The sequence below is a fragment of the Lutra lutra genome, chromosome 7 (assembly GCF_902655055.1).
Source record: "Lutra lutra chromosome 7, mLutLut1.2, whole genome shotgun sequence".
NCBI lineage: Eukaryota > Metazoa > Chordata > Mammalia > Carnivora > Mustelidae > Lutra > Lutra lutra.
This window is the reverse complement of record NC_062284.1, coordinates 36667329-36789224: the sequence shown is the minus strand read 5'-3', so window position 1 is coordinate 36789224 and position 121896 is coordinate 36667329. Positions and strand designations below refer to the sequence as shown.

The 121896-nt window shown below is 39.4% G+C and overlaps 2 protein-coding genes across 5 annotated transcripts; both read left to right on the top strand.

Moving 5' to 3' along the window:
• Positions 1 to 216: 216 nt before the first annotated feature.
• Positions 217 to 78181, top strand: RAB27A (RAB27A, member RAS oncogene family). 4 transcript variants are annotated; one of them, XM_047738186.1, is made up of 7 exons: positions 233 to 390; positions 18220 to 18340; positions 48766 to 48940; positions 56820 to 56905; positions 59230 to 59333; positions 63707 to 63830; positions 75888 to 78181. In XM_047738186.1, the coding sequence occupies exons 3-7, from the start codon at positions 48788 to 48790 to the stop codon at positions 76084 to 76086; spliced, it is 666 nt and encodes a 221-aa protein (XP_047594142.1). In that variant the 5' UTR covers positions 233 to 390; positions 18220 to 18340; positions 48766 to 48787; the 3' UTR covers positions 76087 to 78181. The 4 variants fall into 4 exon arrangements, with proteins under 4 accessions (XP_047594144.1, XP_047594142.1, XP_047594145.1 ...); XM_047738188.1 differs by lacking the exon at positions 18220 to 18340 and having other exon boundaries at positions 217 to 390; XM_047738189.1 differs by lacking the exons at positions 233 to 390; positions 18220 to 18340 and adding an exon at positions 19446 to 19558.
• A 6006-nt stretch (positions 78182 to 84187) lies between these two features.
• RSL24D1 (ribosomal L24 domain containing 1) lies at positions 84188 to 98559 on the top strand. Its single transcript, XM_047738223.1, has 6 exons — positions 84188 to 84342; positions 88126 to 88239; positions 90648 to 90720; positions 95163 to 95226; positions 96902 to 96987; positions 98153 to 98559. Exons 1-6 carry the CDS (start codon positions 84262 to 84264, stop codon positions 98224 to 98226), a joined length of 492 nt encoding a protein of 163 aa, XP_047594179.1. The 5' UTR covers positions 84188 to 84261; the 3' UTR covers positions 98227 to 98559.
• The last annotated feature ends 23337 nt before the right edge of the window (positions 98560 to 121896 follow it).

The window sequence follows — 121896 nt, the reverse complement described above, 5'->3', positions numbered from 1 at the left end:
TCTCCACGCGAAAACAAGTCAATAAGGTTTCACACTTTCCAGGAAAGGCCCATGGAGACCTGATAATAGGCCAAAGGAAGCGGGCGGGAGCCTTTTCGTGGCTCACAAGAGGACCCGCGGCAGGTGCGGCGGGACCCGGAGCTGGGAGCGAGGAGGCGTCGGCAAGGCGCCCCGCGGAGTCGGGCGGGGTGCTCCCTGAGGTGACAGGAGGAAGCGGGAGGTGGAGGGTGGAGGGTAGAGAGGAGGTCCCGCCCCCACCTCGCTCTCCTTTACGGGAAGTGATGTGGGGCCAGACGGAAAATACCCGCCAAGGACCCAAAAAGGGCCGGCAACCCGTGGACGCGGCGCGCGCGCAACCACAGCGGCGCGGGGACGGCGAGCTGCAGCCAGGTGAGCCCCGCGGCTGCGGGGGGCGTGGGAGGGCGGCCGGACCCCCGGCGGCCGGTGGGGTCCGCTCCAGCCCGGAGAGCCCAGCGGGCGACTGGCAGGGCTGGCCCTGGGGCTAGCCGGGGAGGCGGCGAGTCCTCGCCCAGCTTCGGCGCGAGTGAGCCCGCCCGAAAAGTTGCTCTGATCCCCGAGTCCCTCAGCGCAGACCCACGGGGACAACCGCCGGGGTTGGGGAGCGGCGTGGGCGGGGTGCCGGTTAGCAGTTCCAGGTTTGGGACGGGGCTGAGGTCCCCTCCGGGGGGCATCTAGGCACTTGGGTCCCCGTCGGGGAGGGCGGTGGGGGGAGGAAGGTCCCAGACCTCCGGCACTGGCCCATAGTTCTTGCCTCCCACCTGTGGTTCTCAGTTTAATTACTTAACGTCTTTACATCCTTGTTGATAAGGGTCCTGACGGCAAACTGGCTGGGTGAGCGAGGGTTCTCCCTTACCCTGTCAGTCAGGCAGGAAACCCAACCGGGCAGCCAGCCCCTGGATCTCCACGGGTGGTGGGGCTGATGTGGAGGCAGGTTTGGGAACTATTGCCAAATCCTTGTCTCTGTTTCAGTAGATCACCAATTAGGCCAAGTCAGGCCTCAGGAGAAGGATATCTTGTGAGCCCTTGATTTTATCTTCCCAGCTTTTGACTTCTGCTGGCCACCTAGGCCACATGGCCACAGAATGTTCTGCCACAGGGTCCTCTTCCTTACCTCAGTGGGGTAACAGCTGTTTTTTCCTACTTCATGGATTCTCGATTTTTGGCTGGTTCTTCACTCAGATGTTGGGAGGGGAAGTAGTGTTAACGTCCTGTAAGTTTTCTGTAATTATTGCTTTTTTAATTTATTGGTGGTCCATTGTTCCACCCTCCCCCCCCCCCGCCTTTTTGGCTTCTTTAAAAACTTGCTTTAGGGGCAAAACAATCTGTAAAATAGGGTTCTATAGATGGTTAGAGATTAAGAAAGGTTCATAAAGTACGGAACACTTGACTAAAGATAATTTTTTTTCTTGTATTTTATGTTAGTTTTCATTCCTACTTTCTTCTTTCTTTCTTTCTTTTTAAATCATGAATTTATTTTCATGCCTGAAACCTACTCATTTAGCTATCTCAGCCTTTCTTCTTTCTTTCCCTCCTTCTCTCTCTCCCTTGCTCCCTCCCTCTCCCTTTCTTTCTTCCTCCCTCCCTCCCTCTTCCTCCTCCTCCCTCCTCCTTCCTTCCCTTCTTCCCCCTTTCTTTTTTCTTTCGCTCTCCCTTCTTTTTTCTTCCTCCCTTCTCTCTTCCTTCCTTCCTTCCTTCCTTGATCTATTTGTCTATCCTTATGCTAGTATCATACTGTCTTTATTATTGTGGTTATGTAGTACGTTTTGAGAGTGGGAAGTGTGAGTCCTCCCATTTTGCTCTTCTTTTTTTGAAATTGTTCTGGCTATTCTGGGTCTCTTGAATTTTCATATGAAATTTAAGATCAGTTTCCCAATTTCTGTTGCTTTGGTTTTACAACAGATGTAAGGGTTTTGAAATAGGCAATAATCTCTAGGAACCAGACTCTTGATTTCCCTCTTCCAAATCTGCTCTTCTCTTAGTCTTTTCCATCTCAGTTCATAACAATTTTACTCTTCGAGATGCTCAGACTAAACACTATGGAGTGACCCTTGATTTTTTTTCTCTCATTCCCACATCTAATTCTTCAGTGAATCTCCTTGGTTCTACTTTGAAAAAAAATATATAGGATAAAAACCATCTCTGACCATTTCCACTGCTTCTCCCAAGATCTTGTCATTTCTGTCACTGCAGAAATTACTGCAAAAGCTCCTGCAGGGCCATCGTGCATCTACCCTCACTAGTCTACAGTGTGTTGTCAACATAGCAGCCAGAGGTCATTATGCCACTCACCCCTCTGTTCACAACTCTCTGATAGCTTTTTTTTTTAAAAAGATTTTATTTATTTATTTGACAGATCACAAGTAGGCAGAGAGGCAGGCAGAGAGAGGAGGGGGAAGCAGGCTCCCCGCTGAGCAGAGAGCCTGATGTGAGGCTCGATCCCAGGACCCTGGGATCATGACCCGAGCTGAAGGCAGAGACCTTAACCCACTGAGCCACCCAGGCGCCCTCGAATAGCTTTTTATCTTAGAAGAAAAACAAAGTCCTCATCATGGCCAACAGGCCCCTTATGTGGTCTGTGGTTTTGTCTTCCATCATTCTCCCCTTGCCTCCTCCACTTCACCCACTCCTTAAGACTTTTGCATTTGTTCCTTCCTCTGCTTGGAATGCTTTTTCCTTGAAATGTCTGCATGGGTTTCTCACTCATTTCATCCAAGTCAAAAGTCATTTCTTTAGGGAGGCTTACATGAACCATCCTATCTAAAACAGCATCCCTCACCCCACCCATAATTTTTTGCCCCCTAACCTTGTCTTATTTTTCTTCAGAGTATCTAGAGCAATAATTGTCATTACACACACACACACACACACACACACACACACACACACAATCTCTCTCTCACACACACACACACACATTCTCTCTCCCTCTCTCTCTCACACACACACACACACACACACACACACACACACACACACACAACTATTGTCTCCCACTGGTAGAATAGGCTTCACGAAGGTCAGGAATTTATCTTGTTCACTGTGGTGTACATAGCACCTGGAATGGTTGTTGGCATGTAGTAAACTCTAAAAAGTATGTGTGGAAAGAATGAAAAGGGAACGAGAGACTGAGAAAGGAGGATCACTCTATTGTTCCTTTCTCTCTGTTCCTTCACACTTCACCTAAGAGGAGCAATGTCCATAGTTACACTAACATCTCCCATGTCTGTCCTATTCTATCCTTTTATTCCCCCATGACAGTGGTTTAAGCCTGCATGGAAAGGGAAAGGCTTTGGGCTCTTCCTACAGTGGCAGTGGGGAGCCCTCTTCTCTGTAGCCTGGGCAGACTCTGTGGGGGCATTTGGCTCTTTTCTCCAGTGATACCCTTCTTCTTCTTCTTCTTTTTTTTTTTTTTAAAGATTTTATTTATTTATTTATTTGACAGAGAGAGAGATCACAAGTAGGCAGAGAGGCAGGCAGAGAGAGAGGGGGGAAGCAGGCTCCCTGCTGAGCAGAGAACCTGATGCGGGGCTCGATCCCAGGACCCTGAGATCATGACCTGAGCTGAAGGCAGAGGCTTTAACACACTGAGCCAACCAGGCGGCCCCAGTGATACCCTTCTTGTGTGTCAAATCAAGAAAATAGAAATTCATTTTTACACTACAGTGAATTAATCTTTCTCTGGCTTCTAACTGAAATTGCAACTCCTGACACACATTTTGGCATTTAATTACGTAACTTCTTTAGACCGTCAACTGTTTATATATATGTTGTCTTATATGTCTTATGGCTGGATCGTAATATCCTGGAGGCAGTGTATGACTTCAGCTCACTTTTTAAGGCTTGTACTGCAAGGTATCTTGGATAAAAGGAATGTTCAATAAACTTTTGCTGAGTGTACCAATAAGTTAATGAATTAACCTGGATTTATTTTTATCATTGGAAACTTCTAGCCCATACATTTAATTTTTCTTAGCCAACAGCTATAAATATCTTGTTTTAGTCTACCTTATTCTGCTGCTTCTGACAGAGCAGTATTGACTACAGTTGAATAGGATTTCCTGCTGCCCTTTCTCAGCAAGAATTGAATTAATCAGCCTAGAGAGTATGGTAATTAATTTTACAAGTTATTTAAAAATTGAATATGCCTTCCATTATTATTTAAACTTATCTTGGGATGTACTCTATTTGTATCTTCACTGAAAAATATGTAAAAGGATTATTTATACATATATAGGGGATTTATACAAATATATATTTTCTCTAATGAATTATAGGTTTAACCCTCCCTGGAAAACAAAACAGAGCTGGCATATTTAAAGTCTGAGCCCCTAACTAACTAGATGGGGGAAATCCTTTCACAATGTAAATGTTCATCAAATTATCATGAAGTATACTTTCAACACCTTGCAGTTTTGTCAGTTTTACCTCAATAAAGCTAAAATTAAGAAAAAATAGTGTGAGCCCCAAAGAAGCAAGATTGTGTTGCCACTATCAAAACAAGATTGCCTTCCGAAGAGAGTAATTTTTCCCTTTCACGGCTTTTGCTTTTTTATGCCTTGTGCAGTTTTTACTAGAACCACATTTATTCTCCTGCTTCTTGGTCAGGAAGTTTAAGTTTACGATCTGGTTTCCCTTAAGCTGATTACTTGGGAGCAGATGTGAGCCCTGAGTTGGAGGAAGAGATAAAGGGTTTGTAATTAACTTTATGTCCGGAGGGTGAGATGCGGAGCAGGGAGCATTAAGCTCCATTGGCCTCCTGTCTGGTCATGCCGCAGAGAAGGCACACCACATGCTCTTTTCTGTATGAGTGAGGTCTACTAACACACATTTTATTTACTGTTAACTCAAATTTGATGCCTTGCTTACTTAAGAGGAAAGTTGAGAGTCATTTTTTCATTTATTTGTTTATAGCCTCTGTATATGTTACTCTTGAGAAGGCCTTCCATTTAGTGCCCCAGCCACTTTAGAACTACCCGCGTGTTTGGAATCAGAGTTTTGATTATTAAAATTGAACCTTTAATGTGGGGTTGGAGGTAGGGTGCTAGATTTAACAAGTGAAGAAAAATTTGCATTTTGGATAGACAATGAATAACTTCTTACTATAAGTGTGTTCCATGAATACTTGTACTAAGGAACTATTTGTTGTTTTTATGAAATGCAAATGTAACTGGTTATCTTGTATTTAATCTGTCAACTCTAGTCTGATAAATCGTTTATGAGCAGGATATGAATTGATCATGATAATGTCCAAAGAGTGAGAGACCTATGGCTTATTTTGGTGACCATACATGTGTCTATCTTAAGGACAGAGAGGGGGCACCTTGCTGGTTCAGTCGGTGGAGCATACGACCAGTGACCTTGGGGTTATGGGTTTGAGCCCCACATTGGGTATAGAGATTACTTAAAAAAAAATCTTTAAGGACAGAGAAGACTTATAAGCTCAAGGAGTATAAAAAAATGGAAGGAAGTGGAGGATTTAGTTTTATTTTAGTTATTTGTAGTTATTTGTAGTTAGGAAACTCATATCCACAGACTTTAAGTCACTTTGTAGGATCACAGAGTTAGTGGAAGAGCCAGGACTGGAACTCCAGGCACAGTGGTTGGTCTGTTGCATAATATCTTCCTATAAGATATATCTATATCTATATCTATGTCTATATATCTTTTCATGTTGACCCTTAATCACTCTTTTTAAAAAATTCCAAGATAGTTAACATACAGTGTTATATTAGTTTCAGGTGTACAATATAGTGATTCAGCAATTCCCACCCTAAATCACTTCTCTTGTCACCATCCTATGATCACTCCCTCATCACACAGTCCTTCCTGTCCCCAGATCCAGTGGCAGGCAAAGCCACTCTCATGAGACACCTTTGACTTTTCTTGGAGAGCCACATGACTGTCAAAAACCACCATTTGGTTGTATTCCCGTGACGATGCCAGAAAGCCCATTATTCAATGTGTTTTTTATTCCTTTTGAGGTCTTGTTAATTATTTTGTCCCCTTTAAGTTTTGATGCTTTGTTTATAGTTGACTTACTGAGAGTAATTTCACAACAACGAAGTATTGTCTTATTGACAGCCTGCTTGCTTTGTGGCCTAATCCTGTGAAACTCCTCATTGCATTGCTTTGTGGTACATAAAATATGGAAGATCTATGGGAAGGATAAATAAATTTTATAGATATAGGTGACTTGCCCTGTAGAGATGTGTTCTTATAAAACACTGAGTTAGTTTATTATCCTAAAATTATTTATACTTATTTAAGAAAGCAACTTTGAAAATGAACATGCTTCCTCTGTCACTAGAATACTGTATTTCAGAGCCACTAATTTGTTTTTTCATAGATTCGCTGATTAATTCATGTAAAGCCTTACCAGCTGCCAGGTCAAAGCATAATAATAAAATTGGTTGCCAAGACACTGAAAAATCTGTTCATTCTTATTAACCGCAGTTCATGTATCCTACCCTGATCCCACCACATGGGTGGCTCGTCAAGTCTTATCTGAGTATGACTGATTACTTATCTCCTATGTATTTGTACCGTTAAAAGCAAAGACAGGGTGTCAGTCAACTAACTAAACCTTATGATAAGGTACTTTTGTTCTTGTTATACCAACCCTAAGATGGGGAGGAATAAGACATATAGAAATAGGTCATGAATTAAATGTTCGTTTGAGATACCTAAGAATTTTAAAATATAATCTATGGTGGTAGCCAGGATTTCTTTGTTTCTTACAAGGTGTGATTGATTTTCATAATGAATCTCACCACTGCAAGGGGGTGACCCCAAGAATGAGCAAAAAGGTCTAGCAGTCCTTAAAAAGAGAAGGTATTATTCTTGTTTGATACTGGAGACCAGATGTGGCCAAAGAAGCTGCTTGGCTATTCCTGACTGGGCTTCCATTGTCAGGGACAAGGTTAAGTGTCCATTGCCCTGTTCTGCTTCAGCACAGAAAGCCATGAAGTGGGTTGTGATGCTTCCTCAGGGAGTGACTCACCTCTATGTTCTAGAGCTCCCGCTTGAATGTGGGGGAGCCAATGTAGCTGGACTTAGAAAGCTGGGGGTTAGTCTCTAATACTGCTAATAATTTTTTTTTTAAAGATTTTATTTATTTATTTGACAGACAGAGATCACAAGTAGACAGAGAGGCAGGCAGAGAGAGAGAGGGAAGCAGGCTCCCTGTTGAGCAGAGAGCCCGATGTGGGACTCGATCCCAGGACCCTGAGATCATGACCTGAGCCGAAGGCAGCGGCTTAACCCACTGAGCCACCCAGGCGCCCTAATACTGCTAATAATTAACTGTGTGATATTGCACCAGTGGTTCTCCGTTAGGACTGATTTTGACCCTCTCCTCCTGTGGGGACATTTGGCAATATCTGGAGACAGTTTTGGTTGTCAAAACTGAAGAGTTACTACTGGCATTTAGTGGATAGAGACACAGGACGACCCCTCATGACAAAAGATTACCCTGTCCAAAAGATGAATAGTGCCAAGGCTGAAAATCCCCGCGTTAGACAAATCAGTGAATCTCCCTGGCCTAACGTTTTTCTGAGTTACCCATTCTCTCTATCCTGTGAAGTTCCCTAAGACTGACTCTACCACTGTTGTCTTTTCTACCTCTCACTTACCCTGATTCTAAGTTATTAAATGTAGAATAGGGTCCGAGTGTCGACACTGATGGGCAGTGGGGACTGTGAACCCCTGCCCTCAGGGATCACATGGAGGAGATACTTGTAGGGGTGCCAGGTGGACCATCTGAGAGGAATGGATGCCGTGGTGACAGTGTCCACAGGAGGTCTGCTATGTGATGCAGCATAACTGGAAGCCTGCCAAAAACCCAAAGAGAGCACTATGACTGAAGGCTTGGTCTCTAAATTCCTCAGAGCCCTGTGCTCTCCACACCTATGCATGAGGAGCTTTCAGCTGACCAGGACTGTCAACTCCCCAGGTTTCCAGCCAGCTTCCATACCCTTGTGCCAGGAGTGCCTTGGACATCAGAGTTTCCCAAGGAAATATTAAGATGGACAGTTTCTGGGGCACCTGGGTGGCTCAGAGGATTAAGCCTCTGCCTTCAGCTTGGGTCATGATGCTGGGATCGAGCCCCACATCGGGCTCTCTGCTCGGTGGGGAGCCTGCTTCCCCCTCTCTCTGCCTGTCTCTCTGCCTACTTGTAATCTCTCTCTCTCTCTCTCTCTGTCAAATAAATAAATAAAATATTTTTTTTAAAAGATGGACAGTTTCCTCATGAACACCTGATTTTCAGCTTAACTAGAGCCTCTCTGAAAGATTTAAAAGTCAACAACAAAAAATCCCTACACTAGGTCATCAGCCCATTTTGCCACCCAGGGAAGGAAACCTCATTTGCTGTGCTTTGAGCATCGTGTAATTCAAGTGGTGGTAGGCCCTAGAAGCCAGGTGGCTTAGCCTTCACTCCACCTCAAAGGTTCAGAGCTGTGCTCCAGGTCACATGGTTAATTGATGACAGAGAAGGTTCTAGAAGACAGGTCTGTCTGCTGGTTCTCCACTGTGTTCTTTCCATGTCCCTATGCTCCTATTTCTTGATTGTAACCAGGTATAACACGGGCAGGACAAAATTGTGTTGTTTTGTTGTTTAACTTTCAGATGGAACTTTAACAAACTGTATCTCTTCCTTGACCCTTCTGAAATATCACAGGAAGTGAACAAGTATATTGTGATTTTAACCTAAATTAAAGCCATCCAGAAATAACTGGGCACTTGCTATGGTGACGTGCCAGCTGCCAGTGAAAGGCCACCAACATTTCTTCCCTATATTGCTGCTTTTCTGGTCCCATTCTTGCCCCCTCCCCCGGGCCCTGCTACAGCCCATTCCTCACACAAAACCCGTGATCTTCAAACAATGTAAATCAGATCACATCTTTCTTCTGCATTAAATTTTTCTGCCATTTCCCACTGCAGTTGGGATAAGATTCAGATGTTCTGACTGTGCTCTGTAGGGGTCTCCGTGATCTGGGCTCTGCTGGTCTCTATGACCTCAGCTCATCCCTGTGCCTCCATCTCCAGGCTCATCTCCTTCCTTTCTGTCTCTCTGAGGTGCCAAGCTCATTCCTTCCTCAGAGCTTTTACACTTGCCCTTGCTGGCCCCTTGGCATCATTCAGATTTAATTTCAAATATCACCTCTTCAAAGAGGCGGGTGATGACTTTCACCCTGATGACTGTGTTAAAGTAGCCTCTGGACACTCACTATCCTATTATTGGGTTGTTGTCTTCACCGTACTTACTACTGTTACTAATTATTTTATCCTTATGTTCACTTATTTATTGTTTCTCTCTTCCTGCTAAAATGTTCTCTCCACAGAGCAGGAACTTTCTCTGTTTTGTGAAGTGCTACATGTTTAACCCCTAGAATCATACCTGGCACATGACAGATGATAATGAATGAATGACAGGGACACACGGATGGCTCAGTGGGTTAAGCATCTGCCTTCGGCTCAGGTCATGATCCCAGGGTCCTGGGGTGGAGCCCCATGTCAGGGTCCCTGCTCAGCAGGGAGTCAGTTGGCTTTTCCCTCTGCCCCTCATCCTGCTCGTGCTCTCTCTCAAGCTTTCTCTTTCTCTCTCATATAAATAGACTCTTTTAAAAAAATGAATGAATGAATGACAGAGTAAGTAAATGAGCAGTTGGTGATAGAGAAGATTGCTTTACAGATTTAGTGCTATGTAATTCCTGTTTTCTCTTACATGTTGGACTTTATTTTTTGCACTAAAACCAGAATGCTAGTTTACTGACTGATGAGAAGTGGAACTGTTAGCAGTTTTTCCTTTGAGGGCTAATGTACTTGCTTCCTGCAGTAAAACTCCATATAAAAGCACATATAAAAGAAGACAGCTACTTGGTAAGCACAGACTCAGGGCACAGGGACTTAGAAATCAAAAAGATCCGAGAGCTGCAGTGCTGGAAGAGGCCCGAAAGATCACCGTGGTAATGCTTCCTCGCAACTGGCTGCCTGTGAAAATCACACGAGGAGATTTAGTAAAACATACCCACACAAAGCCACACATCTTCCAGTCTCTCCTTTGCAGATTCTAATTTGTTAGTTTGCAGCCACACCTGGGGAATCCACGTTTTCTTTGAAATGCTGCTAAAACAAGGGATGGCGCACAACCAGGTTCGGAAACCAGTGACTGAGCCCATTCCTGTTTCCAGATAAGAAAACTGAGGCTCAGAGAGATTAAGTGCCTCCCTCACTCGGGCTCTCACATAGGGTGAGCAGAGAGAGGGCACTCAACTCTCCCAGCCCTCTCTCTGCACTGTTCACAGAACGCGACCACAAAGATTCTCAAGGGCAGAGGCAGCACTGCCTCGGAAATTGCTGGTTTATTACTTTTTTTCTTTGTTTACATAAAACTAACCAGTCTCCTGTCAAACAGGAAATGCATACGGCCTAGTTTTTCTTTTTTATGACAAAGTGTCAGATCAGTTAGATTTAGATTCTGGGGCTGCAGAATGATGATCAGAGGGTGGTTCTGGGGCCAACACCATCAGCACCACCTGGAACTTGTTAGAAATGCAGATTCTTACCCAGAAGTACTGACTTTGAAACTCTGGAGGTAGGGCCCACAGTCTGTATTTTATTTTATTTTATAGATTTTATTTATTTATTTATTTCACAGAAAGAGAGAGCACAAGCAAGCATAGCAGGGGGAGCGGTTCAGGGAGAAGGAGAAGCAGGTTCCCTGAGCAAGGAGCCTGATGCGGGCCTCCATCCCAGGACCTTGGGATCATGACCTGAGCCGAAGGCAGATGCTTAACTGACTGTGCCACCCAGGCACCCCTACACAGTCTGTATTTTAAAGCCATCCAGAAGATTCTGATGCACACTCAAGTTTGAGAACCACTGTCCATGGGTACATTTTGCAATTCAACCATTGGTTAAAGCTGCCAGCCTCGGCCTTTTAGTCTGTGACTCATTAACATCAAGGCCTCAAGTTAAGTTAGACATCTGCTTCCTTTGATGGCATTTATTCAAAACGGGGCCTCTAGTTATTGGTCTTCATTAGAATGCCATACAAAGGGAAGGAGGGGGAGGGAATTAATATTTACTGAGCACCTGCTAAGTGTGAGGAGCCCTATGTGAGGCTATTACTTCTCTCATTTAATTCTAGCAAGGTGGGTATTAGTGTCCGTATTTTACAGATTTGGGATAGGGAGGCTGGTAGAGGTTAAATGTGGTTTTCTATAGGGGTCCTTTGACATTTTGCTATCTGTTGTCTCCCTACAATAGCTGCTCTCAACCCTTCTTATGGATAACCGGGAATCCCCTGGGAAGCTTGTTATGCATGCAGATTCCCTAGCCTATCTCTCAGAGATCCTAATTCCAAGGCCTGGTTGGAACCCAGGACTCTGGATTCTGCTGCTAGTGGGCATCCGGCCATAATTGGAGAAATCCTATCCTAGCCCCACCCCCGGTGGTTAGAGCAGGTGCTCCTCAAGGTTTGATGAGGGCCTGTGGTTCTCCCATGTTTCGTGTGCTCGCAGGCCTTGGGCACTGGGTGGGGATGTTGGCGGAACAAATATGAGCCTAGGAGGAGGAAGCTTGGGGGTGTGTATAAAGTAGTCTCATATTTCTACTCTCTGCTGCCTCTTAGAGGGGTCCTAGGCCATGTTTTGGCTTTGAGTAACTTGATCCTTTCTGCTATGTATCCCAAATTGTGCAGTTTTCTTAGAGCAACTTCACCCTTGTGTTGGTGGGATGCACAGCTGTGAGCACTTTCCTCCAGGCTGTAATTAATATCTATCGAATTCTGAGTTGCTTCAGCTTTTGAGGTCAGAAATGGGGTTTCATTTGTTTGATGATAACATACATACTTATTTTTTAGGGATAGAATTGACATATCTTAATGAATGAGATGTCAGTCCATTAGGAGACTATATGATTTGGTTCCATTATGAAGGAAAAAAGTAAGATGCAAATTAAAAAAGAATGCTCTTATTCTGCGTGATGTCCTTCCATGTGAGGTGGCATGCTGATTGGTCCATAGGTTTGGAAGCAGCTACTGACATACGTACCCCAGGTCTCCCATCGTATAAAAAAGATGCATGTGTAGAAGATGGCGAGAACCTCCCAGGCCTTTGCCCAGTGGAGGAGTCAGCAATGTGGAAATATTAAATAGCATTAATATGTCTTAGTCCCTGAAATAAAATTGTGTAGGGCAAGGGCAGAAGGAAATCCACAAAAGCACATATTTCAGTCTCCTGAGATCCTCTGCATATAAGGCAAATTATTTTTCCCAGGAAGAAAATAACCAAGTTACAGGGTAAGTATCTAGGAATAATTTCTGTAGCCACTGCTATTAGAGTTGACAATAACAGTGAGTAACCAGTATAATGGCTCAAGCTACAACCCGAGTGCTTACCGCGTCAGGAAGTATGCACACATTCTCTCATTTCATCCTCAACAGACTTTCAGCAGAGATATCATCCTTCACTTTACAAATGATGAAACAAGCTCAGGAGAATTAGGTGATTTTCTCAGGGCTGGGACTGAGCTTCCAGGGATGCAAGACTGTCAGTGCTAGGGGTGCCTGGGGGGCGCGGTTGGTTAGGTGCCTGCCTTGGGCTCAGGTGATGATCCCAGAGTCCCTGGACTGAGCTGCACATCGGGCTTGCTGGTCAGTGAGGTCTACTTCTCCCCCTGCCCTCTCTCTCAGATTGTGCTCTGTCTCTGTCTCTGTCTCTCTCTCAAATAAACACTTAAAATATATACAAAAAAACAAAAACAAAACAAAACAAAACAAAAAAAACTGCCAGTGCTAAAACTAAGACAGTCCTGGGTAAACTGGGATGGTTGGTTACCTACCCTGAGTTGGTCACCCAACCCACCGACCTACAGCTGATAGTTCGGAAGTAAGCCCAGAGGGTTCTGAGTAGTCAGATGGTTCATATATGGAAACTTGCTGATTTGCCTCACAGAGACTTTCAGAATATTCCTTGACACCCCCTTTCCTCCATTTTACATGCAGTTCTTTTTTTTTTTTTTAAGATTTTTATTTATTTGACAGAGAGAAATCACCAGTAGGCAGAGCAGCAGGCAGAGAGAGAGGAGGAAGCAGGCTCCCTGCTGGGCTCCATCCCAGGATTCTGAGATCATGACCTGAGCCGAAGGCAGAGGCCCAACCCACTGAGCCACCCAGGCGCCCCTTACAAGCAGTTCTAAAAAGCTTGGTTATTTGGTTTCCAGGTGCCTTGTCGATTAGAAACTGAACATTGGAAGGGGAAGTGGTTATTATAGAAAGGCACACTGATTAGGATGGTCAGGGACGTCTGGCTGAAGGTGGGAGCAAGGAGAATGAAGTCTAAACGAGTAAAAGATGAAATCATTACAGTGGTTAGGAGACGTTTATCACAGTGGCAAACATACCTTAATAAAAATAGCTGTTACTGAACACTATGTGTTGGACACTATTTTAAGCACTTACAGGAATCACATAATTCAATTCTTCTAAAATAATTCTATTATCCCTGTTCCTCAGATGAGGAAACTGGGGCACAGAGAAGTTAACTAACTTGCTGAAGATCACACACCCAGTACGTAGTAAAGCCAAGATTCAAAGTTTCCAGAGCCCATCCTCAACATCCTGATTCACTGTAGATCCTGGATGCTGAGGAGGTAGCACAACAACTTAGTGATGTTTATTTTAATGTCCTGAATCATCTAAGAAAAAAAAAAATTAAAGCATGGACATTACATTTTACAGTAGTCCCCCCTTATCCATGGGAATATGTTCCAAAGTCCCCAGTGGATACCTGAAACCGTGGTTAGTACTAAATCCTATATCTACTATGTTTTTTCCTATACATACATACCTATGATAAAGTTTAAGTTAAAAATTAGATACAGAAAGAGATTAACAATAACTAATAATAGAACAAATATAACAATGTACTAAATGAAGTTATGTGAATGTGGTGTCTCTCTCTCTCACTCAAAACATCTTACTGTGCTGTCCTCATCCTTCTTCTTGTGATGATGTGAGATGATAAAATAACTATGTGATGTGTTGAAGTGACATGATGACCTAGGCTTTGTGATTGTTATGCCCAAGTTTTTGCGTCTGAGAGACCACCAAGGAGCCAACACCGATGCAATCACACGAGGGTTTATTTAACAAGATTAAGCTCGGGCCCAACTATACCCAACACAGCAGAGCAGGGACTTGGACCCCAAGCTTAGTTAAGGCAGGGGTATTTATGGGTTCCTGTTCCTAAAGCAGGGTGGGGATTCCTGTTACTAAAGCAGGGTGGGGGTCTCTGGAACTAAAGCAGGGTGGGCCTTCTTAGAACTAAGGTGAAGTAGGGGAAAGTTCAGCCCTTGGGCAAAGGGGTCTGAGATGGCTGCCAGAGCTAAGATGGCTGTACTTATGCTAAGGCTAAACCTGAGGTGGGATGGCCTTAATTTTTCTCGGCCTCCACAGTGATGTAGCCTTAGGCAACTATTGGCCATCTGATGAATCGTCAGGGATCCTACGCTTCTGGACAGCTACTGACCCCAGGTCTCTGAAGCCCCAGAAACCAAAACCGTGGATGGGGTGGAGGGTGTACTACTGTATTTTGTAGGAACTAATTTTTAAAAAAATTTTATCAAGTTATTCATGGACATAGTGTGACAAAAAGCCATTACTCCCCTCCCCCAGCTCATTTCCTGCTCTGCAGAGACTGCTTTCAAGTCTTGTAATTAGGTGATTCTTGCTGGTAGTTACATCTCTTGTCTCTAAACAACATACTGGATATTTCTACGGTCAATTTTCAGTTTTAAGCGTTATTTAAATGCCTAGACACTTTACCACGGAAGAAGAGAATTTTAACTCATTTCCTCCACATCTGCCTCTACCACACGTGTGTGCCATTTCTGGCCCCTACTCTCAAGTTCTGTCATAGTTTTAGTTAGATCAGTACGTCCTGGGCTTGTTTTTTCTTTACATCTTCCCTCCGGGGCTGGGCGGATTCTCCAGAGAGCATTTGAACCATCGGCCTGTGGAGAATGCCTGTGTTCTGGAAGTTCCAGAGTATGTGTGTGGGGGGGTGGGGGGATGCGGAGGTATCTCAGTATTTAGAGGACTGCGTTCTAAGCAGACTTCCAGTATTTTTAGCCTTGACTTTACCCTCCCCTCACCTCCAGCAGTGTTTGGGGCTCTGAATGCCTGAGGCTTTCTGTAGATTGTGTGATAAACTGCTTTTTGGCTTTCCCTAGTGTCAGGTAAAGAGTCATCTTTCTCAGGTCTGCTCCTTAGTTACCTCTTGTCCATTTATTTTCTAGCTTCCACATTTTGTTGCTGTTGTTTTCACTCATTCTCTTTGTCCTTGTGAGTTCATGTCTAAAAGAAAAACAAAACCAAACCAAACCCCTCTTTTTACTGTTATGTTAGTGGGATTAGGGGAGGTAGCTGACCTAAGGTGTGTATTTGGTACGCCATCTTTATCCTAAAGTTGGAAAGACATTTTAGAAAACTTTCACTGTGGAGAGTCAAAAAAAGTTTGTGTTGCTGGGGCGCCTGGGTGGCTCAGTGGGTTAAGCCTCTGCCTTCAGCTCAGGTCATGATCTCAGGGTCTTGGGATCGAGCCCCGCATTGGGCTCTCTGCTTGGCATGGAGCCTGTTTCCCCCGCCCCCCCTCTCTCTGCCTGCTTCTCTGCTTACTTGTGATCTGTCAAAAAAAAAAAAAATTGTGTTGCTCTAATGGGAAGATCACTAGTTCTATGAGAAATGGAAGTTTTACTTCTATGTGCTACTCAAAATGTAGTTCTAAGACTAGGACTACCCATCCTACCTGGGTATCACCTGGGCCCCACCCAAACTGATTGAATCAGAATTAGCATTTTATCAAAATCCCTAGGAGCGTCCTAAGCATGCTGAAGATTGAGAAGTGCTAATATGAAGTACTTCACTCAACTCCTACTGTAATTAGGATAAGCTAATTTTAATGCATCTTAATCTAGGACTTAAAAATTTTGGTATATTCACTTACTAAATTCTCCAAATTCTAGAGGTTGCTGTGAATAATATAGAGGAGTATGTAAATTTTCATGAATATGCATCCTTTCTCCCTTTACAAACCATGTCTGTCCATCTGAGTCAACATCAGATGTGAACCCAAAATTCTATGTCATTTGCCATGAGAGATTTCAGACTGGTTCTATTCAGGCTTTTTAAGCTGCCCACAGTTCTTGAGGCTGGTGATAGGGTTTTATAGATTGGGTAGGTTGAGTTTTCAGTCACACATCAAGCTGCCAAAGTTAGAGGGTGGCTTCCCCTGAAGGCAAAGGATAGATTAATTAGTTTAAGCCCAGCCTCTGTCACAGTGACAGGTATATGCTCAGCAAGTGATTGTGGGATGAGGGAACAAAAGATACAATTCCTGTCTTCAAGATATTCACCAACCAGGGCGCCTGGGTGGCTCAGTGGGTTAAGCCGCTGCCTTCGGCTCAGGTCATGATCTCAGGGTCCTGGGATCGAGTCCCACATCGGGCTCTCTGCTCAGCAAGAAGCCTGCTTCCCTCTCTCTCTCTCTCTCTGCCTGCCTCTCCGTCTACTTGTGATCTCTCTCTGTCAAATAAATAAATAAAATCTTTAAAAAAAATATTCACCAACCAACATAACTTGGATGTCACCATGTAGGGTTGACCAGCTCTAGGGAAGAGTAAGCACAGAGAAGGGGCATCTAATTTAGCATTACTGGCAGAAGGAGCCAAAAGGCTACATGATTTGGTGAGCCTAGCTTGGTGTTTAGAGTAGCGGCTGTCAGTTTAGTGTTTATTAGAATCACTTGGTGGGCTTGTTAAAACAGAGACCCTGTTGCCATCCTGACAATTCTGACTCAGTGCACGTGGGGTGGGCCCAAGAATGTGCATTTCTAACCACATCCCGGGTGATGCTGATGATACTGATTTCACATTTTGAAAACCACTACTTTTAGAGAATTATAAAGAGTTCTTGTGGCTGGAGTCAGGGGACAGGGAATGGTGGGTGATACTGAAGGCAGAAGTCTAAGGAGTAGGGATTTCATTAAGGAGCTTGTGGGGGGTCAGGTTTTCCAGAGGAGAGTGGTGGACACCCATTTGCAGTTTGGAAAGATCATTTTGGGTGTGGTGTGGAGGATGGATCAGCAGCAGGGCTAGGTTAGAGGCCAGGAAACTAAGTAAGTGGATGATCATAGACATCCAGATGAGAAATAATAAAAGCTTGGAGTACAGGTGGGAGGAGGAAAGACTCCTAGAACTTGGTGGCCAGTTGGAAGTGGGAGGGGAAGAGGGGGAGGAGTCACAGTGGACCATCAGCTCTCTGGCTGGCTGGGTGTTGGGATTGTGTCACCAAAACCAGGAAGAGAGGGGGTCTGAAGCAGGGTCTCGAAAGAAGAGCAAAGCAGGTAAGTCAAGGACAGGACATGTTGAGTTTGAAATGCCAGCAAGAAATCTGGGTGGACCTCCCAGTGAAGAGTTTTCTTTCTGGGTCTGGAGGCCGGGAGAGGCCTGGTAAGTCATCTAGCCCTGTCCCTTCAGCCACTTTCATTTGAACTCCTGTGTTGTTTGATTGAATCAGGCATTGCATTTTTTTTTATTTTAAAGATTTTATTTATTTATTTGACAGAGAGAGATCACAAGTAGACGGAGAGGCAGGCAGAGAGAGAGAGAGAGAGGGAAGCAGGCTTCTTGCTGAGCAGAGAGCCCGATGTGGGACTCGATCCCAGGACCCTGAGATCATGACCTGAGCCGAAGGCAGCGGCTTAACCCACTGAGCCACCCAGGCGCCCCCAGGCATTGCATTTGTGAAGAAACACTACTGTATAACCTTTCAGGACCTGAAGAATGCAAGACTTTTAAAGATCCTTTCTCAAGAAAACAAATATTCTACTCTTTTGATTGGGGGAAAAGAAAGAGTTGGAGTACCAGTCTTCTAACACCAGAAGAGGTTAATACAGCTCCCTTTGGTCTGAGAGGCCAGTGGAATTGGGTTTTAGTAAGCTTGAAAGGAGCAAAATCACTTGACTGGTCTTCAGGCCATATGACGAACAGCTGAGACTAATTAGCTGGATTGTGGGTTTTTTACAGAGATGCCTGATTTTGAAAGTTGTTGGAGTGGGCTGCTTTTCAAAAGACTCTTTTGAAAAACTTTTATAAGCAGGCAATTCTGACTTTAACATTTCTTTTTGTATTACATAGACAAAAAGTAACCTTTTTGAAGAGGACATGTGATTGGACGTTGTCTAATTGTTGAAGTGTTGGGAGCAACGTTTCTAAAGTTTTAGAAAAACCACCAACGACTTATACTCCCTCCTTCAAGGTATGGTTTTGTGTTTAAATATGTATATAGGGGCGCCTGGGCAGCTCAGTGGGTTAAAGCCTCTGCCTTCGGCTTTGGTCATGATCTCAGGGTCCTAGGATGGAGCCCCGTGTCGGGCTCTCTGCTCAGCAGGGACCCTGCTTCCCTTCCTCTCTCTCTCCACCTGCCTCTCAGTCTGCTTGTGATCTGTCAAGTGAATAAATAAAATCTTAAAAAAAAATAGAAAAGAAGTATGTATATATACATGTTTTTTTGTAGAGGTTTCAAATTCTGCCATGCCAGTTTTCATGTACTTAGAGCATGTGCAATTTACCATAAAATACCACTGCCTGTGTTAACTTTGTTTTTCTTTTTAAACCAAAGATTCTAAAACACCTGCTTTATTTCTGGGGGTGTAGTTTGAAAATTTTCAAATACCCTCGGGTACATATGAATACTGACTGCATTTTTCCTTTCTTTTCTTAACTGTAATAAAGTAACATAGGTTTTTATTCTCAGATAATATGTTTTCTTTTCTTAACTGTAATAAAGTAACATAGGTTTTTATTCTCAGATAATATGTTTTCTTATTTAAACTCAATTAGCCAGTGTACAGTACATCATTAGTTTCCGGTAATATGTTGAATAAGAGAGCTGATCAAGGAATGAAATTGCTCTAAGAGTCTTGTTCATCCTCTGAGGATTTCACAAAAATTCCAGCTTATTGGGATTTTGTTTTTAATATTGTTAACAGCTTTAATGGAGAAAAGCTTTATCTAAGTATGTGTTTTACCATAAGGTATATTTCTTCTATGAATTAAATTTGCTCCCAAAGAATTGTTAATTTTGTTAGGTTTTGGGGTAGTATTGTGGTTATGTAAGGAAAGGTCGGTATATTTTATAGGTGCTTAGTGACAGGACGCAGGAGTGAAGGACCTGGGGGTGGGGTCTCATGAGGTCTCAAGTTCATGACACAGTTCTCTCTCCTTCCGGGTCTGTGCGGGTTTGCCAGGATTGCCCTGACAAAGCGCTACAAACTGGGCAGAAGGGTGTTGGCAGGGTGGGTTCCTTCTGAGGACGGTGAGGAAGAATCCGTTCCAAGCCCCTCTCCTTGGCTTGCCGATGGCCGAGTCTCCCTGTGTCTCATCTTCTCGTCTTCCCTCTCTGAGTGTCCTTATATGAAGAAGGAGTTTGGATGCAGACACTCAGGTCATACAGCTGATTAGTGTCAGTGTCCAGGCAAGTCCCGACTTCCACTCCAGGGTGCTGACCAGTTCTTGGTTTTGTTTTCTTTGCTGCGAGTCCAGGCCTTTCTCGTAGGAGTGAATCCAGGGCCCTGATGATCAGAAGTAACTATGGGAAAAACCTTAATTAAAAGTCGACTTTGTCTGTCTAGATTCTTGGATTATAAATTAAAAAAAAATTTTTTTTTTTTTAAAGAAAAAGTGTTGTGGCAAGAGTGTTTATTCATGAGGGCATCGTATCCATACACCGTCCAGGTTGGAGTTCATACATTCCAAAGGAGTTTATCCCCATCTTGATTGCTTTCTGTGTCTCTTACAACTTTCCCCTTGTCCTTTCCAGACACAGTGTTCAGTGACCCAGCAGCCATTAGAAAACAACAACATGATTTTTTTCTTTGTAGTTGCTGCTGCTCACAAGACAGGAACTGTGGCAGCAAATGCTGATGAAACCTTGTGGCCAGGAGGATGGCACCATAGCAACCGAGACCTGTGCCTTTGAGTGGGTCCCAGAACCCAGGCTTCTCTTGCTGCTGTTCCAGTTTCCGTCCTCTCAGAGACCCTCAGCACCCGAGTGCTGAAAGAGGAAAGGCCCACCACTTCCCTCTGTTTCTGTTTTCTCCTTTTAGGATTAAAGCTTCCTGAGACCCCTTTTCATCTTTGGCTGTCCTTCCTTTCTTCTGCCCTCTGCGCTTGGTGGATTTGTAGCTAGAACTCAGGGGAGAGCACAGTAACGGCTGATGAGTCACATAAAGCCCATTAAAAACAAAGGCTGATTTTTGCAGAAGCCGTAATTCATTTGCGCTGCCTTTGCAAGAGGACGTCTTCCTGCTTGCTTCTGTGCTCCAGGGGTTACCGCAGTATGGCTGGGGCCCTGCCCTCTGGCCTGGGTGTGTTCTGTGGGGACTGGAGGGTAGGGAGGGAGGGAGTGATGAGTGAGATCAGCAGTGCTGCTCAGGAGAGGAGTTTGCATTGCTGATGATTCTCTGGAGGCAGGAGGCACCTTGCTCACACAAAAATACAGATCATCCTTCCAGGAACCCAGAACATCAGTTTGTTTGTTTGTTTTCTCCATTTCATACTCCTTTAGGTTTCTCTTCTCCCTGATGTTGTCTGAGCAGGGAACCTTTAGCTATGAATGCTAGATTCGTCACTCTGCAAATATTGAATGGATCCCCTGTTTGCACAAGAAGGAGAAAGTCCAGATGTCTTTAAGCTGCCACCTCTGTGCTTTGGTGACTGTGGACTATTGTTTAAAAATCTCCTCCTAGTGTCCTTCTTGGGTCTTTCTTCATTCTCATTGGTCCTCTCAGCTCTCCTATGGCCTCAGGAAATCAATTATGTTCGTAACTCTAAAATCCATATTCTTAACACTGATTCTTCTTTTGAACCCTAGTTCTGTGTTCCAAATGCGAGTTAAACGCAACTCCCTGGATGACCAGCATGTCTAAGGGACATTTAATTGATCATGTCTGGTACACTGTAGCATTGTAGTCGTGTGTCTGGATTTGAATGCTGGCTCTACAGTTGACTGGTTATGCGTCCTTGAAGTTATTTAACCTTTCTGTGTATCAGTCTTATTATCTGAAAATTAGAGCCCTTATAGGGTTGTTATGAGGATTAAATAAGTTGGTATTTTATTTATTTCTAAAGATTTATGTATTTGAGAGAAGGAGAGAGAGAGAGAGAGAGAGAGCACAAGCAGGAGGGACAGAGTGAGAAAGAATCCCAAGCAGACTCCATGCGGAGTGTGGAGCTTGACTTCCATATCATGACCCTGAGATCATGACCTGAGTTGAAACCAAGAGTCAGATGTTTAACCGACTGTGCCACCTAGGCATCCCTAAAAAAGCTGGCATTTTAAAGGACTTAGAAAAGCACTCAGTAAGTATCAGTTATAATAATCATAATCTCAAGTCATCTTTTCCTGTCTTCGTTAATAATAATAACATTAATTCCGTTAATAAAGCAAAAGTTTTGGTTATCTTTAACTTGTATACCAGTCAGTTAAGAAGTTATACTGATTTTTTCTACCTACTAAAATATGTCTTGAATTATTCCTCTTCTTTCCCACTGTAAACAACCCAAGTCAAATCATCACCTCTCCCATCCCATGCTGACCCTCTGTTGGGTATTCCCAGTCTCCGCGGGCTGCCAGAAAGATCTCTCTAAGGCAGACACCTCGTGTCCCTCTCTTTTATAGAAGTCTGCAGTGGCTTTCCATTGCAGAGGATAACACGGACTTTTTACATTACAGAGGAGTCCTTTCGGGCCACCTTTCTAGCCCATCTGGACACATCCTCTCCATGGCCATGCACCTGAGGCCCCCTATGGGCACCCATACCCTTCTCCCGCTTACACCTCTGCAAGTGCCAACATCTTCACTCCCACCCTCCCAGGCTGTCACACAGCACATGCTCCTCTCTCAAGGTTGGAAGCCTCGTCTGGGTGCTGTACTTCGAATGCCAGACAGCCCTTGCTCAATGCCATCAACAGTTATTTCCACCTTTCAGATTAGCAACAAAGATCATGTTGTTGATAGCTTCTGTTGTCTTTAACGAACGATGCTTATTTGGCATGTGAAGTCGTTTGTCACCTCGCTTGGTGAGCTGGTGATTTTTGTCCATTCACATGTATCGCTTGTCCCTTGGTGTGTGGTTTAGTCCTTGACCCAGATGCTACTCTGTGAAGTTTTCCTGGTTTCCCCTGCCAGGCATATCGGATGTCTCCCCTTCCTTCTAACCCCCTCTACCCCAGCCCTACCACCCGTCCAGCATTGTGTGCATGTTTGTTACGGTTCTTGTTTCACTGTTCATTCCCACAGAGAGTGCATCTGTTAGACTGTTGCTCTTCCAGAGCTACATTCTCAGCGTTTCACATAGTGATGAGTGCAAGACATGTTCTCGATCCTGGTTCGTTAAATGCATGATGTTTTAACTCCTGTGCTTACGGGTTGGTGCCTGACTTTAATCATCAGAACCAGGCTCTCCTGGAGTGCCTGCATGGCTCAGTCATTAAGTGTCTGCCTTTGGCTCAGGTCATGATCCCAGGGTCCTGGGATGGAGCCGTGCATCAGGCTCCCTGGAGAGCCTGCTTCTCCCTCTGCCACTCCCTCTGCTTGTGCTGTCTTCCTGTCTCTCTCTTAAAAAAACAAAAACAAAAAAACAAGAACAACAACAACAAAAAAATAGGCTCTCTCTCCACAGTTGTGTCTTTTGATCATTGTCCTAGGCCAGTCTACTTATCAAACTCGATTTGAGATTATTAACACTTTTTGTGTTGGTGTTTGTATGTCATTTTGCATTGAGGGGTATTTGGTGTAGGTTTCTTGAGAAGTACTTCCAAACCTGTCCCGGGCAGTACTACCCTTCCCAACATCTCCTACGCTGTAGAATTTTTATCATTTTGCATTTGTCAGTCGAGCCAAGTTTATTTTCCTCTAAAAAAATTTAAATATTCTGCTTAGACTAGCTCAAAAATCAATTTTAAATCTTTAATAATTATTAAAAGTGTTTAAAAGTGATTAAAGGTTTGTGGAAATCAAAAAATGAAAATGTACTTTTTTTTTTTTTTTAAAGCTGCTGTAAAACTTACTGCAGGCAGAGGCTGTAGGTCCTTTGGAGTCGGATATAGACTCCAATGCTATAAACACCTGTGAGGTTTAATTTGTTTTTCTAAGAACTAAAGATTCTAGAGCCTTGTTACAGAGTTGCTGGCTGATTTCTATTTCTTTTGTAAGTGTCCCTTTTCACTTCTAGAATACAACTTGTCTGACATCCTTGGTCAAATAGATGCATTTAATGGAATTAAATGAAACAGATTTCAGGATAATTGCATAGACCAATGAAAAAATTTGGAGAAGTTTTTTTTTTTTTTCTTAAAGTACATCCTAAATAATTAGAATTTGGAATTTGTAGAGTTTAGAAATGTGGTTTCAACTTCTTTAATTTTAAAATTAAGATGTTGTCACCTTTTATAAAGTAATAAGTTCACACTTTTGCTAGCAGAGGGGAGATGGCAGATTGGGTAGAGCCTAGAGTATAACATTTCATACTCATCTTCAGTCATTTTTCTAAGTATCTGGTGAGGATCTTGATTTTCTTTCTTTTTTAAACTATAGTTTCCTGGGTTGCATATGTTTATGGGCAGTGGGGTCAGATGGGGGGAGTGTGTGCATGGGGGTCTGGATCTTTCAGCCTTTTTTCCCCTCTCCTGGTCTACACCATCGGACTATGGAGTGTTTTCCCCCACAGAATGCTAGCCTTACACCTACGGTTTAGGACTGCAAAGTACTTAGAGACCTTCCGCATCCCAAGTCAGCAAACCTCCTCATCCACTTCTCAGAAACCTCCTCTCACCCACCTGACCATATCTAGGTTAGGTGTTAATCTCAAGGGATCCTTTCATTATGCCTACTATAGGTACTCTTGGCATCTTGTGTCAGTGCTCTGAGACCTCCATTAGGTGGTTAACTCTGTGAGGACAGGTGCTTTAGCTGTCTTATTTGCATTTTATCACTTTGCACAGTGTGTGGTGGGTACTCACCTATTAAATGAATAAACAAACATATAATCCCTTATTAAGACAGAACCTACGAAAGAACCAGACTTTTCCAGAGCTGTAACCCCCCCCCCCCCCCGATGCAGCATGGCAAAAATCAGACTTGTTCACCCTGCTTTAAACAAAAGGAAATGCCTATATTCTTCCCTCTGTCTCTGGATTGTTTGTACAAATTAAATCATCATTGTGGCCGGTCAGGTTTGGGTTGAGGTTCTGAACCAAGTTTTGAGGTATGGACTGACTCTTCTGACTGATAATGTTAAATTACAGAATGTGTATAAGCAGTACTTTGCATCTTTCCAAATCGCCTATTTTTGAAATTTGTTGCCTCCAATTGCTAGGTGTTGTAATGGGGGAACTTGAGCTCTAGTACTTATAGTCAAGAATAATTTTGAAAAGAAAATTCAAAAGATAGCTTAATGACTTTCTGATATTTCTCTAGGGGGTGGAACACTATTTCAATTGAAAAACTTGCTATGATAATTCTGCCTCTAAGAGACTGCATCTCAAGTAACCTTTTTTTTTTTTTTTTTTAGCTTTTTTTAAATTTAGCTCCAAAAAAGAGCAACTTATATAAATGTATTGTGTTATATTTGAAGATTAGTTTTGGGTGATCACCTCAAATACCTGGCACTTATTAGACATTTCATTTTTTTTTATTCATTCAAATATGTATGAATGACTCTGAGAACTCCAGCCTTCCCCACTCCAGGAATGACAAGGAAGAAACAGAATGACTTTGAAAGAAAAGTCTTGGGTAGAAAGTATAAATCAAGAATAGAAGTTAAGGGGCGCCTGGGTGGCTCAGCGGGTTAAGCCTCTGCCTTCAGCTCAGGTCATGAACTCAGGGTCCTGGGATGGAGCCCTGCATCTGGCTCTCTGCTCAGCAGGGAGCCTGCTTCCCCCCTCTCTCTGCCTGCCTCTCTACCTACTTGTGATCTCTCTCTTTGTCAAATAAGTAAAAATAAATAAATAAATAAATAAAAGAATAGAAGTTAAGAGAGTTAAAGAAGAAAAAAGGAGACCAGAAAGCTAAAGATCAAAGGCAGAATAAATTTAAAAGCTTGTTAGCTAACACACTGAAGGAGAAAAATTACCTAATTTTCTCAATAAAAGCCAAAGCAAAATAGTAACTAAAGCCTTATGACATTGGCCCAGGGATAGTAAAAATGACCAGGAACAAAAGAGAGAGCCCTGAAACAGACCTGCCCATATATAGTGAATCTCTAGGGAAAGGATAATTTTTTTCAATGAATGGTACTAGGACAATTAGATATCCTTCAGGGGAAAAAAATAATGAAATTGGATCCCTACATACACCTTAAAAAATTTCCAGTGGATTAAAGACTTAAATGTGAAAGGCAACATTTAGGAAAATAATATAGGAAAGTATCTTTATCACTTTTGGTAAAGAAGGATTTCTTTTGGTACTTAAAGATTAAGAGCCATTAAAAAAGTGAAAAGATGGGGTGCCTGGGTGGCTGAGGTGTTAAGCATCTGCCTTAGGCTCAGGTCATGATCCCAGGGTCCTGGGATCAATGGATCAGGCTCCCTGCTCAGCGGGAAGCCTGCTTCTCCCTCTCCACTCCCCCTGCTTGTGTTCCCTCTCTCACTGCTGTCTCTCTCTGTCGAATAAATAAATAAAATCTTTTTAAAAAAAGAAAGAAAAGTGAAAAGATGAACTACAAACAGGAAGCAGATATTTGCAACATCTGTAACTGACAAAGGACTAGTATCCGGAATTTATTAAGAACACAATAGAAAAATAGGGAAAGGGTAGGCATGTGTTTCCATAAGAAGAAATTGAATGGCCAACAAATTAAATATGCTCAACTACATTAGCAATCAGAGAAATGCTAATTTAGATCACTGATGTGTTACCATTTTGAGAAGTCGGACAACCACCACCAGATCTTGGTAAAAGTGTAGCTGGGGGTGTAAAACAACTATATCAGTTAACTATTTGGCATTATCTTGTATTATGAGCAGGTACATACCTGTGCTCCAGGAATTTCACTCTTTGGTACCTATCCTAGAGCAGAGCTTCCTCTTCTGTATGCCGTGAGTTGGTTTAGAACTCCTCCTTCTGCCAGGGTGGGTGGGTAGGGTCTGGCATAGTTGGAGCCCCCAAATCTGTTGCCTTTGATCATGAGCATTTGCTCCAGGTTGTCATACAAATAAAATAGCAGGAAAAAGGCTAGGAGGCAATTTTCAAGAGACACTCATGCTGGCAGACATCAGGAGACCTGCACATGCATATTTATAGCAGTATAGTTTTAAATGAGAACAAAACATGGGGGGCACGTGCTTTAGTTCTGCTAATTCTCCTCTGAAAACCCACAGGCATTAAATAATTAGAGATGGGTTTTGACATGTCATTTCTTAATATCAGTGCTATAAGCGGTCATTCTTTCAAGTCAAAGGAAGGCAGAGAAGGAGGCTGAATGAAAATGGTATTACTCCTGGTCAGTGTGTATTTTCATCAACAACCCACTTACATGGGTGGTGTATGATGATGGACAAGGGTCTGAGTTTTGAAACTGAGTGAATGGCTTAATGTCAGCTTCCCAAAGGAGAGAATGCTGTGGAGGCAAAGTGACATCCAGCTCTCTTCCTGACATTTCCCTTTTACTCATTGCCAGGTAAACTACCTTACAACAGAGGAATGCAAACAAAATTTTGTCAGAACAGCAGGGACTGGGGCACCTGGGTGGCTCAGTGGGTTAAAGCCTCTGCCTCCGGCTCAGGTCATGATCCTGGGGTCCTGGGATCGAGCCCCACATCGGGCTCTCTGCTCTGTTGGGAGCCTTCTTCCTCCTCTCTCTCTCTTCCTGCCTCTCTGCCTACTTCTGATCTCTGTCAAATAAATAAATAAAATCTTAAAAAAAAAAAACTGCCCACCATGTCCTATGTAATTTAGAGTTTGGCCGAGAATCCCTGCTGTGATCCTTGGTCTTATTTGTTTCCTCTTCTGTGGTGGCTATAGTCAGGGCCTTCTTTTTTGACCTTTCACCATTGGCCCTTCTGCATCTATCCCAAGGACAGAGATAAATGTGGGGCCATAGGAATGTAGATAGTTTTCAGGCATTTCTCTGTGTTGTGTCTTTGCTGACCATTTAACACACCACCTATCCTAATCCGATCTCATCATCTTTCCCCTCCAAAAACCTGATGCCCAACATGAAAACCTTATGTCCACTCCAACTTTTTCCCTTCCCCCACTTCAATGGCCTGTTGCTGACTGCAGTAATGGGCAATACTTTGACCCCTTTGCTGTCTGGTCGCTCAGTTTCATTCTTTTTTTAAAGACTTTATTTATTTATGAGAGAGTGAGTGAGGGAGGGTGGGAAGGAGAAAGGGAAAGGAAAAGCAGACTCCGAGCTGTTGCAGAGCCCAATGTGGGGCCCGATCTCAGGATCCTGAGATCGTGACCTAAGCCGAAACCAAAAGTTGGATGCTTAATCAACTGAGCCACCCAGGTGCCCCATCCAGTTCTATTTTTTGGAGCTCTTTGTCTTTGCTGCTTTCTCTTCTACCCACTGTGGCACTGCATTCTATTATTTTTAAAATTAACATCTGTTGGATTCCTTCCACATCATTCCCACTGCTGGTGCCCTTGTCTAGGCTCTCATCTTTAAGGAGTGAGAGGAGATACAAGGGATTGCTGCCACCATGACCCCATTTAATTTTCACATGGTTAAACCCTGGACTCTGAACCTAGAATCAGAGAATAGAATGTTTTCTAGGAAAGATATCATGGAGTGGAAACCTCTTATTTCATATTTGAGGAAACAGGCCTGGAGAAGGATAGTGACCCATGGTGGGTTGCAGAGCCGGAACTTAGAAACCCACACACTGATGGGTTAGTCGTCCAGCCCTCTTCAACTTGCCATGTGACCTTATATTTGAATTTGTAGTTACTTTTGAATTTTGAATTTATAGTTACTTGTCTTATGTCTCTCTGACTAAACTTTTAGGGGAAGGATTATTTCTTCATCATATTTGTAGCCTTCAAAATAGTTGACAGGGCTTCTCAGTGCTTGTTAGATTGAAATCAAAACATGCCTGTGCACCAAACATGCTTTTTCTTTCTTTCCTATTCCTGACCACCCTGCTAAATTCTTCTTGGGCTGGAAGGTACTCAGCTCAGGCTCTGGCTCTTGCTTGAAAGCTTGGTCAGATAGTTCCCTCTTTCTGACCTCCCAGGGTCTATTTGTCTTGTCAAACCACCGTCTTCCAGGTACCCAGCAGTTTGCTCACATAATGTATTTAGTCCTTCCAGTAGCTTTGCTAGATAAATATTTCCATATTGAGGAAACAGCCTGGGAGAGGTTATGTGACTTGCCATAAGTCACACAGCTAGGAAGCAAGTGACAGAGTTCAGGTCTTCTGATTTCAAGTCCTTTGCACTTTTAATGTCCTGTGCTGGGTGGTCTGCATGGCATACTAGACATTTTGCTTCCTGATTATCTTATTTGTTCTTTGTTGAAAATTAGTTCATTTTTTTCTGCATCCCAGTTACCAGCTTACTGAGGAGAGCGGCCCGGTCACATATTTCCTGCATGCCTTTCATAGTTGCTAGCACAGTAATGGGCAACATATAAGTTGCTTATCCAAATGTGTTGAGTTGAACACAAATACAATTTAATTTACCAAAAAAGAGCAGCTATCAGTGGAGCCCCAAGATACCCTTTTGGGTCACTCCTGAGTGAAATCAGCAAGGAACAGAGGGAACCAGAGGAAGGAAGAGGCTGTTAGAGAAAGCCAGATGGTAAACACAATTAGCGGTTGAATGACAGTCTGGTGATGTGGGGTGGGGGACAGGCAACACACTAGAAGACAGTCTTCAGGAAATGTGCAAGTTTACCGGAGAGTTGAGACACGTTGGTGGGAAGGGAGAGAAGTACTTCAAAGCAGCATAATACTCCTGTAAGTTAAGAAAGATAAAGCACTCATACATAGTGAGAAAAGGCTGGTTGAAGGGATATACAGAGTAGGATGTGGCTTATGAAGACAGGTTTCCAGGGTGGGAGCAGGGTAGGTAGAGGAACATTTGGCTTAATTTGTGGTTATTCTATTAACTACTGAGGCTGTGAGAGAAGGAACATAATAAATAGGTAAGGAAGTTTCCTTTGAAACAACTTCCCTTCCTTTTTCCCTACTATGGCAATCAATAGGGCCTCACCCTGGAGCCCTGGTGTGAGAAGAGCAGGGAACCCAAAAAATTATGCATGTCATCTGTACATGGAGATGTGTTGTGGTGACCAAACCTGTGGATGTTTCTGGCACTGTCTTGTTGTATGTATTCTTATGTATTTGCCCCATAAATTAGTGGGATGCTTTAGAAATTGCAATACTTTGACAACTAAACTATACTTCCAAACTATATTTCCTTTTTCTGAAAGGATCACAAAAATCCACTGACCACAAGCCCCAAGTTTGGCTTGGAAAATCACACTGCATCTCCTGAGTTCTTAAACATTTTGCATCTGGACAAAATGAAAAACCTTTTCTGCTAGAATGGACATGAAAAATGTCCATAGTAAAAGCCTACATGTGTTCTTTTATGAGCGTCTGTCTTCTGCAGAGAACATAAGATTAAGTCCTTTTAGATTGGTGGTAATAGGGCTTTAATATCTGTTTCTTCCGGTGTCAAAATGTTCACAGTTTAGAATTATTTTGCAGCAGCTGAAGGAACGTGTATCTCCACTACTTCGAGGCACCAGCAATTAAGGGAAATAATTTCAATTATTTAAAATAAGGGAAATTAGGAAAAAATAAGGGAAATTATTTCAATTATTTAAAAATTATAATTTCTGTGCAGTGGAATCTGAAATGTGAATATGTAAAACCTTTTCGGGGACATTCATATTGGAATTTTTAAGGTGATTTCTCCTTAAAAATTGATTAGTATCATTGGGGTCAATTGTTAGTTTTAGTTTATTTTTAATGCTTGATAGCTATATAGCAATTGTATTTTTGTGTGATAAGCAAATATATATGGAAAAGTTCTAATTTAAAAAGGATACCATTGATAAAATTGTTTTTTTTTTTTATGGGAAGGTAATTCCTGAGGTCAAAATATTCAACTTACAAACTTTTACAATCAAATTTGTTGGTATGTGGAGTTAACTTTATATTTTAGGAAGTGGTCTTATTAAAACATGTTTGTAGAATTGTGGGATCGATTTTTCATTTGTGACTTATAACAGCTTTTCTTACTACTTTACAGTCACCTCTCATATATAGAGTCTCATTTCATCCTCAATAAAAAACTTAATATTGTTTCTTTAATGTCCTCCAACCACTCAAACAAAATATCCGAATTCATTGCTTATCAGTTTCTTTCTTTTTTTTTTTTTATTTAAAGATTTTATTTATTTATTTGACAGAGAGAAATCACAAGTAGGCAGAGAGGCAGGCAGAGAGAGAGGAGGAAGCAGGCTCCCTGCTGAGCAGAAAGCCCGATGTGGGGCTCGATCCCAGGACCTGGGATCATGACCCGAGCCGAAGGCAGTGGCTCAACCCACTGAGCCACCCAGGCGCCCCTGCTTATCAGTTTCTTATAAACTCGTGGATTCCTACATCTTGGCGGTGGTCTGTCATGTGCTTCATGCTCCTCTTTTTTTTTTTTTTTTTAAAGATTTTATTTATTTATTTGACAGAGAGAGATCACAAGTAGACAGAGAGGCAGGCAGAGAGAGAGAGAGAGAGGGAAGCAGGCTCCCCGCTGAGCAGAGAGCCCGATGCGGGACTCGATCCCAGGACCCTGAGATCATGACCTGAGCCGAAGGCAGCGGCTTAACCCACTGAGCCACCCAGGCACCCCTCATGCTCCTCTTGTCTGTAATTTTCTTTACCCTTTCAGCTTATTCTCTTGCTGTCAAAATTTTTATTTTGTGTTAGTAAATCTATATTGAGATTTCTTTATCTGCTCCTTTTAAAACAAGGCTTTCTGGATTTTTTCTGAGTGGCCATCGTGCCCACTCACTTTAGACCCTATATACTTAAACTCTTGCTTTAAAATATCATTCAGGAAACAGGAGCTTGGTTCTCATAGGTGCCCTCATCTCAAGCTGCTAATGACAAGGACATGAATGGTTTTGGGAAACCAAATGCTAACCTGGACGCTTGGGTTTCATCTGCCCAGGATAGGAGGAGGAAACTTAGTGAAGGAACCTGGTTGGAACAGTTAGGGAGCCTCTGTGATTGGATAGGCTAACAGGAGAGCAAGTGGTTGGAAAAATTGCCCTGGCTTAGAAGGTAAGGGAATTTCTCTGGTTTTTGATAAAGCAACAACCACTAAGGGCCTTTTCTAGGTCTTGCTCCTTGCTGGCTGTAATGAGGTAAAAGGTCTCTCCAGTCTGTATGACTAGATGCTCTCCTGAATCCCTAGAACACTCTCCCACCATCCAGGAGCCACTTCTTCCCTATTTGATCTGTTCCTTACCTTGTTGGTGTTTGACTTTGATGTGACTTTGACCCCCTGCCTGGGACCTTCCATTTGTATTTAACCCCTTGTGTCTGGAATTGGTTCTGTGTCACCTTCACATGAGGCTGTCTGCTCTGGTGGAGAACACCAGAGGCTGCTCTTTTCCTATTTTCTCATGCCCCTTCCTGCTTCCTTCCCTGGAACTCCCTAATAGTTTTAAGTAGCAATGCTTTCATATAAAAGCATTCCTCATGACATAGCCATTAGCTGGGACAAGGAGTTCTGTGGATAAAATATAATACTAGCAATTTCTCCTGAATTCATAGAAAAGAAAATCAGGTTAGTGGAGAGAATTTTCAGTTTTTCTCCCATCAGTATTTAAAAAAAAAAAAAAACCAAACAACTTTGTGCCTCTTTATGCTATTCTGGTTATAATTTAGTATCTAGTGGCTTTGGACATAGTGCAAAATAATATATTATCAGTTGTTTCAAGTTTGCTATATCAGTATTTCATTCTGTTTTCAAAACATATCTTGACTTTTGAGGGTTCCACCCCAAGTATAGCTTCTTGAGTCTATTGAGACTAATCTGGATATATTTTCTGATGGCCTTAATGTGTCCGTTTAGACTCTTTAGGAAAGGATCACCAGTGTAGCTGGTATAAACATCCTTCTGCCAGGTTCCATTTTCAAGGACACTGGTTCCTGTCCCAAGGTGGGGTGTGTGTGGGGGGCAGTGCTGCCTCTTGGTTTGATCTGGACTTTTCCAGGACTCTTTAGACTTAGACCCAGAGCTCTTTCTTTCCTGTGAGTGACCCAATGAGCATTGTCTCCACGATTCTTTCTTATAGGCTTATCTTCCTCTCTCAAGCTTTAGGTAGCCCTTCTTGGAGTCCTCACCAGGGATACCCAATACATATCGGCTTTTCCCTGCTGGTGAGAGGACTCCTAAGATTGTGGTAAATGGGGGAGATCTGAGAGATGGCATCTTTAGGAGATGTTTGATAGAAAAGCCTGGCAGGCTTTCTAAGTGAGTTGTCAGTCTAAGATGATTAGGCAGACAGGAAGTGTTTGGGTACAAAGGCAAATGAGATGATTCAAAGTAGGGTTGAAGGTAGAGCTTTCCTCATTGGCTTCCAAATGTGTACAAAGGAGCTCTTGTTAGTCCTTATTGGGCCACAGGCCTTGGAGGTCAGGTCTCATCTTCTTCTTTTCACCAGAAGGTTCTACTCTCATTGCTTTTTTTAATGTTGGAGTGCCATGTAAGAGTTCATTTGAAAAAAATTTGCTAAAGGTAGTTTGCTACTAGCTGGATCACAGTTTTCTGAGGCAGTGAAAGGTTTGCTGTAGTGACATTATGTAGGCTTTCTGAGACCCTGTGCAGGAATATCCAGCTGGCTGTGAAGATACTGATTTGCTATAGACAAGAAGTAACCCAAATTTAGACTAGCTCTATCATATTTATAGAAGTCAAACAAGAAGCTCCCCAAGTATAAAATCATCTCTACAGCGGTCTATAAGTGAATGTTTATTTTATGTTATTATACAGAACTGAATTTTACTGCACTTACATTCTGCTTTTTATTTTTATAATTGAATATTTTGATGTAAAATATTGTGTTCATTTCTTTTTTTTTTTTAAGATTTTATTTATTTATTTGACAGAGAGAGATCACAAGTAGACGGAGAGGAAGGCAGAGAGAGAGAGAGAGAGGGAAGCAGGCTTCTTGCTGAGCAGAGAGCCCGATGTGGGACTCGATCCCAGGACCCTGAGATCATGACCCGAGCCGAAGGCAGCGGCTTAACCCACTGAGCCACCCAGGCGCCCCTTGTGTTCATTTCTTATTGCTCAACTGACCTAAGAGGATGAAAGCAAATGTGCTGAACGCATGTGCCTGAGCCTTGCTATCATGTGTTGAGTATGGCTTGCGTATGCTTCTTTAAATAATTTCGTGAGAGTGGACACATGAATCCACTCTGAATTTTTAAAAAAAGAGAAAGAAAAAGAAGCCTAGTGCAAAGTACAGCTTTCTAAATTAATGACACATTTATAGAAATTTCAAATAACATATGTGCTGTAAGGGCAGAAGCAAAAAATAGCCAAGCAGCATACGTGAACACTTTGGAGGTCTCTAAATCTGGTATGGAAATCATTTGACTGTAAGAGTTTTTATTCCATTCAAAAAAATAACAATAAAGGGAAAACAGACATTTGAATAAGAGTTTAGATAACTCTTGAAGTACCTCCATGGATCTCAGAGTTCTACGGAACACAAAATGAAGACCACAGATTTAATACCTCTCTGAGTAGGGACTGCAATGCCTTGTTCTTTTATGATGCTTCATGTTTATCTCCTTTAGGACATTACCTTGTACTTACCTTTTAAAAATAAATATGATCCCATTTCTTAATACACCTTTCTCAGAAAAGAACAGATAAAAGAGCAAAACATAAAGCTGTATGAGATTGAAAAACACAATTAACTAGCTGGACCTAGCATGTATATAATCCTTTGTATAACAGGGTATACGAATCTTTTTAAAAAATAATGGAACGTTTATGAAACTTAACAAATCTGTTACTTGTTAATTTGCAGATCACATTTACTGACCAAAATGCAATAAAATTAGAAATCAACAGCAATAGCTAAAGAGCCAACTGTGATCAGACAGGTTGATTTAGAAATTAACTGATTGGTTGTAGTTCTCAGTCCTTTTGCATAAGTAAATCCAAGGCACACCCCATTCGATAAACAGCTGCTGACACAAGCGCAAACAGTCCATTCCAAGACTGCGTACTGAACAGGAGAAACCAGGAAAGACTTCCTGAGAATCAGTAAGAAGTATATCTCATTAGACCTTATCCATTAGGTGAGTTTCTTTTCTTTCCTTTTGATTCAGCTGTTGAAGAATATGATACCATTTAGGGAGCCATTCAGCACGTTATAAATACATTGCTGAGAGAGCAGACCTGAGGGGGACCAAAAAGACCTATAGCCAGCTGTCTGTACCTTACTGACACCTAATAGGCTGGGCTAAGAATCCTAGTGTTATTATTTTAGTGGTGCTAAAGCATCAGGAAATAGTTTGATATTCTGAGCCTATTTCAAATTTTTTTTTTTTTAATTCTTATATTTCTGGGGGACACCTGGGTGGCTCAGTTGGTTGGACGACTGCCTTCGGCTCAGGTCATGATCCCGGAGTCCCGGGATCGAGTCCCACATCGGGCTCCCAGCTCCATGGGGAGTCTGCTTCTCCCTCTGACCTTCTCCTCGCTCATGCTCTCTCTCACTGTCTCTCTCTCAAATAAATAAATAAAATTAAAAAAAAAATTCTTATATTTCTGGGATGCCTGGGTGGCTCCGTCAGTTAAACATTTGCCTTAGGCTCAGGTCATGATCCCAGGGCTCTGGGATTGGGTCCCCCCTTGGGCTTCTTGCTCAATGGGGAGCCTGCTTCTCCCTCTGTCTGCTGCTCCCTAAGTTTGTACGTACTTGCTCTCTCTCTGACAACTAAATAAATAAATACAAACTTTAAAAAAAATTCTTATATTTTAAATCAAGGTATAATACAATGTAATATGAATACAATGTATCAGTTTCCGGTCTACAAGGTGATTTGATATTTGCATGTATTGCAAAATGACCACTACAGTAAATCTTGTTAACATCTGTCACCACACATACAGGATTTTTTTTGTGATGAGAACTTTTAAGATTTACTCTCTTAGCAAGTTTCAAATAAGCAGTACAGTGTTATTAGCGGGAGTCACCATGCTACATGTATATTACATCTCTATAACTTATTTATTTCATAACTAGAAGTTTATACCTTTTGACTCCCTTCACCCATTTTACCCACCCCCTCTTCCCTGCTTTTGGCAAATCATCAATCTGTATCCATGAGCTTGTTTTTTTTTTTTTTTAATTCCACATATAAGTGAGATCATATGGTGTTTGTTTTTCCCTGTCTGACTTATTTCACTTAGCATAATATCCTCAAGGTCCATTCATGTTGTCACAAATGGCAAGATTTCCTTTTTTTTTTTCAAAGATTTTATTTATTTATTTGACAGACAGATCACAAGTAGAAGACAGGCAGGCAGAGAGAGTGGGGGAAGCAGGCTTCCCGCTGAGCAGAGAGCCTGATGCAGGACTGAGATCATGACCTGAGCAGAAGGCAGAGGCTTAACCCACTGAGCCACCCAGGCGCCCAAGATTTCCTTTTTTATAGGTGTGTGTGTGCGCGTGCGTGTATGTATCTATCCCATTTTCTTTATCATTCACCTGTTGATGGATATTTAGGTTGTTTCCTTATCTTTTTTTCTTTTTTTAAGATTTTATTTATTTATTTATTTGACAGAGAGAGAGATCACAAGTAGGCAGAGAGAGAGGGGATGCAGCCTCCTTGCTGAGCAGAGAGCCCAGATTTGGGGCTCCATCCCAGGACCCTGGGATCATGACCTGAGCCGAAGGCAGAGGCTTTAACCCACTGAGCCACCCAGGCACCCCCGGTTATTTCCTTATCTTAACGGTTGTAAATAATGCTGCAATTCACATGGGGTACACATATTTTTTTGAGTTAGTTTTTTCATTTTCTTTGACCAGAAGTGGAATTACTGGGTTATATGGTTGTTCTATTTTTAATTTTTTGAGGAAACTCGGTACTGTTTTACACAGTGGTTGTACCAATTTACATTCCTACCAATAGTCTAGGAAGGCTGGCTTTTCTCCACCTCTTCATCAAGTTATCTTTCGTCTTTTTGATAATAGCCATTCAGCAGGTATGAGGTGATACCTCATTGTGGTTCTGATTAGCCTTTCCTTGATGATAAGTGATGTTGGGTTGGGTGTCTTTTCGTGTATCTGTTGGCCCTCTGTAAGTCTTCTTTGGAAAAATGTCTATTCACGTCCTCTGCCCCTTTTTAAATCAGGTTATTTGTTTTTCTTCAATGTTGAATTGTATGACTTCTTTATGTATTTTGGATATCAACCTCTTATCAGGTATATATGACTTGCAAATAATTTCTCCCATTTAGTAGGTTGCCGTTTCATTTTGTTGATGGTCTCCTTCATGGAGCAGAAGTATTTCAGTGTTTTTGAAAGGACTACGTTGTAGGGTGCCTGGGTTGCTCAGTTGGTTAAGTGGCCCACTCTTGATTTTGCCTCAGGTCATGATCTCAGGGTCCTGGGATTGAGCTCAGCAGCGAGCCTGCTTGTCCCTCTCCCTCTGCTCCCCACCCTGCTCATGCATTCTTTCTCTCTCTCAAAGGTTGTTGTATGGTAGAAATATTTACTGTTTTTTGCCTTTTTTTTTTTTTTTCTGGAACTCATGAGCCCGAGGTGAAGACCTAAGGTGAGATCAAGAGTCAGACTTAATTGACTGAGCCACCCAGGTGCCCCTACAGATGTTTTAAACTCAGGACCAACTTGTACCAGTATGCTGCCTATTCATTAATATTGTGGGAAAACCAAAACTGACACAGTATTGAGAAGCATTTGTATTCCTGAAATGGCTCTATTCCCAGGAATAGATAGAAGAAAGCTCTTTTCCTTATTGGAGAAGTAGAAGTTCTTGAGGATACAGCAGCTCTTGAGCTTACTAAGGAGGGTCTAATACCTTGAAGTTAACATGGCAGCTCACTGTGTTACCAAAAAATGTGCACTCATTGCCTGGCATTATCGGTGTGAGGTCAGTCGCTGCACTCACAAACTGGAGTTTGGGAAAAGTACCTGGAGACAAGAGACAAGAAAGCTAGAAAGGGGAAAAGGAGAGTAGAGAGGTCATGGCACAAGGGTAATTATTAGAAACAAGGCTGTTAGAACCCAACATGGGGAGATTGTAGGGTGGATGTTAGACTGTGGAAAAGAAAGCCAGCTGTGAAGTGTTGGAACCGTGTGAGTTAGTAAGCCGCCATGTACCTTGGGAGCATATTCCTGGGAGCTGAGAATAGCTGTGCTGTGATGTGACCAACCCAAGGTGAGGGGGTGGGGCAGGCAGGACAAGGGAAAAGCGGAACCATACCTGGTGCATTGTAGTAGCCATCGTAGGCATCTGTGTACCAAACCAACGGCTCAGTTTAGCCTTTGGGGTAGGGCATGTGGGATGGGAGCTCTCAAGGTCCACAGTTCCTGTAAGTGTGAGGGTACGAGCATCTCTCATCACAGAAAAGTTAAAGTATCGTTCCTGTCCTTTGCTGAAGAAATCGGTGAAATGATTAAAATATAGTGTAAAAAAAATCATACTTACAAAACACAGTGAAAATAATATCCTAGTGTGCAAACGGTTAGGTCTGGGAAGACAGGGAGGTGATATATATTCTGGACACACTTTCTCTGTAGGGTGAATAAATACAGAGTGCTCACATTCTCATTTTTTAAAAAGGGAGTGATAAGGGAGCTCCTCTCTTCCCTAGTTATTTTCAACTCCGGGATCATTATCTAATTGTTTTTACTATTTGGACGGTGATCCTCAGTAGATCTGGCTTATAATTTGTAAGATCTTTTACCATCTTAAAATTTTTCTTGGAATGAAAGAAGCATCATCACTACTTCACAAAGTGAAGTGGTTTGCTTCTTGTTTGATGTGTTTCTCCTGACAAATTAACACCTTTCCTGTGTGGCAGCACACATACACAAAACTGAAAGCAGATGAGATGCAAGAGAGAGCCAATCTGCGCTGGTCAAAGGTCTCACCACACATGTTCCATGCTCAGGGAGGATAAGGCTTGGCAGAACTACTGACTCCATTTCTAAGTGAAAAATGAAAATGTGTTGTGTGTGTTTTGCGATCTTGGAAGTGCACATTCCAATATCAAGCCCTTTGTGTGCTGTTTGATTTGTCATCCTTACAGCCCTGGCTGGGGTAGCAGCACTGTCACTTTTAGTATTTCTGCCTTTTAGTCCCAGGCCCCAGACTTTGGTGGCACCCTGACATAGCCAAATGCCACCATTTGAGTTGTTAAGAGCAGAATTCCCTCTGTCAACCAGTTGGGCTCACAGCTATCCCATCTTCCATGTAGCATACGTCACTCCTCCATTTCCATTTTCGGAAAATATTTTCACTACATTCTTTGAGAGTTTTGTGAAGTGTCAGTGTCATTCTTAAGGTATTGGGGGAAAAGCACCAGACTTAAAACCACAATATCAGTGTTCAAGCTTTAATCTGTTGTAATTATAAGAAGAGCTGTCACACATCGATATTCTTTGGGCATTTTGCTTCTCACTCTACCCAGGTAGGTGGTGGTATCCTATTGTTTGAACACAGAAGACCTTGACTCCAATGTCTGTTAAAACCATCTTCTATGTATGTATAAAAAGCAACCATGCATGGGAGTAGACTTTACAGAATTTTGCACTTGTATCAAATTCTTGGAGATTTTCCAGGATCATGGTGTCATTAAGAAGCATATTGAGCCATGGGTTGGACATCGCAGTCACATATGGTTGTGCCCATTATGGGGCTGCTTTCACATTGTTTGACATCTTACTCAACAAACCAAACAGCCACTCCTATTGTCACAGTATAGCCCATATTTTATAAATGACATATTCTATAGTGTGCCCTTTCCCTATTACCTTGTATCTATAAAACAAGAGGTACTTATCACACACTGCATAATTTAACAACCAGTGTTTATTTTCCACAAATTGCTATAAACACTCATATTCTGATCCTAAGACAGGCTTGGGCAACAAATAACATCTTTGAAGTAAATGAATCAATCAATGGTCTCCATAAATTAAAAAACAACAACAAAACAACTGGTATATCATTTGAGTCATTCCACAATGATCTTGGAGAAGAACACTTTTCTATTTGCAAGAATAATTTGTGTCCCCTTCTTCCCTAATGTGTAGTTGCTTATATTATTTATTTGCTGGGTTATGTTGCTCACCTACTGAGGTTGATGGTAACATTGTAGAAATAATGGGTCAAGTCCTGGATTGAGACTGTTTAATTTTTCTTTACCCTCATCTTTTTCTTTAATACTCATAAAGGATTTGCAAATGTCTGGAGGAAGCTTTTACAAGTGAAGATATGTTTGGATGTCCTGCTAATATTTGGAAATGTATATTTAATTGTATTTACGGGTCGTTTTATTTTTTCTCTGAATAACTTGCTATGTTGGAATATCATCATCTGCTACAAGATAGTCTTTTTACTTTGTTTAAATGGGGGTAAATGATGGGGGGAGTAGGGAGAGGGTGGTTGGGTTATGGACATTGGGGAGGGTATGTGCTATGGTGAATGCTTTAAAATGTATAAGCCAATGATTCACAGACCTGTAGCCCTGGGACAAATAATACATTGTATGCTAATAAAAATTAAAAAAAAATGGGGAGAATGAAATATTCCTATGTAGCAGGCACATTTATAATTACTAAGCCAAATGATATGCAAATTTAGATCCTGTCAGTTTTTAGCCAAGAACATCTCTCCTCACTTTTAGGCCAGCTCCATGATATTTCTACAAACACTATACTGATACGAATACATCTATGAATCATAGCTTATGGGTGAATATTTAATGCAGTTATGTAATCTCAATTTAGATAAAATCAAACTCATCCTTGAATAAGGAGACAAGAAAGACCTAGATTCCAATTTCCTTCTATTTTTCAAAGCTGTTAGGTTTCTATGTACTTCTCTCTACCCAGGATCTTTGCACAAACAAGACAAGTTCTTTGTTTATAATTTCAGCTATTCCACTCAAGGATAGGATAGAAACCTATCTACTCTTACCTAGACCAGAAATTGAGAAGAAGCAGCTCACATGCACAGAGGGCAGAGGCAGTCACCTCTTTTGGAAATGGGGAGCCCCACTATTGGGCAGAACACATGTTGTTTTTGTAGCGAAAGTAGATGTGTTTGACTTTAGGATATAGGAATTGCAATGATCTAAGACAGTTGTAGCTAGGGCTTATTTGATAAACATAAGTCCCTGCTCCTGTCTTGGTACATTGTAAAATGCCTTTCCTGTACTGCTCCACTTTGTATGATTTCTCTTCCCCTTTTCTGCTGTTGCTATCATATGTGTCCTTCAGAATGCCAGGAAGGGGGTCAACAATGGTGCCATAAACAAAACAAGAAAGCCTACTGCTTTTTAACATTAAATTTAAAAAACACTGATAGACTTTATTCTGTGCCAGTCATTGGTATGTGAACATCTTTCTTGAAATGAATCCTTGAATAAGAGGACATTAATATGTATGACAGAACATGAGGCAATATGGTTCTCAAAAATGCTGATGCTTTGTGTTTTATCTGAAAAGTAATAGTTATATTCACATTTTCCTATTTCTACATAGAAAATCACATTGGGCTAGGCAAGTGAAGTCCATAAGCTCTCTAGGAACACTGTAATATTTCATTAACCTTTCTAAGAAATTCAAAATGCTGTCCGGCAAAAATGATTTACAATATACATCATGCTTCTCTATTAAAGCTCTCTGTTTCTTCTCTGTTGTTACATTTTTATTCCTTTGTATCTTTATATGCATGCAAGACGTATGACGAGCACTTATCAGCAGGGAAAAAGCAATAGGGGGATGTGAATTTTGATGTCCTGTTGTGTTATGTTTACAAGGGAAGATTAAAATGTTCTTGAGGATTGGCTTTTCTTGAAAACCCAAAGAAGTGGTTATAGTTATTAGGAGAACATAGATGGGGATGTGGCTAAAAGTGTAAGGTTTCCATGTTGAGTATTGGCTTCCCATTGTGCTCTGGCACCAAGCACAGAATAGGCACTAAAATAATATTTGATGAATGAAAGAGTGAGTGAATGAGCCCAAAGATGTATCCTTATAGAGAGCTTCAAGTGGAACCACAGGAGATAATCTTGATTTGAGAAGAAAGCACCAAGTTCAATATCAAAAATATCTGTAGGGAAATGAAAAACTTCATGATTTTCCTGCTCTCTCTCCATTTTGAAGCCACAAGAAAGACTTACATAAAGAGGATTTACAGGAGATCGCACAAGGATCGACATACATAATTTCTTACATTTGCTATGACCAACAAGAGGCAGATGTGCCCTCAGTTTAAGATCTGTCTCCTGGGGGGAACACATCAGAAGAAGAGCTTTGTGACTGAGAGGCAGAAGTACAGGCCCTTCATCTCCACTTCCTGAGTGTAAGCCTTACTTATAAAATAATTCATCTCTGTATCTGGCTGGCACCACAGAAAACTTTGATTCTTGAATCAAAGCAACTATACCTGAGGTTCCTGGCTTTGAAGGAAAGGATACAGAGAGAATAAAAATCATGATATGTTAGAAAAGGATACAGGACTATAATTTAGGAGCCTAGGGATCTAGCCTAGCTCCACATCTAACCTGCTGATTGCTTTTGTAATATTCACTTGTCTTCTCTGGGCTTCATTCAGTTTCCTCTTCTGGTAATTAAAGTATTCAACTTACGAACATTCCATCTCTGAAACTGCCAAGACTTACACAGATAAAACTGTGTTAGATTGGAATGCTAAGATAGTTTTTGTATCAGATGGCGACCTCATAAGTGATTGCACCTAAATTGAATTTTTCCTATGAATTTTCTAGAGGTTGAGGTACTGGATTAAATTAAGAGTAGAATGACATGCCTTGCTGAGAACTTGATGAGGTTACTAGTAGTATATCTAAAGACAATTTCAATTATTGAACATTTAACATACACCAAGCAATGCACTAAAAGCTTTCTGGGGCTAATGTCACTTAATAATCATTGTTATCTCCATTTTATAGTTAAAAGAATGGAGGCTTAGTGTAAAGAACTCAGACCAGATCATGCACAGAGTCAGAATTTGAACCCAGGCCTACTTCCCATCATATTAAGAAAACATCACTTTTTATGTAGCACAAGGTTTGTACAGACCATTGACTCTTCTTTAAGAATAATATGCTGATAAAATAATATCATGCGTGCCTAGTACTGTTTGTGGCACATAGTGGTTATTCAGTTAATATTATCCATCCCTCTTTTTTTTTGCCCTCTGTATTAAATATGGGTGATAGAGGGAAAATTTAGCTTTCAGGAAATGCCTGACCTATCTGAGGCAGTTTCAGAATGATTCTGCCTCATGCTAGGGGATCCTAAGGCTGCAGTCTATGATTGACTTTCATAGGAAGCTTTATGGAGTATTTGGGCTAGGTGGTGTGTGTGGGGGGGATGGAGGGAGGGAGGGAGGGAGGGAGAGAAATCTAATTCCTTTGCTCTTAACTAAAACCACTTTCTTCTATCTTATTCCCTGGAGAACGATTAAGATATGTTTTATTTTTTTAAATAAGGAAGAAGATCATTGACTTTCTCCCAGCAGGCAATTATCACCACTTAGTCTATGTTGAGGAAGTGGGTGTTCCTTGCTTTCTATTGTTAATCTGGTGAGAGTGAGGGTGGAGAGCACTTTGAAAAAATATTTGTGTAGGGAGGAGAGATTGAAGTGAACTGAGTAAGAAAGTCTCTTGCAGGTCCCAAATTAGGGTCATAATTGACTTTTTAGAAGACATTTCCTTGAGGTATCTCAGATGCCACTTCCTGATAGAGAATATAAAGAGAAACAGAATATAAAGAAGTAAATTTTGGTTCAAATGCTCTTCATAGATTGTTATTTTTACTTTAATTAATTTTTAGTTTAGGGGCGTAGTTCCTTCTTACAGTTCTAGGAAAGAAAGTAAACCTGCATATTGACTGTAGGAGGCTAGATTGCAAGATGATGGTGCTAATGGCAGTTAATAGTTATACAGGATTTACTGTGCCAAACACTGTTCTAAACTCTTCATGTTTACATTAACTCAGTCCTTACAACAGCCTCTGAGATAGGTTTACCACTTCATCAGTTCTAAAATGTATTGATGGTGGCTTTGTGATCTTGCTAGAGGATGCTAATGACGGATTTTTCACATAACTATCTCCAGTGCTATCTCATTTAGTAACAGTTGAAAGATGTCATGAGTTATAAGACTGTGAAATGTAAGACTCACCCCAATTATAAAGAAGTTAAAATAAGAAAGCATATGCATGCTAGAATTAATAAAATAAAAATTAATTAAAAATCATTGCCATTTTAATTTTTATTTATTTATTTTTAAAGATTTTATTTATTTGTTTGACAGACAGAGATCTCAAGTAGGGGGAGAGGTAGGCAGAGGGAGAGAGAGGAGGAAGCAGGACTCAATCCCAGGACTCTGGGATCATGACCTGAGCTGAAGGCAGAGGCTTAACCCACTGAGCCACCTGGGTGCCCCCATTTCCATTTTTAAAATGGGGAACCTGAGGCAAGAGGAATTACATTTTCTTTAAAAATTGTTTTTCTTTTATTTATTTTACAAAACTTTTATTTATCTATTTATTTGGAAGACAGAGCGTGAAGAGGGAGGAGCAGAGGGAGAGAGATAGGCAGACTCTGAGTTGAGTGCCGAGTTCCGGGCTGGAGCCCTCTCAGAACCCTGAGATCAGGACCTGAGCTGAAATCAAGAGTCAGTCGCTTAATGAACTGAGCCACCCAGGCACACCAAGGGATTGAATTTTCTACAGTGAAATAACTGGGGGGGCACCTGGGTGGCTCAGTGGGTTAAAGCCTCTGCCTTGGGCTCAGGTCATGATCCCAGGGTCCTGGGATTGAGCCCCGAATCGGGCTCTCTGCTCAGCCGGGAGCCTGCTTCCCCCACCCCTTCTCTCTCTCTGCCTGCCTCTCTGCCTACTTGTGATCTCTCTGTCAAATAAATAAATAAAATCTTAAAAAAAATAAAGTGAAATGACTGGATTCACATCCAGGTAATTTGGTTCTAGAGTCCATGTTCTTGACCTCCACTTTTTTCTCTCAACAATGTGCTGGAATTGAGCCCATGTTAGCATGTGAATAGACTGCCCAAGACCCACTTATCTTCTCATTGGGGCATTCATGATAGAATGGCACTGAGATCCTACTGAGAGAGGAAGTGTTTCTGGTATGTAGCACCTTACTGTAGGGCTGTGGTAAGGACTGTGAAGTACTTGGTGTGTGGGCATCTGACCTTGGCTTCTGACCCATTTTTAACAAAAGTAATGCAATTGGGAAAAACCTTCATGAACCGGCTTCTTAAGCATCAATAGGCTGGAATGCTCACTGCAAATAGTACACACAAAATGTTGTTTGGGTGTCCCAGATGTCAAATTCTGCACTGTGTGTTTTCAGTGTTTAACTTTCCACTCTAAAATGCCAACATAAACATCATTTATGTTATTTCCATATTTGGGGATTGAAGTATTTTCTTTGTGGAAACTAGGCCCCTGAAATACCACTCAAGACTTGAATAACAAGAATAAGAAAGAAAAATAATTTTTTAAAAAAGATTTTATTTGTGTATGTGACCTTGTGACAGAGATCACAAGTAAGCAGAGAGGCAGGGAGAGAGAGAGGGGAAGCAGGCTCCCTGCTGAGCAGAGAGCCAGATGCAGGGCTTGATCCCAGGACCCTGAGATCATGACCTGAGCTGAAGGCAAAGTCTTAACCCACAGAGCCACCCAGGCACCCTGAAACAAAAATAATTTTTTTTTAAAGATTTTATTTATTTATTTGACAGAGCGAGATCACAAGTAGGCAGAGAGGCAGGCAGAGAGAGAGAGGAGGAAGCAGGCTCCCTGCCAAGCAGAGAGCCCCAGGCGGGACTCAATCCCAGGACCCTGAGATCATGACCCAAGCTGAAGGCAGAGGCTTAACCCACTGAGCCACCGAGGCGCCCCCAAAATAATTTTTTTAAGGTTTACTTATTTATTTGACAGACAGAGATCACAAGTAGGCAGAGAGGCAGGCAGAGAGAGAGAGAGAGAGAAAGGAGGAAGCAGGCTCCCTGCTGAGCAGAGAGCCAGATGCAGGGCTCCATCCCAGGATCCTGAGACCATGACCTGACCTGAAGGCAGAGGCTTTAACCCACTGAGCCACCCAGGCACCCCGACCCAAGTAATTTTCATTAAATATATTTAGTTTTAGTCAAAGTGGCTTTAGATCAGCCAGAAGTAGTTTTGTAGGTGTAACCTCTTTGAATTCAACTCTTTCATTCTGAACTAAAATGAACCATTTAACAAGATGGTTTTTTTTTTTTTAACAAGATGAATTTAGTAGCATGGACTGCAGTGTTTTATACAGATTTGAACCTGTTTTTAGGCTGGTCATAACTTCTTTTGCAATAATCAGGTCAATTTAAAATGAAAATGTTTTAAATCAGCCAAAAAAGATCAGAATTACTTTGAAAGTGGTCTGTGTTGACTCAGCAAATGACTCTGAGCCAGTCAGAATTCCTTTATGCTAGAAATGTGTTTTGAGCTACTCAGAGATGATTTCAAAGATTGTGCTAGGTCTTCAGGGCCAGTCTGGTCTGTCCAGAATGGGGTAAAGAGGGTGAGCTAACATTTACTGAGTGTCCAGCATATGCCAAGCACTGTGTTGGGTGCTTCACAAAGTATCTTGTTTAATCTTTAGAACAATGGTGTGAAGGAGTGTATAGTATCTTCTTTTTCATAGGATGGAAACCTGAATCCAAGACTCAGAGACATCTGAGGTATGTGGGAAACATGGAATTTAGCCCAGGTCAACTTGACTTTGGAGGTCATGTGTTTCCTAGTAGGCTACCTTGTATGATATAATACCTGGTCACCTTTAAACCCAACATGCATTTGTGGAAGTGTGAGTAACAGACAATAAGCTTGGAGGTAGACAGGACATTGAACCTGGAGTTAAGGGATTTGTATTCTAGACTGTGCAAATGAGTTAACCTCTATGGGTTCTATTTCATCCTTTGGAAAACTGAACCCAGAAAGTGAGAGGTCTAGACATTTATTTTCAGATTAACGAGGCAGATTGCCTAGAGGTGTGATCTGAAGAGTGCAAACTCTGATTAATATTGATGGTGATACTTATATACCTTCAGCAGTGGTATTGGTTTGTTATGATTGTTATGTTTGTTTATGATGTCTTGATTTGGGAACAAACTGTTATGTATTGCTGTCAATATGAATAGAAAATCCCACAAAGAAAATTTTAAGATTTATATGTGTGATTCTTCTCCCATGATAACTAAACACAGTAAATTTTGGTGCAGCCAGTATAGTTTGATCTGTCTTTGAATTCTATTCAAGTAGATTTAGAGAGTTCTAGAAAAGTGATGCCATTGGTGACAGCATTTTCTCCTACACCTTAAATGATATAAAAACATAGATGTAGGAATGACCACCCTTAGTTCAAATTAAAAAGTAAAGAGGAAGTAAGGTAACGACAGTGTTGTCTTGTATCATTCTCATTGCGGAATTTGGAGTTGCTTTCTGCTTCTTCATTTATTTTTAGAGGAACCTCCAAAATGATTAAACATTATCTGGACCTGCTTTTTAATTCTTAGCTCTAATTAATGAATAACTTGGAGCTAAATGAGATCTTATGATATGATGGGCTAGAATATTTATTTGTACTCTGTTGGTCATCTTCTAGAGAGGAATTCTGTTATATACCATTAATACTGGCAACTTAAACCTGTGAATACAGAAGCTATAATATAGGGAAGCCGTTATCTGTGAAGTGTCATTCTTTATAGTTTGCAAATATGAATGTTTGTGGAGTCTCTGCCCTTATCAGCTGACTAGCCATATCTGAGTATTAGGTCCCAGATCTTTGCTGAGGCAGTATGAGGAAGTAAATTGCAGTGGCTCTTGGGGGTCAGCGTTCAGGAATTTTGAGCATAAGGTGAGTCACCAAATTGAGGATGGGGTCGGGGGAGGAACCCTTGAAAATCAATAAATGTCCTTCCTTGAGCTTTTATTAATTTTGAGGATCTATAGAAATAATCCTATAGGAAGCATTGAGAATTGTAAAGTTTCTCAATGTGAGGCTGGGTGAAATTAGACATTGAGAGGAAAATCAGTAGTATCTAATGTAGCGCATCTAATGTGTGGGGGTGATGATGGGATGGGTGAACATGCATGTTTGAAGGACATGTAGAGTTGTCAGTGGTGGTGGGATAGCTGACTATTTCCCTGATTTTTCTGGAGGGTTTATTGGTATTAGAAATGTAAGCATAAAAAGAAGTAAGCCTTCCCTGGAGATAGACTACATTTTCAGCTGGACTGATACTTTGAATAGTTGGAATCTATTTAGAGAATAAAAACAAGTCATGAAAAGTGTTCTTTGAAAAAAGATAAAAATTACCATGGTTATTAGGCCTTGTTGGTAAAAACAAGAATTTTTCTTCTCTAAGGAAGACTTTCATTTTAGTCAGTATCTAAGACCTGAATTGGTAGCATTTCTTGTTTGAGTACCCAGGCAAGTATAGAGAGATGAGCACTTTGTAATGGAACTGTGATCTCTGGATAGTGACTGGCCAAATCCGGAATTTAGCTCCCAGGGGAGCAGTGGTATTCTGAAAAGTCTGACTTAATATGCAGTATATCATCATCATCATCATCATCATCATCATCATCATCATCAAAATAAGGAAGCTACAGGGGCACCTGGGTGGCTCAGTGTGTTAAGCCTCTGCCTTTGGCTCAGGTCATGATCTCAGGGTCCTGGGATGGAGCCCCACATCAGGCTCTCTGCTCAGAAGAGAGCCTGCTTCCTCCTCTCTCTCTCTGCCTACTTGTGATCTCTCTCTCTGTCAAATGAATAGACAAAATCTTAAAAAAAAAATAAGGAAGCCACAGCCAAATTTTACTTGAGAATTTAGCATAGTCTTTGAAGGAACTATAATAACCTTTGAAAATAAATAGGATAAGTGAAATTGCCTAGATGTCCTGGTAAAAGAGAAAAACCAAGGATCTAGCACTAGGAGACTTTGAAAAAGAAAGGGGAATTGGAACCACTTGTACTCTAAGAATTATTATTATTCCTGTAACATTCTCCTTCCTTCTTTCTTTTTTAAAGTTGTTACTCTGTGTGATCTGCATGTAAGACTTAGTGCTGGTTATCTTCTTAATTTTTTTTCTGACTTGGAATTTTTCTTAATAGTACTATAATATGCACATTAAATTTAAATTAAATTGTTATTTATTATTTTACTAACATCTCCTCTAGCAAATTATTAGGTCCTTGGGGCAGTGAATACTATCTAATCCTCTTCACAGAACACTTTGACATATGGGTGTCACATAGTAATTATTGAACTGGGTATTAATATAACTCACCTTATTCACAGAAGATGCTAATATTTCTTAATGGCTTTTTAGAAAATATGCATTTTTTTATATTTTACAGGTGAACCACTGAGTTCTTCATTATGTCTGATGGCGACTATGATTACCTCATCAAGTTTTTGGCTTTGGGAGACTCTGGAGTAGGGAAGACCAGTGTACTTTACCAGTACACAGATGGTAAATTTAACTCCAAATTTATCACGACAGTGGGCATTGATTTCAGGGAAAAGAGAGTGGTAAGTTCTATATAAAAAATGTGATCTCTGAATCAGCATTTGCCTGTCTGTCTAGTTTATTTTGTAGGAATTAGAAGGACAAAGTTTGGAATATAAAATTGAAGAGTGCATGTGAAAGTGTATTAGTTCAGTCTAGGAAATGTGATTTAAAAGGTTGTGCCAAAGGACCTTTATTATAAAACCAATGAGACGAATGTGAAGATTTCTTTCAATTTTCCCTTGATTTCCTTTTGACATGCATGTTCCCTCAGAACACCTCAAAGTTATTTGTCTACATTTGTTATGAAGCCTACAAACCACCTTAGCATTCTGCTCCTGTTTTGTGGACTATTTCTTCTACCTTTGATGTCATTTTTAATAGCCTTTGTCTTAATTCAATCCCACATGGAACACTAAGTGGCAAACTCATCACTCCTGCTAGGAAGGTGAGGTTGGCATGGGAGTGAGAATGCCACACCTGGGAAGTAACCAAGGGAATACGGAGGTTCTACTGGATGGTGAAGGAAGAGGCTCTTTTTTCTTTTCTTTAAGGGTCTGTAGGGCTGAAAGTTATGCTGGTGGAGGCAGGGAAGGAGGTCACTGTATCAGAGTTGCAGAGAGAAGATGGCCTTCATCATGAACTGTATTTCTTGCTGAAAAACTGACTGTTACCATGAAGCAGGTCAACAAGTGGCCAAGAGACAAAGATCTTTCAATGGATCATATTCTACCTGGAAAAGATAAACGGTCTCTGGCTTCTAGGGTAGAAGAATTCATTCCCTCTTACTCACTTGAGGTCTTTTCTTCCAGTGTCAGAGAATCTTACAAAGACTCAGACCCACTGAGTAAGAGTAGGATTTCATTAAATTTTTAGTATTGACATATAATTGCTAGAATCAGTATATATGTATGTGATTATATTTATTCTCATGTTATAACCTTGTTTTTAAAAAAAATCACTTTCTTGACATATAATTCACATGACATAAAATTCACCCATTGAAAGTGTACAACATGTGGGTTTTAGTATATTCACAGTTGTGCCCTTTAGCAGTCATTCCCCATTTATCCTCCTGCTAGCCACTAATCTATTCTCCACGGATTTAGCTTTTCTGGACATATCCCATAAATGGAATCATAAAATATGTGGCCTTTTCTGTCTGGCTTCTTTCACTTAGCATAATGTTTTCAAGGTTCATCCATGTTGTAGCATGTATCATAACTTCATTCTTTTGTATGACCGAATAATATTCCATTGTATCAATATGCCACATTTTGTTACCTATTCATCCATTGATAGACGTTTGGGTTGTTTTACTTTTTGGCTATAATGAATAATGCTTCCATTAACAGTCATATACATTTTTTGTGTAGACTTATGTTTTCAGGTCTCTTGGGTATATACCTAGGTGTGGAATTGATTTGCCATATGATAACTCTCTATTTAACTTTGAGTAACTTCCAGATTTTTCTAAAGATGCTGCACCATTTTACATTCTTACCAGCAATGTAGGAGTTTTCCATTTTCACCATATCCTCACCAATTCTTGTTATTGTCTATTTGATTATAGCCATTCTGGTGAGTGTGAAATGGTATCTCATTATAAGTTTGACATAAATTTCCCTGATGACAGATGTTTTTGAGCAATCATTTCTTTCATGTGCTTTATTAGCCATTTGTATATCGTCTTTGGAGAAATGTCTATTCTGATTATTTGCTGGTTTTGAAATGGGTTGTCTTTTTATTCCTTACTTTAAAGAGTTTTAAAAATATATTCTGGGTAAATGTTCTATATATGGACAAATATATATTTATGGATATATATATGGATATATACTGGATAAATTATATGTATATGATATATATCATATATATAAAATTATAGCCCTTAAGTTTAGGTCTATGATCCATTTGGGGTTAATTTTTATATATGGTGTGAAGGGGGTCCAACTTTTTTTTTTTTTTTTTTTTTTTTGCATAGGGGTATCCAGTTGTACCAGCAGCATTTATTGCAAAGACTATGCTTTCCCCCATGAACAGTCTTGATGCTGTTGTTGAAAATCAGTTGACCATAAATATAAGTGTTTATTTTTGGACCCTCAGTTCTGTTCCATTCATCTAGATGTTTATCCTTAAGCCAGTACTTACCTTGATTGCTTCTGCTTTGTACTAAGTTTTGAAATCAGAAAGCATGAGTCCTCCCTCCCACTTTGTTCTTCTTTTTCAGGATTGTTTTGGATTCCTAGCAATTCCATTTGAACTTTAGGTTCAGCTTATCAATTTCTATCAAGGAGCCAGCTGAGACTCTGATAGGGATTGCACTGAATCTTTAAATCAATTTGGGGAAATATTAGTATCTTAACAATAGTACATCTTCTGACCCATGAACATGAGATAGTTTGCCATTTATTTAGATCTTTAATTTCTTTCAACAATGTTTTATAGCTTTCAAAGTGTCAGTTTTATGCTTTTTTGTTCATTTTATTCTTAAGTATCTTATTTTTTATGCTACTGGAAATTGAATTTTTTTTTTAAAGATTTTATTTATTTATTTGACAGAGAGAGATCACAAGTAGGCAGAGAGGCAGGCAGAGAGAGAGAGAGGGAAGCAGGCTCTCTGCTCAGCAGGGAGCCCGATGCGGGACTCGATCCCAGGACCCTGAGATCATGACCTGAGCCGAAGGCAGTGGCTTAACCCACTGAGCCACCCAGGCGCCCGAATTGTTTTCTTAATTCACTTTGAATTGTTATTGCCAGTGTATAGACATATACAATTTATTTTGTAAATTCATCTTATAGACTGAAACCTTGATGAACTTATTTATTAGTTTTAATTGTGTGTGTGTGTGTGTTTATTCCTTACGGTTTTATATATATATATATATATATATATATATATATATATATATACACACACACACACACATATATATATGTATATATACATATATATATAATATGTATCTATATTCCTTCTGGAATATAGATATTCCTTGTATATCTATATACAAGATCATGTCATCTTCTGTTTTACTACTTTTTTTCCAATCTGGAGACCTTTTTTTTTCTTCCCTAATTACCCTGGCAAGAACCTCCAGTAAAAGTTGAATAGAACTGATGAGAGAGGACATCCTCATTTTGTTTGATTACAGGGAGAAAGCATTCAGACCTTCACCATTAAGTATAATGTAAGCTCTATGTTTTTCATAGATGCTGTTGTTCAAGTTGAGGACATTCTTGTTTACTTTTGAGAGTTTTTATCTGAAAGATATTAAATAGTTTCAGAGGGTTTTTTTTTTTTTTCCTGCATCTCTAGAGATGGTCATGTGGTTTTGTCCTCTGTTCTACCACAGTGTGTTGTGTTGTCTTACTGTATTATGACTTTCTCTGCTTGACTTATTTCACTTAGCATAGTCTCCTCCAGTCCCATCCATGTTGATGCAACTGTTGGGTATTCATCCTTTCTGATGACTGGTAATATTCCATTGTGTATATGGACCACATCTTCTTTAACCATTTGTCTGTTGAAGGGTATCTCAGCTCTTTCCATAGTTTGGCTATTTGTGGACATTGCTTCTATGAACATTGGGGTGCATGTGGCCTTTCTTTTCACTACATTTATATCTTTGGGGTAAATACCCAGTAGTGTAATTGCTAGGTCACAAGGGTAGCTCTATTTTTAACTTTTTGATGAACTGCCACACTGTTTTCCATAGTGGCTGTACCAATTTGCATTCCCACAGTGTAAGAGGGTTCCCATTTCTCCACAACTTCTCCAACATTTGTTGTTTCTTACCTTGTCAATTTTTGTCATTCTAACTGGTGTAAGGTAGTATCCCAATGTGGTTTTTTTTTTTTTTTTAAAGATTTTATTTATTTATTTGACAGAGATCACAAGCAGACAGAGAGGCAGGCAGAGAGAGAGAGAGAGAGAGAGAGGGAAGCAGGCTCCCTGCTGAGCAGAGAGCCCGATGCGGGCCTCGATCCCAGGACCCTGAGATCATGACCTGAGCCGAAGGCAGCGGCTTAACCCACTGAGCCACCCAGGCACCCTCCCAATGTGGTTTTGATTTGAATTTCCCTGATGGCTAATGATGATGAACACTTTTTCCTATATGTTCTTAATGGAGTGACCCTTTTATCATTACAAAATATCCTTCTTTGTCCCTATTGAGTTTTTGTCTTAAAGGTTTTGTTGTTTGTTTGTTTGTTGTTGTTGTTGTTGTTTTCTGGTATTAGTGTAGCCTCTCCAGCTGTCTTTTAGTTACTGTTTGCATGGTATTTTACCCTCATCCTTTTATTTACAACCTCTATGTATCTTTGAATCTCAAGTATGTTTCTTGTAGACAATAAATAGTTGGGTCATATTTTTAAATCCATTTTGCCAATTTCTGCCTTTTATTTGGAGTATTTAATTCATTTATATTTATTTTTTAAGATTTTATTTATTTATTTGACAGAGAGATCACAAGTAGGCAGAGAGGCAGACAGACAGAGCAGGAAAGCAGGCTCCCTACTGAGCAGAGAGCCTGATGCAGGGCTCGATCCCAGGATCCCGAGACCATAACCTGAGCCAAAGGCAGAGGCTTACCCCCCTGAGTCACCCAGGTGCCTCAGTTCATTATATTTAATATAATTAGTGATAAAAAAGGATTTATGTTTGCCATTTTGTACTTGTTTTCTTTGTGTCTTATTTTTTGTTCCTCTGTTTTTTCATGACTACTTTATTTTGTGTTAAATACTTTCTAGTATATCATTTTTATTCCCTTGTCGTTATTTTTACTATATATTTGAGTTTTTTTTTAATAGTTCCCCTAGGGATTATAATTATCATTTTAATTTTTAACAATCTAGTTTAGATTAATACCAACTTAATTTCTTTACTATCATGAAACTGTGTTTACATATGGCTTCACTTCCTACTCTTTCCTTTGCACTTATTGTCAAATTATATCTTTTTTTTTTTTAAAGATTTTATTTATTTATTTGACAAAGAGAGATCACAAGCAGGCAGAGAGGCAGGTAGAGAGAGAGGAGGAAGCAGGCTCCCTGCTGAGCAGAGAGCCCGATGCGGGGCTCGATCCCAGGACCCTGAGATCATGACCTGAGCCGAAGGCAGCGGCTTAACCCACTGAGCCACCCAGGCGCCCCTCAAATTATATCTTGATATGTTATGTGTCTATCAACAGATTTATAATTATTCATGCAGTTGTATTTTAATCAGATGGAAGAAAAGAATTAAAAAATACTTTAAAGTATTTAATTTAAAATTTAAAAAATATTAAAAATATTTTAAATTGAATCAAAAAATAAATTATACTTTCTTTTATATTTATCTATGTGGTTATCTTTCTGGTGCTCTTCATTTTTTATGGATTTGACTTACTGCACAGTGTTCTTTTACCTCAGCCTGAAGCACTGTATTTATTATTCCTTATAGAGCAAGTATGCTGGTGATGAATTTTTTGTTTTTGTTTATCTGGGGATGTCTTACTTTCTCTTTCAATTTTAAACAATAACCAATTCTTGGTTGATAGTCTTTTTTCTTTCAGCACTTTGATTATGTCATCCTACTGCCTTTTGACTTTTATAGGTTTTAATAACAAATCAGCTGTTAGTCTTATTAGATCCCTTGTGTGTGGTGAATCATTTTTTATTTGCTGCTTTTAAGATTCTCATTTTGTCTTCAGATTTTGACAGCTTGATGAGGTGTCTAGTCAATCTCTATTAATTTATTGGAACCCTCTTGAATATGCAGATGAATGTTTTTCATAAAATTTTGGAGGTTTTTGGCTATTATGTCTGCAAATTTTTTTCTGCCTCTGTCTGCTTTTTTAGGATTGCCAGTATGAATATGTTTGTATGTTTGATGGTTCCATAGGTTTCTGAGACTCTGTTCATTTTTCTTTACTCTTTTTCTATCTGTGCCATGGCCTGGATAACCTCAACTGACCTGTCTTCAAATTCAGTGGTTATTTCTTCTGCCAGTTCAAGTCTGCTATTGAACCTCTCTAGTGAATATTGCACTTCAATTATTGTACTTTTTAACTCCAGAATTTCTATTTACTTTTTATATTATCTGTCTCTGTTAATATTCTCTATTCAGCGAGGCATTATTCTTTAATTCTTTAAAAATTTTATTCACTTATTTTAGAGAGACAGAGAATAAGAAAGGACAGGCAGGGGAGTGGCAAAGGGAGAGGGAAAAGCAGGCTCTTCACTGAGCAGGGAGTCTGATGCAGGGCTTGATCCCAGGACCTTTGGATAATGACCCGAGCTGAAGGCAGATGCTTAACCAACTGAGCCACCCAGGAGCCCTTATACTTTAATTCTTTAGACATGATTTCCTTTAGTTCTCTGAACATTTTTATAATAAATGATTTAAAATCTTTGTCTAGTGAGTTCAACATCTGGCCTTCCTTAAGGATGGTTTCTCTTGATTTCTTTTTCCCTGCTGTGTATGAGCCATACTTTCCTGTTTCTTTTTGTGTCTCATAAACTTTGTTGAAAACTGGACAGTTTAAATAATATAATCTGGCAACTCTGGAATCAGATTTATCCCCTTTCCCAAGGAGGGGAAAGGGCAGAGGGAGAGGAAGAGAGATAATTTCAAGCAGACTCTGTGTTGAGCACAGAGCCTGACATGGGGCTCTATCTCACAACCCTGACATCATGACATGAGCTAAAATCAAAATTCGGACAATTAACTGACTGAGCCACCCAAGTGCCCCTGAGTAGACAGATTTCTTGAATCAGTAAGTCTTTCAGCTGTTTATGGCACACTCTGTATGTGTGTGTGTTCATTTTGGGACAGGTGCTAATGCTCCTATGGATAGTTCACAACTCTGCCTTAGCCTTCACTTCCTGCTTGAGAAGAGCCTCAAATTTAACTAGAGATGTGATAATTGGGTCTTTTCTAGTCTTTCCCAGGCATACGTACAGCACTATGTATGAGACTGGCCTGGTACATTCCAAGGAATATTTTGGAGCTTTTCAAATCTCCACATGGACATCTCATTTCCCTATTTTTGTCTTCAAGTTTTTTGGTTAGGATTTTGTTAGCCCCAGTTGGTACTGCTGCCTTTGGTAGCTGTGATGTTAAATAATTGCTCCTGATTGTTTTCAACAAATGCCCTAAGGGTAAGGTTACTATAGAGCAAGCTCTGAGTTTAGCAAAGTCAAGTCAAGTCCTGGGAATGGAGCTTTACAGGCAACTTTCAGACGGTTCTCTGGAGATGAGACTTTGGGGAGCTTCAAACCTGTTTTGCTTCTACTTCCTTCAGTGATTACTATGCTGATTGTTTTCACAGCTACCATAATAGTGCATTTCCTGGTTTTCAAGGCTACTGAGGAGCTTGGGAGATTGGTTTGGGAATAGGATAAATTAAAACAGCACAAAGTTTACTCTTTTTACTGATATTCAGCCATTTTTCTTTATTAGATGCTTCTTGAAACATTGTGAGTCTTAATTTTCAGTGTTTGGAAAAAGTGAATTTTGACATTTTTTGCCAGTGTTTCATTGCTTTTATGGAGGAAGAGATCATTAGAGGTCCTTCCTATAAAATTGCTTTAGAGTACTTTTTAAAGATGGGCTAGGGAAAAATACTAGTGACTTGAGGGAACTTTGAGGAAAAGTGAGCAGACTATTTTTTTATACAAATTATGTGTTATATATATTTAATAATATATTTATAAAAATATATAATGTGTATATTTGTTTTAATACAAATTATTGTATTATCCAAAGACAATTATTTGGACTGATATAAAAATAAGGTTGTGTTCCAGATGGAATTTTTTTAAAGTCTAGATGCTTATGGGATCTTTACTGAATAGAAAAGTGAGAAGAATTAATTGTTTTCAAAAGTTTTCTTTTTCTCTTTCATTTTGCTATTTTAGGTGTACAGAGCCAATGGACCTGATGGAGCCATTGGCAGAGGCCAGAGAATCCATCTGCAATTATGGGACACAGCAGGGCAGGAGAGGTATGAGATCTTCAGTTATGTGTTCCTTACTGGAGGGAAGGGAAAACCAGTATGCCCTTCACACCATACCTGAGCAGGAAAAGGCCAGCTGATTAGTTGACTTGGACCTAGATAAGACATGCTGCTAATTTAGCAGGAAATCTATCAGTCTGAAATGATAATGATGTCTATTTCATACAAGGTCAAAGGAAAAATGAATCCTTTTCCAAATAGACTATCTTACTTATACAGTTTCTACTTCTTCCATCTTTCTCCTGTCTCCTCCTCCTTTCTCCTCCTCCTCATTCCTCCTCCTCCTTCGTTTTGCTTGTTCTTGTTCTTCTTGTTCTTCATGTTCTTGTTCTTTAAGATTTACACACTTTTCTCCATTTACCTTTGCTGTTTACACAGCCACAAAGACAACTTCAGAATTACATGCATTATTCTTACCTGGTTGTTGAAACCTCACAGAAAATCTGATTAGAATTAACTCATATGAAGTTGCTTGATCAAAATAAGTCGCATGAAATCGATATAAAATATCTTTTAGTTATAGCTCCTATTTTCTCTCACAGTTTCTTTGAATTATTGTGTTTTTTATTTTTTAAAAAAAGATTTATTTATTTATTTGAGAGAGAGAATATGTGCCAGGGTGGGGAGGAGGAGGGTGTGAGGGAAAGAGAAACTTCAGCAGACTCCACACTGAGTGGGCTCAATCCACACTTGGGTCTCAATCTCAGGATCCTAAGATCATGACCTGAGTCAAAACCAAGAGTTAGACACTTAACTGAGTGAGCCACCCAGGCACCCCTGAAGTGTTCTGTTTTTTAACTTTTTCTTATGGAAATCTTCAAAGATATACTGCAGAGGATAGTATAATAAAATCGTGTACATATTTCCCATTTTCAGTAGTCATCAGTTTGTGGCCTATCTTATTTCATGTATACCTCCATCCCTCCTTACCCAACCCACCAAATTATTTTGAAGCAAATTCCAAATATTAGATGTTTTCATTTATAACTACTTTGGTATGTATTCCTAAAAGATAAGGACTCTTTTTGTAAAAATATTGATTAGAAATATTGGAGAAAACTTAAAAGATTAGATGACAATTTCATACTAGTATTTTCTTCCCTGGAATCTCTGCCTGTCAGTTGCTGACTTTACATAAAAATAAAGTGGAAACTGACCTTTAGAGGTAGGGGAGAGATGGCAGGATTAAGCCTTGGAAGAGAGAGTACCAAGAAAGGATATGGACTGAGTCAATACTACTCCCACCTTAAAGCCAAATAAATGGTTATCAGAGTTATGAGACCTCTTTAGAGATTGAAATTAAAAGGTCATGGAACCCACTATAACATCAAGTCAAGCGGAACTTTCTTGGGATAAGGAAAACATACACAGCAAGAACCATTGCTTTAGGCCTATATAACTAAGTAAATTCATTTTTTTAAATTTTAGATTTTATTTATTTATTTGACAGAGAGAGACACAGTGAGAGAGGGAACACAAGTGGGGGAGAGAGAGAGGGAGAAGCAGGCTTCCGGCTGAGCAGGGAGCCCAATGTGAGACTCCATGTGGGGCTCGATCCCAGGACGCTGGGATCATGACCTGAGCCAAAGGCAGACGCCCAATGACTGAGCTACCCAGGTGCCCCTTAATTAAGTAAATTCTTGACTGAGACTATGGGATCATGAGCCAGTTCTTGTGATCCCTGTCTAGCAGTCTGATTTTTCAAATCACATGGTCCATTAACACATAAACTTATGTAAGCAATAAATGTCTTACATACTTTTGGAATATCACCATCCAATTTGTTTTTTTAATTTTTAAAAATCTACAGAGACCATTTTTATTTTATTTATTTTTATTTAACTCTGGTATAATTAATGTACAGTGTTATATTCATCTTGGGTGTACAATAGAGTGACTTTGCATCTCCATACATTTCTCAGTGCTCCTCATAAGTGTCCTCTTAATCCCCTTTATCTATTTCATCCTTTCCCCCTTCCCCTTCCCCTCTGGTATCCATCAGTTTGTTCTCTATAAGACTGAATTCCAGATACAACTTTGGTAATTGTTGGTGTTTTATGAAGTCTCAGTATGTTTTCAAGTATTCTTTCTGACTTTAGATATCTATTTGGTAGCATAATTTGCTAAATCCTGTGTAATAAAGAGATACAATTTGCATGTATAATGTGAAGTTATTAGTAACAATGGCACATTTTTAAACATCTAATTTGTTATTGATGAATTATTGGAAGAGACTGAGGGCACTATTGGTAGTTTTATATTTCAGGAGTGGGGTCATAATTTAGCTGACCAATCTGCTTTTATGTTCCTAGGTTTCGTAGCTTGACAACAGCCTTCTTCAGAGATGCTATGGGGTTTCTTCTGCTTTTTGATCTGACGAATGAGCAGAGTTTCCTCAATGTCAGAAACTGGATAAGTAAGTGCTATTGTTTCCATCTCCCACTCCCCACTTCCTACAATACAGTGCTCTCTTAAATTCTACTTCTGTTTTAAGTTGTTTTGGAGGAGCTCCTAGTACTATTAAAAATGCTTTTTAAAGGAGCAAGGGTTTTACTTTGTGGGAAAGATTACTGAGATATTCTGCTTTTCCTAGTAATACTAACTTTGATTTGTTGAGTAGTTCTTATCCTGGAGGCACATGGTAGCACTTTACATGTGGAAAACAGAGGATGCTCTTATCCCCATTTTATAGATAAAGAAACAGAAACCTATAAAAGTTAAATCTCTGAGTATCTGCTTGCCTATTTTATGCTGTCATAATTTATATCACCAGGGTGTAATACATCTATTACATAGATATAAATATCTTTTGAAGGCTTAGAAGATCATACCCCTGGCTCCATGTCTCTTCTTAGAGTTCCCTTTTCTCCTTTTAAGGCCAGGGAAGTTGCCAGAAGAATCTCATCATGGAAGACTCTAAAATTACATTGGCAAAAGTGGTCCCCAGTACTATACCCACACACAGAAACTCATGTGCACACAGACACGTATGGAAACACACACACACACACACACACACACACCCGCATCTTGGCTCTTTGCAGAGATCCTGATCTCCCAAATGGTTGGTTAGCAGCCACTTAAAATCCTACCTCTTTTTTTTTTTTTTTAAAGATTTTATTTATTTATTTGACAGAGAGAGATCACAAGTAGACAGAGAGGCAGGCAGAGAGAGAGAGAGAGGGAAGCAGGCTCCCTGCTGAGCAGAGAGCCCGATGCGGGCCTCGATCCCAGGACCCTGAGATCATGACCTGAGCCGAAGGCAGCGGCTTAACCCACTGAGCCACCCAGGCGCCCAAAATCCTACCTCTTGATCAGATAAATAACAGCTTGCAAACCTACATTTTTCTCCATTAGTTGTATTAGTGTAAACCCAGAGAATCTGTTGGGGAAGGCTGTGATGTTAAATTCTTAACATCCAAATCCTTAAAATGAAAATACTGACTTAAAAATACCTACAATTTAAAAAATAACTTGGTGTTTTGGTATTACAATGGGGTCATTGGCTGTGGTTTTGATAGCCTTTTGGTTTGATAACCTTATTTTTAAGAATGAGTTTTTAAATAAGTAATTTACATGGTGCATCGTGATTTTCAAAGCATTTTCACATACTTTGTACCTGATCCTCACAAGCACTGTGGGTGAAGATTCAGACAGGTGATGTGTCTTTATTTTAGGATAAGGACTGTCATCAACCCATCTTTTTTCACAGATAAAAATGGAAACTCTGAGACAAATCTTGCCTATCTGGACTTTTTAGTTGATTAGATAAATAACAAAATTATGTGAAATTTTGTGTAATGTATACATTTTATTTTGTTATACTTAGAGTGTAAGAGAATTCTTACTGCACAATTAGGTAGAGAAAACTTACACATTTTGAGGATTTCATATCTTCAATGGAAAGTATTCTCCCCCAACCCTCCTTTGAAAAAAAAAAAGTTAGTGTTGAGGATCAAAGATAATAATATCAAATCTTCATTAGGAATAATAATTTATTGTCTATACATTTTATTTCCCCCCTGCCTGTTAGCATTTTGAATATTATAGGGATTATTTATTTCTAACTTTTGGGGGGTGCATGCTAGAACAAAGGCACTGTTGCCTTAAACAAGTAGCTGGCTCCTGGCCCTGAGTGGCCTGGGGAGAGGAGAGCAGGTCTGCACCCTTCCTTTGTAGGCTGCCTTGGCAGTCAGTTCTCCCTTGACTCCAAAGCTGTCCATACCCCTTGGAAAGGGGATACATGCAACTCGAAAGGTGAGCCCTGCTGAATTCAGGACTGAACAGAGAGCTGAGTTCTCTCAGCCTGCTACATGGAAGGAATCAGGTAGTGTTGTATTCACTTACCTATCTTCCTAGAGCTCAGAGAATGAGCAAGTCATGCCCTTAGGTATTCCTCATTGAGTGGCAGCCTGTTTTGTAAAGAAATTTTAAAGTAGTCTGAATTTCTAAACATTGTTTCTGTAACCTCATGTGAATGGTATAAAGAGCCCAACAGGTATATATTTTACATGTTTTTGCCTGTGTATTTTTATTCCTATAAAAAAAATATTGCCTGTCTGAAAAGCGGTCCCCACACTCACTCCCTCCATAACCACCCCTTTTAAAAAACTGCTTGGAGTTCTGCTTATTCTTTAAAATATGGCAAATTATGGGCTCCATGAAATTTTCTGTAACTGTAGTTGGATTAAATTTTTTCCTTCCTGTCAACTGCTATTATATTTTGTACTACCTATAGGATTTTTAGTGGCTTTTAACCACTATCAGTTGTAGTAGTTATTTATGTATATGTCTTTTTCTTAGTGGGGTTTTTTAAAGAATTGATTAATTTGCTTTTTATATAATTAATTCAGTCTTTGTAGAAAAATTAGGAAGGGAGAAATAAAAGGAAAAATCCCCAATAATTGCACTTCCTGGAGTCTCCAAAATAAACAAATGCTATTAAACATCATTATTGGTGACTTCATAGCACTTCTAAATGCTTTCACATATTAATGTAGTGGTTCTCAAGTATGAGTGTACATCTAGATCACCCAGGGAGCTTGATAAAACACAGATTCTGGGCTCCATATCCAGCATTCCTGATTCAGTAGCCCTGGGGTGCAACCTGAGAATTTACATTTCGAACAAGTTTCCTGGTGATGGGAAGGCTCATGGACCATACCTGGAGAATCACTGAATTAACTCACTTAATCCACACCTTAACCCTGCAAAGTAAGTACCATCATTATTACCATTTACACATGAGGAAACGACTTCCTCAGGGTCACACAGCTAGTAAACAGTAGAGCCAGGATTCAGTCTAGGATACAGTCAATCCTGAGTTCATGCTCATAATCATGACACTGGACATGTATGGGATCAATAGAACACAGAGCCACTCTGGAGACCGGAATGGTTTCACCATGGAGCAAGTCTTAAAAAGAAGGGTGGAAATTCATGGAAGGAAGGTGGTGGTTGGGTATTCAGGCACATTGGAACAGCATGTGTACCATCTTGGAGGAAAGTAAGCACATGGCCATTATTGGAAACATACACAGTTTGGTTTTGCCTATGTAGGCCTTGTTCCCCAGCTGTCTCTTGAAGGCAAAGGTCAGGGCCCTGAAATTCTGTGCCAAGTATCTGGCCTATGTTAATGACCACTGAATTCTTGCTGACTAGATTTTCTCTTGATAAGATATAATGAACATGACTTTGTAATGAGGAACTAAAATGTCAACACTTTTCTGGTTAACTATGATAAATAAATTAGGCCATACCAACTTTGAGGTATGTCTTATTGTGAAAATTTGGGCTGCTTTAATCTCATTATGAATAAGATGAATAAGAAATAAAGCTTTCTTTTACTTCTTTGGAGATTAGGGGCACCTGGGTGGCTCAGTGGATTAAGCCTCTGCCTTCGGCTCAGGTCATGATCTCAGGGTCCTGGGATTGAGCCTCGCATCGGGCTCTCTGCTCAGCAGTGAGCCTGCTTCCTCCTCTCTCTGCCTGCCTCTCTGCCTACTTGTGATCTCTCTCTCTCTGTCAAATAAATAAAATTTAAAAAAAAATTAAAAAAAAATTAAATTTACTTCTTTGGAGATTAAACTATTTAGCTTAATGAAGCTCTTTTTGTTTAATTGCTTTTTAAAAGTATGCCTATTTACAGGTTTTCAGGTGAAAAGAAATAAAAGCTGTGGAATAAGAATTGTAGTCTTCTGCTCCCCTTAGTTCTGGTGACAGAGTCATTTCCTGTTTATTCTAGAATGGTTTTCTCTCATTTAATCTTATATCTTTCTTACATTAATTCAATTGATTCTGCTTTAGGATAATAGAAAAATGTGAAAACATTTCAGATAGAAACAAGTTAGTTCATTCAAAAGAAGACAGTTCTTTTAAAAAATATTGCTATGGGGAGACACCATATGAAAAATAGAGCTTTATGGTTAACAATAAGAACTAAAAATTCTCCCAAGTTTTTCTCAAATGGCCTTCAGTAGAGAGATAGCCACAAGGGTGTGCACACATTGTCGCTCACACGCACATGTGCACTATTAGAGGGTTAGCCATTTCTCCCATTCCTCTCTGATTTAAATAAGATGGGATATGTGTTTAAGGATAAGTTCTACATCTCTGCCCTGTCCATTCTGTTCTGCAGATTAGGTTACTGATGCTTTGAAAGCATTATATCATTTCCTTATGTCCGTATATCCACTTAAAGTTGGATATATCCAAAAGTTTTCAGAGCACATTTGCGTATATTCTCCATTGATCACACATATTATTTACCTATGATAATTTTTCATACAGGCCAGCTACAAATGCATGCATATTGTGAAAACCCAGATATAGTGTTATGTGGAAATAAGAGTGATCTGGAAGACCAGCGAGTAGTAAAAGAGGAGGAAGCAAGAGGACTTGCAGAGAAATATGGGTGAGTATTTTTGTGGAGGAATCTAGAGAAAACATTCCCAAATCAAACAGTAGCACATGAATGGATAACAGGAGATGCAAAAGCAAACAGTTGAAACAGCACACTTAGATGTAGGCTTTGGGAAGTATAATATCTACTTTATATATTAATATTATGTGATAATGGGAACCCAAAGAAAAACACTGGGTGAGGGCCATGCTTCAATACCATTTTCTCAACCTCTTGCTGTTCAAAGACACCTTTGAGGGCAAATGCCCTAACTATGTAAGGTTGCTTTCCCAAGATGCAAGTAGGAGATGTGTGGGGTAAGTAAATTCTCTCTATTCGGCAAGAAAATTTCGAAACCAATTCATGTGCTGCTGTAGAGAGTCCCAGCATACGAGAAGGCCTATCAGCTTTGAAATTTCTGTGCTGGGAGAGGTGCATGAGCATGAAGATTCCCTTGGTTGTGTTTTTGTGGTGGAGAATCATCTAAATACTGTCTTCTTCCTTGAATTCTGGGAATAGGATCACAGTAGCATTAATTGGACATGAAAGAAGGGGGCAGCCACTGTTTATTAAAATGTCAAGGGCATCTCTACAAAGGAATTTGTGCTTTGCTTTCTTTCTATCTCTAATACAATGAGAACCAAGTGTGTATGTATTAATTACCCTTAATATAAATGGGAGGCAGTAAGTGGAGCTGAGAAGGAAGGGGAAGTAGAGAGAGAGAGATAGGGGATGTTACCCAACACCTGGCCCTGGTTTTTAGGCAGAATCCAAGGAAGCCAGAGGAGGACCTTTCTCTTTTTATTGTGTGACAACTGCTTTGTTCTTCTTTGGGCTGATGGAGGACCAAAGAATACTCAAGGATAGCTTTCACATTGGGAAGGGAGTAGAAGGATTAGGTTGGCCAGGTGGGAAGAAGTCAGTGTCTAGAGAGTTTAGAATACCAGGTAAGGAGAGTTGCTGAAATCCTGGGGAGCAGGGAGTTGCTGAAATCCTTTGAACATGGAGGGTTGTGGTAAGTACTTCTCTAGATCAGTCTGGGAGAGATGGGTGGGCTAATGTGAAGGGAGGAAATACTAGAGACAAGAAGATTGTGGTGATCTGCTAGATAGGGAGGAGCTGTATTTGTGGAAAAGAAAAAGGAATAAATTGGACAAAATAGGCAGGGGGGGCAGAACAGGATTTTAGATCTTTTTCAATTCTAGGGGTGGGCAAGACAGCCTGGGGTGGTGGGGCGTATCTGTTCCCATCAATTATACTAGCTCGCTCTGGCATATATTTGCAATAGGATGTGAAGGTTTTCACTCTAGCGTAGATGGTGCTTAACCATGTTAGAAGCCTGAGGAGCTTTTAACAAATGTTTGTGTCTGGACCTCACCTCTGAGCTTCTGAGGTCATTGGTCTGGAGTGGTTTTTCAGGTAAGATTCAGTGGAAGAAACATACTTACATATGAAGGCATTTGTTACAGGTATTTGACCTTATGCACTTGTGGCAGCTGGTTAAGCCGTCTCTGAGGTGTTGACGCTGAAACTTGAAGTCCACAGGTCAGGCAGTCAGGAAGGGAAGGCGGGTTTAAGGTGGGGAGAGCAAACACCAGCAAACACCACCTAAAGACCCATAATAACAGACTGAGACCTGCCTCAGGGTTTGTTGCCTCTGACCGGGAAGGTCTGGGTATCCCAGAGAAGCCAGGGACCTTTGTCACAGGGCTAAGCACATGCACCGGGCCGAGGAGTTGGAGAAACTGAAGGAGGGTCTTGGGGAAGGTAGAACAGGTCCAGGTCCAGGTCCTGGTTTATGTAACCACACAAGCCAGCAGCTAAGCAATGATTTATGACAGCTACTGAATGGCTGCAGTGTCACCTCCACTCCCTCCACTCCCCCAGATCTCTCCTGTGATTCACCCTAACTGGAAAGGAAGTCCTGGGAAATGTTCAACCGAACCGAGTTAACATGTTACAAAACCCTGCAGATGAGGGCCTGGGCATCGGTGTCTCGTAGGAACTCTCTGCATGATTGTCAGGTTAGAAGTGCCCGGGAGCTTTCAGCAAATACCTCCTGAGCTTTTGACACAATCGACCTGGAGTAGTGATTCTGAGGTGGAGGCTGGCAAAGCCCCACAGGCCATTCTGATATGCTCTTCTACCCTTGAGAGGCACTCCGGTAATGCAGTAGGAAGGAAAGAGGGAGGGCTAGATACCACGGAGAGTACCGAAGTGTTGAAACTGGGAGCTGGGAGCTATGTTGCAAGGGGACGAGGAGGAAGTAAGTGATGAAGCAATGGAAACTGTGGATGCAGACCATGCTTTTGAGAAGTATGTTAGTGAGGCCAAAAGAAATAGGGCATCTAAGGGTGTTAGCTAGATCCAACAACTGTGTCCCGGTGTACCAGAGGGGAGCCAGGATGGACTGCTCCCCGCACCTGGTTTCTTTAGCCTTTTGTTTGTTTCTTCTCTTCTGGTTCTCAGGATTCCACTTTCTGCTTCATATCAAAGAGCCCAACTTTGCCTTCTGTCTGTAGGGAGCCAGGAAATGTCTTTCATCTGTTCCCAGCTCACAAGGTCTGGGGAGTACTTCATAAGAGAGGTTCAATCTCAGGTTTCTGAATTCAGTTAAAATGAGAGAAGGCATTTCGATTGGCAAAGAATGGAAAGAGAGAGAAACCGAAATTTCCTTAGGAACTAGGAAGCACAGGGTGCCTGGGTGCTCAGTCATTAAGCGACTGCCTTTGGCTTAGATCATGATCCCAGGGTTCTGGGATCAAGTCCTACGTCAGGCTTCCTGCTCAGCGGGAAGCCTACTTCTTCCTCTCCTACTCCCCCTGCTTGTATTCACTCTCTCACTGTCTCTCTCTTTGTCAAATAAATAAATAAAATCTTAAAAAAAAAAAAGATTAGGAAGCATAAAATATTGTTCTGCAAACACTTGGGTGGCTCAGTTGGTTAAGTGTTCTACTCTAGGTTTCAGCTCAGGTCATGATCTCAGGGTCGTGAAATCAAGCCCCGTGTTAGGCTCCTTGCTGGGCATGGAGTCTGCTTAAGATTCTAGCTCTCTCCCTCTACCTCCCCCACCACGTACAAGCATTTGCATGCCCTCTCTCTCTCTCAAATAAATAAATCTTTAAAAAATACTGTAAGCTGTTTGATCATTTCAGAAGCAAAAAGAAACAGTTTAGTGCATATGCATTTCACAAACCTGACATGTCAGTTTAATGATTATTTTCACAGATTTTTCTCATTTTTAATCATAATATTTTCATTGATTGCACATGTACTAAAGGGCTGTGTTGGTCAGTTCATCTCCATGCTAGTAGTGGTAAAAATAGAATAAGGTTTATGGCGTCTCTTTGCATTATTTGTATATTGTCTGATAAATTTGCATTTTGTTACTATTGTGCATCTTTTCCTCTCCAGTACCTAAAAATGAATCATTGGTTCATAAGTGCTTCTCTTAAATATACAAGCACTTGAAGAATGAAAGACAGTGTCTCAGAAAAACTTTGCAAACCTAATAAAGAACATGTTATAGTACAAATATGAAAAATAAATCTGTCTTTGACAACAAGGAAATCTGAGAATAAGACTTTCGTGCAGGAGCCAGAAATGGAAAGGGTGAATTACATGTATGATGAAGAATATCAGAAACTGTGTTGTAGACTAATAATCCATTTACATCTAATTCCTTTTAATTTTCAGGTTTTTCTAGAACAAGGGCAAAATAATGCTTTCTAGTATGTTATATTGAGTAATATTGTCAATGAAGTCAGAGAAAGGAGCAAAACAGAAGTTTGCCCAAACTTGTCCTCCTGCCAGTCAAAATGAGGATGGTCTACACTGTTACCAAAACACTTTAAAAAAATAGCTACAAAGTAAAACATGTTGGAAGGGCAAACAGAACCAGCATTGGCAACATTCCTCTTTGAGGTGATACTATTGGATCTCAAACCTGTGTGTTTCAAAATTGCCTGAACTCTGACTCCTAAGGAATTTCTGATTAGTGGCTCTGGGGTAGAATCCAGAAATTCGTTTCTAACTGATTCCCTCCTGCGGGTGGTTGAACGTAGTGCTTTGAGAACCAATGGCATGCGTATCAAGTTACTACAGGTGTGCACGCTGGCGGATACTTTTGTTGATGGTATAATTGGATAAATCATTAGAGAATATGAAGCATTGTCTAATGTGCCTTGTATGGGTGAGGGAAATGTGCTTAATGACTCATCACTGGAAAATCCATGTTTGAGGAGGGAGGATACTTTTTCTCTCAGTTGATTAAATCAGCTGTAATATAGACTGGAACTGGACACTGGGATGGTGAGGGTATGCCAGCCATAAGTGAGCAGGCAAGGACTTGGTGAGTTAAAAACGGCTGCATCTAAATGCCCTCTCAGTCTTCTTTTCTTACACAGGATAGTTGGTGGTCATTATAAGCCTTTCCATTTTTGATGCTGAGTCGAAGGACATACAGAAAATTGTGAATACGATGAAACCGTGATAATTGAATGTGTACATATTTCATGTGCTATACAAAGGAATGGGTAGAACATTTTTTAAAATTGAGAAATAATTGATATATAACATTGTATTAGTTTTAGGCATACAGTGATGATTGGATATATGTATAGATTGCCACCACAATAAGTTTGGTTAATATCCATTAGCACATACAGTTATAATTTTTTCTTTTTCTTCAAAGATTTATTTATTTATTTGACAGAGAGCAAGCATACAAGCAGGGGGAGCTGCAGAGGATGAGGGAGAAGCAGTCTTCCCGCTGAGCAGGGAGCCCGATGTGAGGGTTGATCCTAGGACCCCAGGATCATGACCTGAGCCAAAGGCAGACTCTTAACTGACTGGGCCACCCAGGCACCCCAATTGTTTTTCTTCTGATGATAACTTTTACGATCTACTTTCTTAAGGGCAGCAAATTTAAGATGACTTTTTCCCCACTGAAGCATGGTGGCTGTTGATGACGAAGGTGTTTAAGAGTTTCTGGATTAAAGAACGTGTTAAAAACATTTATTTACAACATTAATAATATGAGCACAGACCGTTTCTGGGTTTCAAGTGGCTTAGCTCAGCAGAATGCCATGTCCTAGCTAGACTGAAATGTGGCATGAATAACTTGATCGCCAATAATTTGATTCTTTGTATACTTTATGACATCCTTCCTTCATTCAAGATATAATGATGTATCATTGGGCAGGCATGTTTTAAAACCACACACCTAAACTAAAACTAAACATATAAGACTGATTTTCAGAGCCCCCCGCAACTCAGGGAAGGACCTAGATTTCATCTGGCACAATCTTGTGGGTTGAAATGGTCCATACATCTGTCCTTCCTTGTAAGTGCTTGTTCATTTAGCATTCAACAGACTGTGAAAAGTAGTGAGACTCATTTCTTAATTTAGTGAAAAAATTTTCCATGATCTCTGGATCCACATGTGAGCCAAATAATCCAGAACCATTCGACAGCACCATCAAATACACTTGCTTTCATTCCTGGCAACCTGTAACTATAATCTAGGATCTTCTAGTTTTGGGGAAATAAATAATAGAAATCAGCTTGATGTGGATCCTGACCAATATATTGCATAAGCAGGATCTAGATATCCTGGTGAAAGGCTGTAAGTGATAATAATACCCCCCTCATTGATTGATTTGAAGTCGTTTGCCATTTTGCTCATTTCATATTTATTTTAAAATCTATGACTAATATATTTCTTTTTAAAAAATGTATCATAACTGGTGTTCTGCATGCATTCCAAACAGCTGTTGAGTGGTCATTTTTGAATTGAAAATTACAAATAGCTACACAGGATTTTTTCAAAGATTTGGTCTATCCTGGCCCTAGTAATGCTCCATTAGCACCACCGTGTGGAGAGAAGGATATCACTCTATGGTTAAAAAGGGCGACAATTGATCCTCTTGAATGTCAGCTAATTTTACTAAATTTTTGCCTAGTAAGTTTTAGAAAAAACAGAATATTATTATTTTTTTTAAAGATTTTATTTATTTGTCAGAGAGAGAGAGAGAGAGAGAGAGAGCACAGGCAAACAGAGAGGCAGGCAGAGGCAGAGGGAGAAGCAGTCTCCCTGCCGAGCAAGAAGCCTGATGTGGGACTCTATCCCAGGACGCTGGGATCATGACCTGAGCCGAAGGCAGAGGCTTAACCAACTGAGCCACCCAGGCATCCCCAGAATATTGTTTTTAGAGAAGAAAAAAGTCCATTAGAGTCAGATTTATTGAGCACTTGCTGGATGCTATGCTTGTGCATCTCATTTTCTCCTTCCCATGACTCCATGAACCACTGTTACCCTCTTTACAGGTATGGAGAAGTGGTTGGATGATGTAGCCCAGATGCCTTCGAAAAGTGAATATCAAGAAGATGTGGACATAAAAATAGTACTAACTCTATCCTCTAGACTCCTTTGTCCTTAGCACAAGCTGGACAGTCCAGTTTTCAAATGTGAACACAAAGGCCCATGTCTGTCCTTGGAGCATCATTTTGTTGTGGAAAGAAAGTCTTATTTCAGGTTCTTCTCTGTGGATCTCATTTGCTTCTCCTCTGACAGCTTAAGGAGTAGAGAGAAAAGCAGAGAGAACTCGAGCATTCACTAATTCCTGTAGAAACAAAGATCACATTGCCCCAGTTGTTCAGAAGACTCTGAATGATTAGTCTAAAGATTAAGATTGTTAGGGCTCCTGAGTGTCTCAGTCGGTTAAGCGTCTGCCTTCAGCTCAGGTCCCATGATCCCAAGTTCCCGTCACTAAGCCCCACATTGGGCTCCCTGTTCAGCGGGGAGCCTGTTTCTCCCTCTGACTCTCACTCTTGCTTGTGCTCTCTCTCTCTCTCTTTCTCAAATAAATAAATACATAAAATCTTAAAAAAAAAGATTGTTAATCAGACTCCAGGTCACATGACCTGGAACTTCACAAATTGCAGGACAATATCCTCGAAGGAGAGAAGGTTGTTCCTTGAATTTGGAGTTAAATTGTTAAGGGACACCTGGGTGGCTCAGCCGTTAAGTGTCTGCCTTTGGCTCGGGTCATGATCCCAGGGTCCTGGGATTGAGCCCTGCATCAGGCTCCCTGCTCGGTGGGAAGCCTGCTTCTCTCTCCCCTGCTACCCCTGCTGTGTTCCCTCTCGCTGTGTCTCTATCAAATAAATAAATAAAATCTTAAAAAAAAAACTATGTTAAGTGAAATAAGTCAAGCAGAGAAAGACAATTGTCATATGGTTTCACTCCTATGTGGAACATGTTGGGTCCGTTATCAAAGGAACGAGACTGAGACAAAGTGAAAGTTATGTAAAGCTTTATTCTATGCCAAGCATTAGAAGTCAGACTGACCAGCCAGGGCTGCCTCCAAAGAGAGCGACACTACCCCCCCGCACCCTTGGTCTTACGGGTTAGCTTTATAGGGCGCAACCACAGACCTCTATGTATGTGGCTTTGGCTGATTGGATCTGTCTTTTACCTGTGTGTTTTAGTAACAGTTACCTGGAACTGATATCAATAACTGTTGAGGCGTTTATTAAACAAAATGGCCTTGTTTTAGGTGTGTGTTTTAGCAACAGTTACCTGGAACTGATATCAGTAACTGCTGAGGCATTTATTAAACAACAAAATGTCTACCTAGGCAACATGGAGTCACTTTGGCTAACTAGGCCCAGGCAGGCCCTAGGGGTTTCGCAGGTTTTAATGTGGAATTGACCCCAACAGAACATAAGCAATGGCACGGAGGACCATAGGGGAAGGGAGGGAAAACTAAATGGGAAGAAATCAGAGAGGGAGATGAACCATGAGAGACTATGGAACGCGGGAAACAATCTGAGGGTTTCAGAGGGGAGGGAGGTGGGGGCGGGGGTAACACGGTGGTGGGTATTGAGGAGGATACATGTTGTGATGAGCACTGGGTGTTATACTAAACTAATGAATTGCTGAACACTACATCAAAAACTAATTATGTACTATAGAGTGGCTAATTGAACATAATTTAAAAAATCATTTTTTTAAAGATTTTGTTTATTTATTTGACAGAGAGAGACAGCAAGAAAGGGAGCATAAGCAGGGGGAGTGGGAGAGGGAGAGGCTTCCTGCTGAGCAGGGAGCCCTGATGCCATGCAGAGCTGGATCCCAGGATGCTGGGACCATGACTGAGCCAAAGGCAGATGCTTAACGACTGAGCCACCCAGGTACCCTAATAAACTACATCTTATTAAAAGATGTACAATATTTCTATGAGTGAATTAAAAAATTATAACTTACCTCCTATACCCTGAAGCTCTACCAATTAAATACTTGCTTAGGGCGCCTGGGTGGCTCAGTTGATTAAGCAACTGCCTTCGGCTCAGGTCATGATCCCAGAGTCCGAGGATCGAGGCTTGCATCAGGCTCCTACCTCCACAGGGAGTCTGCTTCTCCCTCTGACCTTCTCCTCTCTCATGCTCTCTCTCACTGTCTCTCTCTCAAATAAATAAATAAAATCTTAAAAAAATAAATACTTGCTTAAGTTAGTAAATATATTAAATAGCTTATAGGTCTGCTAGAGGTACCAGTCATTTATACCTTAGTATTAATCAGTAAAGTCAGATCCCTTTCTCTCTGCATTTGGTGAAGGTCACTTGGGGCAATGAGGAATCCGATAGGGACTCATGGTAGGCAGATGCTTTGGAGCATGAAGCACTTCAGCAAGGACAGGTCTGAGTGAGCCAACTCTGACGTAAAGAAGGAAGCATGGTCCCAGGTACTAGAATTTAGGACAGTACTATAGATCAGTTACCTTATGGATTAAATCAATAGTTTGTAAGCTAGTTTGGGAATTTAATGTTTATAATGTTGCTCAGGTCTCTTGGAGCTATGACTGTCCATGACTCAGTGACACTGTTTCTATGGGATGATGTGTTCTGAGTGTTAAACAACAAAATTACAAGGAAACTTTTGTACCTAACCTATTCTGTGTTGGAAATAAGAAACATTTATCAGTGACACAAGTATCAAAAATGACACATTTCCTATGTGTCAGTTCAGATATAAACACTTTAAATGTTAACTTATTTAATCCTTACAAGAAGGCACTGATTTTATTTAGTTTTATGGGTGAAGCAACTGAGGCACAGAGTTTCATGGCTTGCCAGGGTCGTTCTTGGATTTGAATCCAGGCAAGCCTGACTTCAGAGGTTATGGCTCTTAACCTTTGTCCAAGATGTTTCTAACTTCTATGCGTAGATTTCTATAGATTTCTATGCATAGATTTTTATGGATTTCTTTCTATGCATAGATTTTTATGGATTTTAGAAGTATTTTCAACTTGTGATTTCTCATTTATGCCTCAAAAATAACTGAGGCAATTTTCAGGAGCTGAGAGGGAAAAACAATGGAAAGTGGCAATAGCTTAATGGAGATTCAGTTGAGGAAATCAATGAGGCTCAGGATTTGAATTCAAAAGCTATTTTTATAATGGACTTTAAGGGGATTTCAAAAAATCAGATGTGCATTACTATGATAAAGTTCTGCTCACTTTTCTTTCTTCCTTTCCTTTTCCTTTCCTTTCTTTTTTCTTTCTTCCTTTCCTTTCTTTCCTCCTTCACTCCCACCTTCTCTCCTCCTCCTCTTCCTCCCCCTCCTCCTTTTCTTTCTCTTTCTCTCTCTTTTTGCCTTTCCAATTTCAGCTTATTATTCTTGGGGAGAGGGATGAATTTTACCATTGCTTTTCCATGAAACAATTTATTTCTGAATGGTGATAGAATTTTTAAGCCTTCTTTTTAAGTATGAGAAATGTTCTGTAGGCTTTAAATGATTCTTCATGGTGCAGTTAAGAAAGCATAGGATGAAGAAAATATAAGTATTGAAATTTTGAGAATTCTCAATCTCAAAGTATTCCTGTAACAATGGTGGCATAAAGCACCATTCCAATGATTTAGCTCAAAAACATCATAAGTGCTTGATAAATAAGTGTTGAATCCCCACAAAGGATACCCTCTTAATACTTGGTAATCAAATACTGCATGTGACCAGGGAAATGGGAAAGATGCATTATCTTCTTTTTGTGGATAAGGCAGCAGATGAAGATGGAATTAAGAAGACTGATAACAACGGAGATGTAGCCAGTCAGGAGGTTCAAAAAGATTAAGACCATGTAATTTGCACAGCATACCATTCTCTGATTAAGGTGTTTTAGAGTTAGTCTGAGGGGTCTGATTGTGGGCATGGTAGAATCAGTGGAGCAACCATGTCTCACAGTACTCACAGGTGGATGGATAAATGCTCAGATGAATTATGAGTTCCTCATCCGGTTGTTTTTTTTTTTTTTAATTTATTTGACACACAGAGATCACAAGTAGGTAGAGAAGCAGGCAGAGAGAGAGAAGCAGGCTCCCCGCCAATCAGAGAGCCCGATGTGGGGCTTAATCCCAGGACCCTGACATCATGACCTGAGCCAAAGGCAGAGGCTTAACCCACTGAGCCACCCAGGCGCCCCTCCTCATCCAGTTTTTAAGAGCTATCCTAAAGCAGGAGAGAATTGAAGAGATCCAGTTACAAGGCCTGCCAGCTCTTACAGGAAGTGTGCAGATAATAAGATAGCATCACAAAGAATCATAATAGAGAAATAGCCTTCCATTCCTACACGTGTACCCCTTAATGTGCTTAGTGACATGAGAAGCAAAGCAGCTGTGGAAAGATCTATAAAAGCACTAGGAAGTTTAAAAAAGAAATCTATAAATAAAGCTCTTTTTATATATTCATTATATATAATATTAATATGTAATATTACATATTATATATATTTATATATAAAGCTCTCATTTAGAAGCTGCTCCTAGCCAAGAAATAATAGAAAGAGTAACTGACATTGTAATCAGAGTCACTGATGTAGTGTTAACATTCTAGGAGAACATGAGAAAACAAAGGTGTTCTCCAAGAAAATTAATACTGGTGGAGGATTTTAAAGTCCCCGTAAATGTAAGGAACACTTTACTGAATTCAATTGCAGAACACCCTGAGGTTCTCAAACAACTTTATTTTGCAGTTTTTATATCTCAGAGCATTTTGGTGAGATTTCTTACTAAATGGTAGACATGAACTCAATAGTTTGAGAAAATAAAGTTTTATCACTGTTATCACGGCTTCATTAAGAAGCAGGAAGAATGTGGAAGTTGATTAATCCACTAGGACTAACCCACTGCAAGAAGACTGATTTCTCAAAATTATGTGAGAAGCAGCCTTATGGTTTTGAAACTATATTTTGTGAGTTATTACAAGTTTAAACAAATTTACCAAGATCCTTGGATAATAAAGGACTGATGTCCTAGAGAAACTCTGAGATGTTGTAGATTTTAGAATGTCTTCAAGTTTATGGCCCAAGAAAACAGCCTGGAGTTGACAAGTGGCAAAACCTTTGATGAACACAGCCAGCGAGCTTGCATTCCTCTCTGATGTCAGTCCCTCTCTCCTGCAAGTGCAGCAAATGAAAGGGATTTGTTCTGGATATCCTCATACAAAGTAGATTAGTTTGGAACCAGTAGAATTTATGGTTAAGTTGGTTACACTGGAATCAAGCCACTGTGGGTTCAAATCCTAGCCCTGCTACTTTCTATCTTTATGAAATTGGGCAAATCACTTCATCTTTCTGAGCCTCAGTTTAATCATCTGTGAAATGGGAATGAAAATTTCCAGAGGTTTTTCCTCTATTAGGAGTGAAGTGTCAATTATTTTAGAGTCTTTTTTTTTTTTACTTTACTGTTGTGGTAGTTTTTTTTTTTTTTTTTTTTTAAGATGTTATTTATTCATGAGAAAGAGAGCACAAGCAGGAGAAGGAGCAGAGGGAGGGGGGAAAGAAACTCCTTAGCAAGCTGGGAGCCCAGTGCAGGACTCAATCCCAGGACTTTGGGATCACCACCTGATCTGAAGGCAGATGCTTAACCCCCTGAACTGCCCAGGTGCCCCTGTGGTAAAGTGTTTTTATTACCTTATATATTTATCCTCATTTTTGAAGTTGAATTATCAAGGGCAAAGGTCACTGTTTTTTCCCTCCATATGTTGTTATCTGAGTTGTCTCTGTCTTGCAGAATTCCCTACTTTGAAACTAGTGCTGCTAACGGGACAAACGTAAGCGAAGCAATCGAGATGCTCCTGGACCTGATAATGAAGCGAATGGAACGGTGTGTAGACAAATCCTGGATTCCTGAAGGAGTGGTCCGGTCCAATGGTCACACCTCTAGAGATCACTTGAATGAAGAAAAGGAGAAGGGGATCTGTGGCTGTTGAAGAGTCCAGTGAGCTACACAGTCATTCAAGGGGCCCGTGTCTGTGGTCTTTTCTATGGGCGATACATGGCACAGAGAGAGATGAACAGGCATAGCGTACAAACTGCTTCTACCATTTCACTTAGACCTCTCTGGTTTTAAAATTTATTTGCTGCAGCTCTGTAAATACTTAACATTCAGCCCCAGAGTTATGAGAAATATTTCGCAGAGCCACAAGTGCCTTATAAAACCTTAGTGCATGGTAGTAGATGATTCAGAATTGAGGAATTCGTAGCCACAACAGAGTGCATTTATTATGTAGAAAGACTAAAGATACCATCATCTGCCTTAACATACATCAGTCCAGAGTCTAACACTCAAAATCTTAGATACAATGATAAAACTACCAATCTTTAATCCAAATTAAAAAACCCTACTACTTGTACTGTGGGTGACCTTATAAAATGCCATCTAAACCACTGGATTGTTAAATAAGAATATACACGAACATCATTTCAATGTCCTTGAGTATTAATTTATATGAACAGTGTCTTTAAAATGAATATAGAATAGATGATGCTTTTATCTATAGACTGGATAAAGTGGATTGACCAATTGTATATTCACTATGACTCTTGTCGGTAGGAAGGGGATTGGGGGTGAGGTTAGGGGTACCTTAATATAGTATGAGCAACAGAAGTGGGGCTTCTAGCTTCCTGCTATATTCCCACTGCTCTGAAGGGTTGATTGAAGGATCAGGGAATTAAATTTTTGTGGCTTTATTTCACTATGATCTGTGTGTTTATACTTGGCCTACACGCTGGCCACATTTGAACATAGCTGGTGCTTATGCCAAAGTTATTTGTGATAAGTAAGCATTTAGCTTCTTTTTCTTCATATTTATAATGTTGGTCTGGCATCCTCAGACTGCAGTTTTAATTAGCTTGTAAACTACTAATTTTTTGTCTTCACCGTCATGCTTTGTATTATTGATATTTGCAACTTGTTTTATTTTTACAATGGTGGAATTGAAGGAATTAGATTTTAATTACATAAAATGTTTGCTATTTGGTAGAAGAAGGATGTTTGTATTTAAGCAGTTACATTTATACTATAGCTCAATATAAGAAAAATGAAGCCTTAAATAACCTATATTTTTTATTGAGATCACAGGCATTTATTGTACTTGCTGGGTCTTGCCAAGATCATGAATTCCTCTGCATTGCCTAAATGTCTTTGTATCAGATTAAAGTTAGTTTTAAAATATGCTTCGTGGCAGGCGTTTATAAAGGTCATAGGGGAAATTCTTATTTATTAAAGTGGTTTAAGTAAATTAGATTAAAATTTCCGAAGAGCTTAATGGCTATTTAGAAAGAATTACCATTCATTATAATTTAAACAAAGAATAATAATAAATGCATCTTGTGGTGGCAAATGATTGGAAGAACTGTAGTTAGGAGCATACAGCTATGATGGAAGTAATTACTTTTACATGGTTATTTTCAAATAGCTTTTTATTGAGTATCTATCCTATTTCTTTGCCACTTTATTCCTACTACTCCCTTAAAAAAATTAGCTGTGATTAGTAAAATCTTATATGTTTCTATCCTTGGAGTGAAGACTTCTTTTAAATACTAAGGAAGTCATTGAGTCCTATGCATTTGGATTGTGTATTCCAGTAAGGAAAAGATCCAGACATTACAAGGTAGTGCCCTAATCACAGCAGTACCTTCTAAAGTTGCTGTAGACTTCAGTGGAGCAAATCCTAATTTTACAGCTATGTATCAGGCATCATTTTATATGATCTGTTATGTAGTTCAAAAGAAGACAATATTTGTATGTTTCACTTTTAGCAATTAGCAATCAGCTAATTCCCCATTGGCTTTATGCATAATACACAATTAAACATATGCATGATACAGTACACATGCAAGAATTATCTTTATTGAAATAACCTGTATTCTCTTTGGAAATCCTTTGTTTGAATTTGGTGTTAAAGTATCATTTTTGGGCATCAGTACATTTTTCTATTTATAGGACTGTGTAAAAGTGAAGTGTATTCTAAGCGAACTTTGTGCCAATTAAGCTTTTAATTAAAAAGTGGTCTAGTCTGCCAAGTTTGTGTGTGAATATAACTTCATTATACTTCTCCTTCTGAGGTATTCTAGGTTATTCTGGGGATTCTGCTCATTATGGAGTCTGCTTGAGATTCTACCTCTCCCTCTGCCCCTCCCATTCATGCTGTTTCTCTCTCTGTCTCTCAAATAAATAAATGAATAAATCTTAAAAAAAAAAGATATAAACTCCATGACAAATGGGACTCAGGCAACTTTCTTCAGAATTGTGTTGCCACTATACAGAAAAGGGCCACTACACAGTACATTATTGGTGAACTGCGCAGAGGACTTCAGTGGCAGCAGAGTCAACTGAATGAGTTTTCAAAGAGGAGTCACTGTTAATGTTCAAAGAGGCGTAGAATTTGAAAATAAAAACAGCTTCAAAAATGTTTAGACAGGGCGCCTGGGTGGCTCAGTGGGTTAAGCCGCTGCCTTCAGCTCAGGTCATGATCTTGGGGTCCTGGGATCGAGTCCCGCATTGGGTTTTCTGCTCAGCAGGGAGCCTGCTTTCCCCCCCCCCCCCTCTGCCTGCCTCTCTGCCTCCTTGTGATCTCTGCCTGTCAAATAAATAAATAAATAAAATCTTAAAAAAAATGTTTAGACAGGCTCACATGTGTTTATGGTTTATGTGAGAAATTGGGAAATCTGAGAAGTACATTCTGTATCTTGATGGCAAGGTTGCTACAATCTAACAAATGTTCAAAGGGAATGTTTTGATTGACATTTTTATAAACTGGAAATTTCTGTATGGTATTTTATTTCTAGGACTTCTATTTTTGGCAGTATTGGTGACTATATAACTGGAAAGTTCTTCCACTATAAAACATTTAGATAATGCTGAATAGAATATAATGAATATATTTTTTAAAGATTTTATTTATTTATTTGACAGACAGAGATCACAAGTAGGCAGAGAGGCAGGCAGGGGACGAGTGGGGGGGAGCAGGCTCCCTGCTGAGAAGAGAGCCTGATGCGGGGCTCGGTCCCAAGACCCTGAGATCATGACCTGAGCTAGTCCCAGGACCCTGGGATCATGACCTGAGCTGAAGGCAGAGGCTTAACCCACTGAGCCACCCAGGTGCCCCATAATGAATGTATTTTTTAAAAAATATTTATTTATTTGACAGAGAGGGAGAGAGATCACAAGTAGGCAGAGAAGCAGGCAGAGAGAGAGAGAGAGAGAGAGAGAGAAGCAGGCTCCCCATGGAGCAGAGAGCCCGACATGGGACTCCATCCCAGGCTCCCTGAAATCACGACCCGAGCCGAAGGCAGAGGCTTAACCCACTGAGCCACCCAGGCGCCATTTTTTAAATGTAGTATTGATCTCTCAATAAAGTAAGGGAAATATTCTGTGACCACCCCTTTCCTCCCGCAAAATAGACAATAACAGGGCGACAGCAATGGCAGCAACAGAAAGAAATTTCAACAACTTGATACTAAGTCTGGTTTGCTTTTGGTTTCATTTTGCCAGCATTAGTAACCAAGGTGCTTGGTTTTAGTGACTACATGCCATTAGGGGAGAAAGTCTTAGATATGGTGGAGGTAGGGCACTGGAATGAAGAAGCCCTCACCCCCAAAGAGACAAAAATCCAGGGTCCACTGTATGTCTCAGTCTCTCCTGATAAACGTAGAAACTTTTATACGGGTTTAGGTTCAAATTTATAGTACCTACTTTTTTTTGGTCTGAGAATGGCTAAGCCAAGAAGTTAACATTAAAAAGTGATTTGTGGCTGGTAATACTTCTGGATGACTTAGTAGAAGCAAAGCAAAATCTTTTCAGAGGGAACATCTCCACCCACACTTTACAGGACTCTTCCAGAAAACACTCTACAAGGATGAACTTGCAACTAAAAATGACAACCCATTCCTTCACTGCTCTCTCAGCCTCAATCATGAGTAAGGGTCAGTAAACCCAAAGCAGCAGTATTTTACACTTAAGAACTTCAAATAATATATTTATCAGATGGGGATCATAAGGTAAAAGTGTTTAAGAAAATTAAAAACAAAAGAAATTGAAACACCTGGAAAAAGAAGGCATTAAAGTTACAAAATTGGATTGAATGAAAAGACTTCATGTATGAAAAATATTGCCATCGATATTCAAAACTTACAGGTCAAAAGTTGAATAGCGAGTTTGACACAGTTGGAGAGAATTAGTGAACTAGAAGCTAGTTTGGAGGAAATTACACAGACTTCAGCAGAGATAAAGAGCGACTAAGGAAAGAGATACAGAGGAAAGATAAAAGCTCCAATTTATATCCATTAGGAATTCTAGAAGAAGAAATTAGAGAAAATAAAAGAAGCAATATAAGAAAAGAGCTGAAGATTTTTTAGTAATGATAAAACACATACTTTCAGATTCAGGAATCATGTCTCAAGCAGGATGAATGAAAAGAAATAGTATTTCCAAGATTTTAGCTCAATTTATTGGATGTGGTCTCCATGTCTTTCTCTCTTTTCGCATGCATTCTGTTGTAATAATTGGAAAGAAAAAAGCTTTGAAGACAGGCTACTCATCCATTCAACCTAAAGTAAAGTACTGAATATGCTTATAGGCTGAAAGGAACAAAGACTCCAATGAAACCTTAGGGCACAGGATTAAGAGCACTGATAAAGGATGTGGCCTCTGATATTGAAGGTAAGAGGGGGATGCTGGGTGATCATGTAAGTGAGAAGGGTAGGAGATTTCTTTTTTGAGTAGCAGGATAAAACAGAGTTGTGAGGGAATTGTGTAAATAGCTTGGGAGGACTGGTGAGACTCTTCTATAATTGTTGATGGGAATAAGAGAGGGAGAGGATTTAACAAGGATTAAATAATTTTCAGTCTCTTGGTTGACAATAAATTTTGGGCAAATGTTTATTACTAACATTTCTGATATGTGCCTTTGTTGCTAACATTGTTCTGGAATTACTAGTCAAATGATTAGAGAAGAAAAGTAAATATAATTACCAGATGAAAGGAAAAATATGTATTTGTTGATTCTAATTAGACAAACTGATTCTAAAGTTAAACTGAAAAAATAAACTTTAAAGAATAGCCAGAGAAGCAATGAAAAATAAGGCCAAGAAAGTGAGAGGAGGGCTGCAGGTAAACCCAGTTATTTAAAAAATTACAATTTAAACATTTCAGAACTGGCACATAAAGAGACATTTTGAATTAGTGGAAGAAAATGATCCCGTACTCAACATACGTTATTAGAAAAAAACAAGACAAAACTGGAATCCTATGTCATTTATACTTAAGTAAATTCCAGATTAGTTAAAAATTCAAATGTGAAAAATACTGTAAAAATAATGGAGAAAAATTGTTGAAAAACAACTTTGCAGAGGGAAATGCCTTCTAAGCAAAACAGCAAATCCAAAACAAACAAAAGTATGAGTTTGGATATATACAAAGGAAACTTCTGGATGGAAAAATACTATAGGCAAAGTTTAAAATATTAATAAATTGGGAAATAGTATCTAAATGTCAGCAAAGCACTAACATTCTTTTTTTTTAAGGTTTCTTATTTATTTATTTGACAGACAGAGATCACAAGTAGGCAGAGAGGCAGGCAGAGAGAGAGGAGGAAGCAGGCTCCCGGCTGCGCAGAGATTCCGATACGGGGCTCGATCCCAGGACCCTGGAATCATGACCTGAGCCGAAGGCAGAGGCTTTAACCACCGAGCCACCCAGGCGCCCCAAGCACTAACATTCTTAATACATAAAGTGCTGTTAAGAATCACTGTGGGGCAATTCACAGAACAAAATAGATTTTGAACATTTGGAAAAATTCTTAACCTCATTCATAAATAAATGCAAGTGAAAATAATAATGAAGTAAATTTTAACCTCAGACTGGTGAAGATTATTTTTTTTGACAAGGATGTGGTGAAATCAGGATCTTAGTGGTTGTTGTTGAGTGTTAATTGGTAAAACCTTTTAGAGAGCATTCAGTATTAGCTTCCAAATTTTAAAAGAATACCTATCATATCCTCTGACCTAGCCTTTCTCTGTAAACTCTCTTTTGGAAGAAAAAAAAAAGTATATCAGTAAGTGATAGAGTAGGCATTTAGTTAGAAGTGAGCTGGAGGCAAGGAAGGTGATGAGCAGGTGACACGTTAGAAGCCTGGGGGCACAACATCCTGACTTTGTGGCATCCAAGTCCCTGCGGCTAACAGACCAAGAATCACAGGTGCAGAATTGGCTCTTCTCTTCCACCTCTGCCCCAGGGTAACCCCTAAACTCATTATAACACATTTGCATTGCGCTTTTAGCCCCACTCAGTGGGCAAAGCTGCCTTGACAGTTTTGGTTCAAACCTTATAGGGTCAAAAACTCCCCCTCCCCAAACTGTGGGAGGAGTCCCGCAAATGATTGGAAGCAGCCTCCATTAGAGACCGTGCCTCTTGAAGAAGACCCCCCCCGCTCCTATAAAAAGAAAGAAACCCTCTAGTCCTAGAGCACTCGCCACCTCTGGGCTAGCCCACTCTCTCACCTCGAGAGCATATTGTCCTTAATAAACTGCTTTCTGCTTTCTATTTCCCTTCTGTCTTTGCTGGAGTGCAGTTCCTCAGGTAAATCTTTCATGGGGAATCCAAGAGCGGACACCTCCACTCACACAAGTTAGACTGTCTTGCCAGGAATATAAGGATGTTTGTTATACCAAAAAAAATAGGAAACAATATCCATCCATAGGCGACCAATTTTCAGGGGCGCCGAGGTGGCTCAGTGGGTTAAAGCCTTTGCCTTCGGCTCAGGTCCTGATCCCAGGGTCTTGGGATCCAGCCCAGCATAGGGCTCTCTGCTCAGCGGGGAGCCTGCTTCCCTTCCTCTCTCTCTGCCTGCCTCTCTGCCTACCTGTGATCTCTGTCAAATAGATATAAAATCTTAAAAAAAAAATGACACCTTCATACAACCGCATATACATACAAACTATGAAAAAGAATGTTAGGGGCCCCTGGGTGGCTCATTCGGTTAAGCCACCCACTCTTGATTTTGGCTCAGGTCCTGATCTTAGGGTCCTGGGATTGAGCCTGGTGAGGGACTCCACACCCAGCAGGTGTCTGCTGGAGGAATCCCCCCACCACTCACCCGCTCACAGGTGTACACGCTCTCTCAAATAAATACATCTTAAAAAAATGTTAAATATTCATTAATAATAAAATATATATTTATGTTCCAGGAACTATTCTAGATATTGGAGCTGTAGCTCTGAACAAAAAGACAAAAACCCTATCCTCTTGGAGCTCTTATTCCAATAACAGGGGACAGATCACAGTGAAATGCAGAAAAGGGTGAATAGGATGCTCATTAGTGTTAAAAAGAAGAGGGAGGCACAGGCACACAGACATAAACATGTTTGTCTACGCACAGAAAATCTTTGACAGGTAATAAAAGGAGCTGATTGCCACCGGGAATGCGATCTCGAGGTCTGACGAGGGAACGAAACTTTGTTTCCTACAAAAATGTCTTTTTTTCCCTTTTACCACATGTATATTAATTAAAAGGGGGAGAAAGGGTAAAAAGTTACTACAAGTCTTTAAACAACTGCTGGTAACGTTCTCTGAGCCTCAGAGAATCCTATGCGTAGGTCCTAATGTCCGAAGTAGGTTCTCAGTGCGACTGGCTACCCGGTTACGCTGGGGACGTCAATCACGGGGCGGGTAAAACGGCAGGCAGCGGAGAAAGGAGTTCTTAGAGGCGTCCCAGTGGGTGGAGTCAGCCGGGGATAAAGCACAAACCATATAAGATATGAGTAAATGCTGATGTTATAGGGTATGACGTTATAGGGTACGTTATAGGAAAACTAGGCGCTGTGAAAGCGAGCTCAGAAAGGAGACAGCGGCACATTTCACTCCCGAAAAGCGAGGGTCGCGAGGCCAATTTTGCAGCTCTGCGCTTGCGCCAAACTGCAGCGCTGTTGCTTGCCGGGCCGCTGGGTGGCGCCGTCACATACGGACAGCATCCCAGGGCCCTCAAGGAAGTAGGCCGCTCGCTTTTTCTGGGTCGGGTATTGAAGAGAATCACTTCCTGTGACCCAGCTGCGTCACTTCCACTTAAGATCGGCGTCTGGGCAGTGGGACCTCACGCGGTTTCAACATGCGTATTGAGAAGTGTTATTTCTGTTCGGGCCCTATTTACCCCGGCCACGGCATGATGTTTGTCCGCAACGATTGCAAGGTGAGACGCCCAAGACGAGCGCCCGCTGTGCGACGCTCCCGCGAGCGTGAGGCGGGGCGGGCTCGGCGCCGGGTCCTCCTGTTCCTGGAGCGTTCGGTTCGGGTCTTATGCGCTCTCCTCACAAGAGGGTGATTTTACAAGGAGCTCTGGCCTCTCGTCCTTGACCTGAGGGCATTTCTCCTTGTGGGTGTCCCGAACCGAGCCCTTTCAGCAGCCCAGCTTTGGACAAGGCTGGCGGCGGCGAGGTTCCCCAGTTATTTGAGCCAGCGCCGAATGGAATCCGGGGCTGTGTTTGGGCTGTTTGGTCTCTCTTGTACGTGAGTGAAGGTCTTGAATTCAGCAGACTTTGTTGAATGTATGCCCAGTCAAGCATCATTACTAAGGCCTGTGTCCACAGAGACGAATAAAACCTGAGAATGTCCGTGACGTGTCGAAGTTGATTGAACTGTTACCTATAGCTTAGTAGTAGTTCTGTATCACGAAGGCGCAGGTGACTTGGGGAGGGTCGTATACGAAGAGGCTCAGAAAGGAGATGTCATTTATCCTGGGTCATGAATGTTGCGTAAAAAAGGGAGGAGAGTGCATTCTAAGTGCAAGTGAAGTGAACGGTTGAGTAGAGGCGCTGCGAAGCAGACTCTAGGGAAGTGAGTGGGTTGTATATTGTGATAGAGGCCAGGGGTAAGGCTATAAATACACCTATGAGTCTGTATACAAAAAGGTACGTACATAAACATAAAATATAAACGTAATTACGAGGCCTGGTTGCGAAAGATTTTGTGAATGATACATGAATTTGTCTTATAGCAGAATGAATCTCATTCTATGCTTATTTAATACATTGTTTCTCAGAATTCGACCTCTCATATTTGCTTCTGAATCACTGGGCACTGGTGAAAAAAAAAAAAAAAGATTTTTCATTTCCACTAGCTCTGTTAAATTGGTGTCTTTGTGGGGAGGAGAAGAGGATCTAGGATTCCAAATGGGTGACTTTGATATGCTAAGGAAATACAGATCCTATGTCATCACCGTATATCTCTTACAGATGGAAGATAATGACGTCATTAGTTAGGAGCAAGGGGTTCCTGCGGAAAGTGTGGGACCAAAGCTAGGTTTGGGAACTTGAAAGAACATGCAGAAGATTTTTGAATATCTGTTGTCAGGAACATGATAAAAAGTTTATAGAAACGAACTAAATAGTTGTTAGGTTGGTATTTAATTCACAGTGGGCACGATGGCTTTGTAGATGATCTGGTCATCATAATTTTATGATTTTTGTCGAGCACTGCTTCTCAGGTGGGTATAGGAATTAAAACAACAGATCATGGGAGCTATCTAGAGTTGGGTGTTGATCTGGCAGACACAGTGGAAATTCATATTGATGAGGAAGTCTGTATTGCTAGCAAGGACAGGTTAGAATTGGCTGGGAGCCATCTTACTCTAGGGAAGACCTGTGGATCCCAAACAGAGTTAGCTGGGGATATAAGAAGCAGAGGTCCTGAAGCTCTAAGGAAGATAGGTATTTCTTTTTTTTTTTCCCTCCCCTGTGTTAATGATTCTCAAATCTGTATCTTTTTAGCTCTAGTCTGAATTTTCCACTGGATGCGGAGATCCTGTCTGTAACCAGCAGTGAGCCTATTGAAAGAATTCCTAATTACCTCAGATCTTTTTTGTTTTCTGAATTAATACCACTGTCATATGTCTAGACAGTTTTGCTAGATGTGTGTGAATCATCTTTGCACCTTTCATTTAGTTATGAGGTCATCGATCTGCCTGTGCAGAGTATAGTGGTCTTTGCTTTCTTTCTGCCATCCCACTCTGGTTCCAGATTAGGCACTGGTCATTTTTATAGCCACTCTTTTTTTTGCCTTTTTTCTCTTAGCTTCTGAGACTGTTTCTCATAGAAACCGCCCCTCTTAGGCTTCTTGGGTGGCTTCTTAATGGTAGAATTAGTGTTAATGTTCCATATTTTCATGTACTTTGCAAACATAGAAAATACACGTGCCCTTAATGAGTCCTTAATAAGTGTTCAATCAGTGGAATTTAAGAAAGAGTTGAAGAACTTTGAAGCTGAAATATTAGATCATTTGTTGCAAATTGAGGATGATGATAGAGGACTATGAAGTTTTGCCTCACAATCTATCCATCACCTATCCCACCACAGATTAAATCACTCCCTTATTTTGTATTTCCATGTTACTTAAACATGATCATTGTATGTATTGTGTATGCCCTATCCTGATCTCAATGTCTCCTTTGTAAATCGAGACTATTAATAATGCTAGTCTAAGCTTCTCATGGTAGAGTATCATATTTTAATTGTTCTTGTATCTCTAGCACCTGATAATATCAGGTACATAGTAGAACCTTATTTGTGGATTGAATTCCCTTCACATCTCCAGTGATTCCATTCTCTTCAGATACTTCCTTGTTCTTTTAAAGTTAACATCTATTAGATATAGAGTTCAAGTAGACTTCTCTGTAACTCTCCTTGGCTCTGGAATTGAGGAGACCCAGGAATTCAGTTCAGGCATCTCATTCGGTATATCTCAGAAATGGGGACTTGTCTAGGAGTTATCTAGAAGGTATTAAATGTAGGAGGCTTTTACTTAAAAAGTTAATAGTCCTTTGGCCTGAAAATACTAAAAAATTTACTGATAGTGAATTCATAGTGGGATATTCTAGGAGATCCACTTGTATGCATATATTTCCATTTGCCTTGAAACTAATTCAACAATATAGACATGTTTTGACTCCTGTCCTCTCAGGAGGTACTTACCTGGGTCAGATTAAACTAGTATTATACTGTTCTAAGAAAACCGTGTCCTAGTGTGTATAGGGACCTGCTTGAATTTCCCCATAGAACAAAGTGTATATAAAATGAAAAGTATTTTGGCTTGTGATATATACACACAGGTTTGTGATCTGTACACACAATTTGAAATATTTATACCTCATTTTGACTTTTTTTTATGGGCCACATCTTCTAGGTAGGATAATTAAACTTAAGATTCTTTGTCAAGATCTAGTACTCTAAAAGTAGTACTTTTTCTTTTCAGATTTCCTCTACACATACAAATTGCAGTGTGTTCTAAGACATTAAAAAGGAATAAAGTATTTTAGACTTCCAGTGAGTCCCAGTAAGCCATTTCAGGGGCACATTGAAGCATCATTAGATCATAAGTTAGCACTGATAAAGGGTCATATCTTCTGGCATAAAGGTAGAGAATTATAATATTGAAGAACTTTCCTAGTAGACCTGTGAGTAAATACTTTAGAACACAAATCTATACCCAATGTTAGTTGCTTTTTTGCAATTATTTTGTGCTGTTAACAAAAAGGATGGAAAGAACCAAAGGAGATTTTGGAATAGGTGTTTGAAACTTTCACCCCCATTGAGGTATATAGCAAGTGAAATTTGAGAATTATTATTAAGTAGGAAGGGATTTAAATAAATGACTTTCCTTGAAACCGTTGTTATTATCCATGATGATTTTAAGGTTTTATTGTTAATCTATAAAAATGACTGGTGATTTTTAACCATATACTTGGGGCTCTTGAGCCATTAGTTGTGATGATATTTGATAGTCAAATAATAGTAAAAAAGAATAGTTCATTTTACATTTAATCTTATATGTCTCACATATGAAATGGTGTTGTAAGTAGAAGGAGTTGTTAGAACCATTGTCATTTCTCAGACTTTGCACTATATTTTTATGGCATGCATAACATCCTAGGATAGAAACATTCTTAATGTTGATTCCAGTATTTTAACTTTTTTTGTAGGTGTTCAGATTCTGTAAATCCAAGTGTCATAAAAACTTTAAAAAGAAGCGGAATCCTCGCAAGGTCAGGTGGACTAAAGCATTCCGTAAAGCAGCTGGTAAAGAGCTTACAGTGGTGAGTATAGTTGGCTGTCAGTATAATTACTAACTTTGGTATGGGAAGGTTATTATTAGGTATTAAATGTAATTTACCTATACCAATATTTTCTATGACAAGATTGGTGAGTGATTTATTTGTATTTGGCAATTGTAATAATATTGTAACATCCTAAAAACCATAAATCTGTAGAATTCTGTAAAGGAAAAAATTCCTAATTCAGTTTATGGAAGTGATTTTCCTTATTCTCAAAAAACCATTTTTTAGTTCCTGCACACAAAAGGGAAAATAATTTAAATGGATTGGGGTGAAGTTGGAAATTACTACTCAAGGATTTTAAGAGGAAGCTAACAGATTAAAGGATTCCTTAATACCATTGAGGGCTCTGATGAGATTCGTTGTAGACTCATTTGTTAGTTTCTGGATTTCCTTACAGGACTTTGAGAGCAGGGAAGTGTGTGTTGAAGGAGAAATAATGGGAAGTCATGGGTGAGGGAATTTCACGCATGAGCGTCCATCATTAGGTTGTTACTGGGTTGGTACAAGGGCCTGGTCAAGCTTGTCCACATTTGACCCCTATAAAAGGAGGAGGTGAAAACTGTTGCCCAAGCTGCCTTTGAAGGAGGAAGATCTTTAAACTGTTCCTTCCCTCCATGACTTCCTCTTTCCCACCTCTCTACTCCTTTAAGGGCAGTATCTCTTTCTTTCTTTTCTTTTCTTTCTTTCTTTTTTTATCATGTTATATTAGTCACCATAAGTACATCATTAGTTTTTGATGTAGTTCTCCTTGATTCATTGTTTGTGTATAGCACCCAGTGCTCCATGCAGTCTGTGCCCTCCTTAATACCCATTAGTGGGCTCACCCACTCCCCTACCCACCTCTGAAACCCTCAGTTTGTTTCCCGCAGTCTATAGTCTTTTGGTTTGTCTCTCCCTCTGATTTCCACCCCCCTTCATTTTTCCCTTCCTTCTCCTAATGTCTTCCATACTATTCCTTATGTTCCAAATAAAAGTGAAACCGTATAATTGTCTTTTTCTGCTTCACTTACTCACTTAGCATAATCTCCTCCTGTTCCATCCATGTTGATGTAAATGGTGGGTATTCGTCCTATTGATCAATATTCTATTGTATATATGGACCACATCTTTATCCATTTGTCTGTTGAAGGGCATCTCGACTCCTTCCACAGTTTAGTGATTGTGGACATTCTGTGAACATTGGGTGCATGTGGCCCTTCTTTTTACTACATCTGTATCTTTAGGGTAAATACCCAGTAGTACAATTGCTGGATCATAGGGTAGCACTATTTTTTAACTTTTTGAAGAATCTCCATGCTGTTTTCTGAAGTGGCTGCACAACTTGCATTCTCACCAACAGTGTGTGAGGGTTCCTAAGGTCAGTCTCTATGCAGTTGCTATGAAGACCCTTCCTGGCTTCATTTTCAGTGAATGGGAAGAATATTTTTTGACAAGGTGCAAAGCCAATTCACAATTATTGTCACAAAAATAATTTCCGGTATGGATGAGAATAAACAGCACTTCAAATGCAAGTGACAAATTCATGAGAGAAGAAAGGATGACAATCACAGTCATTTGCTGGTGACCAGTTAGTTGCCTTGTCCTTGCTGAGGTTATTGTGATTGAACAGGTCATGTATATGTAAATGAAATAGGTAAATACAGAGTTAGTGCTGTTCCATTCGCCTATCTCAGATAGATTTGAAAACTAAGAAATAGACCTGCAGTTTTTTGAAGAAATTTGTAGTGTTTCTCTAAAATTGTTTCACATATTTTGAGGTAAGTAGGGTTTATTAACTGTCAAAATACGACCTACATTTAGAGAGGGCCTGAAAAATTTCTGGGAGAAAATTTTGTCATGCAGAGCAGCACCACATTTATTTGAAGATGTGTAGTTTTACACTTTGATGTTATAATAAAGCTATATCAATACTGAAATGTATAAACATGATAAGTGTATAGGTTCAACAATGTGAAGTTCTCAAAGTTTGACTCCTTTTGACTCCTTTTGATCTGTGAAAAGTGGTAATTCATATGGTTCAGCCTAATAGAAAGTTTTCTGCCTGTGAGTCTGTCTTATCTTGGAATGGGAAATTAGGGAAGCCTCTTCAGTTTGTTTGAAATCTTCATGATTGTTATATGATCCTCTGAAGGATGGGGCTGATACCCTCCTTCTCTTGTCTTCTTAAAAATCACTTGTATATTGATTGATGTGTTCAGTAGGGCTGTCTTGTACATCTGGTGTGTAAAGGAGAAGTGGTATGAAAACTTGGCATTTGCTAGGGTCACCCTAGGGAAATCTTAATATGTGTCTATGGTTTGAAACACAACTCTTGTGAAGAAGAGAAGTTTTTAAGAAATGCTTCCTTTTGTATCTCTCTTAGAACCATATTTTTCCTTTTCTTACAGGATAATTCATTTGAATTTGAAAAACGTAGAAATGAACCTGTCAAATACCAGCGAGAGTTATGGAATAAAACTAGTAAGTCACAAAAAATTACCAGGAATTTTGAGGAGAGACTGTTTTGGGTAGTGCTTTGAATTTAATGTTTAATATTTAAATATTAATTTTCTTTTCATTGGTTGGCTTTTATTCTTTTCCTCATTTAATGGTTCTGTTGTACTTGCATCTTTTATGATAAGCTGCCCCAAATCCTTTTCAGAATTGGCTGATGTGTCCATTATAAAAGTAATGTAAGGGCTCCTGGGTGATTCAGTCATTTAAGCATCTGACTCTTGGTTTCAACTTGGGTCATGATCTCAGGGTCGTGGGTTGGAGCCCTGTGTTGGGCTCTGCATTCAGTGTGCAGTCTGCTGGAGGTTCTCTCCCTCTGCTCCTCCCCCTGCTCACTCATCTCTGAAATAAATTAAAATATTTTTTAAAATGTAATTATTAGATTTTATATTTGGAGTGTCTATACAAAGATATAAAAAGATTTAAAAATCTGAGAATAGAGGTGGAGAATACTTTTTTTGGGGTGAGTGTGGCAAAGGTAAAATATACACAAAACCTAAGATACTTTACAAGTTTAAATAATTTGGTTAGGGTTATAAACATATTCTGTATACCTTATAAAATGTAATGCTTCTGTAAAATTGAAAAGTACAGTACTTAAGGTGGTAATTATATTTCCTAAGAGAACTTCTAAGTGCATGACTTAGGTATAAATCAAGCTATCGACTACTGAAGTTAAAAAGCAAGGATAACTACTCATTGTCTTTTTCATTTTTCCGAAGTAAGCAGAGACTAATGAAAAAGAAAAATCCCATATGTAGTAAAACCAAATTCCTTAAGCTAGCTTGTAGATGCCCCTATGTGTATGTTTGAGGCCCTTGGCTTTGACTTTTCTTCTCCCTACAGCTGTCTTATGCAGTCTTTAGCCATTTCTAGTCTTGGATGTAGAGGTGATATAGTTGGTTTTGTTAATTAGAAGTTCCCAGGGCTCAGAGTCCTGTGGACTTTGCCAATTTTTTTTTATAAGATTTTATTTATTTATTTGACAGAGAGATAGAGCCAGAGAGCACAGTGTCAGAGGGGAGGTGGGAGAGGGTGAAGCAGGCTCCCTGCTGAGCAGGGATTTCTACCCTCCCACCCCCCATCCCCAGTGCAGGGCTTGATCTCAGAGCCCTGGGATCATGACTTGAGCTGAAGGCTTACAGTTAACCAACTGAGCCACCCAGGTGCCCCGACTTTATCAGATTTGAATGGTTCATAGGCAGGGCTTTTTATCTCCTTTTGCCCAGTCACAGCACTTTGGGGGAGGAATTGAAAAATTAGGGGCTTTGTGGTAGTACTTGCCACCCTCTAAAAGCTTTTTATCTTCTTGGACCATGTGGAGATTTCAGAGTCCAGTTTTGGAATTGCCTTTTCCACATGGCCTTAAGTATTTTGCTTCTTGGTGTTTTTTTAAAATAAAGTCATTCCTTCTGTTTTGTAATTAGCGGAAGAGTTAATTTCTGAAGAGCAGTGGATTTTACTAGGTTTATTTGCTAAAAAAATAACGGATTCAAACTCAAGGATTTCAGAAGAGATTAATAGGATTATTTTAATTTAGATATAATCGACATATAACATTCATTTCAGGTATACAATGTAATGATTTGATATTTGTATATATTGTGAAATGATCACAGTAAATCTAATTGACATCTGTCACCACACATTTTTGATACGAATTCTTACAGTATTTCTAAAAGGCAAACTTGTCAAGGACATTTTTAGAAGGTCCTAAAGCATTTCTATATCCCATTGAATTTTATTTTGGCCTTTTCTTTTTTGTTACTATTTCAAGATAGCCTCCTCAGATTTGATTTCCCACAACCCCTATTTCAATATCATAGGTCTGTAAGCTAATCTGTTGGCAATAGTTTTATATTCATTATTTAGATTTTTAAATTGTGTCAAGATAGGGACTGAGCAGCCTTTGTTAAGATGCTGATGTCAACAGTAGGAGAACTTCCAAAACAAGAATACTAAGTAAGAATAGTTTGTATTTTATCCCTTATTTCTCTGTATTTCAGATCAAGTTTTTAGTATCAGGTGCTTCTTACATTTAAAATTTTTCAGTCTTACGGAATATTTGGAAATGTAGTGTCTTACTGTTTGGAAAGGATTTACCTGCCACTTCTGTGTTTTTATTTCCCTTCTGAGTAACTCTAAGGTATAGAAATACTTTTGAGTACTAGACCTTATCCTTAATTTCTTTTGAAAGGCAAAGAAAGAAAAAGTTGTATATCTGGCATATTTAGCATGTGCAGATGTAGAGTTGACTTTGTCTTAGACTATTCACAGATGCATCATCTTAATACCAGTGCCCCCATGGGGCTGTCTGGGGAGTCTTATTAAAATGCAGATTGTGATACAGCATGTCTGGGTGGAGCCTAAGATTCTGCATTTCTGACAAGCTCTCAGATAATGCCAATGTTGCTGGACCCCGGATTATACTTAAATGTGTATTAAGTAATACACTTAAAAGTATGTTACACTTAAATGTGTATTTGTTTTTGTTTGTTTAAAGATTTTATTTATTAGAGAGCAAGCGAGCACAAGTCGGGGGCGAGGGGAGGCAGAGGGAGAGGGAGAAGCAGGTTCCCTATTGAGGAGGGAGCCTGCTGTGGGGCTTGATCTCAGAACCTGGAGATCATGACATGAGCCAAAGGCAGATGCTTAACTGACTGAGCTACCCAGGCATCCTACACTTAAATGTTTTTATTTTGAGTTAATTTTAGACAACAGAAAAGTTGAAGAATTCCCTTGTCCAGATTCCTCAAATGACATTTTACTAAATTTACCTATTCTCTCTCTCCCTTTCTTTCCTTCTATAATTTTCTGAACTTAAATTATATACATAAGCGGCACCTGACAATACATAATGTTCTTATCCCTGAGTGGTTTAATAGAACTATAAAAATACAATATTTCCTAAAAAATAGAACATTCTCTCATAGAACCATAGCCATTAAAGTCAATAAATTAGCATTGATATACTATTATCATTTAATCTCAGACCTGTGTAAGAATAGTACATGTGTTATTTTTCTCTTCAAAATTTTAATATTTTGTGAGTTTTGATATTTCATGACATTCATAGTTTTGAAGCGTGTGAGTCATGCATTTGGTATAAAATCCCTTACTTGGCATTTGTTTGATACTGCCTCAAGGTTAGATTTGGGTAATGTATACATTTGGTAAGAATACCATAGATGTGATGCTGAGTTCTTATCATTATGTCCTGCCATATGGAGGCATATGCTATCCATTGGGGTCCTATTTCTGGACATGTTAACTTTGATCCTTGGTTAAGGTGGCCTCTGGTACATTTCCTCACTGTAAAGTTAGTATTTTATCCTTTGTAATTAATAAGTATATTTTGGGGAGCTATTTTAAGATTATGTGAATATCCCGCTCCTCTTCAGATCCATAGAATATAAGAAATTAGATTGGGAGTGTTTTGCCCAATATGGCAGCCACAGGGGCTGCTGAGCACTTAAAATGTGGTTAGTCTAGGGTCACCTGGGTGGCTCAGTAGGTTAAAGCCTTTGCCTTCGGCTCAGGTCATGATCCCAGGGGCCTGGGATCGAGCCTCGCATTGGGCTCTCTGCTCAGTGGGGAGCCTGCTTCCTCCTCTTTCTCTGCCTGCCTCTCTGCCTACTTGTGATCTGTCAAATAAATAAATAAAAATCTTTAAAAAAAAAATGTTTAAATCCAGGTTTGCTGTAAATGTAAAATAAATAGTTTTTGAAGACTTCAGATGAAAACAAGCATAAAATAACCTCAGTAATTATACTATGTTGAAATGACAGTATTTTGGATATGTTGGTTAAACAAAATCTTTTATTAGATTTTGACCTGTTCTTTATTTTCTAATGTGGCTGCCAGAAAATTTAAAATTATATGTGTGGTTTCTCTTAGTGCTTGGTATAGATTCTAGAGCATATTTGGATTCAGCTCCTCTACACAATTCCCAGAACAGTTGGATTTTAGTGGTTGGGAACATGGTAAAATGATTGGTTTATTCTGTCAGTATTCATCCTGTGCAGATCATATCCCAGGCACTTAGAGAAATATTATTTATGTCCAGAATGGTGCTTTTATTAAGGGAGAGGACAAGCTAAGAAGGGATTAGTTGCCATTAATCCATTCTCTGTAAAGTTTGAGAAGCATTGGGCTGGTTTAAAGTAGAAGGAAAACTTAGTAGCAATAAAGGCTTTTTGTAAAATAAAAATAGAGATGTATTTGTGAAAGATAGTTAACAGTGATGTCAGCCAAGAGTATTTACCTCTTCAGCTATTTTAGTAGGGATTGTTTTTACAATGAGTTTTTCATTTACTACATTTCTAAATGGGAATAAAGGGGAGTGATCATTAAAGCTTTTGCTTGGATATTCAAAAATTTGCTAACTCTTAACGAATTTTTTTTTGTAGTTGATGCAATGAAGAGAGTTGAAGAGATCAAACAGAAGCGCCAAGCTAAATTTATAATGAACAGGTATGAATATATGTATCAAGTAACTCTCGGAAAAATAATTACTACTAGATTTTTTTCCACTTTTTGTTTTCATTTAACCTCAGAAAATTAAGAATACTATAAAGAACTTTTGTATATTCTTTACTGTATCCTTGTCTCTATAGTAAGTTGAAAACATGTTGCCCTTTTCCTGAGGATATTTCAGTGCATATATTCTAAACATAAGAACATGTTCTTTTTTAACTGTAGTATAGTTACCAAAATCAGGAAATTAATATTCAACAATACTATTAAATAACCTACAGACTTTATTTAGATTTGAGCAGTTCTAGTCATGTTCTTTACAGCAACAGACAATCCTGAATCTTTCATTGCGTTTAATGGTAATATCTATCTCCTCAAGCTCCTTTTATCTGGACACTTTCTCATCTTTGTCTTAAATGACATTGACATTTTTGAAGAGTACAGTTCAGTTATTTTAATATACTTTTCCTCTGTTTGTGGTTGTCTAATGTTTGCTTCATGATTAGATTCAGGTTAGGTACTTTGGCCAGAATATCATAGGAATGATACATAAGAAAGACATACGGATTAGGAGGCACATGTTATCCCAAGGGACTGATCACTTGGTTAAGGGTTGTCTGCCAGTTTTCTCCAAGGGAAAGTTCTTTCCCTCCTTTTTAATTAGTACATATCTTAGGGGAATACTTTGACACTCTACAAAGAGTCCCTTATTTCTCAAACTGGTGCCTACTGGTGTTAGCATCCAGTGGAACCTTGTCTGAATCTGTTATTATAGTGATTGTTGCTAAATGGTGATTTTTCCAATTCAGTAATTTCTTCCACACTTATTAGTTGGCTTTCCCATATAAAAGAACTTCTCCCTTTTACAATTTCAAAATGTATTCCTTTATTGTTTATTCATAGATCTGTGTGTATTCATTCATTCTTATGGTATTCAGTGGGTTATAATTATTTGTCATTATTTATTTTGATGTTCCAAGTGCTCCAGATTGGCCGGTGGGAATTCCTTCAGGCAGGCTTCCATGTCATCTTGACAATTTCTCATCTTTTTTTGGGTGCTTTCTTTATGGCTAACAAGATGTGGCCTCATCTTACACTTCCCTGGCCCTAGCCTAGAATTGGTCTTTCTTTTAAAGTAGATTTACTTATTTTTTATCTCATCACTATTTAAATCTGTCTTAGAAAACATGTGCAAACAGCTTTCTGGCTTTAAAAAAATGAATTGTTACAAAAAGGGAGCCTAAATGTTTGAGAAAGACTGTTAGCTTGTTTGTCTAAAATGAATGTTTTACATGTTTTGTGTTCTTATAATTACTGACTTAAAAAAATTAGGTAAGTGTATTCTCAGTTTGAGGAGAAAAGATCTAGGCATTTTATTTGTATAATAGACATTGATGTCTGAGATTTCTTTCTTTCTTTGAATCACATTTCTTCATTCACTCAGCAATATATATATATTAATCTCCACTTTATCCCCAACTCAGTACTAGGGATATAATCAATGAACAAATTGGTAGTGTAGAAATCCTGATTTGTTATGCTTATTAGGAACTAGAAAATAATTTTGAGTTCTCATTGCTTATCTGTGTGGCTAGTAAAATTTATTTTTATAAATTATTAATATCTTTTAAAGAAGTAACTGAAATTTTGGCTTTGATATGTTTTATCCTAGATTAAAGAAAAATAAAGAATTACAGAAAGTTCAGGACATCAAAGAAGTTAAACAAAACATTCATCTTATCCGGGCCCCTCTTGCAGGTAAGTACTACATTACACAGGAGTTCTCTTTCAGTAGAGAGATGACAAATCTACATTGTTGCAGTCTATGTAAATGAGTATCAGCTTTTTATGTTTTTTTATGTAAATACCTGATTTATGATACAACTTGGTTTTTAAAAATATGATTTATACAGTGTATTTCCCAGTTCCAATTTTATTGCATATGGTGTTTCTTTCCCTCTTCATAGAATCCTATTTCATCAGCTAGTCCAAAGATTCAAGTAACAATTTCATAGACTTTGCTTCTATTTGTTTTTATTAAGAACACTGTTTTATAGGAATGGTTTTCTAACTTTCGTTGGAATGGGAATTAATTGGGGGAATTTATAAATATGGAGGCCCAGGCCTTTTGAGTCTGAGCTTCCGTTCCTTTGTAGCTCTCTGGGTTCTGATACTGATTTTGATACTCAAGTTTGAGAACTGCTGTTTTGGGTTTTAAAACCTTTTTTGTGTGTTTGTGTAACTTGCCTGTGGTCATCCATCTGGGCAGTCGTTTGTGTGCATAGTTTCTTTTGTGAGGTGCTGGAAAACCAGTTTTTACTCAGCAGGCACCAGATACCATCTGTTATATAATTTACTTATGCAGATTACCTGAAGGGAGAGAAATTTGGGTGAGATTTAGTTGAAGAGTTGATTCCTGAATGATTCCCTGCCTAAACTTTAGTAAAGGTCAAATTCTGAAACTGCATGTTGAATAGGTTAAATAGATTAATTTTTGTACCAAATTTTATTAAAATAGACAAAATCCTGGAGCATTATTTCATGTATAGGTGATATGAATTGACCCCCAAACAACAGGAATGAACTGTTATTTAACTTTTTAGGTAACACTCTGAGGGTAGATAAGTACAGTGTTAAAAGCAGGGACTTTGGATCCAGAGGGCCAGGATTCCAATCCTAGCTCTTTGACTTAATGGGCTTACTTAGTGATTTGGTACAATTTCATCTGTCTCTAGGTCTCTGTTCCCTCATTTAAAATGCAGGTTGTTAGGAGGGTGTATGGAATACTTACTTTATGCATGGCAGATTGTAAGACCTGTGTAAGTTTAGTTAACTATACTTAAATTTCTTAACATCTAAGATCCTTTATTAAGTATTGGTATAAGTTTGGCAAGGTCACATTGAATTTTTTTTTTTTTTTAAGGCAAAGGAAAGCAGCTGGAAGAAAAAATGGTGCAGAAATTACAACAGGATGTGGACATGGAGGATGTTTCTTAAAAATCTCACTGTTTCCATAAGTGTTTTTGAAAATCTCCTTAGGAGATCAGGAACTTGAGTTATCAATTTATATTTTAAATAAGGTCACTCAAATGAAAGGTAATTAAAAATACATCTCTCCTACATTGCTATCATTATGGCTGTTAGATTCCATCTCCATTGTTAAACCTACTGAGAGTTATATTTATGTAAGTCATGCAAATTCTCTTTGTAAATACAAATGTGGACATACAATGGTCCTGCTGTTTGGATAGTGGTACTAGGCAAATTTATGTGAACTAACAACAAAAGTCATGGCTAGCAATATGTAAAATAAATTTTCTTTGCAGTAAAGTATTCCCTTTATTAATATTATAGAAAGGGGGCTTACAACAAAGAACTAAACTGTATGATAATTAGCTGTAAGTAATCTTTTGATTTCAGTATTTGTTTTGGTTTCTTAGCATCTTAGAAGAGCATATTGGCCTCACATATTGAAACTTAATTATGTTGGACTGTGTTGACCTGCTTTAACTGTTTTGATAGGCAGCTCTTAATCCTGGGGGTAAGAGCTGAATAGTGTGCTCCTGAAGTGGCACCATATACTTTCCACTTTGGAGAATACTTAATTCTGAGATTACTGATAGAACCAAATACATTTTTCCAGCATAGCAATGATTTAAAAGCAGAGGAATTGCAGTGTCTTTTAAGATATGTTATGTGGCTTTCTTTTATAAAGCTCCTAATTGTTCTTGGAAAATAGAATTTATGGTTTTAGCATCACAAATTACTTGCACGTAAGATCCTTTTTTCTAACGTAACTACAAGTTTTTTGTTTAGAAAAAAGTAAAGGAAGTATTAGTGGGAAGAAAATAATTCCCTCCCACATACTACTGAAATAGATACATTTTTAATTAAAAATATATTCTGGATATGTAATGTTTTTATATTTCTACATTATTTGCAACTTTAAAATCCTATTTATTTGACAGAGAGATCACAAGTAGGCAGAGAGGCAGGCAGAAAGAGAGAGAAGGGGAAGCAGGCTCCCTGCTGAGCAGAGAACCCAATGCAGGGCTCGATCCCAGGACCCTGGCATCATGACCTGAGCCGAAGGCAGAGGCTTAACCCACTGAGCCACCCAGGTGCCCCTATTTGCAACTTTGAAGATATTAAGTAACTCAGTTGTATTGTTTTTTGAGGACAGTACCTAGAATAAATTACAATCTTAGGGTCATATAGGGGAAATAATGTAAGAAACCAAAGACTTGTTAAATTATTTGAAGTTTTCACTCCATAGATGGATGTTTGCTTTAATATAGACATATTTAAGATTACCTTCTGTTAGATGATTTCCTACCTTGTTAGTTAGCAAGCTGTTGCCTTAAGTCCATCAATATGGGAAATTGAGCTAAAAGGAAGAACTGACATGGCATCTCAAGTTTAACATCCAGACTGTTCTCTTAACTATCAGGAATTCATAGTATTTTGAGACCCCAGGTATCATACTGTGGATGCAGATGCCACAGCGTTACCCCCTGCAACTCTAAACTTGGTTGGATCACAGAGTTGTCCCTTTAAAATGTTGCCTGAGAAGGGGCCTGGTACAGTACTGTTGTTTCTATTTGTCTGATTGAGACCTCTGCTGGGCAGTTAGTGTAATAAAAAAGCATAAAATTTTCCAGGCACTTGATACACAGAACTTTAATGTTCTCTAATTGCTTTAGGGTAATAAAACACTGGAAGTCATTGGAAAGAATTTCCTTACACACTTGCCTTACAAAACCCTGTAGGATAGCAAAAAGAAACATTAAGGGGCACTTGGCTGGTTCAGTCAATAGAGCATGCAACTCATGATGTAAGGGTCTTGAGTTCAGCCCCACTTTGGGTGTATAGTATACTTAAAGGAAACTTATTAAATCTCATTTCTTAAAAATAGAAAACCTTAAAAAAAAATAAAACTTTGAAAGATGTTTATCTGGTAGAAAAGTTCCGTTAAGGACTGACCTATTTCCTAACACCCAGTGAAGTAGCACTCTATTTTTATAGATGCCAACAGTTTTAGGTAACTTGCCTCTTTTTCACACAGAAGATGGAGGAGGTAGCAATTTGTATTCATCCAAGTGCCAGTGTCTAAAAAGGATTTATCCAGAGCCTCAGATCCAGTCTTTACAAGTCCCGCTGATGGCTGTGAGAGAGGACTATAGGTTACTTGAGTGATGCTCAACTTGACTGTGCCTTAATTTCTTGATTGGAAAAATGGAAATGATAATATGACTAACCTGAGGATTTTTTTTTATGAGGATCCAATTAGGTAATACTGTAAAATATATATTTTTTAAGATTTTATTTATTTATTTGACAGAGATCACAAGTAGGCAGAGAGGCAGGCAGAGAGAGAGGTGGAGGCAGGCTCCCTGCGGAGCAGAGAGCCCGATGCAGGGCTTGATCCCAGGACTCTGGGATCATGACCTGAGCTGAAGGCAGAGGCTTAACCCACTGAGCCACCCAGGTGCCCCTGTAAAATAGTTTTTTCAAAGTCACTACCATAGTGGTAAGTGTTAAAATGTTAGCTCTTAGGATTGGCTATGTGACCACACAAAACTGAAAGCAGTGGGCTTTGCCTTAGGACAAAGGTGGAGCATATTAGTGTTTGGGGGTAAATATAGCTAAATTGAATTTGTGGACTAATTACAGTGCAGACAGGGTTGCATAGAGTTTAAAACATTAGTTTTAGCTTTTAATGTCACTTAGAAAATTCACTTATTAAGAGCATCTTACTCCCCATTCTCTGTTACGAAGGTTGGGAGGGGCAATACATTTCTTCTTTGTCAGCTAGTAGTTTAAACAGTGAATTGTCACCCTCTATTTTAAGGGCTAATTTATATAAAGGAACTTATTTGTCCCTTAGCTTACATTTTAAATGGAGATTGAAAAAAGACATCAGATTTTACAAATATTTATAATGTAAATTCTAATATTGAATGAAGACTACCTTGTAAAAATTAAGACTGTAGCTTGCTGTATTAAAACTGTTGATAAGGAGAAAATTGGTATCAAAAAAGAACACAATTTCAAAGTCTATAGGAAGAATTTTCCAAAAATCAGTATTCCTTTATTGATATGTAACAAAATTGAAAAGGCAACTCATAAATTTTGCCCTGCATGTCTTTATATCCATTATCATTAGCCTCATGTTGATTTGAATCAGTTGTGTCTATTGATGAATTTCTTTTTAAGAAGTGACCTTTTGCTTAAGAATGTATTCTTAATGTTCTGAATGTAAAAATCTGTACATTCTGGTGCCACTACTTGAGCCTCGGGTTTGAGCTATTCTGCTCCAAAATATTCCCTGGGTTTTATATCTTAATTGAAGGCGTCATGTGGGGACTGAAGACGGTATTTCTACCATACAACCTTCCCTATGGTACCAGTTACTGGATATCATTCTGTAATCTCTCATTCTGTGGCTGCCCTATGCTTGCCAGTAGATTACTTTTTCAACGTTTGTGATAAAAAATCTTGACTAATACATATTTCCATCCTGCAGCAAACCAAGGCAGCCCACTACTGTCATGATCTCCAAGGGTACAGGGAGGTTATCTTATTGCAGGCACATATTAGGTCCCTGGTGCATGGAAGATAAATGGTAAGTGTGACTAAATGGGAAACCAGTGTGTAGCCATGTGCTAGCTTTACTGGAGTTTATTTTTTAAATAACCAGTAACGTGAAAGATAAAAAGAATAAATTACCAGCAGTGAACTACATTAAGAAAGGGAGCATTTTTTTGACAGTATTAGTCAGATCTGCATTGTTGGGAGACTTGGTGAGGAACAATGTTTGCTTTAGGTTGCCTACCAGATTTTGCTTATGTCTACTTGTTTAGTGGTGATAGATCAACCTGCGTTTCTGGGTTTGGCTGGTGCATTTATACATCAAGAAATCTCAGGAAGGATTGAGCATAAGCTGGTATGGCAAGGTCCTTAAAGAAGTTTTGCCTGGGGGCGCCTGGATGGCTCAGTGGGTTAAAGCCTCTGACTTTGGCTCAGGTCATGATCCCAGGGTCCTGGGATCGAGCCCCACATCGGGCTCTCTGCTCTGCAGGGAGCCTGCTTCCTCCTCCTCTCTCTCTGCCTGCCTCTCTGCCTACTTGTGATCTCTGTCAAATAAATAAAATCTTTAAAAAAAAAAAAGTTAAAAAAAAAAGTTTTGCCTGTACCTTGCTTTGCTGATGGAAGAAATACTTCAGGAGCCACAAAGTATAAAAATAGAAATAATGACAATGAATTGGGAAGAACTGGTTAATACCTAAAGAATGTTCACCAACCTTGGGGCGCCTGGGTGGCTCAGTGGGTTAAAGCCTCTGCCTTCGGCTCAGGTCATGATCCCAGGGGCCTGGGATCGAGCCCCGCATCAGGCTCTCTGCTCAGCAGGGAGCCTATTTCCCCCACTCTCTCTCTGCCTCTCCACCTACTTGTGATCTGTCAAATAAATAAATAAAATATTAAAAAAAAAATGTTAACCAACCAAAAAATACAAGGGACAGGTTCTTTAGTATTTTTGAGGAACTCCGTTTTCAGTTCTTTTAAATGCTTGCTTTAATACGTTACAATAAAATGATAGATAATTAGTTTGCTGCCAAGCCATGAGACGCCTAGGAAAACCAGTGAAGTATGCCTTTCTGGTCTGAGTTACTCTACACAATTTTCTAATGTAAATCTAATGAGACTTAGGTATTTCTTTCTTTCTTTCTTTCTTTTTTTTTTTTTTTAAGTTTTAGAGAGTGCACCCAAATAGGGGGAGGGGGAGGAGGAGAGACAGAATCCTTAAGCAGACTCCCCGCTGAGTGTGATGTCCAGTCTGGGGCTTGATCACAGGACCCTGAGATCATGACCTGAGCCAAAATCAAGAGTCAGACAATTAACCAACTGAGCCAGCTGGGTACCCCTGTATTTCCTCTTTTGAAAGCAAGGAATGGAGTGTAGGGAGTGAGCAAGTATGAAAGACAGCCCACCTGATTAAAAGGTTTTGCCATTTAATACAACATACTTTGTTAAACTATAGGTGTATACCTTGTATTGTTGAGAGTTCTCTTCAGTGCTCTGATTCTTCATACTGCCAAACACCAGGCTAGTAGCTTTTGACTCTGTAGTAGTACAGTTTCCCCCATTTTTAATGGAAATAAAAATTGTGAAGGAGAAAACATCTCAAAGGAGAGGTCACAACCTCTTAGTACCATTGCTCACACATTTGCAAACATGTAGTACCACCTACTTCCAGAGTTTTAAGAATCTAATGCCAGTTACTATAGCCAGGTATATTGCATATAGTATTTTGGAATATTCACAACCCTTTAGGTCAGTCCTGATTTTGCAGATAGGGAACATGACGTTAAAAAAAATTGAATAGCTTGCTCCATGTCACAACTAGCAGAGCTTAGAATTAAGCTCAGTCTGACTTAGTCACTAGCTGATATCCTAAACAGCATCTAGTATGTTGCCTGGACACAGTTGGTGCTCAATATGTTTATTCATTCAAGGAAAAAAAAAAAATCTAACAGTAAAAGAAGGTGTTCTGGAGAATCGGATAGATTGTTATGAAGTAGTTTTATTTTGTGACTAGAATGAATCCTTTTTCTTACCAGTTCTTCCAGGACTGACAGGTGATCATCTGTCCCAGCTTTTGTATAGTTACGACAGCAGATCTAATGAAATGTTTTTGAAACTTAGTCTTAAAAAAAATTAGTATTTTTAACAAGCTATCAGGTGATGGCTGACCAAGATGGCAACATAGGAGCCTCTTGAACTTTATTCCTTCCATGGACACACAAGGGATAGTTAAATACAAAGCAATTATTGCTGAAAAAAATCCGGAAGCTAGCTAAGTGACTTACACATTGGCTGAATGGGTAGCAATACTTCTATCAGAAAAAAGACTTCAAAACAAAGTCTGTAGCAAAAAAAAAAAAAACAAAACAAAAAAAACAGAACGAAGGGCACTGCATAATGATAAAGGGGTCAATCCAAGAAGAGGCTGTTTCACTTGTAAATATCTATTCACCTAACAAAACAATACTTAAATACATAAATATTAGCATAGGGAAAATTGACAGTAATACAATAATAGGCTTAACCCCCCCACTTACATCAGAAGATCATACAGACAGAAAAGCAACAAGGAAATAGTGGCTTTAAATAACCTATTTGATGAGATGGACCTAACATGTATATAGTACAGTTAACACAGAAACAATATACATTCTTTTCAAATGCACATGGAACATCTCCAGGATAGATCACATGTTAGGCCACAAAACATGACTCAATAAATGTAAGAAGACTGGAATTATATCAAGCATCTTTCCCAATCACAAAGTAGGAAACTCGAAATTATAAGAAAATACCTGGAAAGAACACATATATGGAGGCTAAACAACATAGAACCAGGAAATAAGTAAAAACACATGGAGACAATAAAAACAAATGGTCCAAAATAGTTCTAAGAGAGAGATTTATAGTCATTCAACTCTGCCTCTAGAAACCAAAATCTCAGCCAACCTGATCTCACACCTAAAGGTGCTAGAAAAGAACAGACTAAAGTTAGTAGAAGGAAAGAACTAAAATTAGAACAAAAATAAGTGAAATAGAGAAAAAAATAGAAAAGATCAATGAAACCAGGAGTTTGTTCTTTGAAAACACAAGCAAAATTGGTAAATCTTTAGCCAGACTTAGCAAGAAGAGGCCTTAAAATGAGCTGGGAGGGGAGAGAAATAACCAAGACCACAGAAATACAAAGGATTATAAGAGAATACTATGAAAATTACTTGCCAACAAATTGGATAACCTAGAAGTTATGGATAAATTCCTAGGAACATACAATGTTCCAAAACTGAGTCAGGAAGAAATAGAAAATTTGAACAGACCAGTTACCAGCAATAAAATTAGATCAGTAATAAAAGAAAAACTCCCCCAAAACAAGACCCCGGATCAGATGGCTTCACAGGTGAATTCTGGAAAACATTTAAAGGAGAGTTAATACGTATCCTTCTACAACTATTCCAAAAAAAGTTAAAGAGAAAGTAAAATTCCACATTCATTCTATGATGCCAGCATTATCCTCATACCAAAACCAGACAAAGACACCATTATAAAAACAAAACAAAACTATAGGCCCTTATCTCTGATGAACAAAGATGCAAAAATTCTCAACATGTTAGCAAACAATTCAAGAATATGTTAAAAGATGATAACTAGGATTACAGGGATGCAAGAATGGTTTAATATTCATAAATCAGCATGATACATCACAATAATGAAAATTCAGTCATTCAATAGAGGCAGATAAAGCACTTGACAAAATACAATATCCACTCATGATAAAAACTCAACAAAGTGGGTAGAGAGGGAATATACTTGAGTGTGATAAAGGCCATATATGGACAATTGGAAGCTTAACATTTTGGTAAAAAACTTCTAAGATCAAGAATAAGACAAGGATCTCCACTCTCACCACTTTTATTCAACATAGTGCTTAGCCACAGCAATCAGGCAAGAAATAACAGACATCCAAATTGGTAAGGAAGAAATAAAATTTTCACTATTTGCCGTTGATACAATACTATATATAGAAAACCCTGAAGATACCATTAAAAAACTATTAGGACTAATGATTTCAGTAAAATTGCAGGATATAGAATTAACATACAGAAGTATGTTGAATTTCTCTATACTATACATGAATAGGAGAAAGGGAAATGAACTATTACATTTGCATTTTTGCCAAAAAGAATAAAATACCTAGGAATAAATTTAACTAAGGAGGTGAAAGATACTGTAATAACAGAACTAGAAAAATCCTAAAATGTATAGGAACCACAAAAGATCTCAAATAGCCAAATGCAATCTTGAGAAAGAACAACAAAGCTGGATATATCATAATCCTAGATTTTATGATAAAATAATCAAGAATATGGTACTGACACAAAATAGACAAATAGACAAAATAGACAAATAGATCAATGGAACAGGATAGAGAGACCAGAAATAAATTTACTGTATTTATGGTTGATTAGTCTTTGACAAAGGAGGCAGTAATATACAATATATGTTGTATATAATATACAATGAGGAAAAGACAGTCTTTTAAATAAGTGGTGCTGGGAAAACTGGACAGCTACATGTAAAAGAATGAACTGAATCGATTTATTATATCATACACCAACCAAGCTCCCCCCATCAAACACCCCCTCCCCCCACAAAAGTAGATTTAAGACCTAAATGGGAGTCCTGAAACCATAAAACTCTTAAGAGAAAACATAGGGAGTAATCTCTTGGACATTGTCCTTAGCAACATATTTATGGATATGTTCCCTCAGGGAAGGGAAACAAAAGCAGAACTAAACTATGGGGTCTACACCAAAATAAAAAAAAGGAAAGGAAAGGAAACGATCAAAAAAAGAAAAAGGAACCTGCTGAATGAGAGAAGATATTTACAAATGGTATCTGATAAGAGGGTTAATATCCAGAATATATGAAACTCTTATACAATTCAACACCAAAAAAAAAAACCCCCAAAACAACCAACCAAAAAACAAAAAAACCCCAAATAATCTGATTTAAAAATGGACAGAGTATGTGAATAGCCGTTTGCCCCAAGAAGATACCCAGATAGCCAACAGACATGAAAAGATGCTCAAATCACTAATCGTCAGGAAATGCAGATCAAAACCACAACGAGGTATCACTTCTTGCCTTTCAGAATGGCTAGTATCAAAAAGACAAGAAAAAACAAACGGTGAGGTTGTGGAGAAAAAGGAACCTTCGTACATCGTTAGTGAGGGTAAATTGGTGTGACCACTGTGGAAAACAGTATGAGGCTTTCTTGAAAAGTTAAAAATAGGGGGAGGAGCAAGATGGTGGAGGAATAGGAGACCCTGTTTCAACAGGTCCCCTGAATTGAGCTAAATATCTACCAGAACACTCTGAACACCCATGAAATCAGCCTGAGATGTAAATTTATACATTTCTGGATTTCTGTGGAGGCAGGAGATCATCACCAGGGAGGTACAGAGGAGGGGCAGTGCTTGGACTGATATTGGAGGATTAACAGAGGGGAAGGGAGCCACTGGAAATGACCCCATTGGAAAGTGATACCCCAACACAAAAGTGCTGTGTGCTTGGGGACCAGCATTAGCTTGGAGACTGGTTAATAGCACTCAAAAAGAACAAAGGGACTTAAGGGTCAGTTGGTGGGATTGGGTGGCCACAGGTATGGACCTACGCCCATGGTCCCAGGGCAGCCACAGCTGGCATCCACCTGTGCCTGAGAGAGCCCAGCCCAGGCTCCAGTCGGTGGCCCCTGGGCCCGCAGTCTCCCGCTGCCTGCAACACTGCTGGGACTGAGTGCACCTGGTGTGGGCATGGGCTCCAGACAGCAGTCCCAGGAACAGCAACCACCAGGATTGGGCTTGCCCAGACCAGTATCCCTTGTGGTTTTAGTGGCACAGAGATGCAGAGACAAGTGGGGACCTCGGGCAACCACTGAGACAGGTGGCTGGAGGTGCACACTGCCTGTGGGAGGTTGTGGTGTTCAGCAGAGTTTGCAGAGGGGGAGTCTGTGTTTTGGACCATTCAGAGGGGAGCAGACTGAGGCTTCTCTCTGATGCAGAGGTCTGGCTGTGGACAGTTTACTTTGCTCCGACCCTCCACAAAGGTACAAAAAGCCACCAGAAAACAAAAACCTCCAGAGAACAAGAGCCTGAAAAACCTGTTTCCACAGAGCCTGGCCCCTTGGTAGGGGGACGGGCGATTCAGCCCAAGCAAGACTGACTGAAAAACAGTGTAGCAAGCCCCACCCCCAGAAGACAAGCCAAAAGAACAAGAGGCCAACAACCACATGGTCCCCCCCAAAACAAAACTCCAACATCAGGGGAAGACAATATATTAAGCTCCTGGGATTGCCCCCCAAACTATATATTTCATAGATACAACTTCTCTCTCTCTCTAATTCATTATCATGATTCTTCTTTTATTTTTTACCTACTTACCATTTAAACTAGATGTTTAATACAACATATTCCATAATAACTTTTTAACTTGAACTTTTTTCATACATATACCTCTGTTTCTCTCTGTGTGTGTGTGTATATATACACACACATATATAATGTGTATATATGCTTGAAGCATATATTATATATATATATACATATATATATATATATATTCAAGGTAGTACTTTTTTCCTATTCAATACTATCCCTATATATGAACCAGTTTTAATTTCCTTGTATCTCTGGAAAGTTGAGTACTTTCGTGAAGATAAGATACAACCAGCAAGAACTGAAATAATATTCCTTGGCCACACTGAGGGTTTAAAACCACCTTCCCATCTTATTCTTTTGTCGGTGTTTCTGTGTGTTTTTGTACTATATAAATATTATTCTTGGGGTTCATTTTGGCTGAGTTTTCCTTTTCTTTTTCTTTTGTTGGTCTTTTGGTTTGTTTTTCTACCTTATAAATCTTACTTTTGGGGTTCATTTTGGCTGGGTTTTTTCTTTCTCTTTTTTTTCCTTTCTCCTTTTTCCCCCCCTCTTTTTTTGTTTTTGGTGATGACTTCCAATTTCTCCAAAACTTTATTTATTAAATAAATAAATATGCGACCTCAGCCACAGAACTACTGGATATGGACATAAAATATATTGGAAATAAAATTCAGGGTAACAATTGTCCAGACAATGGCTAGATTGGAGAAGACCATTAGTGGCAACAGAATCTCTAAGGGTAGAAGTGAGAACTGATCTGAGAGAACTTAAAAATGCTATCAATGAGATCTAGTCTAATCTAAATACTCTAACAGCTACGGTAAATGAGGCAGAAGATTGAATTAGTGATCTAGAAGACAAACTGATACAAAAGAAGGATCAGGAGGAGGCCTGGAACAAACATCTTAGAAGTCATGAAAACAATTAGGGAAAAAAATGGCGCCATGAAAATTTCCAATGTCAGAATTATTGGGATCGCTGAGAGGGTGGAAAGAGAGAGAGGACTACAAGGTATAGTTGAACAAATCCTAGATGAGAATTTACCTCATCTGGGGAATGGAACCAGTGTTTGTGTCCTAGAGTCAGGGCACCCCACAAGGTCAATGAGGATAGAAAGACTTCCAGACATGTGATTGTGAAATTTGTGAATTGTAAATTCAGAGAAGATGTCTTAAGGACATCTAGGGGGAAGAGATTCCTTATGTACAGAGGAAGGGCCATCAGAATAAAGTCAGACCTGTCCACAGAAATCTGGCAAGCCAGAAAAGGCTGGCAAGACATATTCAGGGCACTAAGTGAGAAGAATATGCAGCAAGAATACTTTATGCGGCAAGGCTGACATTCAGAATGGATGGTGATAAAGAGCTTCCGAGACCGGCAAAGTCTAAAAGATTATGTGACCACCAAGCTGGCCCTATAAGAAATATTAAGGTGGGGTCCTAAAAAAGAAGAAAGACCCCAAGAGTGATATAGGAGAGAAATTTACACAGTCAATCTGTAGAAACAAGGACTTCACAGGCAATATGATGACAATAAAAACTTTTCTTTCAATAATCACTCTCAACATGAACAGCCTAAATGCTCCCATAAAACAGCACAGGGTTGCAGACTGGATAAAAAGACAGGACCCATCCATATGTTGTCTACAAGAGATGCATTTTGAACCTAAAGATACATTCAGACTGAAAGTGAAGGGATGAAGTACCATCTATCATGCCAACGGGCCTTCAAAGAAAGCTGGGGTAGCGACTCTCATATCAGATAAATTAGATTTTAAGCTGAAGACTGTAGTCAGATATACAAGACAGTACATCATTCCTAAAGGGTGTATCCAACAAGAAGATAAAACAATTGTAAATACTTATGCTCCCAACATGGGAGCAGCCAACTACATAAGTCAACTGTTCATCAAAATAAAGAATCATATTGATAAGAATACGTTAGAGGATCTTAACATAGCACTCTCAGCAATAGATAGATCATCTAAGAAAGTCAACAAAGAAGAGCTTTGAGTGACACATTGGATGAGATGGACCTCATAGATATATACAGAACATTCCACCCTAAAACAACAGAATACTCATTCTTCTCGAGTGTACATGGAACTTTCTCCAGAATAGATCACATACTGGGTCACAAATCAGGTCTCAACCAGACCAAAAGAGAGATTATTCCCTGCATATTCTGAGACCACAATGCTTTGAAACTGGAACTCAATAACAAGAAAATGTTTGGAAGTAATTTAAACACTTGGAAGCTAAAGACCATCCTGCTCAAAAATGTTTGGATCAACAAGGAAATCAAAGAAGAACTTAAACAATTCATGGAAACCAATGAGAATGAAGACACTTTGGTCCAAAACCTATGGGATACAGTAAAGGAAATCCTAAGGGGGAAATACGTAGCCATCCAAGCCACACTCAAAAAAATAGAAAAACCTCGAATACACAAACTCTCCTTACACCTTAAAGAACTGGAGAATCAACAACAAATTAAGTCAACCCCATGCACAAGAAGGGAAATAATTAAGATTAGAGCAGAGATCAAGGAGTTAGAAACTAGAGATGCAGTAGAACACATCAATGGAACTAGAAGCTGGTTCTTTGAAAGAATTAATAAGATCGATAAACCACTGGCCAAACTAATCCGAAAGAAAGGAGAAAGGGCCCAAATTAATAAAATTATGAATGAAAGGGGAGAGACCATGACTAACACCAAGGAAATAGAAACAGTCATCAGAAACAATTACCAATAGTTATATGCCAATAAGTTAAACAACCTAGAAGAAATGGATGCATTCCTGGAAATGCATAAACTTCCAAGACTGAAACAAGATGAAATTGACAACCTGAATAGACCAATATCTAGTAACGAGATTGAAGCAGTCCTCAACAACCTTCCCCCAAAACAAGAGTTCAGGACCTGATGGGCTCCCTGGGGAATGCTACCAACATTTAAAAAAGAAATACCTATTCTCCTGACACTGTTTCAAAACAAACAAACAAAAACCAGAAACAGAAGGAAAACTTCCAGACTCTTTCTATAAAGCCAGACCAGAAACAGAAGGAAAACTTCCAGACTCTTTCTATAAAGCCAGCATGACCATGATCCCCAAACCAGGCAAAGATCCCATCAAAAAGAATTCCAGACCAATATTCCTGATGAATATGGATGCCAAGATTCTCAACAAGATCCTAGTTAATAGGATCCAACAGTACATTTAAAAAATTATCCACCATGACCAGGTGGGATTTAACCCTGGGATCCAAGGGTGCTTCAACATTCGCAAATCAATCAATGTGATAGAAGAAATCAGTAAGAGAAGAGAGAACCACATGGTCCTCTCAATTGGTGCAGAAAAAACATTTGACAAAACACAGCATCCTTTCCTGATTAAAACTTCAAAATACAGGAATAGAGGGAATATTCCCCAACTTCATATAATCCATCTATGAAAAACCCTCATCGAATATCATTCTCAATGGGGAAAAGCTGACAGCCTTCCCATTGAGATTAGGAACATGACAAGGATGCCCACTCTCACCACTTGTTCAACATAGTACTAGAAGTCCTAGCAACAGCAATCAGGCAACAAAAAGAAAAAAAATGTATTCAGATTGGCAAAGAAGAAGTCAAACTCTCTCTCTTCACATATGACATAATAGTTTATGTAGAAAGCCCAAAAGACTCCATCCCCAAATTACTAGAACCCATACAGCATTCAGTAATATGGCAGGATACAAAATCAATGCACAGAAATCACTTGTTTTCTTATACATTGATACTAAAGAAAGGGAAATTAGAGAATTGATTCCTTTTACAATAGCACCAAAACCATATGATACCTTGGAATAATCCTAACCAAAGAGGTAAAGGATCTATACTCAAGGAACTATAAAACACTCATGAAAGAAATGGAAGAAGACACAAAAAATATGGAAAAACATTCCATGCTCATGGATTAGAAGAATAAACATTATTAAAATGTCTATACCACCCAGAGCAATCTTTACTTTCAATGCCATCCCGATCAAAATACCAGTGGCATTTTTCAAAGTGCTGGAACAAACCTAAAATTTGTATGGAACTACAAGAGACCTTGAATTGCTAAGGAAATGTTGAAAAAGAAAAAGCTGAAAAAGAAAACAAAAAATCACGTTGTTTATTTTCAAGCTTTATTCCAAAGCTGTGATCACTAAGACAGCATGGTACTAGAACAAAAACAAACACATAGACCAATGGAACAGAGTAGAGAGCTCAGATATGGACCCTCAACTCTGTGGTCAAATAATCTTTGACAAAGCAGGAAAAAACTTCCAATGGAAAAAAGATAGTCTATTCAATAGTTGGTGCTATGTATAGAAGAATGAAACTTGACCATTCTCTTACACCACACAGAAAGAAAAACTCAAAATGGATAAAAGACCTTAACCTGAGACAGGAATCCATCAAAATCCTGGAAGAGAACATAGCCAGTAACTTTGACATCAGCCATGGCAACTTCTTTCAAGATACATCTCTAAAGGCAAAGGAAACAAAAGTGAAAATGAACTTTTGGGACTTCATCAAGATCAAAAGCTTTTGCACAGCAAAGGAAACAGTCAACAAAACAAAGAGGCAACCCACGGAATGGGAGAAGATATTCGCAAATGACACTACAAAGTGCTGATACCCAAGATCTGTAAAGAACTCCTCAACTCAACACCCCAAAAACAGATAACCATGTCAAAAAATGGGTAGAAGAGGTGAACAGACACTTCCCCAATGAAGACTTAAAAATGGTCAGCAGACACATGATGAAATGTTCATCATTAGCCATCAGGGAAATTCAAATCAAAACCACATCAAGATACCACCTTACACCAGTTAGAATGGCAAAGATTAATAAGACACTAAATAACAAGTGTTAGGGAGGATGTGGAGAAAGCAGAACCCTCTTACACTGTTGGTGGGAATGCAAGTTGGTGCAGCCACTTTGGAAAACTGTGTGGAGATTCCTCAAAAAATTAAAAATAGAGCTACCCTAAGATCTGGCAATTGCACTACTGGGTATTTACCCCAAAGATACAGATGTAGTGAAAAGAAGGGTCATCTGTACCCCAATGTTCATAATAGTAATGTCCACAAAAGCCAACTGTAGAACGATCCGAGATGTCCTTTAACAGATGAATGGATAAAGAAGATGTGGTCCATATATATATTGGAGTATTACTAAGCCATCAGAAAGGATGAATACCCAACTTTTGCATCAACATGGATGGGACTGGAGGAGATTATGCTGAGTGAAATAAGTTAAGCAGAGAAAGTCAATTATCATATGGTTTCATTTATTTGCGGAACCTAAGGACTAACTTGTAGGACATTAGAAGGAAAGGAAAACTGAATTGGGAGAAATCAGAGGAGGAGATGAACCATGAGAGATGGTGGACTCTGAGAAACATACTGAGGGTTTTAGAGGGGAAGTTGGGGTGGGTGGGTGAGCTGGGTGGTGGGTATTAAGGAGGGCATGTATTCCATGGAGCACTGGGTATTGTACATAAACAGTGAATCTTGGAACACTGCATCAAAAACTAATGATGTATTTTGTGACTAACATAACACAAAAAAAGTTAAAAATAGAAATACCATATGATTCAATAATTCCACTACTGCGTATGTATCAAAGAAAATGAAAACACTAATTCAAGAATATATATGCACCTCTATGTTTATTACAGCACTATTTACACTAGCCAAGATTTGGAAGCAACCCAAGTGTCCATTGATAAATGAATCAATGAAGAAGATGTGGTATATATGGATAAAATGGACCACTGCTTAGCCATAGAAAAGAACGAGATCTTGCCATTATTGACAACATGAATGAACCTAGAGGGTATTATTCTAAGGGAAATAAGTCAGACAGAGGAAGAAAAATACCATAGAATTTCATTTAGATGAGTAGTCTTAAAATATCTGAACAAAACAGACAAACAGAAACAGACTCTTAAGTAGAATAAACTGGTGGTTGCCAGAGGAAAGGTAGTTAGGGAGATGGATGAAGAGGCTAAAGGTGATTAAGAGGTATAAAAATTCCAGTAATGAAGCAAATTAAGTCACAGAAATAAAAACTATGGCATAATGAATATAGCCCATAATATTATTATAATATATGGTAACAGTTGGCGGCTGCATATATTAATGGTTGGCACTGACCAATATATAAAAGTGTTGAATCATTATGTTGGAAACCTGAAACTAACATAACATTATATGTTAATTATAATTCAATAAAGAAAAAAAAGAGTGAAGATAGCTTAAGGGATTTGTGGGAAAACATCACTTGGATCAACACTCACAACATAATTGTCCCTGAGGTAGAAGAGAAAGGTGCAGAAAACTCATTTGAAGAAATAATGGCTGATAAACTTAATCTGGGGAAGGTATTAGATCTCTAAGGTGAGGAGGTCCAGAGGACTCCAAATAGTATCAACTCAAGGAGAACCACACAAAGACACAGTATAATTAAATTGCCTTAAGTTAAAAGCAAGGAGAGAATCTTAAAAGCAGCAAGAGAAAAACAACTTGTGTACAAGACTATGAGCAATTTTTCCAGCAGAGATTTTGTGGGCCAGAAGAGAGTGGCATGATATATTCAAAGTGCTGAAAGAGAAGAAAGTATCAACAAAACATACTTTACCTGACAAAGCTGTCCTTCAAAATTGAAGAGATGAAGATTTCTTTTCCAGACAAAGAACCAGCCTTATAAGAAATATTAAAAGGAATTATTTAAGGTGAGATGAAAAGGTGATAATTACTAACAGGAAAATATGAGAGTGTAAATTTCATTGGTAAAGGTAAATACATAGTACAATTCAGAATAATCTCATGTTGTAGCACTGGAGGATAATCATCTATAAAGCTGATAAGACAAAAGTAATAAAAACCATAAGCACAATAATTTATTAACAGATACACGAGGTTAAAAAATATAAGTTGTGATATCAAAGAGATTGAAGGGGTAGGGAGAGTAAGAACTTTAGAATGTGTTTGAACTGAAGTTATCAGTCTAAAATAGACTTATAAGTTGTTTTATATAAGCCTAATTTTCATAGATGCACAAATCCACAAAGCAGACACCTCCAATAAATATACAAAAGACAAAGAGAAAGGAATTAAGCAAGCCAGTAAAGAAAGTCCCCCAATCACAAAGGAGAGCAAAAGAAAGGAATATATGAAAAACAAAGCAGAAACAATGAACAAAAGAGCAATAAATACCTAGAATAAGGGTGGAAAAAAAATAAGAACCATCTATATCCTGCCTACAGAGACTCACTTAAGATGTAAAGACACATACAGACTGTAAGTGAATGGATGGTAAAAGATATCCTATATATAAATGGAAACCAAGAGAAAGCTGGGGTATAATATAGATTATGCTGCAAAAGAAGACTTAGTACATTTTAGAAGATTGAGATCAGATTAAACAGTTTTGGACCATAATGATGAAACTCGAAATCAATTACAGGAAAACTGGAAAAAGTCAAATACAGAGATTAAAGAGCATGCTACTGAACAATAAATGTCAAAGAAGAAATCAAGAAGGAGATAAAAAAATTACCTTGAGACAAATGAAAATGTAAATAAACATACCAAAACTAAGGGGATGCAGCATAAAGCTCTTCCAAGAGGAAGTTCACTGTGGTAAGTGCCTACATCATGAAACAAGAAAGATCTCAAATAACCTAACTTTATACTCCAAGGAAACAGAAAAAGAAGAACAAACAAAACCCAAGGTTAGCAGAAAGAAGAAAACAAAGATCAGAGAAGAAATAAATGAAATAGATGACAGAAAAACAACAGAAGGAATGAAACAAAGACTTGGTTTTTTTTGAAAAGATAAACTAAATCGACAAACCTTTAGTTAGACTAAGAAAAAAAGGAGAAGACCCAGATAAACAACATCAGAAATGACAGAGGTGGCAACACATAGAAGCCACAGAATGTGAAAGATCATAAAGATCATAAAAGAGGGAGGGAAGATGGCAGAAGAATAGGGGACTTGTTTCATCTGGTCCCTTGAGCTTAGCCAGATAAATATCAAATCATTCTGAACATCTGTGAATTCAACCTGAAATGTTAAGAAAAGAATTGCTGGAATTCTACAAAGAGGAACAGCGACCACTTTTTTCAAAGTAGGAAATGTGAAGTGAAGCTTAGGGGATATATCAGAAGATAAATGGCTGGGGGAGGGGGCCTCTGTAAGCTGGCTACTGGAAAGTGATAGAGCCCCACAGTGCAAAAATGGAACCTTTAGGGGCGCCTGGGTGGCTCAGTGGGTTAAAGCCTCTGCTTTCGGCTCAGGTCATGATCCCAGGGTCCTGGGATCGAGCCCCGCATCGGGCTCTCTGCTCAGCGGGGAGCCTGCTTCCTCCTCTCTCTCTGCCTGATTCTCTGCCTACTTGTGATCTCTGTCAAATAAATAAATAAAAATCTTAAAAAATATATAAAAATGGAACCTTTATAAGTCTGCTCCCGTGAGAGAAGTCCCTGCCTGAAAGGGGCTCAGGTGGCAAAGTGGGGCAGAGTCCTAGGTGGGACAGTTGGTCTCAGGATCCATGGGGTCACAGAAAGAACAGGAGTGCCTGAACTGATAGAGTTCCCAAGCATTGGAGTGGGGGAAACTGGTAATGGTCAAAAAGCCCAGGAGGGGTCTCTCAGCTCTGTTTGTCATAAACTGTGAACCACAGTACTACCAGGGGACTGCTGTCTGTGCAGGTTCCCTGCAAAGGGCAGAAACATAGTAACCCTCTGTCTTCAACTGGGAGGATTGGTACAGTTGCACACTGCAGGAATCTTCAAAATTTGGTGCACACAGAAGTGAAGATTGCTTATCCCTGAGGATTTACTGAAGAGAGAGGGCTGTAATCTTTCAGCTCCGGGGCTGGAGATCAGGGTGCGGTCATTTCTATTTTCATCCTCTAAGGAGGCACAGAAAGCCCTCAGGACAAAAGCCACATAAATCAACCAGAAGCAGCTTACACTGTGCCCAGCCCCCTGGCAAAGGGTGGTACAACTCCACCTAGGCAAAGATATCTAAGAATCAATGCAGCAGGTCCCTCCCACAGTAGACCAGTTGGAACAACAGGTGAACACCAACTTTACACAGGTTTGCAAAACTCCAGTGCTAGGAGAAATACATAGAATTTGAGGGGGTTTTTCCCCTCATGATTCATTTATCTTTCAGTTTAAAATTTTCCCTTTTTTTCTTTTCAACTACTTTCTTATTTTACCAACTTTTTGTTTTTAAGTGTTTTTTTAATTTTCACTTTTTACATTTACATTCTATAGATAATATTTTTTATTTTTGCTTCCCTTCACTGTATTCAATTTTATTTTTGTATATACCTAAGTTTTGCTTAGTTATAAGTTAGACAACTTTGGGGTTTAGTGTATACTGATAGACCATAGTTTAGTGTATACTGATAGACCATAGACCATATACTGATAGTGTATACTGTAGACCAAAATATACTGAGGACTAAGTGAATCACCCTGTTTCATCTACCTAGGAGATTATATTTTCTCTTCCCTGCCTGTTCTCCCACTTTTTTCTTCTTTTTTGGTTTCTGACCTCTTCAGATTTGTCTAATGTGTATATTGAATGAGTCATGGTTATTTTTTATTTTGTTCTCTTGTTTATCCATTCTTCTCTGGGCAAAATGAATAGAAGGAGGAATTCAGAACAAAAGAAAGAACCAGGAGTAATACTCTCTTCCACAGATCTAATGGATATGGATATAAGTAAAATGTCAGAACTGGAATTCAGGATAATGATTATAAAGTTACAAGCTGGATTTGAAAAAAGCATAAAAGACACTGAAGAATCTCTTAGTGCAGAAATAAAATCAAACCAGGCCAAAATTAAAAATGCTTTAACTGAGATACAGTGTAAATTGGATGTTCTTTTTTTTTTTTTTTAGTTTTATTCATTTGACAGAGAGAGATCACAAGTAGGCAGAGAGGCAGGCAGAGAGAGAGAGGGGGGAGGAAGCAGGCTCCCTGCAGAGCAGAGAGCCTGATGTGGGGCTCGATCCCAGTACCCTGGGATCATGACCTGAGCCGAAGGCAGAGGCCTTAACCCACTGAGCCACCCAGGTGCCCCTAAATTGGATGTTCTAAGAGCTAGGGTAAATGAGTCAGAAGACAGAGGCACTGGCATAGAAGAGAAGTTGATGGAAAGGAAGGACTCTGAGAAAAGAAAGAAAAACACTAATGGACCATGAGGGGAAGCTTTGAGAAATCAGCCATAAAGAGAATATTAGAATTATTAGGGTCCCAGAGGAAGAAAGAGAGACAGGGACAGTATATTTGAGCAAATCATGGCTGAGAACTTCCCTAATCTGGGGAGGGAAACAGGCATTCAAATCCAAGAGGTAGAAAGGATCCCCTCAAAAATCAATGAAAATAGATCAATTCCCTGACATGTGATAGTGACGCTTGCAAATTTCAGAGGAAAAGAGAAAATCTTGAAAGCAGCTTGAGACAAGAGGTACAGAGGTAGGGACATTAGGCTTGCAGCAGACCTATGCACAGAGACCTGGCAGACCAGAAAAGGCTGGTATGATATATTCAGGGTACTAAATGAGAAAAACATGCGGCCAAGAATACTTTTTCCAGCAAGGCTGTTGTGCAGAATGGAAGGAGAGATAAAGAGCTTCTAGGACAAACAGAAACTAAAAGAATTTGTGATCGCTTTACCATTCTAGCAAAAAATATTAAAGGGGATCCTGTAAGCAAAGAGAGAGCCCAGAAGTAACATAGACCACAAAGAAACAGTCTACAAAAACAGGATTTTACTAGTAATATAATGGTACTAAATTCATATCTTTCAATAGTTACTCTGAATGTAAATAGGCTAAATGCTGCAATCAAAATACACGGTATCAGATTGGATAAAAAAGCAAGCTATCCATATACTGTCTAAGACCTAAAGACACTTCCAGATTGAAAGTAAGTGGGTGTGAAAGCATTTATCATGCTAATGGTCATCAAAAGAAAACTGGGGTAGCAATCCTCATATCAGACAAATTTATATTTTAAACCAAAGAGTGTAGTAAAGAGTGAAGAGGGATACTTTATCATACTTAAAGGGTCTATCCAACAAGAAGATCTAACAATTATAAATATTTATGCTCCTAACCTGGGAATAGCCAATTATGTCAGCCAATTAATAACCAAATTAAAGAAACATATTGATAAGAATATAATAATAGTAGGGGACTTCAGCACGCAACTCACTACAATGGACAGATCATCTAAGGAGATCAACAAGAAAATAAAGGCTTTGAATGACACACTGAACCAGATGGACTTATTGAGAGCATTCCATCCTAAAGCAACAGAATACACATTCTTCTTGATTGCACATGGAACATTCTCCAGAACAGATCACATACTGGGTCACAAATCAGGTCTCAGCCAGTGTTAAAAGATTGCGATTATTCCCTGCGTATTTTCAGGCCACAATGCTTTGAAACTTAAATGCATTCACAAGAGGAAATTTGGGAGGAACTCAAACAACTAGGATATTAAAGAGCATCCTACTAAAGAATGAATGGGTTAACCAGAAAATTAAAGAACAATTTAAGAAATTCATGAAAACACATGAAAATGAGAACACAACTGTTTAAAATAATTGGGATACACCAAAGGCAGTCCTAGAGGGAAGTACATAGCAATACAAGCTTTTCTCAAAAAATTAGAAAAGTCTCAAATACACATGGCTAACCTTACACCTAGAAGAGCTGGAGAAGAACAGCAAGTAAAGCCTAAACCCAGAAGGTTCTAGAAGAGAAATAATAAAGACTAGAACAGAAATCAATGACCTAGAAACAAAAAGAACAGTAGAACACATCAATGATGCTAGAAGCTTGTTTTTTTGAAAGAGTAAGATTGATAAACTCCTAGCCAGACTTAACGAAAAGAAAAGAGAAAGGATTCAAATAAATAAAATCTTGAATGAATGAGAGATCATGACCAACACCAAGAGTATACAAACAATTTTAAGAACATATTGTAGGCAACTATATGCCAATAAATTAAGCAATCTGGAAGAAATGGATGCATTCCTGGAAACTTATAAACTACCAGAACTGAAACAAGAAGAAATAGACAATCTGAACAGACCTATAACCAGCAAGGGAATTGAAGCAGTAATACCAAATCTCCCAACAAACAAGCATTGAGGGATGGATGGCTTCCAGGGCAATTTTACCAAACACTTAAGGAAAAACTAATACCTGTTCTACTAAAGTACAAATATAGACTCAAAATTGATTAAATACTTAAATATGAGACAGGAATCTGTCAAAATCCTAAAGGAGAACACAGGCAGCATCCTCTTCGACCTTGGTAATAGCAACTTCTTTGCTAGACATGTCTCCAAAGGCATGAGAAACAAAAGCAAAAAACTATTAGGATCTTATCAAGATAAAAATTCTGCACAGCAAAGGAAATATGTGACAAATCCTAAAGACAACCAATAGAATGGGAAAAGATATTTACAAATGACCTATCAGATAAAGGGTAGTATCCAAGATCTATAATGAAAACACTCAATATCCCCCCAAAAAAATCCTGTCAAGAAATGGTCAGAAGACCTGAACAGACATTTCTCCAAAGAGGACCTACAAAAAGACCAAGAGACACATGGAAAAATGCTCCACATCACTCGGCATCAGGGAAATACAAATCAAAACCACAATGAGATACCATCTCACACCAGTCAGAATGGCTAAAATTAACAAGTCAAGAAGTGACAGATGTTAGCAAGGTTGTACAAAAGGGGAGCCCTCTTACACTGTTTGTGGGAATCCAAGCTGGTGCAGCCACTCTGGAAAATAGTACTGACTTTCTTCAAAAAGTTGAAAATAGAGCTATCCTATGATCCAGCAATTGCACTACTGTGTATTTACCCCAAAGATACAAATGTAGTGATCTGAGGGGGTACCTTCAGATGATTGGTTGTTTATAGCAGCAATGTTTTTAGCAGCAATGTCCACAAGAGCCAAACTGTGGAAAGAGCTGAGCTGTCCATTGACAGGTAAATGGATAAATATGTGGTGTATATATACACAATGGAATATTACTCAGCCATCCTAAAGGATGAATACTTACCATTTACATCAACATGGATGGAATTGTGGGTATTATGTTGAGCAAAATAAGTCAGTCAAAGACAATTATATGGTTTCACTCATATGCAGAATATGAGAAATAACACAGAGAATCATAAGGGAAGGGAGGGAAATCTGAGTGGGAAATCATCTGAGAAGGAGAAAAACTATGAGAAACTCTTAACTATCTGAAACAAACTGAAGGTTGCTGGAGGGGAGGTGGGTTGGGGGATGAGATAATTGGGTAATGGTCTCTAAGGAGGGCACATCATGTGATGAGTACTGGGTGTTATACACAACTGATAAATTTTTAAACACTACATCTGAAACTAACAATGTACTGTAGTTTGGTTAATTGAATTTAAATTAGGAAACAAGATACTATAAGCAAGTATCTGCCAAAAAACTGAATAACCTAGAGAAAATGGATAAATTTCCAGAAACACATGACCTTAAAAACTGATCATAAATAAACAGAAAATATGAACTGC

Coding starts and splice junctions, on each gene's coding strand:
- RAB27A (XM_047738188.1), top strand. CDS start 48,788: ATGTCTGATGGCGACTATGATTACCTCATCAAGTTTTTGGCTTTGGGA. Junction 59,334..63,706: donor CAATGTCAGAAACTGGATAA/GTAAGTGCTATT, acceptor TTTTTCATACAG/GCCAGCTACAAATGCATGCA. Junction 63,831..75,887: donor GGACTTGCAGAGAAATATGG/GTGAGTATTTTT, acceptor TCTGTCTTGCAG/AATTCCCTACTTTGAAACTA.
- RSL24D1 (XM_047738223.1), top strand. CDS start 84,262: ATGCGTATTGAGAAGTGTTATTTCTGTTCGGGCCCTATTTACCCCGGC. Junction 90,721..95,162: donor AGAGTTATGGAATAAAACTA/GTAAGTCACAAA, acceptor TTTTTTTTGTAG/TTGATGCAATGAAGAGAGTT. Junction 95,227..96,901: donor GCTAAATTTATAATGAACAG/GTATGAATATAT, acceptor GTTTTATCCTAG/ATTAAAGAAAAATAAAGAAT.